Consider the following 144179-nt stretch of genomic DNA (forward strand, 5'->3'; position numbering starts at 1 on the left):
CAGGCTGGGATTCAAAACCATCACCAGCAGCCAAATATAAAAACATTAATAAGGTGCGGACATTGACATGAGAAGGCCACATGAAACTGGCCTGGAGTGATAAACTTTAAAAGTCATATAATAAAGCCGATTGATCAAGAACATGGAGACACAGTTGGAAACTTGTTAAGGGTAAATGTGTGAATGACACAGACACCTGGAGTAAAGTGACCAAGTAGTGTGACAGACAGTAGGAGTTCAGGGACCTTCAAAAGTTGGCGGGAGGTCTTTTTGGAGAAATGGAGTGAGGAGGATTGATGAGTTTTGTTGGGCTAAGTGGCCTCTTCCTGTCAAAATTGTTCTAATGTTCACAAATATAAATTAACCTGAGTTTCACAGTTTTCTCTCAGGCACATAAGCTTTCAGGCTTCTGCCTCTGGTCAGCGCCCTCCCCAGTGCTCCTGGACACTGGTCAAGTTTAGACCATCCTTCATAACTCCATAGTTCACTGACATTTGCTGATCAGGTTTCCTGCTGTGAAAGGAGACAACTGGCTAGACGCCGTGGCTGGAAGACGAGCGCTAATACTCAGGCCTCCCTAGTGGAGGAGGAAGATAAACCGGTGTAATCTCATCGCTCGGGTCACTGTCCTATTTACTCAGCCAGTGAGCCAACAGCAGGGAGGCTTCTGTTTCCTCAGCTATCAGCCCAACATGAGGCATCTGTCTGAGCAGCTCTGCTCGCTGATGAGTGGGCCACTTCCCTGATCACTGGAGCAAAGTTTTGGTTTCTGGTAAATGTGTCAGTGCTGTGAAATGCTGAAACTTTTAGTCTTCTGCTTGTTTTCTTGGAATACCTCTTTATTTTCAGTTTGTCTTTTGTTTTTTTTTTGCAATTCTAAACTGAATGCTCTTTCTACTGTCATTTCATGCTAACATTTCCAGAAGCACAGGAGAGTTGAACCCTGCAGGCTTGGATTGGTTCGTTTACAACACAGGCTTTCAGAGTCCTGCTCTGCTTTCAGAATATTCAGCTGCCCAGCCGTTTTTTGTGTGTTTCACATACACTCACCGGCCACTTTATTAGGTACCCCTGTACATCACAAATATCTAATCAGCCAATCACATGTCAGCACCTCAGTGCATTTTGTCCTGTAGACAATGTCAAGATGACCTGCTGAAGTTCAAACCAAGAATCAGAATAGGAAAGAATGGGGATTGAAGTGACTCTGAACATGTCATGGTTGTAGGTGCCAGACAGGCTAGTCTGAGTATTTCAGAAACCGCTGCCCTACTGGGATTTTCACACACAACCATCTCTAGGGTTTACGGAGAATTATTCAAAAAAGGGCAAATGTCCAGTGAGTGGCATTTCACTGGGCGAAAATGCCTTGTTGATGCCAGAGGTCAGAGGAGAATAGCCAGACTGGTTTGAGCTGATAGAAAGGCAACAGTATGTCAAATAACAAGGCGTTACAACTGAGGTATGCAGAAGAGCATCTCTGAACACACAACACGTCAAACCTTGAAGCGGATGGGCTACAGCAGCAGGAGACCACATCAGGTGCTAATCCTGTCAGCTAAGAAGAGCAAACCGAGGCAACAATTCAGAGGGGCTCACCAAAACTGTACACTTAAAAGACTGGACAAAATATCCACTGGTCTGACGAGTCTTAATTTCTGCTGTGACATTCAGATGGTAGGGTTGGAATTTAGCCTGAAACATGAAAGCATGGCTCCATCCTGCCTTGTATCAAAAGTTCAGACTGCTACTGTGGTGTAATGGTGTGGGGGATATTTTCTTGGCACACTTTTGGCCCCTTAGTACCAATTGAGCATTGTTTAAATACCACAGATTACCTGAGTGTTATTGCTGACCATGTCCATCCCTTTATGACCGCAGTGTACCCAGCTTCTGATGGCTACTTCCAGCAGGATAACATACCATGTCATAAAGCTCAAATCATCTCAAACTGGTTTATTGAACATTACAATGAGTTCACTGCACTCAAATGGCCTCCACAGTCAGCAGATCTCAGTCCAGTAGACTACCTTTGGGAATGTGGTGGAACGGGAGATTCGCATCATGGATTTGCAGCCAACAAATCTGCAGCAACTGTGTAATGCTATCATGTCAATATGGACAAAAATACCTGAGGAAGGTTTCCAGCACCTTGTTGAATCTTTGCCACTAAGAATTACAGCAGTTCTGAGAGCAAAAGGGGGTCCAACCAAGGTGTACCTAATAAAGTGGCCAGTGAGTGTATTTGCCATTGGTTATTGTGTGCCACATTATCCAACTTCTTATCATGGGGCATGTCAGGTTTGGTGACCTCGTTGCTGCACCATGACAAATTACGTGATTATAAATCGCAGCCCATGTCACATTTCTTGACAGAGCTCCGATCTTCTAGCACAGCCACACGTGCCCCTTTGACTGACGGCCAACTGCATGCTGCCTGGCTAAGCTGGTGCCACACGAAGGGTTAACAGCTGTGACAAGTTCAGCAGCAGTAGTGGCCATTTTTTTTTCCTTTTTTCCATTCTTTTTTAGTTTGTAAAACAAGAGACATCAGACAGACGAGCTTCTCTTCTGTTTATGTGCTCCAACACTCCCACATTCCTGATCGCAGCACTATGAAACTCGTATTCCCGCCTGAGCATTGGTTGTCATCTCTCCTGCCCCTCTGACTAAAGACAACGCCAAACCTGTCTGATTTTGTCGGGGCGAGTTGGAGTGACTCGCTGCATGGGATTGTCACAAGCCACACTTGGTCTTCAATGGAGGACATCATATCCTGTACGGACTGGTTAAGATTATGCAAATGAAGACTACAACTGAAAATCACTGGAAAATGTTGGATAATGTGACAAAGGCTTAAGGTTGCCAAAATCAATTAGCACAGTCTATACTTAAGAAAATATCTGCAATGCATCTTGTGGTTACTGCACTTGCTGCTGCGGTACCATGGAATGAATGTGCAGTTGACCCTCAAAACGGAGGTGTGGGGTGATATACATTTTAAACAATGCACTTGTATTGAATTTCATATTCCTTAATCTCTTCTGCCTGAACCCTGTCATGATCTCATCCGAACATTTCTGGATAGACCTGAAAATAGCTCTCCGTTGATGGATTGTATTCAACCTGACAGAACTTGAAAGGATCTGCAGAGAAGAATGGCAGAAAAATCTCCAAATCCAGGTGTGTAAAGCTTGTCACGTCAAACCCAAGAAGACTCCGGGATGGAATCAACTAAGTACTGAGCAACGGTCTGAATACTTGTGTCTATGTGATAGTTCAGTGTTTTAGTTTTTAGAAATTTGCAAAAATTGCCGTTCTTGAGCATTCAGCATTGTTTGATGAGGAATGAATGAATTTTAAATTGTTTTGGCACAAGGCTGCAACACAGTGTCACCCATGTGTGTCAAAGGACCTCCTCACAGGTTCAGTCGAGGTACGTAATAACCCACCGAGACAAGAGGGGGCGCTGCCACTAACACTGTTTTCTCGTTCTTTCCCTACAGTGCCAAGAAGCCACGCGGTGAAGACATTCAGCCCTGTCCCAATATGAGGCGTCACTTTTGGCCAGAGCAACCCGTGAAACGGTGCTCCGCTAAGAACGACAAAGCCTCAACTTTGATGACATTTGCGATTTCCCGCTGAAGTGCTATTCACATTCTTCTTTTTTTTGCTTTCTTGTCTTCGGGAGAATAAAAAGGGACGGCCAAGTTGGCACCCCAAAATCTTCTTTGCTGTCCTCAACTGTCATTTCCACACCCCAGCCATGATATGCAGGCAGGAGGATTTGCTATATTTTGTAGAGAATTTTTTTATTTTATTTATTATTCAGAAGTTGGTTGGAAACAGTGCTGTTTGATGAAAGAACAGGTTGTCTCCGAGCTTCATGAATTTAGGGTTCATGAATTAATTAATAAAATGCATTGCACATTTGCTTCGCTCTCTTGCCCAATGTCGACGCCATTCTAGACGTTGTTTACTCTGCGCTCTTCACGCACACACTGGGACTTGACATCAAATCAATGAGTCTAACATTCCTTCTAGCAAAAGGAGTCAGTGTTGTGCAAGGTCACACCTCACAAGAACTCGCTCAAAGTTCTGTTCACACAGATTAAAATGAATAAATTCACGTTCATAGTTCACCATTTCAATTTTGAACTAGTTCATGTTCAGTTCATTTTGTGTTTTTTAAGGAGTGAGAATAAATGACCCATAAGTTTACTTTTTTCAATTTTGCATGCCTTATATTAGGCTATTACAGTGTTCTTGAATAAAATACAATAACTACGAAGACTTTTTTATTTAAATACACTTTATTGAGTTATACCCAGCAACAAACACGTATAACCATATATGTTAATATCCCCCCGGTAAAAAAAGAAATTAAATAGATGCAAGTATACATATAAATTAACGCTCTCTTTCCAACCGTGTGACACAAATGGTGACTGTGGGACCAGCGTGTAGGTGAGCTAACGTATTACACTGCCAGTCAAAATTTGCATCACATATTACATGTCCAGCGGGGAAAAATATAAAATGGCTTCACAAAGTACAACGTTTTCCTAAAAGCGAAAGCAGAGCTTCACCACGTGCTTGTGTCAGGGGGGTGCAGCTTAAGCACAAGTGACTATTTGATTTTACGTTATTTTTTCAGAATACAAATAAATTGCAAAAAATTCGTACGAAATAAATATTCATAAAAATGCACTATTTGTGCTTATCTGAATACCGCATTCAGAGTCGGCTCCACCCCTACAATACAGGGTAACATTTAATCTGAAACTAAAGCAGATCCAGAGTGTGACATAAAACTGAACGAGCTCACCTTCAAGTTCTTCACTTGCAAATACGTTACGTTAAGTTCACCGTTCTTAGAAAAATGAGCTTGTTCAATGAACGCTCTCTTTTGAACTAGTCCATGCACAGCACTGAAGGGCGTCTACTTATAACATAACGGTGACTTTTATTGATGTTTACAGCTTTTACTGTCCCTAAAAAGTTAATAGAGATAAACAAAGACACACGCAAAGCCTTTTCATGCACTCGTCCCTCAAGGCTGACATTAGACGTTGCCAATGCCAGTGTAACCTCAGCCCTCTGATGAGATGCTCTGTACTGTTCTTTATGTTGATTTAAGTATACGTTCCACACACTTTATGGTTCAGTCATGGCTTTTCAATAAATTCTCAAGACTGTATTCATCTAAGTAAGCCATAACAGTTCTGATTCTAACTCTTTCTAGGTAGCCTCCCACCTGTCTTTTACTTTTCATGCTTTATTATACACATAAATGATGAAAATTATTTGACACCAGCTTTAGGTTTTGACCCCCGGTATTACCTAATCCTTTAAATTTGTTCTTATCTCTGGTATGGAAACTTCTGCGTGAATGGCTTCCAAACATTTTCTGTATCTGATATAAACAACATCACGTGTTTGAGAGCGCGACAGTAGTTTGGACTGCATAGTATGGCAATGACCAGCATTGAGACCCCAAAGGCATAGTCTTCTCTGTGGTAGAACTTGAATGAAAATAAATGGCATTGATGACTTCACAGTCTTATGACAATCCTTAATGCTGTTTCATTGAAATATATAACACGTGCATTCTAATGTTCAAAATGTATTGTTTTCTATTAGTGATACATTTATTTATTTTTATTTATTTATCAGCTGGCTGATTGATTGGCTGTATTATTTGTTCTGTGTGTCTGTATTCTTGTTTTTTATGTTTCTACTGTTGTATGCATCTGAATTTTCCCTGGAATTAATACAATTAATCTAATCTAATCTAAAGTAAACCCTTAATTAATTGGTGGTACTGCCTCTTTATTCACATCAATCAAATGCAGTGCTCTCGGGCCTTGTCCAGGTTGTTGCATTGGATTGAGTGGGTCTGAGAAAGTTATTCTGGTATTTTTAATATCAGTTAGCCATTTTTTCTTAAACTATTTCATCCCAGCGTACAAAGTAGCAGGTGTCCTATCCATTTTTAGTTGAGAGAGCTGTGCACAAAATGTGACAATAGTTTAGGTTTAGGTTTAGGTTAGGTTTCTTTATTTAGTCGTGTTTACACAGGAAAACATGAAATTTGTCTTCTCAGTTGCATCTAATAACAGGTAACAGACAGAATGAAATGAAACAGACAAATAGAAATAAGAAAGGTTAAGGTAAGGCAGTTAGATAAAACATATTTATACCAAAAAAAAAAAAAAAAAAGGTAACAGGCTATATATCAAAACCTTAAACATTATCTCCGATATTTCTTATTGAAAAGTCGTATGGCACTAGGAAGAAAGGAGTTTCTGGAGCGATTTGTGTGGGTTTTCAAAGCAACTATCCTTCCTGATTTACTGAAGTTTAGTTCTACATGTAATGGATGTCTGTCATCAGTTGAGATGATTTCCAGTTTCTTTAGCATTGCACTCTGACACACACACTAGTCAAATCATCTACATCAGCCCCAATAACGTTAGCTGCATACTTCGTAATCTGCTGGAGCTTTTTTGAGTTTTGGTTTGTCAGACTATCAAACCAGGCAATGAAACTGAAAGTGATCACGGACTGGATCATACTACGACAGAAGGACAACATGAGGTTCTAGTCTTCTTTAAATAGTTTGAGTTTATGGAGGAGAAATAAGCGCTGGTTGCATTTAGAAAATAATTTTTTTGTATTTGTATTCCAGTTAAGATTGTTATCTAGGTAAGTTCCTAAGTATTTATATTCATTCACTATTTCTACCTCCTCTCCCAGAACTACAATGGGGGAACATACAGATTTCTGTCTCTTAAAATCAAATATCATTTCTTTGGTCTTTTTTACATTCAGAGTGAGAGAGTTTTTATTGCACCAGTTTACCATACAGTCCACTTGATTTAGATAATGGCTTTCATCCTCCCCAGATATGCATCCTATGATCATGGTGTCATCCGCATACTTAATAATGGAGCAGTGGTCATTGTTCTGTCTCAGGTCACTTGTGTACAGAGTAACCAGTAATGGTGATAAGACACACCCCTGTAGTATCCAAAAATGTATGAATTTCGATTAAGTGGCAGACGTCACCATTGGCCTTGACTGTGACAATTTGGCATGCAGGCCTGCAGGTGATCCACAAAGGGTTGTTCTGCTATTCATTGAGAGTTTTTTCCTCTATAATATAACAAAAATCTATCGAGAGTGATGACTAATGGATTAAGTGAAGGAGTGCTGAGGAAAGGCTGGATGAGTTGAATTTTTTAGGTCTAGACACCCCAGGATTCAGTCGTAGTGTGACAAAGTGGTGCAGTGGTTAGCTGTACTGCCTTAGAGATTTGAATGTTTGTGTTGAATTCTTGTCTCGGTTGCCGTTTGTGTTGACTTTGCATGTTCTCAACATGTCTACATGGCCATTCTCCAAGCATTCCAGTTTCATTGTTCGTTAAGTAAATTGGCCCCCACTATAATTGTATGTGTGGAAGCGAAGGTCTGTGATACGTTTGCATATACATATGTGCTAGTAATCCATAAATGGAGAAGGTGAGTCATGGATTTTAAAATACTTTTTTATTGCTAAGCTTTCAACAACATACCAGGTGTCGTCATTAGAGGAAAATGATTAGACTTACAGGAATCAAAGGCAGTATATAGTAGGTGAGGGTGGAGGGGGGTGGTGTAAGGGGGCTGTATTTGCCATATATTGCCTTTGATTCTTCAAGTCATTTTCTTCTGATGATGACACCTGGTATGTTGTCGAAAGCTTAGAAATAAAAACGATTTTAAGGTGTGTGACTCATCTTCTCCCTCTGTGCATTACTAGCTACAAATTGTATTTTTTTGTGTGTTAGTAGGCCCCATCACTGACTGACGTCCAGTCCCAACAGAGAGCTGATTGGGAATCTGTGCCGCCTCGCTGCAGTCAGTTGGTGAACAATGCAGGTTCAGAAAACAGATGGATACGTGCGTTGGAAGTCATTGAAAGGATATGTGGATAAAAGTGATCGCTTTTTAAGGGCAGATCTCTCATTGATATAAGGAATAAAACATTACAAATACAAGGTACCAGTTCCCTAGCAACATATTGGAAACGACACTGTGGGAACCTCCAAACGCCAGCGTGAAGTTAGATGAATGGGAAGTGATGGGTTCCTTTGCTCTGAGCGGTCGGTTCCCATGAAGGCACTTTTGTGAAGTCTTGTTAGAGAAGAATGGAAAATGTTCTCCCACAGCACAGCAGGGTGAAGCGTAAACCTCTAGGAGATCAGCAAATGTCAGCCCTGTGTCAGTGCAGTTCCTTCTGAAACATTTCCTGTACAGTGTGTTAAACTTGTCTACGTGTGCCTTTCCAACGGTGGACACACGCCTTGCTACTAGTCTGCCAGTAGCTGAGAGGGTGGCAGGAGCTCCAGTGTGCAATCTGCTCAGGTCTTACTCACGTCAAGGTGACATTCATTACAGACGAGCTCTCTGTTGTGATTGCTGTGTTTTTATTCATGTTTTTGTTTCTTTTCTGGACAGTTTTTTGGATATCTTTGCAGCAAAATTGTTTTTTTCAACTCCAAAAGTTTGCTTTTGTTGTTTATTTTTCTCCATCTAACTTCCAGAGAAACATAATTACTCCGTAGCAACCAATGATGCATTATGAAGACTGCACCTTGGAAAAAACAAGATGGCAACGGAAAAGGCAGAAAAATGATTTCATTGAGGAAATAAATGCAAAAATCGGATTAGGAAAAGTCCACAATGGGAAAAAAATACTTAGAAAAGGAACTTAAAGCGAGCATTAAAAATAAATGGTAAACGTTCAGATGTAAAGACAACAGCAACAAATCGACAACATGCAGGTCTGTGTAGCTGTGATCCCTTAATAAACTGGCATCCTGTTCAGAAGTGTTTAGCTGCTGCTAATGGGATTTGCTGCGGACCCCATGACCTTTAAATGGAAATACCAGCTTCAGAAAGTGGATGGATGGATAAAGAGCAGACTAAAACACAGGCCTCCCAGCACTCACCTTCATAAATAGGCCGGCAGGACACCTGAGGGGTCTCACCGCTGTAACTTCACCTCTTTCATACATGCAGCCCCCCTCAGAAATTATTCAGACCCCTTGACTTTTTTTCACATTTTGCTCTGTTGCAGACATGCACTAAAATCATTTAAATTTGTCTTTTCCATCATCAACCAACACTCAGTACCCCAAGAATGACAAAGCAAAACCAGGATTTTAGAAATGTTAATATCACGTTGACACCAGTATGCAGACCCTTTGCTATGGCACTTCAAATTGGACTCGTGTGCATCCCATTCATAATTGAGATGCTGCTACACCTTGTTTGGAGTCCACCAACATGATAACTAAAGACACACATCTGTCAGCAGAAGATCCCACAGGTGACAATGTGCCTCAGTGCAAAAACCAAGCCAAGAGGTCAAAGAAGTTGCCTGTGGAGCTTAGAGACAGGATTGTGGTGAGACACACATCTGGGGAAGTCTGCAGCAAATCCTGTAGCATGGAAAGTTCCAAAAAGCATAATGGCCTCCATATTTTTTAAATAGTGTGGGAGATGGCCAGCTGTTCATCCCAACCAATACCCCCAGTCCGCTAGATGGAGCCCTCCCTGTAGCATGGAAGTGCCCCGTAGACCAGCAGGGAATTATGGACAATGGAGTTTTTATTCCCAACCCTGCTGGACACCGTGGGGCCCACCAGAGGACGCTGCAGGGAGGCTCAAGGACTTATACGTGCCCTATAACCCGGAAACACGTCATGATCATATGACCAGAAGAGACGACGTGTTTCTGGGTTGAAGAGAAGGACTTTTTATCTGACCCGAAAGTGGTAAGAAATCACATGGACTGTAGGATGGGAAACACTTCTGGGTCAGGGAATATAAAAGGACTGTGGGAAAGCCCAGACGCTGAGCTGAGCTGGGAGGTAGGGTGGCGAAGTGTCTGGGAGTGGAGGATTGTTGGTGATTATTGATTATCGTATTTGTATGTGTAGTGTGGAGTGGAGGGTGCTTTGTGCACATAGTTATTATAAAATAAATAATAATTATAATTTTACCCAGTGTTTGGAGTGGTACCTGAGGGTTCAAGGGAGCTCTAGCGCACCCTACTGCTACAATAGAAAATGTTTGAAACAACCATGACTCTTCCTAGAGCTGGCTGCCCAGTCAAACAGAGTAATGACAGTAGAAGGGCCCAAGAGCGCAAAGGAGCTGCAGAGAAACTGTGTGGAGATGGGAGAAACTTCCAGAAGGAGAACCACTACTGCAACACTCGACTTTACAGAGTGGCCAACAACACATGAAATAGGCGCCTGAAGACTCTCAGGCAATGAGAAACAAGATTCTCTGGTCTGAAGAAAGCAATACTGAACTGGGGTTGTTAGGGTTCAGACTCGTTAGGGTTCAGGAAAGGCTGAACAAAGCAAAATATGGAGATCTCCTTAATGAAGAGCTGCCCCGGAGAACTCTTGGCCTCAGGTTCACCTTTAACAGGACAATGATTCTAAGCACAAAGATAAGATGACCCCAGATTGGCTTAGGGACTGCACTGGAAATGTTCTTGGGCTGCCCTTCCATTGCACAGACATGACCTCAAATGAGCAGTTCTCAAGAAAATACCGTAGCTCTCCACCGATGGTCTCCAGCCAACCTGAGAGATCTAGAGAGGGTCTGCAGAGAAGAACGGCAGAAAACATCCATATGCAGATGTGTGAAGCTTGTTATGTCAGAACCAAGAGCACCCCAGGCTGCCACTAAGTACTGGGTGAAGGGTCTCAATACTCATGTCAATCAAATGGATACTTCAGTTTTTGATTTTTAACAAATTTGCAAAAAAAGTCTTTAAATCCTGTTTTTGTTCTGGGGTAATAAGTGTCACTTGATGAGAGGAAAAATCAACTTAAATGATTTTAACACAAATGTGAAAAAAGCAAAGGGGTCTGAATACTTTCTGAAGGCACGTGAGTCAGCACAAGCTCAACTCGATGATTCTGAGGATGTTCAGCTTGTTTTCTTTATATTGGGACCCCCCTACCAGGAATAAAAAACGTGTTTAATGTTTTAATGTCTGAGCATTAGCAAAAAAATAAATTTGTAAATAAATCAACCCTTAAAACCAGAAGGACAGTTAAAGTGGCACTTAGTGAGTCTTTTTGTTGAAGCACTGTAGGTGATGGACCCCCCATACCCCATGACTTATCACTGAGGCTTGTCCTCGCCTCTGACTTTGCAGGTTATCACTGAGCCGCATATTCAGTTAGTGGAGTGGTCACAAAGGCCCACCACCCACAACACCCCCCCCCCCCTCCATCACTGATAACTAAAACAAAGCCACAAACTGGAGACAACCACATCAAAGAGACAGCTGAGCGGGGCTCGTCTTTGGTTGCTTGTCAGGGACACAGACTGGCAGAGCAGGAAAGGACCTTCTGAAGTCCTCTTGTCAGAACTTATCATTTCAAATTCTGTGCTGATTGGTAAAACATTTATTAGGATGGCACTGACTGTCATGTGTGTGCAACTGTAGCATCTACTACAGCATGCCTAGCAAAAATGAATCCATTAATTTGGAAAATAAACTTTTTTTTAAATAGCGGGACCCTCTTCTAACAGTATAGGGAGTGCCAGTCCATCACAGGGCACTCACGCTCACCAGGCCCATTTAGAGTCATCAGTTACAAACAGAGTTTTTAAACAAAGTGATCTCTGTCCACACTAGCGTTTTATGAAAGTATCTCCATTCCTGCTAAAAACAATTGAAATAACTGAAAATGAACTGAAAACGAACATGACGTAGACATTCACCTGTACTGGACATGAGCACATCAGTCTTTGAATGGTGCAGACCAAGGGGTTTACCGCAAAACTGAAGCGACCAGTAAAAGTTTTTGCTTTATACACATGTATGCAGCATTCAAAAATGTACAAAAACACAAGTCTGATGCATAAAGCTAAGAACCCATCAAGCGCCATGGAAAGCAGCTCCTCTATGAGCGCTATGTTGAAATATGGTGTTATTCCGCAAAGGGTGAACAGTCAGGGAATGAGACGTTTTAACGAGCAGGATCCAATCAGGATATGGCCATTTAATAAGCACAAACCAATCAGAGTGCAGTGAGAGCCTGTGTTTTCAAAAATATGTGTTTATTCTCATCTATACCACAAGGCTGAGGCTGCGTTTTTAAAATTCTTTGTTTTCAGGGTTAAAAAACGCCAGGGTATTGTTTCCCCGAAGACCCCAACACTTATCTTGTCCCTTTTGACCTCACTGAGATATGTAAAAGATGAATGTCTCTCATTATCAGGTGTTTGCCATGTTGTTCGAGTCAGAACTCGACACGTACTGTGAATACCTGGTTCTACTCACGCCTCACGCCTGGACAAACCGGTGAGGAAGGCAGGCTCTATTGTTGGCACGGAGCTGGACAGTTTGACATCTGTGGCAGAGCAACGGGCGCTGAGCAGACTCCTGTCAATCATGGAGAATCCACAGCATCCATAAACAGTATCATCTCCAGACAGAGGAGCAGCTTCAGTGACAGACTGCTGTCACTGTCCTGCTCCACTGACAGACTGAGAAGATTGTTCCTCCCCCAAACTATGCGACTCTTCAATTCCACCCAGGAGGGTAAACATTAACATTATACAAAGTTACTGTCTGTTTTACCTGCATGTTTATCACTCTTTAATTTAATATTGTTTTTATCAGTATGCTGCTGCTGGAGTATGTGAATTTCCCCTTGGGATAAATAAAGTATCTATCTATCTATCTATCTATCTATCTATCTATCTATCTATCTATCTATCTATCTATCTATCTATCTATCTATCTATCTATCTATCTATCCTGCGTGGGGAGGAGGCGAGACTTGTACAGTAAGTTTGTACTCCCAGGCGACGTGCTCGCCAATAGAACTCATTTTCATCAGGTCATTTGTGCAGGATGGTCAGAGTCAGGATATATTTCAAGTATCCAAAAGAAATGCCATTTCCGTGAATATGTGGATGTGAAGACTCGTGGCTTACAATTCCCCCCATTTCCTGAAAACTGTGGTCACCACTAGTTTGGCCGATTTTCTTCTCGTTATGTCATTGTCTCGTGGTCCTCCCATCAGAGTCCATAACTGAAGATGTGATCACCGATTCTTTTGCCTGGATGTGTACGTATGAGTTTTCTAAAACGTTTGAAAGTCAGTCCTGAATCTGAGCAACTTCAATTGAACCACCAGTAGTATAAAATGGAAAAACAGTTTTTGTTTTTTAGTTGTTTTTATCTTATGCTTGCAGTCCACTAAACACTTCACCTAAACTGTCCACAACAATGGTGGCTACAAGTTTAAGGATATTTTTTTTTATCCATCCATCCATCCATCCATTTTCCAACCCGCTGAATCCGAACATTATTGAATTTATTAAAAGCATATAACATTCCATACAATCAAATCAAACTTAACAAAACAAAATTCAATTCAAACCCATCCATGAGAAAGAGAGGAAGGCTAACAGCCAGAGTAAAAACTTTGAGAGGAGTAAAGAGGGAAAAGGAGTCCTTTCCCCCCAATATATAAATGCTTATTCTAAAATGTTATTAATTAGATCCTGCCAGGTTTTAAAAAAAGTTTTGTTCAGATCCTTGAAGTGATTTGATTTTTTCCAATTTCAAATAGTATACAACATCAGTTACCCACTGACTTAACAGAGATGAGTTAGGATTCTTCCAGTTGACCAAGATAAGTCTACGTGCCAACAGTGTAGTAAAGGCAATTCCAGTTTGTTTGTCCTTTTCCACTTTAAGCCCACCTGGAAGTCCACCAAACACAGCTGTTAGTGGATTAGGAGGGATTGTGACGCCCAGGCTGTCTGAGAGGCATGCAAAGATTTTGGTCCAAAATGATGTTAATTTGGTACACACCCACAACATATGGCCTAGTGAGGCTGGAGCTCGATTGTGACGTTCACATGTTGAATCTTGCCCTGGAAATATTTTGGACAATTTTAAGTGAGATACAAGTGCTCGATAAAAGATTTTAAATTGAATAATTGAATGCTTTGTGCATGTGGAGCTCAAGTGAATTCTATCCATGGCTGCCTTCCATTCCTTTCTTGAAAAGTTGAGTAAGAGATCCTTAAGGACATTTTTAATGCAACCTGTCTCTGTACGTTCAGAGGTTCACACATTTCCATTTCCACTTTGTTCTCTTTTCAGAACTGCTATAGCCTAAATGTTGTTTCTCTTGTTAATGTCGCTCTCTCCCACAGAGAGTCTTTCCTCTGCTGTTGACCCCTTTCTCTCTTCATAACATATAAAGTTCTGCTGTCACATCAATCTTTTAGTGAAAACTTAGCTAACTAAACAAACAAGGCTGATGGACTGAATGGTCTCCTGTCATTTGTCAGATTTGTTGTTATGCTCTGTATCCTCAGCCAGTGTCAATTACAACAGGCATATGTTACACACCTTAATTCATAATAAATCCTTATCCATTGGTTCGAACCTCTCATTAATTCCATGTTATCCAACAGTGTAATGAATTACAAATCAAACTGATGAGTGTGAAAATGCATGTTGCCGGAAAGAACTAGTAGATGAGTGTGACAAAAATCATTACCTTAAATATATATCTATTAATAATCAACCCGAAGAACCAGGCAGGAGGAAGCTTGTCCATTGCGTCTTTTATTACTCATCTTGAAGAAGGACATCAGCCTGTCATGGAATTGTCAGTAACCAAAGCTACAGGCTCATGTTTATACAGTAGATAATACATAACAGTGCTGAATTAATGCTTACTCTGATTGGTTCACTTGCTTGCATTCACTATGATGGACTAAAAGACATGCAGTGTTTTATCAGAGAGCATTAACCAGTTTACAAACCCCAAAATAAAAGTCGCATTTCTTCTTCTTGGTCCTTACAATATTTTTTAATACTTTTGAGTTCCTGTTTGTGACTTTCTACAGGTCTTACTGGGTACATGATAGTGGGCCAACTTCTTGAACTATCACCTAGAACCTTCTTGTTCTTTGTTGTTGTTCACTTGACCTTTATCTAGTTTCCTGATATATGTGAACAAGTTTCTGACATTGATTAACCCTTTTATACTACTTCTAAGATATATGCTATATTTGAATATAGAAAGCATACCCAAGCACTTTATACTCAATAACAATATTACCCCTAAATGACTATGTGACCCCTAAGTCTCATTTTTCTAATGACCCTCCTCTTTCCCTCATTCATTGGTTAAGGGTCCTGTCTTCAGTTTAAAAGCTTATTCCTGTGAGAATTTTTTTTCTTGCCCATCACTAAAACCACATGGGGTAAGTAACATATAAAAATAATGTTATGCTAACAATCACTATAGAAAACATTTCTAGTAGAACCAGGAGATAAGATGTACAGTAATCCCTCCTCCATCACGGGGGTTGCGTTCCAGAACCCCCCACGAAAGGTGAAAATCCGCGAAGTAGAAACCATATGTTCATATGGTTCTTTTTATATATTTTAAGACCTTATAAACTCTCCCACACTATTGTAAACATTTCCCACACAATTATACAGCATAAACCCTTTGTATTTTCTCAGATATTAGGTAAGATTCGTTGAAATTATGTATGTAAACACAGTTTATATACAGTAAAACCTAAATATTATTTTAAAGATATTGAGCGTCTCCGATATCACATATGTTACAGCCATTACGACAGACAGGCCACCAGCAACAAATACGTACAATGCAAGAAAAATTGTATACAGTAAAATGTGTGTACAGTGACACTAAACTAAGTACATGTAATAAGTACTGTACGTAGATAATTAATTATGGTTACTCACCAACAATGACATGACGACTTGTCCAATAACGATGAGTTTAATTTTACTGCACAACAAAGGAGAGCGTTACAGCTCTTCTAAAGGAGCCTCTTCAGGCGATTGTGTAGCACCGCTGTTGTTCTTTTTCCATCACTCTTCAATCCAAATCCCTAAAGCAGATTCCATCCAGACTACTGCCTTATCACGTCCACTTGCAACTCGTTTTGCGCCCTGGTTAAAGGACACTGCGGCCGTAGATCTTATATGCTTTTCCTCCTTTTTAAATAAAAAGAATCGTGGACTCATTGATGCTGTAATGGTGTCCTGCAGCGGTGTAGCTGTTCCCTTCCTTCAACATATCCAAAACTTTTACCTTTTCTGCAATCATTTGCATCTTCTGTAGGCGCTTGGACACGGCCCCTGAAGCAGTAGCAGGAACACATTAATGCTGAATGAGTGAGATGAGACTTCCTGGTTAATGCAGCACTCCGTCGCTGAGCCAATCAGCACACAGGAACTTTAACTGTGTGCTCTGATTAGGTAGCTTCTCAGTCATCCGCCAGTAGCATCCCTTGTCTGAAATCAACTGGGCAAACCAACTGAGGAAGCATGTACCAGAAGTAAAAAGACCCATTGTCCGCAGAAACCCGCGAAGCAGCGAAAAATCCGCGTTATATTTTTAGATATGCTTACATATAAAATCTGCGATAGAGCGAAGCCGCGAAAGTCGAAGCGCGATATAGCGAGGGATTACTGTAGTCAGAAAGCACAAAAGGGATAGAAACTGAGAGATTGAAAAATGACATTGTCATAAGGATATGTGCTTAGAAAACAAATAATACTTTAGAACTTACAACAGGTTAAAACTAGTAATGGTAAAATCTCAGTGGCTGACTGGTCGGCTAGCCTGAGGGAATACAGGTGGGCCATATTAACAGGCCAGTATAGCCTGGAATAGAAGGGACAGGTAGTTTGATTTTATGACGCCCCTTCTAGCCTGGGCTAACATAGTGCTGGGCTGGAGCTATGGCCAAGTAGGATCAGTATGAAGTACCGAGTTGGCTCATCCTATTGGCTCAAAAGGTACATCATGGAAGATAAAGACAACAAAGAAGCTCCCTTTTTCTCTCTGCCATTTTCCATCCTGAGAAGACCAACTCTCTTTCAGTAGCCATATTGAGACAGACATGCCGCTCAGCCCTATGCAGATGATAAGCTAGCTAAGAAGATAAATGAGTATATCTCCAAGTTTATGTGCCATTTAAAACAAGACATCTAGCACCATCAAGTTGTATGGTTTGGCAAAGCCAAATTCTGTTTTCTTGTATATGGCACTAGTTATCATAAAAATGTATTGCCTGTAATACATAATTAAATGTGCAGTCACTTTCTCCTGCCTGTTCTTTTACTCTATCTAATTGGCTGGGTTTACAGACGTAAAAGGAAGAGGGAAATGCTGAATAACAATAGTAGTCAATCCTGACAGTGTGGGAAGAGTATGGAATCTGAGACATTCTACTTAATAAAGAGTATAAAGGGGAAGAGTGTCACCCCAGGACCCTGCCATGACAAAACACGCACATTAGAATAGAAACGAGAGGGAAAAATAAAAAAATAAAAAGCGAATAGTAAGCACCAAAACAGACAACTGAGTAGTTAGTTTTGAGAATAAATTCATTCAACAAAAAGGTGTTTTGTACCCACAAACTCGGATGAGGAAATGTCCAAAAGGAAGACTTTTTCACAAAATCATGTCATGTCCAGAAGGTCATGATTTTTCAGGAAACGCTCCTATCAATGTGGATTGCTGATCTAACAATAAGAGGAATAATTGAGGAAACTGTGAAAAACCAAAATGGGGGCAAAGATGGTACAAAATAATTTACAGCACACAGTAAACTGACCTCATAATTAGATTTGCCATCTTAAAAAATACCCAAAATAAATATAAGAATGTGCCTTTTAACACACAAACACACAAACAAGTTGCAGTGTATTCGAGATAATTCTGCTGTAGCAGTGGACCAAAATCAGACTACGCACTACGGTACTAAGAGGAGATGATCCTCTGGTCTAAGTGCTGTTTCAGTGAACAGCATAACAAGATCAAGACCAAGTTTAAGTTATCCACAGCTAGTCTTGTTTTGGCCTCGTGTGTCTCCTCGTTTTCCTTAGTTGGTCGTCTGATTGCCTGTTAATGGTGTAACGTCTCACACTCTCTCCATTAATGACGCCCCTGTACACATTACTCTTGACTTAAATGGGCCAAGCACAGTGGAAAAATACATCCTCATGAAATCTTATTAAAAAGTAACTTCAGTCGTTAAGTTACATTAGATCGAAATGAATGTCACTGTCGTTATTGTAAACATTATCACTTTGAGTTTACGAAAAGACTCTGAAAGCCCTGTACAGAAAGTAATGGCGATGAGGGGTACATGTTAATAGAATCATATCTGAAGCATAACTTTCTCACTGCAACTAATTTTCTTAGTTACATAGAAAATACTAAAGAGTTAATACTTGTCATTCATTGTGCACCCAGCTTTTCATATTAGCTGAATTAATCCAACAGTCACCAGAGTGTGGAAAATGCCTAGTCAGAGATGGGACAAGGATTCATAAAGAGTGTCTCATCACAGCGCAAACTTCATAGTAAAGTACAAGCTCAATACAAAACATATTGTCAAAGATCTCACATCAGATCTGAGGACACCCACAAAGGTATCTCCACGACACTCTGAAGGAAGAAACTGGCAGCATCTTTCAATAGAGTCTGAGCTTATTAGGGACAGCAATACTGCATGTTCTTATTGAAGATTAATGGTTAAAATTATGTTGGTATATATCTTTCTATTTCTTATATTACTCAATATAAATGTTTCTATGCACGGCTTGTCTTTTTACATGGCATTTTTAAAGAAGACAATATACAGCCAGGTCCATAAGTATTTGGACAGGGATCCAATTCTCATAACTTTAGCTCTGTGCACAACGACAATGGATTTGAAGTAAAGGAGTCATTATGTGATATGAAGTGTAGACTTTCAGTTTTAATTCAAGGGGTTTAACAAAAATATTGTATGAGCCATTTAGAAAAGACGGCCATTTTTATACAAGGTCTCCCCATTTTCGGGAGCTCACACAAACTAACAATCATAAATATAACAATCATTTTCAATATTTGACTGAAAATCCTTTCTAGTCAATGACTGCCTGTCTGACTGAACCCACGGCCTACTCCAAGTGCAGAGTTTCCAGCACACTCATGATTTGCTAAGCCTTTACTGCTGCTGTCTTCAGCTGCTGCTTGTTTGTTGGACTTTCTGCCACCAGTTTTGTCTTCAGCAAGTAAAGTGCATGTCCAGTTGGGTTGAGGTCAGTTTAGATTGACTTGGCCTTTGAAGAATCTTCCAGTTATTTGCGTTGAAAAGCACTTGGTTTGCTTTTGCAGTATGTTTTGGGTCATTGTCTATCTGTATTATGAAACGTTGTCCTATCAATTTTGCAGCATTTTGTCTAAATCTGAGCAGACAGTACAGCCCTATACACTTCAGAACTCATCCTGCTGCTTCTGCCAGCAGTCATATCATCAATAAACACCAGTGACTGACTTCCATATGCAGCCATGCATGATCATGTCAGAAAACTGCCGCCACTATGTTTCACAAATGATGTGGTATGCATCGGATCATGAACAGTTTCTTCTCTTCTCCATATTCTTCTCAATCTGGCTTTGACATACATATTGATCTTAGTTTCCTTTGTCCAAAGAAAATTGTTCCAGAACTGGACAGGCTTTTAAAAAATGTTTTCTGGCAAAGTCTAATGTGTCTTTCATATCCTTGAGGTTTAACAGTGCTTAGCACCTTGTGGTGAACCTTCTGTCTTTACTTTCATGAAGATTTCTGTTGATTGTAGACTTTGGCAATGATAGCTCTACCTCCCAGAGAATCTTCTTGGTTTGACTAAATGTCATGAATTTATTCTTTTTCGCCAAGGAAAGAATTCTGAGATTATCCAGCACAGTTGTCTTCAATGATTGTCTAGGCCTTCTGGTATTGCTGAGTTCATTGGTGAGTTCCTTCTTTTTAAGAATGTACCAGATAGTTGATTTGACCACTCCTGGTGTTTCTGCTATCTCTCTAAAGGGTTTGTTTTGTCTTCTTTGCCTAATGATGGTCTGCTTTTTCTTGCATGGACAGCTCTTTGGACATCAAATTGAGAGTTCACAGTGACAGTTTCCAAATGCAAATTACACACTTGGAATCATCTGAAGACCTCCTACCTTCTTAATATTTAATGATGTAATGAGGGACCTGCTTCCACCTGGATATGTCAGTCAAATGTCCAAATACCCCTGAAAATGTGGGGACTGTGTATAAAACTGGCTCATAAGATATTTTAGCTGAAGCCTTTGAATTAATGCTGAAGGCCTACACTTCCATCACGTAATTATTTCTTCGTTTCAAATCCATTGTGGTGGTGCGTCACTGTCCAAATGCTTATAGGCCTGACTGTATTTGATTCAATATCACGCTATACTTCAGTCCAAATATAAGTATAAAATATGGTTTCCATTATTTGTAATAACATATTTGAGGTTTTACATGTCCATAACGGTCTGTCTGATGTGTGCAGTAGCCATATTGTTAGTACGTAACTTTCTTCCCCTTCACCAAGTCCAAGAAGCCCACTGCAGCTACACTTAGTCTTAGTCTGCTGCTAGTCCACAGCTCTCAGGCACACTGCCACAACGCTAATCCCAAAAGTAAGTCTTGTTACCGCGACTACATACTAAGACCAGGACCAACACGGATCTTCCCGCGTTCATAGCGCCCTGCAGCTAACCCATGGAGTCTCCCAGGTTCTCGGCTTGGGTTTGGTCAGTTTGAACATCCCTACCAAACCCATGCTTGCACAGGTCTTTATCCAACGTTTTGGCCTCATTGATGGCACATCCCGACACGACATAGCCAGTGGTGGTCAGGGTTCAAATGCTGTCCTGTAAAATTGCCTAACCTCACTGGAAAGGAATTCATTTCAGCGAGCAAATTAAAGGCTGGCATGCTTTCCCCCTCAAAAGTGAATTTTTAAAACAGCCTTTTTCTGACGACAGCCCTCCTCTTCTAACTGCCTGTTGCTTCACTGGTTTGCTTTGACTGATAAAAGATTTTAAGCTTTCATGACAACTCTCTCCTTTGTATTAAATCTAATCCTCACAAAGCACTTCATCTCCCGATTAGTCACGCTTCACTAGGCTTTGGTAACTAGAGGCAAAATTATTGATGTCTCCAAGATGTAATCTTATTGGCTTGTATTCACAATAGAAAGTCTGTGCCGCTCAGTCAAATCAAAACCAGGGATGGTCATTCCAGTGTGGCTTCCTGCAACAAACAGCCTGAAGGGTTATCCTTCTATAAAGAGAGTCAAATCAAGGGGCACACGCACAAACAAAACATTTGTGTGAGCGACCTGGAAAAAAACAAATTCCTGAGACATGTCTGATATGGGAGAAAGCTGGCGCACCTTTGAAATGAGTTCCAAGGAGGGTTTCAGATGTTAACTTTCTTGTTTCTGCTTTTCAGCACATGCAGTCGTATCCAAAACCACAAGTCCTGTTCAGATTTTAGAAGTACAGAGGGCGCTGGGAAAACCTGTAAAGGTTGAAAGAGCTGGAAGCAGTAGGTGAGTTCTTAATGGCAGGATATCAGCCATGCTGTGGTACCACCCCAAGCTTCGACATTAAATCCTTTACTGTTCCTTCTTTATAGAAATCGTTCATGAGGTGATACTTCACCTGAGTTCACCCCATTTCTGTGTGGGATTCTGGTGTTCGGTTCACTGGTGGTTCTAAATGAGCCCTGCAATGGCCTGGCACCCCATCCAGAGATGGTTCCTGCCTTGTGCCCACAGCTGGCAGAATAGACCCTGACTCCTCATGACCCTCAGCTGGATTAAGTGGCTTTGTGTTAGTTCACCCAAGATACAGTGGATTCAGAAAGCATTCAGACCCCTCCACTTTCTGCACCCTGTATTGTGTTGTAGATTTAATGTTAAACTGATAAATCTGCCATTTCTGTCCATCAATCTTCACTAAATAAACCAGAATGACAAAGTGAAACTGTTTTCAGAAAAGTTTTCAGATTTATTAAAAATCAAACACTGAAATCTCTTATTCATGTCGATATTCAAACCCTCCGTTTGGAGGCATCAACTGCAGCTTTGAGTCTCCTTGTGTCACTCTCTAAAACGCCAAGATTTGGGCAGTTTATCTCATTCTTCCTGGCAGATCCTTTCAAGCTCTGTTAGATGGGATGGGAAGCATCTGCAAACTGCCATCTTCAGGTCTCACCACAGACATTCTGTGGGGTTTAAGTGTGGGCTTTGGTGGGGTTACTGAAGGACACTTGTCCCAAAGCCACTCCAGGATTGTCTTGGCTGTATACCTTCTCTTTATTTGGCTGCATTCATCCTTCCCTCAATTCTGACCCATCTTCCTGTCCTTGGTGCTGAGAAGTACCCATAGCATGATGCTGCTGCCACCATACTTCACTGTAGGAATGGCATGAGACAGGTGATGAGCAGGGCCTGATCTTTAGTAGACATTATGCTTGCAGATGGGCCCAAAGTGTTCCGTTTTCATCTCATCAGACCAGAGTATTTTTCCCCCTGCTCTCAGAGTCCTTTAAATGCCATTTGGTAAACCTTAACACAAATGTGGCATTGCTGTAGCCGCTGTACCATAAATACCTGATTGATGGAGTGTTGCTGTGATGATCGTCTTTCTGACAGGTTCTCCCACCTCAGGAGAGGACTTCTGAAGCCCTTTCAAAGTGATCTTTGGGTTCTTGATCAACTCCCTGACCAAGGCCCTCTTGCCGAGTTACTCAGTTTTCCTAGAATGGTCAACTCTAGGAGGAGTCCTGGTGGATCCAAACTTCTTCTCTTTCACAATTATTGAGGCCCCTTTGCTCCTGGAAGCATGCATACATTTTAGAAATGGTTTTATCTCCTTGCTATGCTCGATGCCTCACCACAGTTTAATCATGGAGGTCTACAGAGAGTTCCTTGAACTTCGCAGCTTGGTTTTTGTCCTGACATGCAGTCGGAATTGCAGAGCCTTCTCTTCTCTCTCTAGACGATGTCACAGTCGATGCATTTTACCGCAGGTGGACTCCAGTCCAGGTCTGGACACATCTCAAGAAAAATTCACGCAAGCAGGATATACAATTTGAAGTGCCTCAGAGAAGGATCTGAATATTTATATGTATGAGAGATTTCAGTTTTTGATTTTTAATAAATTTGAGAACCTTTCTGAGAACACTTTGTTATTATGGGGTATTGAATGTAGATTAATGGGCACAATTTGCAATTAACTCTTTCAGGGCGGATGTCGACTTTTGTCAAAAGGAGGGGTTGACAGTGTTAATCCATTGTAAGTGATGACAAAACCCACCATTATGCTTTAATTGGACTCTTTGCTAGAAGGAAAGTTAGATTTATTGTTTTGACTGAGATTTATTGTGTGAATAGTAAATACTGGCAAAACTGGCATTGACATCTGGCAAGAGATAGAAGTGAATGTGTAAAGCAATATACTGCATGAACAACATTTTGCATGTTATCATTGAATTAGATTCTTATTTTGATACGAGTGATTAAAATTGAATGTGAGGTACCAGCATCAGCTAATCGATCCCCAGCTGATTGTGGCGCTGAACAGGTTCATGTAGCTGACATGCCTAAGACAACATTCGCCTGGGAGGACCACCACTTTCAATAATAAGAGGTACAAACCAGATTACAATGCACTACGAAACACGACCGTTCTGCCACCCCTGCCATACGAAGACTGCCTGGCAGCCAGCCTACAATGCATTCCTTCCTAACTGGCTGGCACAGCATGCAGCAACAGACGTTTTATGTTGATTTCTGTGTGAAACCATTGCTTTGTGTGCTTTTCAGAAAACTGTGTTTTTTGGAAAAAATATTCAGCCCTCAAAGAGTTAAATCTACAGAGCAATAAAGTGTGCAGAAAGTGAAGGGTCCTAATATTTTCCAAATCTCCTGGAGTTCCTCATTTGTTGGTAATAGAAACTTAGGCTCTCCCAGTAGTGTACCAGTAAACCACCATAACAAATCATGAGAGAACGGAAATTGGAATTGATATCTTCGGAAACACTGCTGGTACATTTCCCAGTTTTTGACCTACAGTGATTCTTAGTAATCTACCCTGTAGGCTACGGGTGAACGAATGACAAGGTTAAGCTTGGAAATTATTGTGATGCTTTACATGTGTAAATGAAAGTGGGTGTCAATAATCCTGGAAAGCTCCACTGGTAAATTTCCCAAGGTAGGGTCTAGTGTGGCTCTCGGTAATCTATCCCCTAGGCTATGGGCGAGCAAAGTGGTACAATTACTGTTACATGACACGAGAAGTGTCTGAGGATTACTGGGAGAGTCAGAAAGACTAACAAAGGTTTTATGTAGGCAAAGATGGGGTCTGGGCAAGCAAAAGATGAAAATAACCAGGCGAGCAAAAATCAAAGAGACACGACGTTAGTCAACAGTTGAAATCAAAAGCAGAAGAACAAAGCGAATGCTAGGGCCAGCTTGAAAATAGAGATGTTGTGTATCCATCGAGGCATAACGCACGGTGTGACCACCACTATCTTTAGAGCATCACATCTGTAACGTTACCAGTACACTCATGGCCATGTGACGCTTTCAGATGGCATTACATAAAACAAAGAAAATCAAGGTAGAAAAGAAAATAAACTGTCAAACTAAATCCAAATAATTGTGTCAAGAAACCACAAAGCACACGTCTAAAAAGTGTTAAATAGTACAGTTAGCAGGTCAAGCTTGGAAAACGTTGTGAGGCCTTACATGTTGACAACCCCAGTAAATCGGGACCAAGTGTGATTCCCAGAAATGTTCCTTCTACATTATGCTGACATTCCATCAGGTTTATCATGGATACCAATAAGTCTGACTCGCTGTAGAGATTTCTTTAAAGTGTGCAGAACCTGAAGTTTGTTCTTGAAAGATGGCGATTTGAAAAGTGTCTGGACAACAGGTGGACCCTGAAAACTGATGCTACTCTTTTTCTAAAAGAAATGGTTATGAATTTTCAATAACTTGAAAAATGGTAATGCTAGGATTGTGTCTTTGTGTCTGTTTGGTTATGTTTTTTGTACATGTTGTAATTTCCCCCATTCCCTAGTTTGTAATGTTTTCTTTAATATAATATTTGTAGTGTTACTCCGGTTTCCCCTTAGGGCCTAAATAGACGTACAGTATGTATTCCTCCTGCTTGCCGCGGTTCTCTGCTGAGCCGTTAGCTTTCCGTCTGCTTTTGTTGATCAGCTCCCATTTTGGTTTTTTCATCTTTTTCACTTGAGTTTTTTGGTCTCTGAGCATTTTTATTTTGATATTTTGGTAATTGTATTCTAGATGACTGTCAAGGCTATTTGAAATATAACTGGGATAAAATGATGCAGTAAAAAAAAAATGAAAAAAAGTCGAAATACTCAAAGATCTGTCACAGCGCAGCCAAAGCCAAAAGGAGAGTCAAATAATTAAAGGCAAAGTATAAGCCTGAGCCGAAAAACGAGAAAAAGGTTTTGGAGAACTGAGTGTTTGAAAAAAAAGAACAAACAACAAAAAAGTTTTGATATCCAAAAACTCAAATGAGGAAAAGGCAACCCTTTTAAGCAGCTGGGTGAAGAAAGTCGGGTTCATAACCTCCAGAATCCACCCAGGCAAACAAGCGAGGTGACCCAGCAACGAGTGACCAAAGCAGAATGGTGTCTGAGTGGATTCAAAATAAATGTTCATAACTGAACCACACGATACTTCATAACTCTAATACCAGACTTGGATTACTGGACAAAGAAAACTTCCAAAATGATTCAATGGCATAACGAGAAATGTTTAAATAATTGAAAAACACAAGTTTTTTGAATTTGGCTCTGGTTTCTGGTTTTGATCTTAGGCTCTTGGATTATTCTTTCTGTGATTGCTTTTGTTTTTGCTTTTTTTGTTTTTGTTTATGGTTCTTTTTGAATTTTTTGGTAGTTTTGGATTTATTTGGAATAATTTCCTTATTTAATTTAATATATTCAGTAATAATAGTTGTGTTTATTTGGGCCAGAGATCTTGGTAGTTCCCCTTCCCTATCAAAGAATTCTGGCCTTGTGGGCCTTGTTAGGCCTGAATGATGGCAGGTAGAATGCATCCAAGCTCTTCACGCAAATGTCCCAAATAAGCACCGTACTGTAATGCTTGGGGTTCTGGTTACACCTCATTTGAACATTCTACAGACGTTGGTAGCTGCAGACCTTTTGTGTTATTTCCAGGATTTCCTCTCCTTGTAACATCAAGTGGGAATGACATGTGGGCCATGAACATGTCTCCTTAGGCTGAACACTGCTGGTTGTACAGCATTGCAAATTGTACAAAAGTCCCTTTTCTCTTTTGTTTGTCACGATTCCTTCCCAGGCTAATTCGTTTCTTACTTTTTTCTTGTGTTTAATCTATTTCATTTGCGTTTATAATTCTGTTTACCTGTGGTTGCACAAAGAACAGTTCTGGAAGTTCTGTAAATCATCAGTGTTATGGAGCCAGTATGACACATTCCAAATAAACCTTTCTGCTTTTTCTTTCTTAAAAAATACGTTCTAGAGGTTCTGTTGGTTTCTGCCTTTTCTACTACAATTTTTGGGTTCCACTTTGGGTTTTGGCCATCTTTCTAATAGTCTTCTGGTTACTACTCCTTGATTGTATGACGACTCTTTTCCTGGTCATCCCATTAGTTTTGGTTGCATTTCAGTGTCAACCTTTACAGTTTTTAGGCTGGTCTTGAGGTCTTCTTGTTCCCTGAAGTTTATTTTTGAGCAAAATATCAGCTGATGATCATTGACCAGCACACATGAAACATAACAAGTTAAAAAAGAAATCGGGAGTGCGCTCCCCTCGACCTTCTCGTATACTGAGATGGAGGAAAAGGTCATCAGAACCACTTCCAGTTGTGCAATATTTCTCAAATATCATATCTCTTTGTTCCTCATCATAACTAATTGATAATATCAATACACAAAAATTTTATCTCTGTTTATAATCAAACTTTATATTAAAATGATATTTTCGCACTTAGGGAGGTCAAAAATGGTGGTGGAATTTTTTCTTGATTACATATGAATTACCTCGATTACATGCAAAATAAAAAGAGTTATAGTCACCTAAAAACAAAGAAAAAGTGTTAGTATCATATAATATTTGTTGCAATAAATTGCCAGAGGTAAAACTGCATTTAGTTACATTTAATTATAATAATGAGGGCAGAAATAAAAAAAAAAATAGCAAAAAAAGTAGCAGCTCATTGTTCCCATTACATCTTTATATTTACATGGCATGTTCAATGTTTACATGTTATTGTTAAACTGATGATGTATAAACTAAAATAAAATGAATAATAGTTATTGAAAGAATATGCGTTATAGTGAATACAGTTTTTAATATCGTGTGCACATTTATATTCCCATGATACAAAAAATTTGGATGGTTGTTTAAATAAAAGACTACTTTCAATTGAGTAATTTTTCTCAAATTTCTTATATGTTTGCTTTTTATCATTATAAAGATCGATACAATATTTGAATCATCTATCTGTTATTATAACCATACTTTACTTGAAAATTTGTGAAAGTATTCAGTTAAAGTACCACTTCTGGTTGCCGGACGTGGCCCAAAGGTTGATAGGATTCCATATTTTTGGTATAAAGCAGGCGTACAAAATCTCATTAAGTGAAGTCGAAGTGATTTCGAGTTGTCGTGTTTACACACAGACGTCTACACATACTTCTAAAAATGGTATTTTTGGACTCAGGAAGGTCTAAAACATTCGTAAAAATCTCAAGGTTGAATTTTTTCACGATTCCTATACTTTCTCTGTACTATTTATATGAGAAAGTAAAAACCGAGAGGAGACCCTTCAATCTGTCAGGCTCATGTGGTCATTTTGTGGCTATACTCCTTAAATCTGGAACAGTTTACCGACAGAAATTCGCCAGGCTAATACTGAGGAACATTTTTAAAAAACTCCCACAAACCCATCATTTTAATACGGCTTTTTCATGTCTTCATTTTATTTGTATTCCTGATACAATATAAAGGAATAGTGCTTTCATATTCTTCAGGGATCCACAATCTTTACTAATCTCTTCTATTCTCTGCTGTCTTCTCCAGTTCTTCTGTGGTGGTGATCTGCACCATCACCACCTAATCAAGGCACCATGAAGCCCTCTGAGATGATGGCGTGAAGACCACTGCCTCAGCTGTCCACAAGACTAACATCATCAAATCCTACCATGGGAAGCCTGAAATCAAGAGGACTGATTTAAGAACTTTTATGTTAAGTAGACTGCTCATTGGGGGCCTAGGTGGTCTTTTGGCCTTGGAACCCCTGCTGATTTTGTTTTTTTTTTTCTTCAGCCTAGAGAGAGGAACCCCCTGGATTGGGACACCTCAGCACTAATCTAGAACAGTGTGAGTTCCAGTCCTGTTGCCAACCCCCAAGTTTCCCCTGTAAGTTGGAGGACCTGCTTGTGGGGCTGGGTGCAGATGAACGTCATACTCAGGATGAAGCAAGTGCAGGTTGAGGGTCAGGCTCACCTCTGGTGTTTTCGGAATTCGAACCAGCAACCCTTCAATTGGTGGCGCCTCAGAGCCACCACTCCGCTTAACTGGAGTTTGTTTGTTTGTTTTTCTGTCCTCTTAACCATCAGACCTGATCACCAAGCTGACATATATGACTATACACAGACACTACTGTTCTATCTGATATCTGACAGTATTCTGATTTTCAAGATCGTGTAGATTCATTTTTTTTTTTTGGTTACTTATTCACTAACTTATTTGTTTTTCTTTTCTTGTAACTTTCTCTTGGACTTCTTGTAAAGCATGTGAGCTAACTTGTTGCTTGGAAATGTGTTGTATAAATAAATAAATGTTGTTGTTGTTGTTGTTAGCTAACAGTCGTCCCATTCACGTACTTTCTAAAACTTGTCCAATGCTTCAACTTTGTGACTTGGTTGTTCATTTCAGATTATGGTGACTCTTTGTGTGAAGAACCGCTTCAGCTTCCTCATTTTCCATCGGTGTCCTCAAATACGTCATTCACTATTTAATTGAAAGAATTCTTCTGGAGCTGTGCAGAGGGGGGAATCATAGAGAATGGCATTAAATTGAGCAAGGCTGTTGGAGTAAAACTTCAATTATTTTTGGAAACGTATTTATGATCAGTACAGCTTGATTTATGGTCAGAGCGTTCACAAAAATTTGCTTTCTGGCAGCTTTCCTCGATTTCCTACTCCATATTTGTTTTTCTTCTCTTACAGCTGAAACAACTACAAGTGCACAGAAACTCATTTTTAGGCAGACGCTACTAAGGGACGTCTGGTGTTTTAGCAGCCCGTCTGCCTGGTGCTCCGTAATAAAACCAGACAACAACGAGAATGCTGCTCTGGGAGATTTGGTCCACAGGTGTCTCCTGATACTGGGTGACGCCCTCACCAAGAACACCTTCTGGTATCTCCGACAAGCCCTTCAGTCAGGTACGTCATTCTGCCTTTTCCATTGTAGGTAATCCTCGGAAAGCCAGCACTACTAATGCAGCTTGTGGACAAAGACAGCAGTTTGATTTTTGCAGCTCATAGTTGTCTTTTTTAGTAGGCCGCATTGCTGTAAAAGTGGATTTAAAACTGAGTAAAAGTAATCATTCTCTTGAGCGAAACCTTTCAAAATTAAAGCTGAGGTCAAGTACAGAAGCTGACAAAAGTAGGCCACAAAATGGATACTGTATCACCATTTTGACAAACTAGGTATTCGCCTAAGGTGCAGATCATAAGGGGGGGAAACCCAGCCGCTCAGGTTAGCTGCCGACCAGTTGGCGCACTAATAAGCTTTGCCTAGGGTGCAAAATAACCTGGCACTGGCACTGGCTGTTCACTTCATTTCCTTATCTTGGCTCTTCTCCTACCCACCCATATAACATTTGAGTTGTCTAAATTTACATTTCTGGGACACACAAAGTCCAAGGTCCAGATCCCAGCTTGGGTCCCATCAGTTTGGGTTTCCTCAACGTGCCTGCTGGTCCTAAACTGGCCCAGTATGAGTGAACCTGCCCTGTGGTGGACTGGCCTGGTGTGCAGTTATGTTCAGGTAGGCGCTGTCACCTTTGACCCAGAGCAGGTGGCCACCTCTTGATTTGTTTGCTAACAGAACTTAAATTACTGTGATTTTTTATACTAATTGTGGACTTTCATTTCTGTGTTACTGTCTGTTTAACAGTAAAGGCGTTTAACATTACAACGCACATAAACATGGCTGCTTTTGTCGCTTACTGTTTTTGTATTAAATTCAGTCAGCACAGTTTATCTGATTTTTTGCTGTAACAGCTCTAGTTTTTTATCCCATGCGTTTAGCACCTGGACAGTTTTAAAGCAGTTTCTGTAGGTTCACCCAACGCCCCTGTGACTGAATATCACGCCACACAAGTGGCCTCCATACACAAACATGCTGCTGCTGCTGGTCTGCACGTTCTGAGCCGCCATCACTACAAGTATGACGCACTTGGCTACATCACAAAATGTTGGTCTCATCTTAACAAATGGCTCCAAAAATGGTGTTCGAAGGTGAAAGCAATTGAAATGGTAGCACGACTTCCTTTTCTTTTTTTTACATACACTTCATAGGTACATCTTGCTGTGAAACGAGTCTGCTGTGCCTGGGAGGCGAGTTTTAAATCCACTCGAGACCACTAAAGGCACCATTACTGTCTCCGAACCCCCTCAGTAATGACATTGCCAACAGTTTCTTCATTAAGTCATTGATGAACGAGGGGGTTTCAATTCTGGAGAAATCAAAGGCCGATAGTTACAGAAAGTATTCAGACCCCTTCACATTTTAACATTTGGTTATTATGTTGTAGGCTTGCGCTAAAATCTTTTCAGTTAATCCTTTCCGTCATCAAACAGCATCCAGTACCCCAGAATGACAAAGCAAAATCAGCATTTAGGAATATTTGCAAATTTATTAAAAATACAAAACTGAAATACCCCATTGACACAAGTACTCAGACCCTTACCTGACACCTGAACCTTGGCACGGGTGCCAAATAACATTTTGCTGGGTTGAAGGGTCCGTTCTCATCAAAATTTGTTCTAACGGGGCCTTTTAAAACACACACACATTGAAGCCCAGGAGTAGTTCTCAAATATCCCGCTAGGTACCCTGTGTTTACGGTTTGATCAAAGACACCATGGTGGGTTTTTGGGAGACGATGATGTTTGTGTTGTTTCTCACCATTGCTGGACTTGTTTATATAGAGAGATATTTAAGGCACTATATAATAGAGATAGATAGATAGATAGATAGATAGATATGTAAGGCACTATATAATAGATAGATAGATATGTAAGGCACTATATAATAGAGATAGATGGATAGATATGTAAGGCACTATATAATAGATTGATAGATATGTAAGGCACTATATAATAGATAGATAGATAGATATGTAAGGCACTATATAATAGATAGATAGATAGATAGATATGTAAGGCACTATATAATAGATAGATAGATAGATATGTAAGGCACTATATAATAGAGATAGATGGATAGATATGTAAGGCACTATATAATAGATTGATAGATATGTAAGGCACTATATAATAGATAGATAGATAGATATGTAAGGCACTATATAATAGAGATAGATAGATAGATAGATAGATAGATAGATAGATAGATAGATAGATAGATAGACCTGCGGTGGGCTGGCGCCCTGCCCGGGGTTTGTTTCCTGCCTTGCGCCCTGTGTTGGCTGGCATTGGCTCCAGCAGACCCCCGTGACCCTGTAGTTAGGATATGGATAGATAGATAGATATACAGATACTTTATTAATCCCCAAGGGTGTTAATCGGTAACATTACAGTGAACAGCCGAGACATTTATGGGAAAGCTTCAGGAACACGCAATCGAGGTAATGGCCCACCCAAAATGGTGACAAGCACCTGCCCACACTGCGTTATCAAAAGTGTTTTTTGACCATGTGTTTGTTGCTTTGTACCCCGCACATTCATCAGATCTTACTCCTGGTGTCTTCTTTTTGTTTCTGAAATAAAAACTGAGACTAAAGGTACTGTGGGAGAAATCCAGAAATAAAACTCAAGAGGCTCTGGCCAGAGTAACAAAATAGAGGAGTACAGGACATAAAGGCAGAGGCACTGAGGCAAGTGTGCTGCATCTCAAGGAGAGTCTTGTGATGGCGACTAAAAAGGAATTGCTAAACCATCCTGGGAGCAAAAACCACACTAATCCAGCGGGAAACCCCCCAAGAAGGGAGAGAATGAGCAAACTGCACATGGACTGGGTACGGGACACTGGATCTGTGAGGCAGCAGGGTTAGCCGCCCGACACTACCAGCCTACACATTTCAAACAGAAACAGTAGCAAATGAAAGGGTGCTTTTTAATATGTTCTTGTTTATTATGGCACCAGAGTCACACGGTGGTTGGAAACGCAAATCAGAATTTCGCTGCATTATGGATTATTGCAGGAGGGGAAAAAAAAGAAAAGTCCTCATCCCAATAATCGTCAACTATTCAGACATTAAAACGAAAGAAAGCCGCAGTTAATCTTTGTACTCCCTCCCCTGTAACCCTGACCTACTTGTCGTAAGTACCACTGTTAACAAAACAAAAGTACAGCAGGCGAGATTAGATTAATAATTAAAAGATGCCTGGAAGTCCCACTTTTGGTACTTTCCTAAAAATGACCGAGCTGTTGTAACAAAATATGAAACAGCAGGAGCGGGAAGTGCGGACAACCTCTGATACTTTATAGATAAGACTTTAAACTTCAGCAATTCTCAGGTCCCTTATGAAAGCACTTCATTATAATACTATTGTGTTGTATTCTTGAGGTGGCCATGCCGCTCTGTGAAGAGGCTCCGTGTGTTGTATTTATCTCATTTTGTGACACCCATTGCACGCCTAACATACCTGGAAAGGGGTCCCCCTCTCTGAACGGCCTTTCCCAAGATTTCTCCCATTTTTTTTTTTCCCCCCTACAAGGGTTTTTTTTTTGGGGGGGGGGGGGGGGGGGATTTTCTTCTTGACTGCCTAGGGAGTCAAGGCTGGGCGGCTGTTGAAGCCCACTGAGGCACTCACTCCTTGTGTGACTTTGGCCTAGACAAGAAGGAAATTGCTGTTGTATTATGGAGTACATTGTGAACAAAAAAGGACAAGTGTTTTTATCTAAAATCAATTTATTAATTTAAGTTAGATATTCACTAAAACATTTTAATTAACAAACCACATATTGCTAATGAGCAATTCTACAAAAGTGAAATTATAAAAAGGAGGCATATAGTGTATGTAAAGTACATAAATGGCATACAAAATGGCAGAGGTAGAAAAATTTTAGGCTCTTGACTGTCAGTGAAGAAAACAAAACCCACGTTTTACAGGAGTGAAATTAAAAAATGACGAAGATTTACCCCCAGTCCCCCCCCCTCCATTAGAATAAAACTTGGAATGTCACTAACCGCCTTTTTCCAAGATACCCACAGTGGTTCAAAGTGTTCCAACATATGAAAAATAAAAATAATTTCACATTTTCAATCAGCACAAGCTTAAATTTTTCATTCTTTACAAGATTCATATTATTTGTTCATCACCGGTGATCCTTCAATCAAAGCTCAAGTGACATCCGATATCTGGAGCAGACCCCCAGTAAGCAGCGTGCGCGCCCCAGACAGCAGATTTAAACGTCAGTCGTCTTCCTCTCTAGTTTACTTTTTTTTTGTATTTGAATATTTTGGGATTGCTTCAATATCAACCATCACATCTCACAACTCCTAACGGATGGCATTTTCAGAGTACAAGTCTCCCCCAAAACAAAGCTAAACAAGCTTGGCACAAGCCTGATAAAGTGGAATGAACCTCCTAGATGTGGCATTTGCTCACAGTGGACTGCCCACACGCTTGGAAAGGCACATTAGCAGAGGTGTAGGGTGGCTGCCAATACTGAAGGGCTAACAGATTTGCACTTGGGCTTCCTTCATTTTTCTTTCACAGCTTCTGCCGGTTTTGCCAAATCCCGCACTCCTCTCCATGAGAGTCACAAGACAAGCCAGTGAAAGAAGCACAACGGCCCTCAAAAGGCACCACGCTCACTGAATTTGGCACCGCACAGAAAATGTCAGGAGAAAATTCACAGAATACAGAGAAGAAAATAAACAGCCTACGGGTAGAATTACATGAAAACAGGGCTCTGCCATTTAATGTCACCAGTGGACCTGTGACCAAGTCAACACCAATAGCTCAGCAGCAGGATATTCACACACTTGTAAACAGCCCGCAATTGAAAATCGAAAACTAAAGTTAAAGGCACTTTTCTGTAAGGGGGATTTGATCAGAGTGCACTACAGCTGCTGCAGCAGCACGTCCGACAGGTCCGCGTAGGTTCGGGAGGACTGCGTCCCGCGTTAAACGGAGCTCCACGCTCACCGGAGTGGAATCTCCTGTCCCAGAAACCAAACTCTTAACTTCTACATGGCGGCAGTCCGAAGTCTCGGCTCTACGGGGATTCCTCCACTGAATTCCAGTTGTGTTTAATAAAATAGCACATTTAATGCTTTCATTTAAAAAAAAAAATCTCAATTAATGCTTCAAGAGAGCTACAATAATGCGTAATGAAATGCTCAGCATGGGAGGTGGGCACCATTGGCAGTAGAGCAGGGCCTCAAAATTACAGTGCATGTCTACAAAGGAAAAAAACAAAAAAGTGACAAGATTCACCATTTCATAGACATTTCATACAGTAACATACTGTATATTACCACATATAAAACATTAAATGCTGCTGGTGACTACATTAAGTAAATAACATATTTCTTGAATAATTTTGCATATTCTTTAAAACTATTCTTTGTCAACTTCTAGAATGTTTACAGTATATAAACAAGACAGGTTTCAGCAAAGGGGGGAAAAAACAAAGTGTAGTACACAGCTTTCTGTTTGTTCCAGGAGAACAATATGGTAAAACCTTTGCATCTCGTCAATGCAAGTGCACCAGTCTTCATTCATTCATTCAGTCTTCAAAAATAAGAACCTTCAGTGGTCTGTGTCCCCTCGCCATGAAGGAGTCTGCACTCCACACACACTGGCACACTTAGATTCCATTTTTAGCTTCATTGTTGTTCATTGCTTGCTTTCTTTGTGCAATAAAAGGGTACATGCATTTGTCTGCTCCCAAAAACCGATACATGCACACCACAGCTTCAAAGGGAAGGATGCTGAAAAAGAAAGAAAAGACAGACAGTCAGGTTATAATTACATTTCTTTTAAAAAAGAAAAAGGTCAGAAACACTCTGTGACATGCAACTGGATTAAGCGACTTTAAGAAGATCAGGTTATGTTAAGGTAAAAGAAGAACAGGTAAATAAGAAAAAGTCATCAAAGGAATACTCCAACGAAGATTACACGTATATGTTATTTACAGCGATGGCATAGAATTTTTAATCTCATGTTTTTATGCAAAGTGGAGAAAAAGTTTGATAGAATAAGCTTCAGTGGTGACCAACAGCAAACAATATCAAAATGTCCATGAAAAAAAAAAAAAAATCTCAAGTTACTTGTGTCAAGTCAGTCGTATGCTCACAACATCCCATGAAGGTGTAAACCAACCTCTGGAAAATGGTCATTGGTCAGGATTCCGGCCCAGCTTATTTATTGGCTAACATTGTGCTTCGTGTAATAAAAATAAAGTGTGCACTGAGAGATACCTAAAACTAAAGATTAAAAGTTAAACTAAAGCAAGTCAAAACATCTTCGGGAAGAGCATACACCTCGGACGTCAGCATAACGGAGAGGCTTCAACAAGCCAAAAGTCCATTGACCCGTACATTTACACAGACTTCGTCTTCTTCTTTCGGCTGCTCCTGTTCGAGGTTGCCACAGCGGATCATCCAAAATTGTTGTCCGCATATTGATTTGGCAAAATTTTACACAGGATGCCCTTCTTGACATAACCCTCCCCATTTATCCGGGCTTGGGACCAGCACGAAGAAACAAACTGGTCTGTGCATCCCTTGTGGCTGGGTTCCGTAAATTTACACAGACTGCCACTAAAAAATCCTGAGTTACTCCCGCTGTGGCTCTCTGCAATGAATGATAGGTAATAACAGAAGGTAAGTGGCTAACTTGACATGTGGCTTATGTGACATAAGTAGCAAGATTTTTTTTTTTTGTGTTGTTGTCCAGACTGATCATCATTGATGTCCATTCTACCAGTAACATTTTCTGTATTCTGCATGAAAACATGAGATTAAAAATTCTCAGCCATCATTACAGCCTCCATTAGGTAAGTAAATAACATTATCTCTATATCCATACCTATATTATGATTTTATATAAAATATAAAATATAATATAATATAATATAATATAATATAATATAATATAATATAATATAATATAATATAATATAATATAATATAATATATGTCATTTAACCCGTTACAATAACGGGCGCTAGAACAGTAGTACATAAACATTAGTAGGAACAGTCTATATTAAATGGCAAGGGACTTTGACCTCATTCTTTTTGTTGGTCGTATTTTTCTTTCTTTCAGCCTTTCTTTTGTTGATGTTTAGTTGCTGAGCTGACCGTTCTTCGTGGTCTGCCGCCGTGTATTGTGTGTCTTTAATTTTCTGTGACAGTAATACTGTCTTGTACGTCCGCTGGCTTGTACATCCGTAATATACCTTTAATTTTCTCTGGCGGTAATACAGGCGTGCGCGTCGGTAATATGCCTTTAATCTCCTCTGACAGTAATACTGGTTGTATGTGGCTGTAATATGCATCACTGTATTGTGTACCTTTAATTTCCTCTCGCAGTAATACTGGTTTGTATTTCCGTAAAACACCTCTAACTTTCTCATACAGTAATATCACGCGTTGCACCGTGCCCCGCGCATGCGCACTTCACCAGAAGACACCCACACACGGACACCTGGACGCACACAGGGATTTTATTAAAGAGGATAATATATTATATATTGTGGAATATGGCCGGCCGTTCATCCCGGCCAATACCTCCAAACCGCCAGGTGGAGCCCTGCCTGCAACATAGACGTGCCCCGAGTTCCAGCAGGGCATCATGGACAGTGGAGTTTTTCATCACAGCCCTGCTGGATACCATGGGAACCTCCAGGGGACGCTGCAGGAAGGCCTAGAGACTTTTGTTTCACCTATAACCCAGAAGTGCGTCTTAGTCACAGCGACAAAAAAGCGAATGACACACTTCTGGGTTGAAGAAAAGGAGCTTTTATCTGACCCGGAAGTGTTCACGGTCACATGGACAGAGAGAGAGAAAAACGCTTCCGGGTCACAGACTATATAAAGGACTGTGAGAGACCAGAGCGTTGAGCTGAGCTGGGTGGAAGGGTGGCAACATGTCTGGGAGTGTAGGATTGATTATTGATTAGTTATTGTGTAGTTTATGAGTATTGTGGAGAGAAGGGTGCTTTGTGCACGTATTTGTTCAAATAAATATTATTATTGGACTTTTATCTGGTGTCCGACGTCTGGTCTGAGGGTTCAAGGGGTCGACGGTGCCTCTATTTGTCTGTCACACACACACACATATATATACACATATATATATATATATATATATATATATATATATATATATATATATATATATATATATATATATATATATATATATATATTACACACACATACACACACACACACACACGGGTGGGCAAAGAGTAGAATTTCAGCTGTGATTACGTGAGGCCGGCTATTGCAGCACTTACAAGATTGTACCAAGGTGTGCTGTGCCACTGTGCCATTCTTTTGAGTTAATAAAGCTATTGTAATCATCATAACCTGCATGTCTTTTTCCATACAAACAACTGTAAACCTACTTCTGCCCACCCCTATATACATTATCTCATTTTTGGCTGAAGTATTCCTTTAACACAGCACTTAATTTTTCCATGGATACTGGGAAGAAGAAAGCCTCAAGTTTCAATGGTACTGCCGCTCCTCCAGATCAAAATGGAGCCCATTAAAGTGGTCTGGACATCTGCTCTGGGTGTCCCCTGGGCACTTCGCATGGCAGGCGTGTAGGCAGCACCAGGGGCATATCACAGGTAGACATTCTCTTGTCTCCGGCCTGGGTGAGCCTGGAAATCCCCTATGTCTGGTGTAAGCAAGCACCCTGCAAGCTTTGCAATGATCACCATGACAAGGGGAACTTTTAAAAACAGTCCCAGAGGGAAGCAAACGGTACAATAAATCCATACATGAGCAGCAGGAAAAGTGCCCTTGTAAAAATATTCAGACCAGTTCTCCAGTGTTACTGAATGACAACTCCTAATCCGACATTGTGTTCTCCGACACTTTTGTATTTTCTAGTTTTGGTGGCCTTTACTTTAGGATGGGTGATCGGCTGAGCACCTTAACCTTTTCATGAAGTTAACCATGTACATGAGGCGAGGCGTGCAGATCATCGGTTGATCGGTGAGGATTGCATTCATAGCTTGTTTGACACAATACTCCGGTTTCAGGGGAGGAAGAAATGGCTCGATTTCTTTGCTGTAGACAAAACCAAAAAAAAAAATGTTTTAAATTTGAAGCAACTTTAACAAGTAATTTGTCATTAGGCAGCTCATGAAAGATCACACAAGATGTTTGGAATTTATAAAAGAAAATGATAGGAAACCCAGCACGTTTTAAATTACAAAGAAGTATTATTACTGTGTTTTCGTTACCCTAGAATGAAATTAAATGCGGTGAGTACTGTAATGTGAATTAATTGTGTGGCATGCCAGAGATCTATCAGGTAAAGGTGTCAATTACAGTGGACTCAACTTCCCATCAGTGCTTTGCCAATTTGTCAGCAGAAGGGAGTGGAGCAGAGGGGCTTTGTGTTAAAGCCTCCAAGCTGGCAAAGAAACAACCAATTATGATGTGCATGTAAGGTGTGTGAGGGAGTGGAAACACACAATACACGACTTTTAGTTTTAAGTGTATTTCATTTTACTCCTACACTGGCACTTGATGTCTTTTGGGTTGGAGGAGTCAGACTTGTATACGTGAAAAGTTACCATACAATGTTAGGCCTGCTAAAGCAGCATTACCTGCAAAATAGTCAAGGTCATTCCAGTACAAAAATCAAAACCTTAAGGGTAAAAATGGATCAGCTTGTGGATGTGAATGACCAAGTAGCTGCATAAATGAACACATCCATGTCGGCCACAACTAGTGGAAGGCCAAGGCAGACCACAATTTGACTGTTACAGAAGAATGGCCTTGAATTTTAGCAGCAATGATAATAGCATCCTCATAAAATGTATCAAATAAAATCTTTGCCATTCGTCCCAACAGTTAACTCCCTCATCACTGAACCCAAGCCACACAATTTTAGAAGTTTAATAATTTTAGGGTCATTTCTTACCGGATTCTGCAGCCTCGAAACATGCCAGTGTCTACAAGGTATGGGCAAACAAGTGTCATTTTGATGCCATCCTTATCTGCAGCTTTCAGCTCGTGACTTAAAGATTCATGGAAGCCGACTGCACCAAATTTACTTGCACAGTAATCCTGAAACAAATTAAAAAAAAAATACTTTTGTAGTGCTGTTACACTCCCTAAAAGGGGGGGGGGGGGGGGGGGGGGGGATCAGTTGTTCCATCATTACAAGATCTAACGTTTCATAAGCTTTTCATTCTCTTTTGAAGATTACTTCTGTGAACCACATCAAACAATTCCTGATAATCTGAACCTTCTTCCAATGTGAAAGGAAGCTTTGGCAAACACAGATGCATGCTGAATACACATTAAGAGACAAAAAGATTCAAATTGCACCAAAGTGAAAAGCCGATTTACAGTTGAACGCAGAATGAGGTTAATGCATGTGCACGTTACTTTCAATCGGTTTCTGAAAATTTACAATTTGCTAAAAAAGAGCCAGTCCTTCACTAAAAGGAATGGAAACATTTGAAACTAAATCAAAAACGCTTGCTAGGCCCACTTCATCCAGTACGGGTCTGCTGGAAGGCAGAGTGGTCCACAGTGGGCGGCACAGAAACAATTCAAACAGCAGGCCTCTGGTCTGCAGCTGGTGTCCTGGGATGAAACCTGTGAGAGCGCTGGGAGAACACGCCAGGACCACACTGAAGATGACTGCTGGCCAAAGCCCATTAATATTACTGTCTAACCACTAACTAGCGTTAGCTGCAATTAAATGAGCACTTCGTTTTCAGGGTACAAGTAAGCCACTCAGCCTGCAAATGCCAATGACCTCTAGTCAGAGGAGAAGCACCCTAAGCATTGGAAAGGCACTAGAGAAAGAAAATGTATTATTATTATTATGTTAAAAATGATGACTGCAATCACAGATCTCACTACTAGTGAGTGAGAATTAAATGTGACTAGAAATCGCACGGCATGACAAATTAGACAATTCCATGATGGCTTTCTAGCACAGTTTCACATTTCCAGAGTATTGTGAGCTCATTCCTTTGTCTGACCGCCAATCACATGCCATCGGACAGGGCTGGTGCCTGTGCAAAGGGCTCATGGGTAAGATGAGTTTAGCCACAGTCTCTGCCTATTTTTGTTGCCCCATATTCTGTCGCGGTACATAAAACATCAGACATACACGTCTCTCTTCTGCCTGCACCCTCATTACATGCCTTGTCCTTCTGAGCGAATGCTCATTTGTGGCCAGCACTCACACGCACATAAACCTGATCGATTGGATTGTGAAGTCTCGGGGTATGTCAGGCTACAAGACTAACTGCAACAGGGGTGAGGCACGGACTTCCTCGGACTCTCTATGCTTTTGTAACTGAAAATCACTACAAAAAAAGTCATATAGTGTGACAGGAGCTTAACACGCTGTGCTGTGAAACTAACAAGAGAGCTCTGTGTGCTCTGATGTGTGTGCTCTGATGTGTGTGCTCAATTGTCTTTCAGTTTCATTAATCTGAGTGGGCAACTGGATTTACTTTTATTAAAAAAAAAAAAAAAAAAGCTCCCAAAATGGATGAAACAATTAGGTCTTATACTTGCTGCTGTTGTGATTAAAGAAAGCAATAAAATCATTGAAAGAAGATTAGAGCAAAATTACATTTGCTGCTTTATAATTTTTATTAAGAAGTACAAAGAGCTGCCTGGCACCCTTGGGCCATCAGAACTGCCCACTAATGACAACAGGATCGTTTTGTGTGTCAGATCCTTCATCACTTTATATGACTAATGGAAGTTTTTCTTCCTGACCAGTTTGAGCCAAAAATCCTCCAAAATTGTTTCATCCATCCATTTTCTGCTGTGCAGGATTGGGGCACCTGAGCCAATCCAGAACAAAATCAGCACAACGGAGGAACACAGACTTAATGGAAAACTGATTTCCTCTTTGTACCCACGGACTGTTCACTTTGAGTGCCATGCTTGTTTAAACAGGTCCGGCACAAAAATGTTACTGAACCACATCCACAAACAAAAATCAGATTTGCTTTTTTAAACTCAAAATGGATATGGCAAATTGGAAATGAGCTTAATATCACATAGGAAAGCGGCATGTAGCTGATCACCAAACTGTCAGGTATGTGGAAAGGTTTTAAAGTTTAAAATAAAGAGTACTGACCTCAACATCCAGCAGTGCTGAACAACCCAAGAGAACTTGCAACTGTCACAATGTGGCCGTGATTGATCTCCAGCATCTTGGGAAGAAAAGCTTTGGTAGTCTGTTAAACCAATCAGAAAAGAGCTTTAAAAATAAAATCTAAAAATTATAATTCTGTTCAAATTTAAAAATAAAATCTAAAAATTCCGATGAGAGCTACAAGAGATCATTTCTGTTCAAATGAACTGCTACTAATCTTAAGAGAGCGTATAAACTGCAGCTACAGCCGTCCAGGGGGGTCTGTCCACCACAAAGGCACACCGGCTGCTTAATGGAGACTCTGATTAGGCCAACATGCACATCAGAGCTGCAGACTTTTTCACCTGCACCTACTGGGCTGGGAAACTGAACCGCAGTCCTTAAAAAGGTGTGAAGCAGCCCGCTAAGCACTCTAACAATAATGCCAGCCGTCTGGAACAGCCCTTTGATTTAACAAATTAGATTACAGGTAACAAATATACAAAATTCCCATTTTAGAAGAATACACAGTTAAAGAACAGTGAGAAAGATTTCATTGTCCTCGGGGCCCTCCCTGTTGCCACCTAAACAGAGAGCGACACTTGTGCTTGTAGACGTTGTATTTTTAGGAGAGAAAGGGATTACATAAAGACCAAGCAAATCTATAACCAGGTTCATTTCAAACTTTAAATGCACTAACGTGAGATTTCTGAAAAAGGGTCTCAACGGCCAACTCTAAGCTTAATTTGATAACCTCATAAATTATAAAACACCCCAAAGAGTTGTTTTTTTTTTTTTAAATTGCAAAGCAAACCGAGCGCATAGTCATTAACTGTTCATTAGCACTCTGCCTTATCTGTCGACATTAAGATACTGCAGTCCCATTCTATACTCACTGCTTAAGTCATAAAATCCATCCATCCATCCATTTTCCAGCCCGCTGAATCCGAACACAGGGTCACGGGGGTCTGCTGGAGCCAATCCCAGCCAACACAGGGCACAAGGCAGGAACCAATCCCGGGCAGGGTGCCAACCCACCGCAGGACACACACAAACACCACCCACACAACCAAGCACACACTAGGGCCCAATTTAGAATCGCCAATCCACCTAAACCAGCATGTCTTTGGACTGTGGGGAGGAAACCCACGCAGGACACGGGGAGAACATGCAAACTCCACGCAGGGAGGACCCGGGAAGCGAACCCAGGTCCCCAGATCTTCCAACTGCGAGGCAGCAGCGCTACCCACTGCGCCACCCAAGTCATAAAATGAACTTGGGAAATATTCTTATTTATCCACACAAAAAAGCACATTACAGAAGGAGCTACAGTAAATGCAAAGATCAGTCACACTTCTCTAATTAATAAATACTTTCTCCTACATGTGGTATACACATAATGATTTTTCAGAACTGCCTATACTTTTCAATATTGTATTAAAACCTTTTAGCTACAGTATTAATTTGGCTCCTCATTTTATACAACTAAAGAGGAATCCATACCAACTATTGAGCTTTATTGCTGTATTAAACCAGTATGTGCGACGACCATTTTCTCCGACATCGTCACCAATCCCCATTTACCGAAACTGATTTTTATAAGACAGACATGCAGGAGTAAATGTCCAGAAAATGAATATCCTCATGGGATAAAAATCAAGTTGATTAACCATTAACCATGGCTTTCCTACACATAACATTACAAAGTGAACATCACAATTAAAAATGTCAGTTTGAATTTCTTAAAAAAAATTTTAAAAATGTTAATTGTGAAGCTTTGTTTCTCTTAAAATAACCCACCACTTATCATACTGGCCAACACCATTACCACAAACTGCTAAAAATAAAAATATAAATTTGTTTGAATAATACAATTTAAATCACTCACACACACACAGTCCTGTTAACACAGAAACAGGTAACACACTTTTAAAATCACAACAGTTTTTCTGTGATTGATCTATAAGGTAAAAATTAAAACATGGGATATAAAAACAAAGCCATTCAAAAACACAGAAACTACCAAGAAAAAAAAACAGAAAAGAAAAAACACATCACACGTGTAATTAACAAACTTGCTAAAGTAAACTTGAGAAGCATATGGTACCAAAGCCAAAACCCTGAGGGCAACCAATACACAGACAAGACCTGAGCCAAGTGTAATGACCACCCAGCGTGCAAAAGGCTTCATTGACTACTAAGTGAGCAGCGCCAGAACAAACAGGATGGAAACACAAGTACAAGATCGCTTATAATAGCCAGTGTAATAATGCATGTGAACTCTGCCATGCAAAGATGGAGCTTTATCTGCTCCAATTTAAAGAAAACACCACACACACCCTAGGATATCCTTAGGGATTTAGGGGCAGAGGGGAACCACACACAAAAATGACCAATGCCAATGCTTCTCATGACAAGACTAGTGTGTGTCAGCATGGCCTGAATGACCTCCTGCACACAAAATGTGTGAAACCAAACAAGAGTTTATGTCTTACTTCATAGCCTTTGTAATTGGTTTCTCAACGCTTTTGCTTACGCTAAATTAACTTCCAACAGACAAGAGCTTCCTTTTCCATTGCCGGGTTCTGTGCCTGTCGAGTTTCTTAATTGAGACAGACTCGAGTGGGTTTTGGAGCACAAAGCTCATCGCAGCTGCAGTGTCACACTAAATTAGTGTAAATGTACATTTAGCAGGAACATGTGAAAACACCATTTAGGGGCCAACAGATGGCTATTAATTAGTCCCCCTTCATTAGCACGGAGACGAGGGTGTCCATCTACACTACTTCTCCGGAATAACAATCAAGAAGTAGAAAAACGGCAGCTAGTGCCAACTGAACTTCACGTTCACAGTTTCACTTTGTAACAAATCTTTTGATACTGTAGGAGCTCAGTGTACATGTAGATACAACGGAGAAGTGAAGAATATGGCGTATCCAACAGGTCATAAGCAGATGGAACCTTTTTTTTTTTTTTAACAAATGCAACTCAGTTAAATTAAAACTTTATCTTGTAAACAACATCAAGCCACCGTGCACAGAGAAAGGAAATACAGGTGCACATGATGAATGAAATTGTTAAAAAAAAAAAAAAAAAGACCCCCTTCTGCCTGGCCGCTCCCTTTATCCTCTGCAAGTCTGGAATGCCGTGCATTGGCCTTAGATCCCTGTTCCCTGTCACTTGGCATCTCATCAAGCAGGTCTTTTGACAAGAAACCAATTGTAACGTAAATGGGTCACCAAACAGCTTCATATTAGTCAATACCTCCCTCTCGGTACCTTAAACTAAAAAAAACAAAGTGTATTCTGTTGCAGAAATAAAAATCCTTTCAGACCTGCCTTTCTTCTCAGCTGAAATAAAACACAAATACCAACCAAAACCAACACAAATAGACGTCTGCTAGTCCTCTGCTGCTGGCTTAAGGTCACCAATAAAAAGCATGACCTGAAGTGCTCTGGAAATGATATAAAGTGTAACCTTTCTAGACAGGTCGACAGTTGGCTCTGCAGAAGAGCGTACTCAATTTAAACAAAGGAAACGACAGCAGCACAAGTTGTTGTAGAAATAAATTCTGCAACGAAAATGTGTAGCCATGCCAAACATAAACACGCATTTATCTTAAAATATCCAAGAAGCAGATGACATCAATTTCATAACTACCAAGCAGGTTCGTAAAAAAAAAAAAAAAAAAAAAATCATATAATCGGGTTCATACCATCTCTAAACACTCTGTGCTGATGAAGAGAAAAATTTTCCACCCATGCCAAAAATGAACTCCAACAAGCATACATTCTTTATGACAGGATTTATTGTTGAGATGGATTTGATTAAGGCCCCAAATGTTGATTCAATAATACCAGATTAGCAAAATTATATTTCCAAAAACACACACCACACAGCTGCATGAACCTCAAAGTCAAAGGACAGCGCATCGTGTATCCTACCTATAGGGTTAAAGGCTCCTTGAACTCTCCTTTATACTTAGTCAGGTTATGAACTAAATACTAAACCATATTCAGGACTCGCTGACCGCCAGCAATTTATGTTTTGTGCTTAACTTGCAAGACCTTGCAAATTTAAAAAACACACGCACACCGTTAACCTCTCTAAATACAGTAACTTTGCATGCCACCCTAAAATAATTTTGAGCTTTTACAAACATTGAGGAAAAGTATGCTCAGATACTACATGACAATTTGTTAAGTTACTATTAAAGGAAATCAAAATATTAAAAAATAGCCTTTACTCTTTTTCTAATTTAAGGAAAAAAAAACTGGAATCAGCTTCCTACAATTTATTGTCTTTACCATAGAACACAACCTGTTACTGTTCCTTAAATCCACTTAATGTGAAATTCAGAAATAAAAAAACACCCACACTACATATTAGGTTTCAAATGATCTGAACTTTCAGTAATTCCCTGCTCCAGTGCCCAGTTTAGTATTTTTATACACACACACACACCACAAATATCGCATTAGGGTTAAACAGACTAGATAGGCACAAGGCAAGAGAAATGCACCCAGATGGTGTACTGCCTGTCGATCACTGGCAACTTCAGGACGCTGACACTGTGGAAGAAAATTATGAATACAGACACCCCCCCCCCCCCACTGGAATGCCCCGATTTAAGCAAATAAACACAGGCAGGAGAAAGCGTCAATCGATATTCTTCATCTAAATCTCTGAAGAGGCAAAAAGCATCATACTAGTGTTTTTACAAAGAAAAAAAGTGTCCTCCGCACGATATTTATACAATCCATTATTCTTTAAAAGCAACTCATTACAAATTCAGAAAACTTTTAACATGATTGGTTACACCTAGTTGCTAACGGGACATGGCAGATGTTGATACCTTAGACGACCACAATTTGATGTAGATGACTACAACATTGTACATGACATTTTAAAATGTATTATTTTTATTCTTATTTTAGGAGATGTGTGAATTTCACCACACACACACGGTTTCTCATGGTCAAAATGAAAAGAACAATGGCCTATATATATATTTATATATTATGATCCAACTGGGTGCAAAAACAGGAAACTTAGTATTATAGAAGAAAGGTTATGCCATAAATATAACATTATTCTCTTAAGGGTTTATATAAAATAACAAGAAATACATTTATCATAGTGAATAATAAAATAGCAGCGTCAGCTTTAGGAGACAGACACATGCCAGGTGCACACTGGACCAGGGTTCAAATTCAACTCTTAGAACAACCCCTCCTACAAATCACACACATCTACATTTATCAGAAAAAAAATGAATAGTACCATAAATCCCATCAGTTTACCTGCAAGCCCTAGCGAGTCTATCAACTGTCCTCTACCTACAGGCACAGCTCCTGAACAATCGATCCACATCTCGCTCTTACTAAGCTAGACAGACTGGTAGATAATCTCGAATCCATTGAATTATTACAGAGGAACTTGGACAGCAAACAGGCTTGGGAAGATTTGTGACAGATAATAATTCATTACATTTATATAGCGCTTTTCTCAGTACTCAAAGCGCTATCCACACAGGGAGGAACTGGGAAGCGAACCCACAATCTTCCACAGTCTCCTTACTGCAAAGCAGCAGCACTACCACTGCGCCACCTGTGAGGACAAAATGAAATTTAATGCAAGTAAATGTAAAGTATTACACGTTAGAAGTAAAAATGTTAGTTCTGAATACACAATGGGAGGTCTGAAACTTAAAAGTACACCTTAGGAGAAGAATTTAGGAGTTGTAGTGGACTCGACACTATCAACTGCCAGACAGTGTTCTGAAGACATTAAGAAATATAAAAGATGTGAGGCTACATATACCATGAGGTGTGGAGTACATGTCAAGGGAGGTCATGCTTAACTGGTGAGGCTTCACGTGGAAAACTATGTTCATTTGTGGTCTCCGAAAAAAAAAAAAAAGTATTATTTATTTATTTATTTATATATTACACACACACACACACACACACACACACACACACATATTGTAGCAGCACTAGAGCACCAGAGGAGAGCTACAAGGCTAATTCTAGGGCCGAGAGGTATGAGCTATGAGATTACAGGAGTTTTCAATTTAAGTAAACAGAGATTAGAAGATGACACGATTAAAGTGTTTAAAATTATTAAAGGCATTACCTCAGTGGATCAAGACTATGACTTTAAAATGAGTTCACCAAGAACACAGGGACTCAGTCAGAAACTTAAGGGTGAATTACACACAAACAACAGGAAATTTTTCTTCATCACACAGAGCACCATAGACATGTGAAATAAGTTTCCAAGTGATGAGGTGGAGAGTAAGAATTTAGGAACATTTAAAACTCGACTTGATGTTGAGTTCAATTCGGCAGATAGGATTGTGTTGGGCTGAATGGCCTGTTCTCATCTAATGTTTTGCTTTCCTCTATTGTTTACACGGCTGCCCTGCCTAACATCTAAGACTAGTAGTGTCTCATCCAAAGTATTTTCATTTTGATGTAAACTCCTGCCAGTCAGTCTACTGAGAGTCACAGCATATGCCTTTCAAAGTTAAGAAAACACACTTCTGCTGTTTTTTTGATTGTTGGAAAGAAGGTATGGAGGACAATCTATACAATCTGATTTTTACACCTTAACTCCCATTCTTTCATTTGGCATTTTAAAATATATTATATATATTGAACACACACACACACAAAACAAAATGACAATCCTCTTTTGTACAAAAACACTGTACTATTGTCTTATGGACTACAAACCAATTATGTTAATCTGCTAATTTATGATACAAGAGTGTAAACCATTAATCCCTTAAAATGGGACTTCAAAACAAGATGATTAGCAGGGAGTTCGACAATGAAGGATTGTTTAATAAACAAAATGTGAGGAGTTTTCAGACATTTTCACTTACTGCCCTCCACTCTTTGGGGTCATAGGCCCAAGGATTGACAATTCATTCCATTGTCCAGACCACTTCATATAAACTCTGAGTCGACCCAGGCAATAAAGGAGAAACAACCCCTTTACACTCACACGCTCATTTACGCTGGCCAGTTGAAATTTATCAACTGGGTCAACACACGCATCACTGGGAATTTGAGAGGAAAACAAAGTGCATAAGTGAGAGTTGAATTAAAAGGTAAATGTAATTGTATCGTTAGCCGCACAGTGGCCAGTCCTGCTGCCTTATGAACCTAACATTTTCACTCCAAATCCCACACCTCTCATCTGTGTGAACTTTTCAAGTTCTCCCCATGCAAGTTTTCCTCACAGGTGTATATTATAGGATGGTTTGGGATTCCAAACTGTTTTCTGCCTCCTTCTTAGTACATCTAGGATAAGTTCTGAGGCCATGCACCGTTAACTGGATTAACTGGGTTAGAGAAAGTTAGATTTTTAAATTTTGCCCAAGCCTCCAAAGGCTATTTGAGCAGAAAGCAAAGCCTCTGCATCTGTGCTACCCTCGTGTTGGCTTCACTTGTCTTGGGTTTAGTCTAACAATTATATGGAACAGACATTTCAGAAGCATTGCATCAACCTATGCAACAGCCAAAGATTCTTCTGTGAACATTTCCCTTTATATTCATTATATTTCATTAGGCCCGGCCTTTAATTGTATAATCAATCATTTCCGTTGAAATAATGGTCCACCACTAGAGAAGGCAAAACTAAAAAAGCATTTTCTAAGCCCCCACTGCAACAAGGCAAAGGCTTACATAAACAGGTTTGGCAGAGGCCATTCACTGTGCAGAAGTTGACACAAATTTAATTAGAGGTGAGGTGAAAGCAAGAATAGGACAACACAAATGGCATGTCCCAAAGGAGGATGTGACATTAATTAAGCTTCAATTAACTTGTCTACACAGCATGTGGTAATTACAAGGCCCAAAAGTCCTGTAGAGTGGAGAATGAGGGAGTGTAAAACAGTTTTCAAGATTTTACATAACGTTCAAGGTTGTTTCACTAAAAAGCTGAAACCGTACCAAACTTTAGCAGGCCAAACCAAGACTAAAGTTTACAGCGAGAATGGAGGAAAAGAAGATAAAAAAAAACAGCAACAAAAAAACAAGCATCCACCCCATACTTCATATGTCCCCTCGGAGTAAATCTGATTTAACAAAACTGATCTGAGCTTACAGCAAAAGGAAGTACCTTATAAGAAGTATCCAATTCTAATAAGGAAATTCACTTTTAAAATCAAGGCTTTTTTTTTTTTTTCTTTTGAAAAGCCCTGTGTGGGGAAGAAAATATTCTAAAGCATACTTGGGTGGTTGACACAAATCAGATTACCAGAATGCGGTAATCCCAAATCAGAATTATCAAAACTTTCCAGAAATACTCCATTCAAAATGCCTCCTTGTCAAGAACTTTAGTGAATCAGTTCTGCACAAATTCCAGGAAAAGCGGGATTAGGGAAAGGAAAAAACAACAAAAGAAAGGAGCCGGGGGTGTATACAACATGGGGGATTTTGGCTTGTGCTTGATTTTTTGGCACTCTCAGATAAGTTTTGTAGCTTTTCACTTTGATTCCCCTAGTACAGGCTTTTCATGGGGCAACACTCTGCTTTTTCACAGAATATTAGTGCTACTCCCTGCAAGTCCGGAGATCAGGGTTCAGATCCCAGCCTGGTTGCTGGCCACGGTCTTGCCTTGCCTGTGTGGGGTGTCTCTCACACCCCAGCCATGGTGCACGTTAGGCTTAATTTCCAACCCTAAACTGGGCCTGAGTGAACAAGTGCCTGCTGAAGATGATGGACATTTCCTTCAGTTCCTTGGCTCTCGGCTTACTAGTATTTTAAGAAGCTTGCAGCAGGCATGTATGGAACTAAGATGATTAACATAATGGATGGAAAGACGGGACAGAAAGACAAGTGCGACATACTGGCCAAACCCAACGACTTGCTGTGGAGTCAAACGTGAATGTGTCTTATTTGATAATGTACTGTAAATGTTTTTTGTTCTACAAGGTGACTTAATATTATGGTACATACATAAAATTACAGATTTGGTTTATTAAAATAAAAGGCACTAGATGTAATAGGCACTAACTCCAAGTCAGCCATACCTTCACTGGGAGTGCTCCTGCTGCTACTTACCAATTCCTTTTTATTACTGCTGCTATTTTAAATGTTAACACCTAAGGGATAGGATGAGCACTGTCCTGAACACAAAAGTGCTTTTTTTTTAATTACTTGACATTACAATTATTATTAGGGCTGGAAAAAAAAAGTTTAAATTTTTTTTGAACTTATGAAAAATTAGATTCTGAACTATTATTAAGTAATAGTAATTGACTTAAGACTTGTCAGATATGTCAAAAATGGATACTTTAAACAAATATTGTAGCTCTACAGGTTAAAGTTTACAATTATCTATGGTTCTTTATTATTATACATGGGGGGGGAAATGTAATTAGCCACAAATTGGCACAGTGGCAGTTTGCAGCAGTGCTTTCCAAATACTCTCAAAATGCACTCTCTTTAACCCTGGCAGAGTTTACATCCTGATCCTAACTAAATTACTTCCCGTTTCACTCTGTTCTTTTCTCATTGCCAGAAAAGTACCATTTAATGTCATTAAACTAAAACCAAGTGGGCGTCAGTCTAGATTTTGGCTCAGCTATAAGCCATAATCACAAATTGCAATTTGCATTTCATCACTCAGACATAGGATATGCCTTAATCTGTAACATTTGATGGCATGTGGTGATCTTTATCATTCTTCCATTTTAAAATCTGGGAAACTCCTTACTTTTTAACACTTCTTCACCAGTGTCTACCCATGAACTTGATTTGATTTTCTTTACATGAACATGTTTGGCCTTTTGTCTACAGCCAGAATACTTTGCAGCAGACGGAGTCTTGAACATTTCCAGCTTAGTCGTTCAACTGAAACCAGCGACACCATCGGGTCAGGGTGTAGATATGAATTGTCAGTGGCAAATCAATGCAATGGAAGGGCAGCAACCTAACTCACTGGGAGGAATAGATTTTAATCCAACAATGTATGTTGCCATGTTTAAATGGTCCAGAATAGTAAAGACTATAAACTATTTTAAGCATTAAAAGGAATGCACAGGTGACACTTGTCTTTACTATTAAACCGGGGGTCTCCAGCTTCAATCATGGAGCACAGCTGTGGCTGCAGCTTTTCATTCTAACCCTTTTCTTAATCAGTGACCAGTTTTTCTGTTAAATTACTTCTTTCCCCTTCATTTTAATTGCCATGTTTATGATTCAGTCCTCAAAATTGCTTCTTTAACCTCAAACGGCACCTAAACAGAAACGAGATGTGAAGTGAGCAGCTAAATTGGGGCCTCTACCCCCAACCAGTTTCACTCTAACCTCTTCTTACTTAGAAGCGAATTCTTGTTCATGAAATTCATTATTTAATCCCATGGCTTGCTGGTGCTCCCATTCTACCACAGCAGATATTTCCAAAAGCTGTTGAATTTCTTTGGTCTAAAGAACACCACTAATCAACATTACTGAGAATGTCACTTTTTTTGTTTTTTCAGATATTGCATGATGGACACAGGTTGTTGGTCATGTGTTGCCTTGTTTTGGATCTTATTGTTTGGAGGCTAATTTTGAAAAAATGAAGGGTTCTGCATCTTAACTAGTAAGTCAACTAAAATTAAGGCAAAAGAGTAAATTAGAAGAAAATATTAGCAGCCATATCACACGCACTTCAGAACTCGTCATTCAGCTGGAGTTAAGCATGTTCAGGCCCAGCCAGTAGTTGGATGGGAGACCATCTAGGAAAACGCTTGGGCTGCTGTTGGAAGAGGCATTGGTGAGGCCACCAGGAAGCACTTACCCTGTGGTCTGAATGTGGATCCCATTTCCCCAAAGCAGTGACAGGGACACTGTGCTGTAAAAATGGCAACATCCTTCAGATAAGATTTTAAAATCGAGATCCTGACTCTGTCATCATAAATGATCCACATCTTGCCTGAAGAAGGGGCCCGAGTTGCCTCAAAAGCTTGCATATTGTAATCTTTTTAGTTAGCCAATAAAAGGTGTCATTTTGCTTGGCTTTTCTCTACATTCATAATGGCTAACACGGTACAACACCTTAGTACTACAGACGTCCTTCATAAAGAATAGTGTGCATCCTGATGTTCAGACTAAATTGCCCTCCATGGCCTGGTCATTCTGGCTGCCCGTCATCCTTGGCACTCTCTCACCACCTAACAGCTCATGTGTGGTGAGCATACTGGTGTAAAAATGACTGCCATTGCATCACCCAGGTGGATGCCACACATTAGATGGTGGTTGAAATGGCTCCCCACTCACTGAAGCACTTTGAGTAGCAAGATAAGCACTATGTAAATGTAAAGATCATTAACAAAACTGGTAACATACAGCCACAGTAGTGCTCCAGGACTGAAGTAGGAGACCCCTGTATTAAACGTTTAGCTGGTTTTAAAATTTAAAAACACATAGAATACCTGAACATTTTTAAATATAACCTTGAAGGCCTTTGACCTTAATCTGGGTTTAGGAAAACCTGCCCATGACATTATTTTAGCCTGTACTACACTCAGTTTGGCTTTTTAAATGCACATATAGGTTCAAACCAGGACTAGAAGCCTAACAGAATGACTTGTCCAGCACATGCAAATAGTTTGCAGTGTTTTTGTACACAAGGAATAGGACATGGCCAAGCACCAAGCTACATGGGTTATTTACTAGAGGAGCAACTTTCTCCAAAGATCAGGAGCACTCATTTTCTTCATGTTGTAAATGAGTGGGCAGTTGCTTAAGAGACCGTCTGGAAGCACTAGTAGGATAATCCTGAAAACACATCATTATAAAGGATATTGCGGTGCTTGTCCCAGTACTGTTCAATTAATGTCATGCAATGCTCAGTACTTAAAAATTCTGTCCAGTTGCTAACAGATGGTGTTTAGCAGTTGAGAACAATGCCGTATGCACAAGAAATCAGTGGAGCTGGCATGAAATAGACATTTCACAAGCTGTAAAAAGGGATTTCACATTACTCCAGTTACATTAACATTTAGAAAATGCCACCTTTTGGCTTCCTTAAAAAAAAAACACATGCAACACTGACCACCTCCACTTCAAGGGGGATTGCTTAAAATTAGTAAGCCATCTTACACGTATGATATTTGCAATAAGATTTTAGGCAGCACAGGTAGAAATGAATTCTGGTTTTACTAAATAAAAAGCAAGGCTTAAGAAATGTTACAGTCATAGTTTAAACATGCAGTAATGCTTAGTAACGAGACTAAATGTACAGTGAGGCAGATGTTCTAGTTAAAAAGGAGTTAAGACCACATTTTATTGCATCATAAATACAAGACTTACAACAACATTGGAGTAACTTGTACTGTTTAACTCCTGGCACAGAACAGAACACAGCATTCTCAAGGAATGAAAAGTGGAAAGAACAAGTCAATGATAAGAACAGAAATGTAAGCCCATCATAACTCTTCAGCTTCCCATTTGTCTAGTGATCCTGAAACAAAAGTCATGCCGAACATTAATGGGCCCCAATGTGCTGCCTTGAACTTTGTTACTTGGTAATTGCTTTCATATTCAGAGTTGGGTTTTACAAAAAAGAAAAAAGTTTGCATTATTTTTTTTTAAAAAAAAGGCTTGAAAAGTCAAGCAAAATGACACCTTTTATTCACGAACTAAAAAGATTACAATATGCGAATAAAAGGTGTTATTTTGCTTGACTTTTCACTACATTCAGAATGGCTAACAAGGTACAACACCCTAGTATTAAAAAGGCTTTCAATTGTGCTTCTTGATCCGTTTATAAAACTTAGCGGCAGGTCTAAGGATTGAAATGCAAACGTGTTAAAATGTTGAATATTGCAGGGGACAAAAGTGTCAGAAGAAACAACCCTAATAAATTTCCACAGCCAACTGTTTAGTAAAGTGGGAACAAAGAGAAATGAGGAAGTCAATCAGCTCTTCACTAGGATAGGGACAGCCAGAGAGGGATTTCATTGTACACTATATACCAGCGTGATATACTGAATTCATCACGCAAAAGCAACTTAAAAGCACTGTGAAGTTTAAAGATGATTAGAAAGGATTATGACTCTGGTCTGCTAAATGTTATCCTTTTATAATGTTTGAGATGTTTGGGCCACAGTTCAGTCTTCATTTTAGGTGACTGGATGTCAAGTGTAGGTTTCATCCCCAATAATCCCACACATTATTTAGGTTCAATTCTATGTTCAGGGGATCATAAGCAATAATAAAATATAAAAAAAAGCCTGCAAGAACCAGCACACAGTGTCACTCTACAGTGCCATTTGAATATAATCAAAAATGACTGACATGTTGCCTTTCAATATTTTCTTCACTATTTTTTGAGAGATCGATTTAAAAAACACCACAAACAACCACCAACAAAAATTATGGAATTTTAAACATTTTATTAATTCATTTAACACAATATCCTAAAGACGACATAAATGCCACCCAGCATAGCAAATTCATTCAGTTTTACCCCATTCACAGATTGTCATTACCAGTCTTCCAATGCCAGGCACATTTCCTCAAACAGAGACCATATGGAGTCAGAGAACTGACCCTCTGTATCTTTGAGATACGAGAAGAAACCCATACAAGTCACAAACAAAACAGGGGTGGCATGCAAACACCATGTACAGCGCCCAGCACTGAACCCAAAGTGTGCAGTTATAAGACAGGAGAATCTGCCACTGTGTCAGCCCACTATGTAGTTTGACCCATTAAAAACACCAAAAGCATGCTTAGGTAATTTTTCGGATGGCTAAAGACACAAACTTAGGAAACTTGTCAGATGGTAATGTGGGGCTTTTTTAGGGTGTAAAGTAGAAATTACACACACATATTAGAAAGGGGTTTTTGTTGATATGTATGTAGTCTCAGATGCACTACTGTTTTTTAATAAAAACACCACAAACACCAACACCACCTGGTTATTAAACAAAGTCCTTTCATAAGACCCAAAGCTACACCAGATAAAGTTTTAATGTGTTGTAAGAAGTGTGAAGGGATCGAGATCTTACCCAAAAGTGAGCATGACAGTTCACCATCATGGTCCTCTCTATGAGCTCGTCAGGACACTCTAGCAGGTGGTGGCCGGATACAACACCAGCGTTGTTGACGAGGACATCGATATCTCCCACTTCCCGGCGTACTTTTTCAGCAGTCTGGTAAACATTATCACGCTTTCCCACATCACATACATAGGTATAAACTTGTGGTTGGAAAGTTGTAACCTCTTCCATAGCACCTGTGGGGGGAAAAAAACAGGAATGGTTAAATGATTCACAAACAGTAAAAATCTGTATTTTCAAATTTTTCAATATTTAAACATTAATTTCTACAAATGCTCACATTGGGGAAATTGCACTGCAATTATCCACCTTATAGTATCAACTATCTTGTGTTGTGCCCTACAATTGTTTAATAACCTGTTACTGGATTTTAAAGCAAGTACTTTGAAATGTATTATATAAATACACTCAACTATACTTCATTCATTCATAATTACATTACACAACTACACACTGCAAGTAGATACGTGAAGCTCAGATATTTAAACTTGCAGTTAAAAACAGCGTTTACTTGCTGCACTAAAAGATTCAAACATAAAACCTTAAAGTATAATTTGATGTCATTGCATCACAAAATTTGGACAAAGGTCCAACTGTTCTGTGAATCAGAATTTTTGACCCAACTTCCAAAAGACCTTACAGATCCTCCATTTAAGACTACACATTTACTCAGACCATCACTTTTTAATTTATATGTATACCTTTCCGTATTTGTAGAATGTATCCATTTGTATCAATGCACAGAGGAGCACATTCCATTGACATTACAAGACAACTGGTTAGGATGCCATGTTCCTTTAGCTTGAACACAACTCAGGCAGGCCAATCGGTAAATTTGTACACAACAAGTCAAACAGTCCCAGTGTGCACTTGGAAAGTTGTATGAGCGGCACAGGACACCACTACATTCACATTCAAGCAGGGGGACCAAGGACTGAAGTCTTGGATGCACTAGCTAAACTGAACGTTTGCTGGCAATTTACAAAGAAGATAAGTAATTACTTTCTAGTCTCAATCCATTTCAGGTTGTATATCAACTAACCCTGGATGGAGTGCGACTCCAGAGCAGGGCACACTTACACTGGGTCACTTAGTCAGCAAATGACCCAACTTGTCCATCTTTGGGATGAAAACAGGAATATGGTGTGGGGGGGTGAATGGGACAGGGGTGGCGTGCTGGGTTCGGAGGAGCCTTTTCCAAGTGCAAAAGCTTTCCAGTCAGTATACTGGCATAGCTTCTTGGGAACAAGCCAATCGTCTATCCATTTTTGAAACCTGCTTATCCAGAGCAGGGTCAAGGGGCAGCTGGAGCCCAGCAAGCATCCTTGCAAGGCAGGAACCACACATGGACAAGGTACCAGACCATCACCTCGCAAGCAGGTCTTTGGACTCTGAAAGGATGTGCATATGGGCAGAGCATTCAAACTCCCCACAGGAGGTACCCAGGTATTGAACCTTGGTCTCCTTGCTGTGAGGCGGCAGCAGCACTACCATGCCAGTCAGTGTCTAGATTAACCATTTGTGAACTTTATAATGCTCAACTTTACCCTACTGTGCTCTGGGGCTTTTAGCCAGTGTTGCCTTTTCCATTTACGTTGACAGTCAAGGTGTTTGACTGTAAACCCCAAGTTGCTGCTTTAACTCTTTTGCCCCTTTGTAGAAACATTCAGCCCAATTTAGTTAAGTGCACTTTCACATGCAAATTACTTTTTAACATCCATACTTCAAAGACATGCAGGTTAGGTGAATTAGGACCGTTAAACTGGCACCCAATGTGTGCGTGTGTTCACCACGTGATGGATTGGCACCCTGTCCAAAGATTGTTCCTGCCTTGTGTCTGATGCTTGCTGTGATCAGCTCCAGCTTCCTCATGGTCCTGCTCTGGATTAAGTGTGTATACAGAATGAATTGACTCTTTTACCTACAGTAAATTTATACGTAAAAGTCAGGTGAATTATTATTTATTTATTTATTTATTTAAATTTGCAGAAGTCGGCTATACAGTAAGTGAAAGTAGATAAGATTGTCACACTCCAGCATAATGTGCAAAATCCTCATCGGATGACACCTCACACACATTTTCCCCAAACCTGCTTATTTCAAGAGAGTCACAAGAGTACTGGGATCACTGGGTAAAAGGCAGGGGGTCATTATGAAAAGGGCTTGTATAAATACCAACCTTGGAGTCACAACTCAGCCTAACACACACACACATACAGTACACACGACTTTGAGAAGTGGAGTAAAACCAGAGTTATTATAGGAAAGCCACAGATACGAGAAGAGAACGTGTCAACTCCATACAAAGAGCAATCGAGTTGTGTAAGCGAAGAGCCACCAAGTTAGTCATCGTGCACAACCACCCCACCCAATCAGGTCATCAAAAAGTGCACAGCACAATCTTTAAAATGTCAGATAGATCAGTTATAATGAAAAGGTCTCCCATTTCTGTTATTTATAAACTTGCCCACAGAGGTGAACAGCTGAACATTAAATGGTTTATATTCATTCTTCTAAACATACCATCTTATACAATTTATTCCCCTCAGACAGACTTCCTCACTTTCAACTCCGCACCACTGAACCTGTTCCAACTCTACAGGAATAAGGAGTGAAAGCTGCTACATTTACAGATGCACTCAAATGATAATTCACTTTTACAGGATCATCCAATAGTAGACATTGTTCCCGTATTCATTGCTATATCTTTTCTGGCAAGGGGCTAGGTGGAGTGTGGCGATACCATTCTGACTAAGAGCATTTTCATCTACCACATGCCGTACTTTGCCTGCCCTGTAATAGATGTCTATCACACTCATGGCTCAGCACTGCAATCCTGAACTTGTCTAGGTAGTTGGAAAATGGTTGGCCAAATGGAGCTGCCCAACATATACGGCCAATAGATGTGTTCTGGTACGACCAACGAGTAAGCGCAGCAAACATTCCTACTGCATCAAAACTGTGGCTCCATAGCATACGAAGCACAATTCTCCATCTCCTTCGAAGGTCTCATGCACTTGACCTCATCAATCAGCACACCTTTAGATTGTACCCAGAGCTACACGGCTAGCATACAGCAGCCTTCCTAAGAGACTACCACCATGGCTACCTTAAACCCTTAGTCTGACAAAATCAAACAGCTGTATGCCTCTACCAGCTAGCCAACTCAGGTGAATGGCAGGAAATCGAGACAGTCAGGGAGGAGAGACCGGGTAGACAGAAGACAACCTATACAATGCTATCAAGACTTTCAAAATATGCATTTACTGAAAACAAAACTCTAACATGGGAGCAGTGTATTATTACAATCAAACACAATAATGTGTACATGTAATGAAACTCAACTGGAACAGAGGGAAAAAAACAGGAACATGTATCAGTTCATTTGTGTGAACACATTTACAAATATAATAAATCTGGCACCAGAGTCTTACAAATGCCGAGGTATGGGTCTGATATTGGTTTATCGGTCTATGAATTGATGATAGGGGTTATTTATTGATGCTTTTTTCTTCTGCTCCAATCAAGTTACATTAGAGGTAGATTTCATTGCAGTATTACACTGCTCCCATATGGTAACAGATTGTTAGGAGGGGATGGGGCTTAAAAACAGCACATGCATTTTCCCTTGACCCACAGTATACACACACAGACTAGCAACAGAATCCCAAGCTTCCAGAATTTGGGCAGTAAGGAATATTCGTGAGCCAATACTAGTGACCAGCAGGCACACAAAACTGGACAGAGCAACAGCAGCACCTAAACATCATACAGCAAACATAGCCAATACCCATAAAAACCCAAAAAAATTGGCTCCTGACTATGCTCTGAAATTTGTCCAGCAGAGCTTGCCAAACAGACAGCTTGTTCACTGCTTCCAACCACTCCGGGACATTACAAACACCTTTCAAAAATGAAGCGACAGAGGAGGACAGAAGGATGCGTTGTAATTACCCCCCTTTCACTTTCAACTCTGTAAGGCAGACATTTCAGTCAAGAGTGTTGTTGATGGGGAGTCCAGCAGTTAATGCAAGGATGCCCTAGCTTTAGGATCTCCTTATTAATACAATTTTAAATGTAAAAACCAGGTCTGTACCGCGTTTACCCTTTTTTTAGTATGTGAGCGGTGGCACGGTTGCTATCTGTTCATTTTTTTGGAAGTTGAAGTCAAAATGCATAAATTACTGAGAAGGATGCTGTAACATCGGCAGAAACTGTTCATCTAGAGACTCATTCAGAGCTACACGCCAATCGGGGGTCGTCGATACACGGAAAAATAAAATCCCACTTCAGAAGTAGGAGGCTGACGTATATTGCGCTCGATTTCATTAGTGACAAACGACAATACAAAAAGGACGACCGTGTTAACGTGTCATCCACGGAAAGGGATGCGCGCGACTGGAGCGCAGCAGCCGGTGACACTGTACGACAAGATCTGTGTTTAGATGCAATTGGAGGAAAAAAACAAGACGTGCGTGCGACGCTAACCAGCATTACGAATTCCAAAGATTCAGTATTACCGATGACATGATCGTAGGTGAATCACTGGCGTCCCGTCGAGGTATGGGTACCATGCCAATAGCAATGTGATTCGGCCACCTATTAAAAAAAGATTCATAATTTGCAATTTCAATACATGCAGTGTGGTTAAGGCTTTGGACTACAAATCATTTAAATCAGTGGGTTCAAATCCAATTACTGCCACTTTGTGACCATGAGCGAGTCACTTTACCTGCCTGTGCGCCATCTGGAAAAACAAAGGAATTGTACGTTGCACTGGATAAAGGCGACAACCAAATAACAAGTAATGTCCTGTCCTTATTGGGTTAAGTTATTCTTCACCCGTTTGCATACATCACCCTCCACCCCTGGTCCAATCGACTCCCCGCACTTTACCGTCCGTTTGCTGGCTGCCCAACTCCTTGTAGATCTGGCGCACCATCTCGGCAGTCTCTTCGTTGCCCTGGCTGTTAATGTCCCACAGGACCAGAATTGCTTGCCGGCGCGCGAACTCCTTGGCAAACAGGCGCCCGAGGCCGCTGCCCGCACCGGTGATGAGGCACACCTGGCCGGCCACACTCTTCTCCTTGGGTCTCACGAACCACTTGAGAGCGGAAAGTACAAACGCCCAGAGCACCTTGAAGGCGACCACGAAAAACTCGGCAACAATATTCATGATGAGCAGCGCTTTGGCAGCGAGTATGCACAAATAAATATTTTTCTTAAATAAATAAGCTACAATAAAACGGAATCAGTAGTAGCTAATGGTAATTACTGAAGCCCAGTGATCATAAAACTGGCAGTCTATGCACCAGAAGACGAAGAACGAATTAAACGTTCAGCTTCTTTAACCGCTCACACTTTGGCTTATAATAAAAAATAGAAAAAAATGTCAAGAGGACTCGGTGAGTACAAAAAAGAAGCGTCTTCAACAGATAAAAATAGTCTTGCCTAGTCAAGTCTAGTAACTGTGAATTAAACCAAATACGACTGTTAATTCCTAAAAAAGAATGGGTCGTACTGTTAAATATTCATAAAAGTGTCCGAGTTTCTCAGAGAGTCTATAAAACTTCTAGTTTGTTAGTCAAGCAACCCCTAAGGCGTACTGTGATCAGACAGCGTTAAGTGCCCAGCGCCCCGTTCTCGCGTACCCCTCCTGTCTAACAAGCTCCACTGCTTAGCCAACCCCTTCCCTGCTATTCGAGTCCCCCTCGACTTAGCGCCGCTGCCAAAACTGAGCAGATTGTGCGACGATCGCCTGCTATTTAAACCCGACTGGCCCGACCGGCTCAGCGCCGGTAACCAACGAAAACATTTTACGTGGGCTGCCGTACGGAACGAAAGTGGTGCTTTGAAACAAAATGGCATTTGAATTTTGAGTCACTTCAATGATGTAACTGTAGAACTGTCGATAATTAAATACGCAATAAAAGTTCAGAGAAACGAAGAAGCCGCTTCGTTGTACTGTACTTGTCGAAGGCAATGGCATGTAGCGCATGCGCACTATTTCCAGACACTTGCTCATTTTCCGTGTACGTATGCAATTTAATATACATATTAAATACATTATAATATGTTATACGTGTAAAGTGTATTCTTTGACATTTTTGAAATATATTTTGTTCAGGCATATTGACAGCACGCAATCTCCAGTTGTCACTTAGGGACCCCGCTCCTTTAAGGGCCCCTTGCGCATGCGTGTTGCCCTCTTTTCCGGTGAAGATCATGGCGGGGATAGAGTAAGTGTTGTTAAAGAGCTCTGTAAAATCCATATTCATCCCTTTTAAATACACACTTTTTCAGCATGTCCCCTTTTACTAAGACAGTAGACATTAAATACATTTGACTGGTGCAGATATTTATAAGTGGATTGATTTTAGTGCCCCAAAAATGCATTGAATATTAATGCGCGCGCACTCAGTGCAATCTTGTCGGCGTGTGTAAGTTGTAACATAAATTAACAACCACAAATGTTTAGCCGCCTGCGTGGACATTTGTGAAGGGACATTAACATTTTTGCCCACGTCGCGTAAGCGTTAATTTTTGCCGTCTACAAAACTATTGGTTGTAAGGTAGTTGAATTGCTACTATTGAGGCCTTACTGTACTCGAGATTACATTCCGTCCGTTTTAAAAGAAACCTATCGGCAGCTTTAAAATAAAGAATTTCTAGTTCGGTAGTGACATAAAGTGGGAGACAAAACCTCAAATCTGAAATAGGATAATGTAATTATTGAATTTACATATAAAGAACTCCGGTGTGAGCGACGTAATTGATGATAAACCTTATCCGCACACAAATAGTGCAAATTACCTCGATAACATTAATACAGTACTTGAAAAAGTTCTGAACCAAACTATTACTTTTGTAATAGCTGCACGGTACCCGCTTTACGTATGTTTTGAACCCGTTCCTACACTAAAATATTTTGGATTTTTTTTTTCTGCTTTTGTCAAAAGAAAACTTACTCAAGATTTCTCATTGTTTTTTAAGGATATATTGAGTTCAAGTTTAAAAGATGTAAAGAGAAAGAATATTGTCTAATGAATCTTATTAACAATTTCATATTCATAAATCAGTTACCTATCAGAAATAGTTGTTTTTATATTCAACAATAAAGTAGTTATACATTAAAGACTATTTCAACCTCCAATAACTAACGTTTTAAAATTTTGTGCCTTTGTAAATTAAAAACTTTTTGTATTTGTAAATTAGTGTTTGTAAAGTTTTAATATTTTTCAGTATTGTCCTCAGAAGTTCCTTTGGCTGTTTATCTATTTGTGGGTTGTCCTTTCACTTTATTTTTTTTTTTTTATATCCTAATAAAGATTACAAAAAGGCCTCCATTGTGTAGCAACATTTTCTTGGAATACACACAATTCTTAAAACACTTAACTAAAAGTTCACCTTAACCATTTGCTAATTATAACAAAGCCACCTTTATGGCCCTCTTGTTTCAGAGAAAAGAAAGAGACGAAAGTGCCATCGGTGCCTGAAACCCTGTTGAAGAGGCGACAGGCCTTTGCTGCAGCGAAGGCTAAACGCGTCAAGAAAATGTTGGCAGAGAAAAAGGTAAGATTTGGACAAGGAACTTTGGTTTATGTTTATGGTCTTTATTAGATTTTGTATGAAATTCAATTAGACTGATTTTTTTTTTATCTGTATACAGTAGAATCACAATAATCACAGTGAGTTATTTTACTAATATTTGTTTGTATAACTGGATTAATTGTAAATGTTTAGTGATTATTCTTTTACTTTATTTTTAGGCTCGCAAAGCAAAGAGAGTTGTTATTTACAAAAAGGCACAACATTACCATAAGCTCTACAAACAGATGTACAGGAGTGAGATCCGAATGGCCAGAATGGCTCGCAAAGTTGGAAATTTCTATGTGCCGGCTGAACCAAAATTAGCCTTCGTGATTCGGATTCGAGGGTAAGCTTTTGGGTGAAAACATGTGTTAAGCTTTATATTCAGGTGCAGGATGTCAAAATGTTCAAAGAGGTTATACCAGTGCCCAGTGAAAACTACTTCATCCTTCATCGTGGGTAGGATTTTTACAAAACGGTTTTAATATCAAGAAGTTTGTACTCTAGTGCCCTTCTTTGAATACAGTATAAAGATTTTGTTTTTCTTGTTGTGGTATCCCATTATTGACTTCCAGATTGTATAATGGAGTTGTCTTTGGATTCTGTAATTAAAAAAAGTATTCTCTTACGTTGATTATATTGGGTTGTTCACATTATAGGTATGGGTCCTGAAATGAGTGCCATTGGCCAGTTAATTGACGTAAATCAGTGCTTTTAAACCTTTTCTTCAAATGCCTCCCAAGCCAAAAAAAGATTCTCACGGCCCCTTCCAATTAATTGAAACTTAAGGAATTAAGGAAAACAAAAGTATAGCAATTCTTAGAGAGTGTGAATCAGCCTTGGGTACCTCCTGGTGAAAAGTAATCCTGTCCCAAAAGGGCTTTAAACACATTGATTTACTTTTATGCTGAGATTAACCTCTGCTTTTAAGGAACTGAAAAAGTAAAGGACACTTTTTTCATGAAAAAGTGAGGGAACCACAGGGAGGAAAAATGGACACTCCCAAGAAAGGAGATTAAAAGGTAGCTAATTCTAACCTAGGGAATAGAGATTCTTATGTTCTTCAAGAGTATCACTTCTGGCTCCTAGAATTTTCAAACTAATTATTCTGCACCCAAACCCCAATTTGATAAGCACTGGCATTGGTTACGTACGGAAGGTCTGCTTTCCTGAATTGACATTTTAAAGCTCTGTAAAATTCAATGACAAGCTTTCAGACATGCTGTAGATTCAGTGAAAATTCTCGACCCCACTTATTTGATTCATTATCGTAGATGACTGCTGCCTAAGACAACACAGAAACCAACTGTAGACAGTGTACCAATTTGTTGCAGGGAACACTCCTCATCTTATACTTGGTCAGTTTAATGCTTGCAGTTTAAAGTATTGTTTTGGGAATAGGGAGGGTAAACTGGGTTAAAATAGGTTTGGACATGGAAAATTTTACAGTCTGGTTGTTTAGGTCTTGAATTTGAAGGTTTACATTTTTAGGTTAAGAGTGTCAACCATTTGCACACCATGCCACCAAGTAATATTTTTCTTTTGTTCAAAGGAGCATTTTTGTAGATGGGTCTTTGTTACTCTTTGCAAAATGAAATGTTAGTCTATTGCTTGTGTGGTCAATCTTTCATTCCGGTTTTTTTTTTTTTATTATAGTATCAATGGTGTTAGCCCTAAGGTCCGAAAAGTACTGCAGCTTCTCCGTCTCCGCCAGATCTTCAACGGTGTATTTGTGAAGCTGAATAAAGCTTCAATCAACATGTTGAGGATCGCTGAGCCCTATATTGCATGGGGGTAAGTTGTGCCTTGCATAATATTTTAGCAATGTCTGTTCAAGTTGTATTAAATTGAGGATTGCTAGTACAAACTCTTCAGTTTACTTTTCTTTACATGGCGCCTTAATACAAAGTGGCCCTTATGTGTATTTTACAGTTAAGTTATGGCACTGGGAGATTGTGAATTATCTTGAAACATGTAGTGATCCTGAACTGTGTTAAACTGGTAACTTGAAGTTTTAGCTACACTTAATTGTGTACAACACCTATGAAGATATGGAATGAGCCTGTGATGATGCATGATTTTTCCAGTGTGTTTTTTATAGCATTTAACCCCTTAACCGCCCTCTGCCGGATATGTCCGGCACCGTTGTTTTATTGCTAACGCCATACTGCCGGAATTATCCGGCACATTTGCCTGTGGTTATATGAATGCCTGGCAAGTAGTATAACTGACGGTTTGGCGTGGGTATTATTACTACGTTGTATTTCGACAAGTCTGTGGTTGTTTTGGCCGGTCATGTGACGTGATTCGCATGTAACAGCTGTGAATATGGCGAAACGTAAACTGACTTCAAGTGAGGCTTTGCAGGCGATTTTGGACAGTTCTGATCATGATTGTAGCAGTTCTGAAGAAGATTTTAGCGACAGTGATGAGCAGCAACGTGCGCTGCATGATACTGTGAATGAAGACGCATCGGATGACGGCGCTGAGTGGGTGTATCCCCAGCATCTCAGCTGGGCTGCTGCCCGTGGTGAACTACCTTTTCTGCATTCGTTTGAGGGAACGTGTGGCTTTATTGTTGATGTAAACAATTACACTGCTGAGCAGTTTTATGAGCTGTTTGTGTCACCTGATTTGATCAGACATTTTGTTCATCAGACAAATCTGTATGCAGCACAGTTTATTGAGAAAAATCCCAATTTACCTCCACATTCCCGTGTTCGTGCTTGGTTTGACACTGATGAAAACGAAATGAAAAAATTCATTGGGATTTTGATGTTGATGGGAATAATCAGAAAACCAGATATTGAGATGTACTGGTCTACAGATCCTATGTATGCAACACCTATTTTTGCAGCTGTCATGACACGTAACCGATTCTCTTTGCTGCTGAAATTCTTTCATTTGAATGACAACAGAAACGAGCCAGATAAGAAAGATCCAAACCGCGACCACTTGTTTAAGCTACGTCCTTTGATTGATCATTTATTTGAAGCATTTCAGTTGCCCTACATGCCAGGACCGTCAGTTGCAGTTGATGAAAGTTTATTGTCGTGGAAGGGCCGCTTACAGTTTCGACAGTATCTACCATTGAAAAGGGCACGGTTTGGTATCAAGATGTTTTGCTTAGCTGAGAATTCAGGTTACATTTATAGATTTCGTGTATACACTGGCAACTTGCACAACATTTAGTGGTCAATACTGCTTGAATAAATGTAAAAAATGTAAAAAAAATGTAAAAAAGTAAAAAAACGAAAATTGTTCAGATTTCGCCTGGCGTGGGGAATATTTAGGGAGTTGGCGGTTAAAGGGTTAATGTACATGTGTAAGTCTTGAGACTGTGAATTAATACGTGCACATTAGTATAGCTCATTACAGTATAATGTGGTTTAGCTTATCAGTACTTTAATGGCGAGTTTCATGCCAAGCAGAACTATGATATAGTGTATTAATGCTTTTTTTTCTGTTAAGCATAGCATGAGATTTTAGAGGTGGAAGAAACAAGTTAATGCTGTGTATTGACACAGTATGGTGAAGAGTTGTAACCATAGTCATTTTAGCACCTTTAGTGATTGTTCTTAGAAAACATTTAAGGCTATAATTAATGCACTAGTCAGCCAAATATTGTGTGACATTTTATTAGTTTACAAACAAGTGGAGACTATGTTAAAGCTGCTTTCACATGAGAGAGTTTGTATTTTTTTTTCTTATTTATGGCATTGTCTGCCTATTGTGTACATTTTAGTAGTCCTTATGTAAATAAAACTGGTGGAGGTATAAAGGTAAATTTTGATTTGAGGTTACATTTTAATTTTTTTGTTCAGGAGACCAAATGAAATCTTCTGGAATGATTGAGGAAAACTGTATTTTTGAATACAGTTTTTAAATAATCTTTAACTGCATCCATACACAATGGATGAAAAATAGTATTTTGTATACACTAAACAAAAACCTATTATGATGAAAACTGCATTGTTTAACATCTCTATAGATTTTTAGTTGCCCTTTGTGCAGAAAGTTGCTTTTTAACGCTTTTCTATATTTGGAGGTACAATGGTAATCCCACATTCAACATGTTACATTTTTTTCTAAGTGGTTTGGTATAATTCAAGTTGTTAACTGAATCCATTTCGTTTTCACACAAGATGTGTTGTTAGCATTGAACAGGAATAACGTGGAAAGTTTAACAAGTTGATTTGCTCATACTGTCTTTTGGAATGTTTATCTTATGCTTGGGCAACATAATGAGAAATGCTCATTATGTTAGATGTCTTTCTGTAATCAAAGGAATTTCAGAAGCTTTGTGTATCTGTTTGGAGGTAGTTTTTTAGAAGAATTTTTTGTTTACACTGCCATCTGTAAAAAAGATCATCACAAATGTAGTTTTGTTCCATAAACATGTCTTAAAAGCAAAGTCCAGAATCCTATAGACTTAACAATACCACACTTAAATCTACTCACGGAACTGCTACTATTAAGAAACTATACATTTGTTGGACAAGGCTTCAGATTAAATGTACACACTAAAAAAACAAGGTATTACTTTGATTACTGTTTTCTGCAGGTTTCTTGAAGCTATTTTTTTATATTAACTGCTCACTGCATCCAAGTGTTCAAATAGTGAAATTAAATGTAGTGGTCCAAAGTGCTTCCATTCTTTGGTTTTTCTTACTAGACTAAACTGTTCAGTTAGTACCTTCTATGCGAAATTTGTTAAAAAAAAAAAAAATTGTTTCCAGCAATCTGGGATTCAAAATCTAAGAGTTGTCGTAGGTGGTGTATCAAAGTCAGAAATAATGAACTTATACTGGCAGTACATAATGTATATCTAGTATTGTTTGCAAAGATAGACGTAACAAATTCATTGTAAACTTTTTTTTCCACTTGGTAAAAACTAGATTTAAATGATTATTAACTGAGGAAATATATACTTTGAACTAACTGTACAATACCTAAATAGTGAATACTGTGCATCACCCAGTTGGCACTTATTTGGCATACTCAATATTTTTTTCAGTTAAGATACAGCTTGTGCAAGGCGCAAAGTATATATGATCTCTCCTGCTCACTTGCCATTGATAGTTAGTATACAACTAGACAAAAAGCCCGTTTCGACAGCGTAAGATGAAATGGGCACGAGTTTGTGTCAGTAGTGTATGAAGAACAAATGATAAGTAAGAAATAAATAAATAAGTGATGTAAGTAATGATAATTAACTAAGAGGTTTGGGATATGTATGACTTTATCACAGCAAAAAATACTGTACACTTAAAAAAGACATGCTATCTGACAACTTTTTTGTTTGTATACTGGAGGCCTATCAGTATGCAACTAAAGTTGTAAAATCTCTCTGTAGACTACATTTTTTGTGAAGACACTCTCACTGTTTGGTAGTAATTTCCCTTGATGTGGCCCATCTTTAACTTGCATCTTCACATCACTCTCCTGCTGAAAGTACTTAATAATAATATGTTCTCGCATATTATTTTGAGTGTGAGGGTTGGCTGTGATCAGGGCTAATATCCTATGACTGGGCGGAAGGATTTGGGATTTCAGAATAATAATCCCGAAATGCCTAGGCTAAATCCGCCGCCTGCCGCGATGTTGGGGTTGGATGGGCAGAAGGCGACTGCGCAGAAGGCTTCGGACAGACGTTCGTCGGATGAAGCAGATTTTCTCTTTGGAGGCATTTGTATAAGTTGGAAGTGAGACGAACTTTGAAATGTTTAAGTCATGAATGTCCCTTTTGAAGACATTTGTATAATGCATAGGCTAAATCCGCCGCCTGCCACGATGTTGGGGTTGGATTTCGGTCTCGTAAGGATTTTCGGGCAGCAGCGCAGAAGGCGACTGCGCATTCGGCTTCGGACTGACGTTAATGAGTGTGCAGAAGGCGACTGCGCATTCAGCTTCGGACGGACACAAGTGAGTGAGGAGGCAGGCGAATTATGTATCAAGATATTGATTCCTGCAGAACCAGATCAATGAGTCATTTTTAAGGTAGTTAAATATTAGATGCTGTTGCTGAAGGATATTTTATCCCCTTTTAAATAGATTTTTGTGTGTGTTTAAGAATCCTTATTGGTACTGCTGTTTGCTTGAGATGTCAGTGATTATTTGATTAAACACTTCAGTATGTTATGGCATTAAAATATATGAAACATGGATTTCAGATTGAGGTTTTTACATTGCCACTTCTTTTCAAATTGCTTGTTATATTTTGCTTTTTTGTCAATAACAAATATAAGGAAGTTAAGAAACTTAATTTCCCAAACGATTATCACCCTTCTCCAGTCAACTCATGGCAGCATGTAACTAGTCACTTTTTTCAGTTTCTATGTGATTGTAAATTTGTTTCATTTTTGCTTTTATTTGTATATAGACATTTATTTTGAGTAACGTTTTTGATAGTGTACATGTTTACTTTCTGAGTAGTGATTTACAACTTTGTGCCAGCAGTTTCCCTTCTTCTTTCGGCTGCTCCCGTAAGGGGTCACCACAGCAGATCATCTTCTTCCGTATCTTTCTGTCCTCTGCATCTTGTTCGGTTACACCCATCACCTGCATGTCCTCTCTCACCACATCCATAAACCTTCGCTTAGGCCTTCCTTTTCCCTGGCAGCTCTACCCTTAGCATCCTTCTCCCAATATACCCAGTATCCCTACTCTGCACATGTCCAAACCAACGCAATCTCGCCTCTCTGACTTTGTCTCCCAACCGTCCAACTTGAGCTGACCCTCTAATGTACTCATTTCTAATCCTATCCATCCTCGTCACACCCAATGCAAACCTTAGCATCTTTAACTCTGCTACCTGCAGCTCTATCTCCTGCTTTCTGGTCAGTGCCACCATCTCCAACCCATATAACATAGCTGGTCTCACTACCGTCCTGTAGACCTTCCCTTTCACTCTTGCTGATACCCGTCTGTCACAAATTACTCCTGACACTCCTCTCCACCCATTCCACCCTGCCTGCACTCTTTTTCACCTCTTCCACAATCCCCATTACTCTGAATTGTTGATTTCAAGTATTTAAACTCATCCACCTTCGCCAACTCTACTCCCTGCATCCTCACCATTCCACTGACTTCCCTCTCATTTACACACACGTATTCTGTCTTGTTCCTACTGACCTTCATTCCTCTCCTCTCTAGAGCATCTCTCCAGGGTCTCCTCAACCTGCTCCCTATTATCGCTACAGATCACAATGTCATCAGCAAACATCATAGTACACAGGGACTCCTGTCTAATCTTGTCTGTCAACCTGTCCATCACCATTGCAAATAAGAAAGGGCTCAGAGATGATCCCTGATGTAATCCCACCTCCAACTTGAATGCAACCGTCACTCCTACCGCAGACCTCACCACTCTCACACTTCCCTCGTAAATATCCTGTACAATTCTTGCGTACTTCTCTGCCACTTCCAACTTCCTCATACAGTACCACAGCTCCTCTCGAGGCGCCCTGTTATATGCTTTCTCCAGGTCCACATAGACACAATGCAACTCCTTCTGGCCTTCTCTATACTTCTCCATCAACATCCTCAGAGCAAACATTGCATCTGTGGTGCTCTTTCTTGGCATGAAACCATACTGCTGCTCACTAATCATCACCTCCCTTCTTAACCTAGCTTCCACTACTCTTTCCCATAACTTCATGCTGTGGTTCATCATTTTTATTCCCCTGTAGTTACTGCAGTCCTGCACAACCCCCTTGTTCTTAAATATCGGCACCAGTACACTTCTCCACTCCTCAGGCATCCTCTCACTTTCCAAGATTCCATTAAACAATCTGGTTAAAAACTCCACTGCCATCTCTCCTAAACACCTCCATGCTTCCATAGGTATGTCATCTGGACTGACAGCCTTTCCATTTTTCATCCTCTTCACAGCTGTCCTTACTTCGTTCTTGCTAATCCGTTGTACTTCCTGATTCACTATCTCCACATCATCCAACCTCTCTCTCTCTCTCTCTCGTTCTCTTCATTCATCAGCCTCTCAAAGTACTCTTTCCACTCTCCTCGCTTGTGAGTACGTTTCCATCTTTATCCTTTATCACCCTAACCTGCTGCACATCTTTCCCAGCTCGGTCCCTCTGTCTAGCCAATCGGTAACAAGTCCTTTTCTCCCTCCTTAGTGTCCAACCTCTCATAAAACTCATCATACGCATTTTCTTTAGCCTTCGCCACCTCGCTCTTCACCTTGCTCCTTATCTTCTTGTACTCTTGTCTACTTTCTGCATCTCTGACTATCCCACTTCTTCTTTGCCATCCTGTTCTTCAGTATACTCTCCTGTATTTCCTCATTCCACCACCAGGTTTCCTTTTCCTCCTTCCTCTTTCTAGATGTCACACCAAGCACCCTTCTTGCTGTTACCCTTACTACATCTGCTGTAGTTTCCCAGCTGTCTGGTAACTCTTCACTGCCACCCAGTGCCTGTCTCACCTCTTCCCTAAACTCAACCTTGCTGTCTTCCTTTTCCACCTTCCACCATTTGATCCTTGGCTTTGCCCTCACTCTCTTCCTTTTCTTGATCTGCAATGTCATTGTACAGACCACCATCCTATGCTGCTTAACTACACTTTCCCCTGCCACCACTTTGCAGTCTTCAATCTCCTTCAGATCAACTCTTCTGCATAGGATGTAGTCTACCTGTGTGCATCTTCCTCCACTCTTGTACATAACCCCATGTTCCACCCTTCTTAAAATACGTATTCACCAGAGCCATGTCCATCCTTTTGGCAAAATCCATTATCCTCTGACCTTCTTCATTCCTCTCCTTGACACAATACCTACCGATCACCTCCTCGTCTCCACTGTTCCCTTCACCAACATGCCCATTGAAATCTGCTCCAACCACCACTTTCTGTCCCTTGGGTACACTGTTCATCACTTCATCCAACTCACTCCAAAAATCTTCTTTCTCACCCATTGCATACCCAGCTTGCGGTGCATATGCACTAACAACATTCATCATTACACCTCCAATTTCCAGCTTCATAATCATTACTCTGCCTGACACTCTTTTCACCTCCAAAACACCCTTGATATACTGTTCCTTCAGAATAACCCCTACCCCATTTCTCCTCCCATCCACACCATGATAGAACAATTTGAATCCACCTCTGATCCACCTGACCTTACTCCCCTTCCATTTAGTCTCTTGCGTGCACAATATATCAACCTTCCTTCTCTCCATCATATCTGCTAACTCTCTCCCCATACCAGTCATACTGCCAACATTCAAAGCTCCTACCCTCAGTTCCACTCTCTTTACTTTCCTCCTCTTCTCCTGTCACCCAACACGTCTCCCCTCTCTTCTTTTCCTTCGGCCAACGATAGCCCAATTTCTGCCAGCTCCCTGTTGGCTATCAGTACTGGTGGCGGTCATTGTTAACCTGGAGCTCGACCGATCCAGTATAGAAATTTGTATTGTTGTCCGCATATTGATTTGGCAAAATTTTACACCAGATCCCCTTCCTGACGTAACCCTCCCCATTTTTCCGGGCTTGGGACCGGCACAAAGAAATATACTGGTTTGTGCATCCCCTGTAGCTGGGTTCGATCCTTGAATTTTTTTTTTTTCCTGAGTGAACATACAGTATGAAGCGTAAAGACTGCAACACATTTTATTAATACTTGCAACAAATGCCTTAGGATAGGCAAATCAAGAATGATTCCCTTGAATGTCCCATACGACATCCTAGGTATTGTGGACTGCAGTTACACCCTGAATTCATTTGAATTTGATGAAGTTACCAATGACGGAGCCACCTAGTATTAAGTCTTTGTGCTAGGCTGCTATTTCTCATGTGCTGGTAATAACTCTTGTTTTTAAAAAATATATATATATATTACAGATCATTTGTTTACAAAGCACTATACTTAAAGTTCAGTAGTTGTAAAACAGTGTATTGGACACATCTGCAAATCTTTGCATTGATTTTTCAGTCTACCTGCAAAGATAGTAGAACTTGCCATGTCTCAGTAAGTAACTTTTGTGCCCCTAGATTTGCAAGCTTATAACTTCAGGCTTAGATGAATTGAAAGGTAGATTTTTTTCTAGTAAATAAAAGGAGTGTTTCAGCACATAAACCCTGCCAATCATTTCCGATGCGATTCCAATGATGAGATGGCAATTTAATACGAGTGCTTTAAGGTCTGCCTTTGCTTGTTACCTACGAGGGTGGACCCAAAAATAACCGGAAATAAATAACCTAACAACAACAAAATTCCGGTTATTTTTGGGTCCCCCCTCGTATTTTATCACCATTATTTATCCTATAGTTGAATCTGTGAAGTCTGCAGGATTTGCCTTTTTAAGAAAGGTTTGGCTTGTCTTTATACCACCTTCTGATCACAAGGTATTAAAAGAAACCTGAAGCAGGAAGTACGTGTTTGTGTTTACAAAAATTTCAGTGAGACAGGCAGAGAAAAGGCACATCTTCACACATTAGTGGCAGCATTTTGAGAATAATGCTGTCTGTAAGAAAAGAAAGACGTTAAAACATGCCAAGAAGCTTTGAGTATTTTAATGGAGTGTATTATAAAGTAGTGGATTTGATGTAGATTCACTCTGCTGTTTTTATCTAGGAATGGTGTGGGATAGGGTGTGTATAGTGTAGGCGAGTTCCTGCTTTCTTTCAATATTAAAGTGATTTGAATTGAACCTGCAGTCTTTTTTTTTTTTTTTTTCATATTATATGGTTAGTTGCTGATGCTCTGACCTCAGTTAGTGTTTAGCTTTTTATTTTGTATGTGATCATATATTTTTCAAAGCTCATAATTGTATTACATTTCAAAACTTTATTTTCAAATGTAAGGAGTTGTATTTTTAACTGTTTTTATAATTGTGCAAGGACAAGTAGGGAGATGAGCGAGAGTGTTTGAGTGAAGGAGTGGCATGCGTAAAGGCCGTGACAGTGTAGTGGATTACGAACTGCGTAGAGAAGTTAAAATAGGTTGAGCTATTTCAAAGAGACAGATTTGGCATCCTTTGTGGCCTTAACAGTGAAGCAGGTGAGCAAGTTGTATGGTAGAAGGATTGGTGAATCAAGTGCACTCCACTCGGGCACAAAACCAGAATAAAGGCTTGCAGTGATTTTATTCCCTGAATGTGTACCCGAGTTGTTCTTCCCTGCTTGGTTGTGTTTGTCACAATATATAAAAATTAGATTAACTTAACAGAATCCTAATGTTTACAGGCTCCAGTTGAATTGTTCATGTGACACATTAGAATGGGAGTGGCATAAAATCAGGAATTGGATTAAGACCATCTTATTTCCCATTTACCAACCTCAGAAATCTCAGATTAGTGCATCTCTACTTATAATGTGACTTTGGTGCATACTGCATACACACACACTGCAAATGCTGGTTGACACTTAACCTCCTTAGCATTAGACCTGAGCGTCACTTGGGCTGTGAAAACGGTGGTGAAAGCATTAGTCTTGGGTGTCTTTCGAGCAACTGTATAGAAGCATGTCGCGTAAGCGTTAGACCCGGAGATGCTATAAAAATGATAATAGCATTAGTCCCGAGCATTACTCGGGCAAAGGTATAGGTGTGTCTTACATGAGCATCAGGCCTGTTACCTGAGCAACAGTGTAGATGCATCTTCTCTAAGCTTCATAATGTTGTCTTGTAAGAAGTTTTTCAGCAGCTCAGATGTTGCATGCTCTTGACAGATACAAGCAATGATGTTGAGGAGCCTCTCATCAGCAGTGATGACAAAGTGAGTCTGTCTTCAGGCAGTGAAATTAAAATGGATAGTGAAACCAAAAGTGATTCTGATGGATCTGAAAGTGATGCTCATGTTTGGGTTTCTGTTGACCCTACTTCAAATAAACAAGCACCAACGTCATTTTGATTTTGTGGGGCAGCCACTGCGAATAAAGTGAACGTTGACAGCCAAGATCCACTTACTTGAAGTTATTTCCTGATGGTGATGTAATTGAAAAAATTGTTACTGAGATTAAATGTTTTGTTGAAAAGTGTTGTGTAAATGCAGTTTTCCCATTCAGACAAACACCACACAAGACATATTCTGAAAGCATATATGGTATTAGCATCGTCAATGTTCATTTCATATTATTATTCATTATATTTTTATCATTTTAATTTTAAAATTTCCGACTTTGTAGTTTGTGTTTTACATGTTTTACATTAGAAAGATGGGATTTAGTAAGATGTCATTTTTTCAGGCCAAAAAATTCAACTTTTTTTTGAGAAAAAAATAATGCTAATGTAATGTTAGTGTGAATTTATTAGGTGTTTTATGTAGCATTGGAGAGAGCATACTCTGCTTCTGAATTTTGTTCGGTGAGAATTTTCATCGTAATAATAATTATGTATTGAAGTTTTATTAAAGACAGGTCTAGGTCTTTCACTTAACAATAACCTTTTACTAGCAAAGTTTCAGACAGATATTGACCAGTTTATTACAAAATCTCTCTGCAGTGACAATACTGCCAACTGTGCAGTGAACATTTCACCTGAAGCAGACCTTGTATAAATACCTTCTGGCCAGAGTTGGGGGGAAAATTGAGAATTGTCTTGTCCATTTTACTAGATCATTTGAAAATATCTTGGCCCAAATTGCTACATTCCACAGTTTAGTTTCTTGTTGTGTCCAGGTGATTGTTTTAATAGTATGCACAATCTTAAAAATGTAGGCATGGTTTGTAGTAAAAATTCAGTTAAATACTTCGTTATGTGGCTCGAGGGGAACTCGTAAAACCTGCTTTTTATTTTTATTTTTTATTTTTATTTTTCACATTTCACACCAAAATGCTCCTCTATATAGAAATGTATGTACCTGTCTTTTTAATAATCCAGTCACCTACATACAAAGATCTCTCTTGCACCTCTTGTACCTGTACTACATGCATGGACATTAACAATGATACCTGTGTAAACAAGGGTAGTGAATTTCAAAAGACTTCATGCACTGTCATTTTTTTCTGTTTTCTGACTATACTATAGTGGAAGTTACTGAGTCTTCCTTACTCAGTAAACCTGACAAAGGGCTGCTACGAGGATCACAGTTCCAAAAGTATGTTATGACTAGGATTTAGATACCATATTTGTATAAACCTTTTTGGTAAATAATCAACTTTAGTGGAGTGAAAACTGATGAATCATATAATGGAGTGAAAATAACATTCCTTGCACTTGTTTCAGTGAACTGTCGAACTGTAAATGTTTCAGTGCTGTAGTTTATACTGGTTGTCATTTCATGATACCAAGGCTGTCTAAGATAGTTGTCTGTTTCAATTTTTACCAATCATATTAATCTCTAAGCGCTAGACCCGAGTATCCCTTGGTGTGTAAAAACAGTGCTAAAAGCATTAGCAACAGTGTAGACCTGTCTTTCGTAAGCATCAGGGCGCAAGTGTTGTGCGTCTTCTCCTAGCCTCATAATGGTATCTCTCCTTGGCAGTGAAAGCGATTCTGGGAATCCGAAAGTGACACATCACTTGCACATGTGCAGTGTGCTGTTCATATTATTTTTATCATTATTATGCTTTACTACACTTATGTACGTTTTTAGTGTTTTTCGCGTTTTATAGAACAAAGATGAGATTTAATGTCATTTTTCATGGGCAAAAAAATGAAATGTGCTTTAATTTTTTTTTTTTTTTTGTATTTACAAGAGAGCTTTATGAATTGCAATTTCTTTGAAAGTCTGACTTCTAGATTGAAAATGTCTGAGAATAGTTTGGTAGTGTTGTCTGAATCCTTTGTAAACGATCATCTTAATTTTTATTTAGATAAGTTTTTATGTAGCTGTTGAACTATCCGTTCATTCCTTGCAGATGTTACCCAACAGCTTAATAGGGTACTTACTGATCTGTATGATTGGTTTTCTGCTTTTGTATGACTGTTATTAGTTAAAATTTCTGTAAATCCTTTTTATATATTGTTTTCTACTTAAACTATTGTTTTGTTAGTGTGCATTAAAGAACCTTGCCCAGTTAAATGCCATATTTATTCTTGATATTTATGAATTGGTTTGAATAATCCTTACAAACCTTTTAAAGTTGCAGTTGAGACTGCAGTTCATAAGCTTTTATGCTCAGTAAAAATAGCCTAACATGATCTTAACTGGGACCTTTTTGTAGGCTGTGTTTTTAAAAAAAAAACACCTGGGAGAAAGCTTCTTGGCGATATTTCTGTTTTATATACCTGTACACTGTAACTTATAAAGAATATTTTGATCATTGTCCTCCCTGCGTGTAGTTTACATGTTCTCCTTATATCTATATGGGTTTTCTCTGTTTTTTTCCTGTCTAGTACCATGAGGGTTAGGTGGATTAGCAATGCTAAATTGGTCTGTGTGTTGACAATACGATGTACTGGCATACTGTCTAGCAGTTGGTCCAGCCTTTTACCCTGTGCTTGCTGGGATAGGCTTCAGCATCCCCTTGACCCTGCTCATGTCAAGGCAGTTTAGAAAATGGATGGATTTGATTTTCAGTGTACACTTCAGAATTCTGCGCAGAGTTATTAATGATGATTTTTTATATAAACTTGGTCCTTCCTCTATGATGGCCGTTGCAATCCCTAGGGCAGACAAAGGTAAAATGAACTATGTTAAGAAATTTTGCTTATAATCTGTAGTAAGTAACTTGTTGCAGAAAGCTTGCAAAAGTTTGCCTCACTGCATTTTTTTGAAGCCATTACATACAAGGCTTGAATTCCTTTTTGAAATGGGTAAATGGGGGTGTAGCAGTATCAGTTTGTGGTTAGTGAAAGTGTGGAAAAGGCAAAAACCCAGTTTACAATAGAACCAACTGGTAGCCTCTTCGGCCTTATTTTCCTGAACCAGAAAAGCAAGCCAAAAGCATTTTTTTTTTTTCAACAACAAAAAATATTATTGTGTGTAACTAAAACATGTAAATATCAAAACACCTTTCCTACTGTGATTATGCTGATATCTCCAAGTGTCCGCTGCTGTACCAATGGAGTGCTTCAGTGATATGTTTTGAAACAGTCACCAATGCACATAAGCATTGTTTGAATAGATGTCAAAAGAATTTCTGTGATACACAGTGAGATTTTTATTGCTAATTTGTCTGATTGTATTATGTAATTCACAACTGTGATTAACATCTTTTTTCATAATGCTGCAAAGTGATCAACACATTCATTTCATAATAAGATCAGTAGAGTAGGTACAGTAAATACTTAAATCTATTTGGCTTCACTTTTTCTAGAATTGGTTAGCAAGGGACCTTAGTTAAACATTGGTCTTTAATGGTTTGTTTCTAGATTACTTAACTGGACTGTTTTGTCTCCTACTGCACAGTTCTGCAGCACCCTGTCTCTGTTCAAATTCTGTACCTGTACCATTATATGCAAAGTTGGTGTCTCAATTTTAAGACTTAGTTGAAAATGCACCTTTTTACACTTTATTTTTGAGGGTGGTGTTTTTTTTTTTTTTTTTGCATTTTATTGATTTTAATAAAATGAAATAACATTTCCATACGAGCAAGTCAAATTTAACAAAACTAGGTATTTTTGAGTTTTAACTCCACTGATTTTATTATTTTCTGAAATGTATATTTAACTGACTTTTTTTATTCTATATCAGTAAAGCTCTTTATAAATGTTTGTGACCAGAGGTTCAGGTGGGAGGTTTATCTGAAGATTGAATACTTGTTGCTGTTTTACCTGCAAGCTCAAATACAGTAGATGCACCACTGCTGTAGGGATGTTTTAAATTACCAGCCCCACATATATTCAGTGCTGTGCAAAAGTATGTGTCGTCTTCCTGATTTTTTCTTTTTCTCCTTTCAGTTATACATTCTTGACATTTATTTATGTATTAGGTATTCAGCCAAATGTAATATTGGAATAAAAGGCACCTTCGTGAACAGGTGACTTGCTTATAGCCAAACAAGTACTATTTGTGTTGATAGAGTTGCCTCCTTGAATTTTCTCATTTTTTATGATCAGCTAAATTGATGGCTTGAGAATGTATTTTGTTCTTGCAGCTATCCCAACTTGAAGTCTGTTCGTGAGCTTATCTACAAGCGTGGATATGGAAAGATCAGGAAACAAAGAATTGCTCTTACAGACAATGCCCTGATTGAAAAATCATTGGGTAAGAGTTTTGTTTTTGCTACTACATTATGAAAATAATATAAATCAGTCTTATTGTCATAGTTACACCAACAAGTACATGTTGCCTTCATAGTGTACCATATGTTTCAAGGTTCATTCTAAAATATTTATTTAATCTTTTGGTTTCTGTTGGGGTTTATACAAAATAAAATGTAAGTTATTAATTCTGTTGTGTTGGAAAATAAGTGAACAGCACACTATTACATGATTTCAGTAAGCTTACTTATAGAGGGATTCAGATTTTCAGAACTTCTCAATGCTGTAATGTGCATTATGTGAACTATACAGGCTTGAAATATAGTTTTGTACCTTGCATCTTGTGCTTACATGTGGTGCAGTAATGTACATGGTCTTATGCATCATCTTTTTACAGGTTTATGTGGTATTGAGTGCATTGAAGATCTGGTTCATGAAATTTACACAGTTGGAAAGAACTTCAAGGCTGCAAATAACTTCCTGTGGCCTTTCAAGCTTTCATCACCTCGTGGTGGAATGAATAAGAAAACCACCCACTTTGTTGAAGGTGGTGATGCAGGAAACCGGGAGGATCAGATAAATAGACTCATCAGGAGGATGAACTAATGGTAAAACGAAAGGATTGATGTGATTAATTTGGCCTGTTACCAGTTCATTTGAAAGTATTATTTGTAACATGTTTCTAGGCAAGCTGCTAGGTTCCTTGTTATCTACAAATCACTCGTTTCTTTCTAGGAGTCTTTGTAAGCATCAAAGTAAATCACGTTTTTACAAATTAGCAAGTGCATTGAAACAGTTTAGGAATCCAGAATGGTTATGAAAATGATCTTAATATTTGCAAATTTAAATGTTGGCTAGTTATAGTTTGTTTCCTTTACGCATCTTCTGTAAACTTCATTACATTTAATTAAAATTAAAAACATTTTAGAAAGATCATTAATTGAGAAAGGAAGTGTTCTGAATTTCAGGGAAGGATAGTGTTTGCTTTAATGCAGTTTTGGGTAAGGTTGTTACAAATACTTGTTGCTGGTAGCACAAAATAAACAATTTAATGGCTACTGTGTTACATTACTTACTGATGAGATCATTTTAGTTTTACTGTTACTATCAATTTAATTTCCCTTTTCTTTTTTTCCCCAGCAGCTATCCCATGGGATGTATGATCTCTCATTTCTAAATAAAACAGTTAAAAAAATGTGTATTTGAAAGAAATATTTGTACAAAATGAATGATATCATGATGTGAAGATAATTAGAGCAAAAGTGTTAGTTTATGAAACAACCAAGATGTTAGAAGCGGGTGTTTTCAAGGAAGCACATATATAAAGCCCAGAACGTTTTTCTTTATCAGGTGCCCTGATTGCTCAGTTACTGTACAGCATATTTTCTGTGCTTCCTTCAAAATCTGGTTCTTTATTTTATACTTAAATTGGGGGTTGTTGTGAAAAACTTGCATTTCAGTTTATTACAATATTGCGAACTAAGAAAGCTGATAAAAATTTAGTGCAACAAATAAAATGGATCTCCAAGAAAATTATTAAATTCCCATCAAGCATGCAGTCTGTTCACATTCACAAATATTCACATTCTATGCAGAATACTTGATTCTAATCATTTCCATTTTTTTCCTCCAAAGAATCCTCTTAACCGAGGTATAGTGTGTGAATTTTATGACCACATGCACATATCTACAGTAGATGGCACATAGAATTTCATCAATTTGCTCAAACATCTTAGCTATTGCCCATGCCTTCTCCAGATTAGAGACTGCAAGTAATAATTTAATGGCAAAATGGATTATGCGTATATAGATTTGCACGTATTCACCATACAGTTGAATGCCAAGCAGCACTATTTGCAAAGCACAGTGGGTCTTAAACATTCATTGGTGTTTGCCATGTGTACAGAGATAAAAATGGCTTATTCTTTTAGTAAATGCCATATTTTGAAAAATTCTCTTTTTTTAACAAAACTAATTGCTTAGTTGATGGTAATTTAAATTCACTGTATAATGGTAGATAAAGACTTTGTTCCGTTAATTTCAAGTTTGCCCATTAATGATGACCAGTTTCTAATTCAAAGACCCTTTGCAGTGCACAGCTTCTGTTGAAATAAAGCTTCATTTAATGTAACCTGCGCAGAAAGGCGGAACAGTGACCCCATGAGTAGCACAGATGCAGCCAGCTACTGATCTAGACCGGGCATGACCTAAAATAAAACTTGGCACAAATGGTTTTCCAATCACATTTTATTCCTTTTTTACCCAAGAATTGAGTTGGAGTATGTTGTAATTTAAGTGAGATGGAGAAAACTGAATGGAAGGACAAATGCAGAATCTGACTAAAACTTAAACTAAAAATTAATCAAAGGCTGTTAAAATTGAAGCCAAGGCTTTTAAGAAGTGCTGTAGTGAAGTAAAATCAAGAGTGTACTAATGTCTTTGGGTAAGTCCAAGGAATTGAGGCATTTGTTTCCAGTGTTCAGGCTTTGACTGTAATGAGTGTTTAACTTGAAGCATTCATAATGTTTTAGGGTAACTGGTCTTATTTACCACCCTAAATGACTGTATTATGTAAATAAGTTGCCCATTGTTTGTTTTGAACTAAAGAACGTATTTGGATAAAAGACCCATCTGCTGCTGTATTTTGCACCCAGACCTGGAGTTAGCAGATCATAAAAACTCCAGACTGATGATCTGAGTGAATTCATTACCTTGGTTGACTGTTGGCTAGTTGTTTTTTGTTGTTAGTTGAACTACTTGGGGGGATGTAAGTGGTAAGTGTTCAACGTCTTACAAAATGACTGGCAGTGCTGTCAAATATAACAACCCCCATATCAATACGTATTCTATAATTTTGAAATGCTAAATACTTGTATTCTGTAGTTTAAGTTCTTTAACATCCCAAGTCCTTTCTTGTCCTGTGAACTCTTGCATTTGACATTCAGATGATGCCCACAGGTTACTGTACACACACACACAAGAGAACTCCATCAGTCCATTGGCCATTCAGGATGTCTAACTGCATGGGATCCTCTCTCTCAGCCTCTGTTATGCTTGCACTTCACTTTTTAATCACCACTTGCCCGTCCCCAGTCCTCCCTCAATGGGTAACAGCCGGCCATTTGGATTGCATTCACTTCTGACTTGAGACATACCAGGTTCACTGCTGGTGCCTCAGTGAAGATGTGAAACCAAAAGACAAGACCTCGGGTGAGTCTTGTGCTGGTGACACTGATTACGGTATGTACACATGAGGTGTCAAGCAGGCCATCCTCCATCTCAACATTGGATGGGACAAACACCTCTGGAGTTGAATCCAAGGGGTTGATAGTGGACTTAAATCTCTTGTGCTGCATCTTCCCCTTTTTTATCCCTTTCTATGCACTTAATTGGTTTTGTTTTCTTGAAACTTGAGTCCTTTTTTGTGGGTTCAGGGAAATTACAGGAGCATCCTGGCTTTGAACAGACTTGGTTTTCTGCTAATTATCTCAACTCCATGTACTGGCATTGTAACATGCACAAAATTGGTCAAAGAGAACAACAGTTACCGGCTGACAGAAAGGTTGCAACGTGTAAATTCACTTCCACACTTGTGGAGGGGTTTCTGTTGGGCTTCCCTGAACTGCACACATGGGTTTGATTAATGGAGGTTTCAGTCATCCGTCTGTTTTCCAGACTTGCTAAATCCCTTTTGGGCTCTTGGGGGAGTCTGAGCCTAAACCCTGTTTCACTGATTTCATTATTAAGAACACATACTTTAGTCTGCTTAAATTAGGTAAATATTGTTTCTTGGATGGAATGTAGAGAAGAAATATCACCGACTAATCCTAAAAAATAAGACATGTAACTTGCATCAGCCTGCTCTATTGAGTAACATCAGGGAATGATTAGAAGAATGTATATTAAGAAAAATAACACTGCAGAAGAGCAGCCAGCAATACATCACCTGGGCTTGGCAGCTTGACATGATAAAGGAGTTTGTCTTCCATTTTGAAATTCCTAGGAAGCAACTGATGGGCAGGATGGTGTGCATTTATTGCTATGGCAGAAACCTGCGTTCAACTGTGAGTTTAGTGAGGGTCTGCTACAGAGGACGATTGAAAGAACTGTTGGAAGCTCATGTAACTAGAATTTTAGAGCTCAATGTTAAGAGTACCTGAGATGGAGCAGGCTGGTGCTGCCTGGTGCCCAGTGTAATGGAGAAGATTGGGTTTGGAGCTCAGACTTGTTAATGGTCTTATTGTTGGCATGTAGAGCCAATTGGAAATGGCTAAATTTTTGGAATCATTGTCTAGTTTTTGCCAGTTGTGTATTTGGATAGCCAGAAAGGCCAAAATAAATTCCCATCCAGGCCAACCAGATTCCAGAATTACAACCATGGCAAGGATGGACCTACTTTTGCAAGGATGTCCATTCATGGCTTCTGTTAGCACCCATAGTGTTCTTGCACCCTCAAGTATTTTAAGTTGTCTTAACCATCTCCTCTCCAAGGCAGTTCCCAACTATGTTCTTTTAAAATGGTTGCCCAGTCCTTGTCGTCCACCTGTAGAAATGTACAGACATTGCTTTGTCTGGAGATCTTTCTACTCCTGCCCTGGCCTTGCTCACCTGTCTATAAAGAGGGTCAGCTTGTTGTAGTGCATGTTGAGTCAGTGACCCTCTAGCATCTTGGGGTAATCCCAGGTGTCTTCCATAGTCCTCTTGAAGCCAGGTTTGTTTTTGGCACGTCTACGGTAGCTTAGGGTTGTGTGACAAACATGATACCAGATGCAGAGGTTGGCTGGATCTTCACTGCGCCCAATGTTTCTCCTGTTCATTTTGCCATGTATCCAAAGTGGAGAATTTTAAGGAGAGGTTGGTGCCAAAGGTAAGGCAATGTAGGCACCTGTAGGATTCCTTTTCCCAAGACCACCAAGATGCGCACGTCGTAAATGCATGGAAGGAAATTGCAAACCGCACTGGACAAAACAAAGCAGTATGAATTCATCGTCTGGCCTTTCCTCTTTAAGCCAAAAGTGACTGACACAAGCCGTCTTCCTTTAGTGCTCTGACTTGCTGTAACCAACCTTTACTGATCAATCCCATAAATTGTTTACTTCCTCTGCTGTGCTGTTGTGTGTGACATTAGTCAAATTCTGCCACCTACTGACTAATAGTAATATCGCTGCGCTGACCGAGCAGACAGCCACACGCAGAAATGAGTTTTGGTCTTTGATAGTCTTAACACATTTAAGTATAAATAGGGCTTGATGTATTTTACAGGCATTGGCCGCCCTGGCGGTGCCCTTTCTTCAGTGATGCCATGTCTCCAGTTCCTCCTCTCATTTGGCCTGGCAGAGCCCTCCGTACTCCTTCAACACACACTTAACAAAACGGCAGTTTAAAAGTGGGCCACTTATTTGTAAAGATGGTATTTAAAAAGTCAGATCATATGTTCCTCACTAATGTTTATATTTGATATTTTTTACATGCATACAGTGAATATTTGTCATTACTGGTCTCAGATATTTAAACAAAATGCCATAATAGGGATAAGGAACCCGAGTGAACTAGCAGTACAATTTCTAAATCAAGGATGCTGGTTCATATGATATCTGTGAATGTCATATAAATCAGCACTCCAGGGGAGTGAATAGAAGGACCCTGAACCACTAGAGGGCAGGAGCGTGTCTTATATTACACTAACTAAGTGGCCAAAAGGATGTGGACACCTCTCCAAAAAATGGAGTTCTGGTGCATAAAATCAAGAACCTAGCCATGCAATCTCCATTGACAAACAGTGGCAGCAGAGTGGCTTCTACTGAAGAGCCCCATATGACTTTACATGTGTCACCTTTGTCACAACTCGGTATGTGAACTTTTTGCTCTGCTAGATGTGCTGTTAGTCTGAAGTAAGTGGAAGGAGCAACAACAACTCGTCCATGAGGTGGGAGACCACACAAACTTGTAGAGTCAGCTGCCGACTGCTGAAGGGCATAAAAATAGCCCATCCTGTGTGGCATCACTCATAAACAGCACCGCAAACTTCCTCTGGAAGCAACATCAGCTTAGTAAGATGGGTTTCCATGGGACACAAGCCTAAGATCACAACGTGCAGTGCCAAGAATCAGCCGGAGTGCTGTAAAGCACACTGCCGTGGGATCCCAGAGCAGTGGAAACACGTCCCCTGTAGCGATGAATGACGCTTCGCTATCTGCCATTGCGATGGATCAGTCTGGGGTGTTACAGATGCCAGGAGAAGGCTCCCCTCTGGACTGCACGGTGCCTACTGTAAAGTCTGGTGGAGGAGTGATCATGGTCTGGGGGCTGCTTTTCAGGGTTTCGATGAGGCCTCTTGGTTTCAGTGAAGGGTACTCAAAGCTACAGCATACAAGGACATTTTAAACAATTGTGCACTCCCAACTTTATTGTGACAGTGACACCAGCATGACTGTGTACAAAGCCAGGTGCATAAAGACATGGTGGAACTCAAATGTCCTGCACAGAGATGCCCACACCTTTGGGATGAACTGGAATGGTGACTGTGTGCCGAACTTCAGCATCTGACCTCTCGAGTGCTGAATGGGCACAGATTCCCAGAGACCCCCTCCAGAATCTTGTGGGAAGAAGAGTGGAGGAGGGTCTTATAGCCACAAATGGCAGCTAACTCCATATTAATGCCCTTGGTTTTTGGAATATCTATTTTTTTTGTCCCCAGGAGGAAAATTTTGGGATGGCCAACAAGCTCACAGAGATGTGTGTGGCAGTCGCCACGCCGTGCATATTTCTCCATTCAGTGGCCAATAAGCACCTCTTTTCATTACAAAACATGAAAGGTTTGTGTCCAGCAGGTGGTGACCAGAGTGATGAGGTCTAATGTCGCGGGACAGGCAGGACCACCTCAAAGCCATAACAGTGGACAAATGACAAAGAAAGTCTCAACACAATCGTTTCATACTTGTGTTTTATTATTCATGCAGCGGACAGCCAACATCACGGAAAGTCTTCTTATTCCAAGTGACCACCATTGACATTATTAAGAGCTTTTACCCCATTGCTTTTGCATGTTTTTTCCTTTAATTTTGTTGTCTTTAAAATGTAACTCTTGTCAACAAGGTTGAAGGTACCATCTTGAGAAATAAAGTAAATCAAAATAAGCAAGTTGATGTAAAATCAAAGTAAATATTGGGGTACAGAAATTGTAAATAAAAAGGGATGTGGGGTCCTACACAGCAGCCCCTATCAGGCTGTGCCTTCTGGTGTGTGAGCTTCCCATTTTAAACTGCCATAAACCCACTGCAGTTCCAGCACAGCCTGATAGGTGGTGCTGTGTGAGGCCCTCCATCTCTTTCTATTTACAGTCCTCGTCACGCATGCTGATTAAAGGGTTGTGTCGCTCCTCAACATAAAGGACAAGATTGGAACACGAGACCGTCCAGTCAGCAGAAGGATAAGGACCATCGATTTAAGCAACAAATATTTCAAAAGTGCACCTGATTCTTTTGTGTTATGACGAGCCCTTCTTGCTCCACAATTATTTGATGGACTGAAGAAAACTGCAGCAAGTGCAAAGAGAACGCGTCGGCTCCAGTTGTGATAAAACAAACCTTTTGGCAGTAAGTGATGGCCTCACTGTGTCACGTGCGATATGCGGTGTAATCTGCTGTCGTGCTCGTGATGAATCTCTTTGTTTCAGTTTTGGATATTTTGATGTAATTGAGTTGATTGTTGAAGTTACTAGTGATTGTTCATCACCAGTGTGCTGTTGTATCTCAGCCTGGGTTCTGCGCCTCCTTTTGTTTGATTTTGAGCTGTAGACCTTGTTTACTGTCCGATTTGTTTTCTATGTCTATGTTACGTTCCGTGTGTTTGGTAGGTGGTCCCCCTAGATGCGGGACCACCTGAATATCACCACCAAGAACCACCCTGCGCCCAGCAGATCTTCAACAGTTCCCGGTGGTTCATTGTGAAGGCCTTTGGGAGTCGGTGAGTATTTTTGGGTTTTTTTGTTATTCTTTCCTGAATTTTTGACCACCTGCTCTATTTTCTTTTTTTTTTTAACCTTTCTTTGGTTTGCGTGGTGGGCTCTGCTCAACTCCTTTATGCCTTTTGTGCTCTTCGGAACTTCAGTAAAATACGTTTTACATTTTTTTAAGATCCTGTCCAGTCATAGCAGTTGTGAAGATTACGCCGGGGGTCAAGTTGTTTATTGTGGCTGTGCTCACTGCCAGTTACTCACGTGGCACTCGGACTCCAGGTCCAGTGGTTTGAGCGGTTAGGATGTGCACCAGATGAGTAACGCTGATGCCGCATCATGGCTGCAGAGTCCTGGGTTCAAATGCCTGGCACTCTCTGGGTGGTCTTTGCATGTTCCCTACCTGTCTACCGGGCCTTTCTCCGGGTGACTAAACGTCCCACCATCATATTGTCCTCGGATGACTCTGCTGACGTGTGTGTGCGAGGGAGCAAAGGAGCTCGGCAGTGCAATGGCCTTTTATGACCCTGTAATGTCACAAGAGTGTTTTAATTAAAAAATGGCGTCTTGGAAATCTGAGGAGACTAAGGCTGCAGTGCTGACATTGTCCATGAGGTGTCACTGCAGGGCCTGACATTAAAAACTCCCTTCTTTATGGAAATCGACTTCTTACATTACTGGGTCCTGGGATTCTAAACATGTCCAGTAAGCTGCGGGCACCAGTGCTGTAAAGGGCACAGTCATGGGCCCACCGGCTACTAATGACTAGCACTTCGAGTTCAAATCCTATTTGGTTAAGAGTGGGCACATGTTACCCTGGGGTCTTCTGTGCCCTGCTCTGTTTGTAATCCCAAACCCTTCAGTTTATCTGCCGGCACAACATCCAGAGCCGGCTCCTTCCTTACGCTAATGCAGCTAGTTTGGGTTCTGCTAATGAACGGGTGGACAATGGTGTCCACATGCCACTCCCCAGCCCTCCCAGAATGACAAACCACTAGCTGGGAGGACTTTCACCAAGCAGCTCTGGTTCTATTCTTCAGAGTCGCATTTCTTGGCCAAGTCTGCTCACCTACAAGGAGTTTGACTTTGGTTTTTTGACGAATCTTCAAGTAGAGTAACATGACAGACAGAACAGCTTCGGAGCACATCTCGATAGGTTTGTCTGTTTCGATAGAACACCGGCCGCATGCGACCCATCAAAATGGGCGTCATGGCTGTTCTGCGCATGCGCAGGTTACATTCATTCTAAAACAAGTCTATAAATAAGGTAAACGCCTCAATCCAAAGCATTTCCCCTTGTAATCTGTTTTTTTTTTTTTTTGTCCAGTACTGTTGTGATTGTAAGCCGAACACGACTGCTTTGTGAAACCTTATAAAAAAACGTTGGCTGCTGGTGAGTATTGTAACACCATAAAAATCTCAAGTGCGTGCCGACGTTATGCCTTTTAAACGTGTTAATATGTGCCTGAGTAGCGCTAAAACTTGGAGGCACCGGTAGACATCAGCCCGCTCCAAGCCCCGGACACACTGCCGTTACTGTTGTTTTAAGCTCCTTCGTTGGATTTTTATTTCATGTCCTATTCTAAGGTCTCAGTGGTGTAATAAGCCAGATCGTGTGTTCCTACAGGCCAGTTGCTCCTGACAATATAAAACTTTGACCTGAAAGTCTTCGTTCTGCTGAGTCGTCTGTTGCCTGGCGCTGATATTACGCGATCCTTTTATTTTCTTCTTGGCTTGGCTTGCTTCGCTGCTGCTTGCCTTAAACATCATCAGGTTAAGCTGACGCTCGTGTCGTTTGCTTTCCAGATTTCGAGCGGCCATTGCTTCAGTCTATCTGTAGATGTCGCTAAAAGACGGCAGTTCAAGCCCTTCGAAACAGTAAACGCTTGTAATGCCAATCATCTTTGGAAAGTTTCGCAAGTTTCGTTTTTCACTCCATTGTTATCAGTGCCGATTGACTACTGATAACGATTACAATTATGATTATTGTATGCAATAAAAGGCGCAGCATATTTGTGGCGTTTTGAACGTGTCTCGTGGCGCTGAAGGAGTTTTTCACATTGCTTCAATGCCAGAGCACTGTCACAATGTCATAGAACTTGTAATAGATAAGTGTGAGATTTAAAGTAATTGTGTTCTTACAGGGCGGTGGGGTGCCTCCCTGACATGAGTCTTTGCAGGGTGGGATTCCTGCCTATGCGCTCGACTATTTCATTTATCTCTTGCTTTAAATAAACTGTCACTTTGGAGATCAGCGACTAAGCGGTCACTTCCGCATTCTTCTCGCGCGATTACCTCCGCCAATGCATCTTCGCGACGTCATGACGTACGCTCCCGCGGCGTCATGTTGCCAAGCAACACATACGCTGTCTGAGAGGCGCAATATTTTTGCGTCGCACGGTGGGGTCACAAAATGTCCTATGTAAACACTGGGGACAAAAGCAAACCGCAGTGTTTATGGCAACCTGCCTTTCAGCGGCCAGTGCACACAGCAGCGTGAGTGCCGTGCCGTTGTAAATATGACGTTGCGATAACAGGAAACGCTCGAAAGGAGAATGAGCCCGCCGCACCGTGTGGAGTCCGGCTACGCATTACAAGAGACCGCACGGACCGACGGTTCAAGTCTTCAATGGCGACCCCCAAACTACTAACTTTTACACGGGTAGCTGACGCCCCTCCGTGCAGCTGGGGGATGTTGGAGAGCCTGGGAGGTGTCGGACATCAAATTCATCGCTTCAACGTAAAAATGTACGAAGAAAAGCCGGCGGGTGCGGGCAAGCCAAGTGGCATAAACGCCAGGAGGAAGAACCTGCCGGTGCTGCGCCTGCACGAGCGTAAGTCCAGCTAGGAGTGGCCAGGTGGCGGACGGGTCAGAGTTTGTTAGGTCCACCGGGGGACGTGGCCGGCGGAGAGGATTATAAGGGCCTTTTTACCTGTTATGTCTGCTTTGGGTGATGAAGACGGCAGAATCCCACGTCTCCACCTCGCAGTAACCTTCACCTGTCACACTTTGTTCCCCTGATGGTTGTTTTCACGATTATGTCCTCCTGTTTTGTAAGTCACCTTGGATAAAAGTGTCTACTAAGCAAACAAATGTAAACGTACGTGTTGGTGGGTCTTTGGAGTGGACAAGGCCCTTCACCGCAAATGGTATAACCCCACCGGCCAATCCCCAACTTCTGGATGTCCAGCCCCTCACCCCGATGAGGTGTGTCTCGGACTTTAAGGGGTTAATAATGTACATCAGAATAACAGCGGAGGAAGTGAACGAGGAGTTGGTACTCCGTTAAGGTGCTGTGCCTCTCACTGGGTGTCACATTGTGATGCTCGAGGTGGGTCTTCCTGTACGTAATGTTAAAGTGGGTTCCCAGTTTGACTAAAGACCCCAGGTGGTGACTGGGTTGTTCACTGGTTTGAAGTCGGGTGTGGGGTGAGAGTTTTTGGGGAGGGGGTCACACTTACGTTTCTCATATATCTGACAACAGAGGAGCTTGAGGGGCACAAGAAAGAACGTCTCATTAACAGATGGGGGACCTGAAGCTAGTGCTGAAGGGGGTTTAGTGGCTGACGTCACGAGAATTATGGTGCCGGTAACAATGTCACACAGTCTTTTGCTTACTTGGGTGTGATGATAGAAAAGAAACTGGTAAGCATGGCATGGATGTAAGAAGGAGATCGGCCAGGACTTAGGCTGCAGTGCAAGCCCCTAAAAACAAAGGGAGAAGCCTGGACATCCCAATGGCAGTGACAGGGAGACGATTACAAACACTTGTATGGCCGATTGCAACAAGGATGTGAAAGGTGGCCGTTAAGGATGGGTGACCAACGGTGGTCCGAAGCTCTTGAAATGTGGTGCTATAGAGACTGTTGAGGGTGTCTTAGACGCAGCGGGTTTGTACTGCGGGTACAAAAGAGAAGAGGGGTGGCACAGTGGTTAGCACTGGTGCCTTGCAGAAAGGAGACCTCAAGTCCTCCCAGCTTGGAGTTTGCATGTTCTCCCCATGTCTGCCTGGGTTTCCTCCCACTGTCCGCAGATGTGCACATTAGGAGACCTGGGGATGCCATCTGATGAACTGGCACCCTCTCTAGGGTTTGTTGCCTTGCGCCCTATTGCGCTTATTGAGATAATCTCCAGCCAGTCCCCCCCCACCCCCCACCATGGCGCTGACCTTGGTCTGGATGAAGCCGGTTAGAAAATGACAACCTCTGCTTAAGATACAGAAACTGAAAGTAGCGTATTTATGGCCATGTGATGAGGAGACGAGGACATTACTCTGGCATGTATGGAGGAAAAGACAGAGAAGAAGGTGGAATGGAGATGTCAGAGATTGGATAGGTATGAATATCGAGAGAGCCGCAAGGAGAATGGAAGGTATGTCCTTCTCAGTGCATCCCACGTGGAGGTTGGCACAAAACAGCAATGTCACACACACACCGTCTGCTCAACATGCAGTTTAATGGTTGTGGGCGCCTGTCCCCACAGCAGACAAGAACAAACCCTTAGAGGGGGTCCTGTTAGACCCACAGATCACACTTTCTTATTTATGTCCTGATTCACATAACGTGCACTTGTTTGGAACAAGGGAGCAAATCCCAGACAGACATGGTGAGAAAGTGCAAACTTCAGACACACACACACACACACACACACTCAATCACTCAGGGGCCACATGAGGTGGTCTTGTTTTTAAATCTGTAGGTTTAAGTAACCTTTGGCATTTCAATGAGTAGCCTGCTGGTTTTTGTTGCTGACCGTTTGGCCACTGGGACACCAGGCCTCAGCATGCTAATCTCATAGGTTAGCCAGTCTGGACAAAGCCGAACCCGGAGAAGTTAATCCCGTCCTGACTACACTTACTGGGTCTTTGATTGAAGTGACAGTTGCTTATCTAGCAGGAACATCTGTAGAGATCCAGTTCTAGAGATTAGGCCTGGCGATGTGGGAGCACAAGGCCAGTAGTTTAGTCTTCTCCAGTGAATCAGTGCTTAAAGCCAATGTCAATATGGAGACGGTGTTTTACTACAGCAGAGTGTTTATGAATAGACTGAGAAGCTCAAAGATGGTCATACAAGTGTTACACACAAAGAAGGAGTGGAACAGCTGACAAGGTCCACTAATGACGACAGCACTGGGCAAGTCCAGATTGTGGTACTGGCAAGGAGCATTTGGTACACCATCAGCACATAAAGAGCAGATGGCTGCCTTTCTTTGGTGCTAACGGAGACTTGAGCGGCCATGTTTACTCCTAGAAAATGTGAAAGAAAAATGAACTGCTTGCAAGCTACTAAGGGTTAAAAGCTGACAAAGCTGTTAGTTATTCATACAGGCGTCTGTCGTAAGACCGGGTGCAGTAGGCTGACCGAGGATAACCTCCTCTTTAGGAACGCGTCTTTAGGGTCTATCTGACAAGTAAAAAAAAAAAAGAAAAAATAGAAACAGATGGCCCATTAGCGTAATAAAATAAAATGCTTACGTAAACAATAGTTTTTGTTTTTTTTAAAATAAGGTGGAGGAAGGAGAAAATATAAAAAGCCGATTGAAAAATAGAACTTTGCTCTTCTGCCTTGCAGCGCATGAATCCACGTACTTGTCTGTGACTGAATAGAAAGCTGAGTGATTTGAACTATTCCTGTCTTCCTCGGAGGTTTCTTCCACAAAAACAGCAAGAGAAACTGACTGACCGAGGTCCAAACTTTACCACTGTGTCTCTACGAGTACACAGGGAAAGGTTTACAGACACACGGGTGATTATGGACTTGACCTCATGTTTACCGATGGCGACACAAACTCCATTTGTCCTGCAGGCGCACAGGAGTCCGAGCGGAGAGATGAGGAGGAGATGTGACGCGGCTGTGCTTCTTGTGGCCGGCTCTGCACTTTGCCATCCAGAAAGTCCTTCATGTTTGGTTTATTTGTTGATTTTGACAAAGGTGCAGATAGGTTTAGGTTCACATAGCGGCTTTCGCCGAGCACAGGCTCAAACTTTGCACTTCAGGTGCTTGGACACAAAACAGAGCCATTTTAACATCTCTCTATATTAAAAATCCAACGTCTGTCTGTCCGCTTTTCACGAGAGAACTACATAACGCATTTAGATAATAATTGGCTTGAACATTCCGGTTGATTTTGCAACGTCTCTTATCGTGCTAAGTATCATAGTTCTCTTGCAGCACGGATTCATTTACACAAATCCGAGAGTCATGCAGCGGGCCGAGGAGAGGGGGAGGCGGGACCTCAGAAGTAGGGAGCTGGGTGGGCCCTCCTCACTCACACGCCAGCCTCCGTTCGAGTCGCTTTACCTCTCGCCACATGTTGGAGCGTACCCTGCCTGCGCTTAGCTAGCGAGACCTGATTGTTCAGCAGACATTATCGTCTAGAGCAGCGTTTCTCAACCTTTAAGTATTTGCGACCCGAGTTTTCATAACAGTTTTAATCGCGCCCCCCTAACGCTTTTTTGAAAGTAGCCCATTAATACCAATTTGTTCTTTTTTAATTAATGATATATCACAGATGCATATTTTATTATACCTACTTAACTTTTATCGACATTTATCTAACTATATTTATTTTTCTAGTATCAGAATGTAGTTTAAGTTAATTTGTTTTGGTTTCAATAGATGTATTTTTCATATTTTTGATTCTTGTTTTTTTTTTTTCACATCTTTGCGCCCCCCTTTTTGTTACTTTGCACCCCCCTAGGGGTGCCCGAGCCACTAATCTAGAGATTGTTAAGAAGTAGCGTTTACCGTTTTTGAGAAAGAGATCAGAACTACGTGTGTTTTACAGGGTAGCTGCTTATTGGCAGAGATACCACGGCCATGTGCTCTTCTCCCCACGCGGGTGATGCTCTTCTGCTTGGCCAGAGATACCTTGTCAACTCTTTACATATTTGGCAAAGAGATCACCGCTGCATTCTCGCCCCTGATAGCAAAACCAAAAATATTGTATAGAAGAGGCCCTCATATACGATGTTGATTTTTAAAGTTTGTCCTGTTTCACGACTACGTGGGAGGAGCTGCAGGTGACAGCTAGTTTAACATAAATGAATCCTAGCAATGCTAATGCCATTGATGTTGTAGTACACAAATGGCCTTTGAAGGGGTGGTGGGGGAACAAAACCTCCAGTCGGGTTGTGCTTCAAGATTAAGTTATAACAGGTGGAGTCCAGTGGCCCAGGTGATTCGGGGTGTTCTGCATAAGTACACGGTGGACAGCCTGATCAGAAGAAACCTTTGAGTGTTGAGACCCAATGCTGCTGCTATGTCTGCTGCCACTTCTTGTGGGCTGGAGGATTAGCATGACAATGGAGTCAGGACGCTAAGGACACGGCATGATGGGAGGGTCGTAAAGGTTTATAATGATCATCAAGCTTGTAGTTTTGTGCAAATCACTAACAGACACCCAAGGCATGGCTGACCAGACACCCTTCAGGGTATCTTGAGATTCTTCCGCCTGGATTGAAATAGATGAGAGTGGCGGGACGTCTCTTACACAATCGCACACTTTTCTCCACCACTTTGGGGCCCAGTAGTTTTAGTTATCTTTGCAGTGCTACAATAGCAAAGTGTACATTGCTTAGCAGAAGGCAGAGAAAGTTATAATTAAAGAGGTCAGGAGGTGAAGTAAGGTCAAAAATACATTCTAGGGTCCATACCAGAGAGAAAGGAAAAAGAAAACAGAAAATGCTAAACAAAAATCGGAGGTCGACAGTCAGAAGTCGAGTCATAAACCGTTGAGGGAAACGCGCAGAAAATGGCACACGAAGCGTTAAATCAATGCAGACACAAATGAGGAAGAAACGCATTTAATGACCCTTTTAACCAATCATACTGCTGACGTCACACACCGCATAATCCTGGGGAAATTCTCTAGACAACGGCCAACATGAGACTGGCGCTCACAAGAATCCAACGTGACATCACGGGAAGACGGTAAAAAATGATCGGCCTTTCAGGAATGAAGACAGCAAGAAATATGTGCTAGACTTCTTTGAGCCCAAAGACCCCAGCTTAGACTTGCAGAACTCCGAAAAAACACAAAGTATGAGGCAGAAAGAATTAATAAAAAACACCAATCACCAACCAATAAGTTGCGTTGTGTTAGTTAAGTAGACCTTCACATCTGGGATCATCAATTTTCAGGTCATCCTCCTCTAATGTTATTACGTGGATTTGTTGTCTTTTGCTGTTTTGTTTTCTTTTCTCCCAGACGAGCTTCCGCCTTCCTCCACACCCAACTCCTTCTTGCGTGGAGAGGTGGGACAGCTCCCTTATGCTGGACCCAGAAATATTTCCAGTGCCAGAACAGCTCACCTGGGTAGCATTTCCGAGTCTGGTGGAACTGCCATACAATATGGGATTCTTCTCCCTACAGTGCCCCCTGAAGGAACCAGCACTGGAAGTACAGACCCCAGGCAGCCCTGCAGGTATCCAGACTGGTGCTAGACCAGGGGAGCACAGATGCCTATTGTACTGGGGGAGCAACTCTTCCTGGCAGGCGGCTAACACAAGTCCATCCACTATTTTCAATACCCGACTGAGAAAGTGAGTAGGACCCATCCTGGCTGGGGTACCCATTGATCTGTGCTGTCCTTCGATTCTGGGTAAGGGTGCATCCTCCATCCCACTGTTGAAGTCTGTACATCCATTAGGGCAGTTACAGTGTGTGTATTGTTGATGTGGCTCGGCTCATAGCGCTTTGAGGCAGGAGGCAGACCACTCTGCTGATGTAACCTCAAATGTGTTAATCGATGCACATAATCACTGAGGTGCAAAATGAATGTGGCTGTTTAAACCACAGAATGCAATTGGCAAACACTCCATTTCTTTAGTAGTGATGAGTGAACTCCACGGTGTTCACTTCGTCTCAAGAGAAATTATTTAAGTGTTTGTGAATACTGCCGAACTCGGTGAATTGCATTGAAGCAAATGGAAAAAGACAAGATGAACTAGATTTGACTGGATTATAAAGGTGCAAGGGCTAGGGAAACGTCTGCCAACTATACTATACTAAAAAAAAAAAGTGACCTGAACTGTGCGGCAGCAGTGCCAACCACTGTCAGAAACGCACAGTCATATATTTCATCAAAACAAAGTGAAAATGCTGAAATTGTAGTCAAAAGTCAGAAAAATACGTAGGTCTTTTAAAGGTAGAAAATTCCAAGTGGCGTGTCGTGGTTGAAGCTGTTGGCTCATTCTGTTTCTTGAAGTTGTGCTGAAGGCTCTCCAAACTGTCTGTGCTAATGCTTTGCACTTTTTCTTCTATCTAAAAGATAGAAACATCATATAAATAGTAATAAATCTTATGTTATTATTAATTGAGTCTCCTGTGTGTGGGGTGGGGGGGGGGGGTACGTGTCAGGATCCTTCAAGGTTTGTTTTTTATCTCCACGTGGCTAATTACACATGCATAGGGCACACGCCTCCTTCTCTTATAATGACGTGGAACTCGAAGATCGACCTGCACATTTGGCGATTAGTAGAGATAACTTGTTATTTATGCTGTATATGTTTCATAAAAATAAAATTTTGAGAACCTGCATTATTTACTTATCTGTTCCACCGCTAACTAAGTCCCACAGCATCTGTAACGATAATGATCAGCATTGTATACCTGGTGGTTGGTCCCATCCAGTGTTGGCTGTTACAGCTCCCGGGGATGTTGTGCTGGCCTTGCAGAGCATTATGGGGCGCTGGGGAAAAAAATTCTCCTAAACCATCTGAATTATCAGTAAATAATACAATAAACAAAGGCAAACGCAGAGAATTTGGTGCAAATGAATGCTTTGGTGAAATTTGCTGATCAACACTGTTCTTTAGCATATCCATTAGAATGTGAGGAATGCGATGATTTGCACAGGAGAGGGTGGGATGCCATCGCTGATTAGGAGGAATTACTACAAGTAGGGCCACAGACTATGCAGAACCAAAGTCATTTCCCGTAAGGACAGCACCTTGAAAACAACACAACCGAGGCTTCTGAAATAATGAATTCGTCTTCGGTTGATACATTTGTCTCACAGAAGTCACCTTAAAGTTGAAACAGATGTAAACATGGAGTGAGAGTTTGAGACATCGGAAGTTTGAATTCATTGCATAACTTTATTAGCCTTTGGTGTGTGGTGTTATCCAGCTAATGTCTGATCCATATACTGATGCAACAGCAAATGTCGTAAGCCTGACAAACACAAATGTCTCGTTACAAAGTAGCTTTAAAGAGTGTGAATGAGTTTAATGGCAAAGCTTGGCCTTCATTAGCATTGATTGTATGCAGCCTGTGTTTTTGTTTGCTGAATAGAAAATGCCCGTGAATAAACCTAGTACAGTCAGTCCTCAAAATTCACATGTTTAACTTTCATGACTTCATGCATTCGCACGATTTTATGAGTAACTTCACTTTTACTTTCACATTGGCAGCTGCACACATTTCCGGGCTTCACAGCTACAGTATGCCAAGTAGAGAAAAAAATAGGTGGGTGATGCATACAAGTTTGCTGTGTGGCTAGTATCCTACAGGCCACTTCACTGGTATTGTTCACCGTACTGTTGTAAAGCAAAGAGCTTCCCATGCGTCCCTTGCATATTTTCATTGTTTTGCTTAAAAAGGAAGTTTTGTGTTGCAGTTAGTGCAAGGCCTTCAGTCTCAAAGCCCGAGCGTGCAAAGTCAGTAACGCACCTTAGTGAGAAAATACAGTTCAGTAAACTCCATGCTGGAATGTCAGCAGCGACCCATTGGCTGGAGACCTCAAGGATGCCAATCCTATCATCAGTCGCAGCCTCAACGTTGAACTCCAACCCGCCTCTGCTGTGCTCCTCTACTCCTAGACCCCTGAGGGTCACAAGGGGTGCATGAAGCAGACGTTGCTGTCAGGCTTCACGATTTCCAGTGGCAGCTGTGAAGGACAGAGGTGATGTTGAGACCCTGCCAGTCTCCGTGTCTTCAGACAGCAGTAACAAAAGTTTGTTTTTATTGAGATGTTAGCACAAAAGGTCCCAGAACTCTAGGGAATGTTTAGTGAGAATAAAAAGTTTTCCATGATACTAATTGTATTTTGTGTACAGCATTTTATAGGTTATTTCATGGCTATTGTGCTGTAAAAAGTGCACGTTATCAGAAATTCTACACAAAAAAGTGTATTTAGAGCAATCTTTAGTAAAAGCTTAGAGTTTTTGGTGTTCACAGAAACCTCACCACCCATTTCTTTTACGTTCAAAGTATTAACATTCCCGTCTTGGACTTTCACGCTGTTTTCTAACAATGTTACCCCTGTGATGGTTGAAGATTGACTGTGACACGACAAGACAAGTAAGGTCATCCATGATGATCACACCCTTCTGTGTTAATTCTGTGCTGAAATCCCTCCATCTCTCGTCTTGCATAGTCTTGATTCCTATGTGATAAGAATGAGTCGATAAATGGATGAGAGTGTCCAGGAGTGAACAAGGAAGTGCTTTGACATGTGTGGTTTGCGGGTGTTTGTGGTGGTGGTCTTTATTACAGTGGGGTCTCCACTTTGGGAGAATTGAGAATTTGGCCCCAGCTCAGATCTGTTTTTTCTCCCTGAAGGAGCTGCTGTAAATCTGCCCTAAGCTGAGCTGGAAGCCATTGTTGAGACTTAAGGACAGGGGTTATGGGGCTGTACTTCGTAGATCTAACAGGGATCCTTGAAGCAGCATTTTGAATAAACTAAAAGCGACAGATGATAATTTTAGGAGGCCGTTGAAGTTGCATCTCTGCTAGAAATAAATGTTTCTCTGTATCCTGCATAACCGGAAAACATCTTCATCTGTTAACCAGGTATAGTTAATAAGTCTGAAGTCGGAAGCTGTTACTGAAATCCCCTTTGACAGTTCAGGTGTTTCATTTTTGTTTTTCAGGATCACAACAAAAGGACATCACGTATTCTCAAGTTGACTGCTTTATTGAGGGGTAAGTGTCTGTCTAATGTTCAGGTTGATGATGGTGTGTCATCCCAATTGAAAAGGAATACTAAAAAATTGTGCTATTTTGATTTTGTTATTTTATGTACTCTAAATTTATCACTATACAATAGGGAAAGACAGAAATTTTCTTTAGCACTCCCAAGTAAGACTTCATTACGGTATGTTTTTATTCTTATCAATTCTGTATAATGAACCCTTTGGCCGCCACTTCCACCATTTGTTGTTCCTGTGACTTTAAAGAACGTTTTTTCCTGGGTTTCTCCCCTCTAATGATCACTGGTCCCCACAGAGCTTGTCCTTGTTTTAGTGTCTTTTATCCTTCCTCATTGGAGTGCCTCGTCATGGCTTGCTGTCCTCGTTTTTCAGTGGTGCTTGACTGATGAGGAGACTGATGGAGCTTCTCGAATATGGGCAGGCATATGATTCCAGAGCTTGCTTCCATTTACCTCGGAAGTCAGATGTAGTAAAACATTCGGAAAATCACTATGGATGTCTCCATGAAGTTCTTGCTCTTTTGGAATACAGACAACTGCTGAACAAGCTGATAGCAATGCATTACATGGTATTTTGCTCCTCCAAACACCATAGCAACATGTGCATAGATAGAAGTTGGACAGTCCTGTGTGTGCGGCTGATGTAATGAGTCACAAATAGTCAGAAGTGCTAATACGGAATGTAATACTACGGCTTTCACTAACTGTTGATGCAGTGAGCAGCCATCTTGAATTTTGAGGTCGGGGTCAGTGAGGCTCTCCTGACTTTCTTAGTAGGAAATGTAATTTTGGGTAATGTTCCAGTTGAAACTTCCTTTTTGGAACTGGAAATTCTGACTTCTCAGTTCAAATAGAGCACTGCTTCTTCTAATACGTTAGTTTTATTTACAACAGACATTTAGCAGAGGCCAGTGTCTTTAGATTGCAATGCTTACCTTGCATTCCTGTTCTGTAGGGTGAAGACTGGAAGCCATTTAGACTTTCTTCGTGGACAGACGATTTTAAAATTAGCTTTTGACTTAACTGGAAGCCAATGAAGTGATTTAACACTAGAATTACCAGAGCCTACGAAAAAACTTGTAGATCCGGCCCACCTTAAATTGCTTTTTAAATCCGTTCGCACCTCTCTACCAGAGTCAGCAAAGCTTACCGGTACGCCACGGAAGCTGTCATTTCATCCTTGAATCTTTTGTGAAAGTGTTTATTTGATTTTTGGGCTTCAGGCTTCACACATTTTATAGTTTATGCCTACATTTTGTAACATTTATTACTAAAATATGAAAAAGTTACTGTTTTAGCAATATGTTTACACAGATTACTGTAGAAACGGAATACACATGAAATGTGTGTGTTCCAAATAACGATCTATTATTTCCACTCTAAAACTCCACTTCACTCCCAGATAATCAATCAAGGCATGAACTGGGAGAAGTTTGTTCACGTTCTAAGTCGGTGGGGGGATGGAATAGTCGGCTGCTTGCAGCTTGTGTATATCAGCACATTTAGATGACAAAAGACGCTGGCGGAGAGGTGCGAATGGATTTAAGAAGCGATTTAAGGTGGGCCGGATCTACGAGTTTTTTCGTAGGCTCTGGTAATTCTAGTGTTAAGAAGTATTGAAGACTAACCAAAGAAGTATTGTCTTCATACTTCTAGTTATGATCCTTGTTCTAATGTTATTTATAGTGTAATATTATTAAATTAGGTTTCACTTCAGTTAAGCTACTGCAAAAATGCTTCTACTCTGTCATACACTATATGGCCAAAGGTTTGTAGACCCCCTGACCATCAAACCTGTATGAGCTTGTTGGACACCCCATTCCATTAAGATGGAGCAGGCCTGGCCTTCACGGCTTAAATGGCCTCCACTCTTCAGGGAAGGCTGGTCACCAGATTTTGGAGTGTGTCTGTGGGCATGTGTATCGACTGTACTCTGCCAATACCATAAGCAGGCTGTTCCGTCCTCCATGGAAATTCAAAATGTTTCTTCCCAATCAGCCATTATGAATGCTTTTCCTTGGTCCTGACTGTTGCCATAATACGTTTTAAAGCTGCATGTCCACTAACGCCAGAACTGTTCAGGAGGTGATACTGACACCACAATAATGAAATAATAGTACATTTTATTTATATAGTGCCTTTCTCATACTCAAGATGATTAATAGTAATACATTTTATTTATTACATCAGACATCTGTTCTTTGAACTTAAGTGTGAATCACTTACTCGAGGACACCAGTGGAAATTAAGGGGAAGTGCATTTAGGACTGAAGCCAGGAAGCACTTCTTTACGCAAAGAGTTGTAGGTATCAGGACCAAACTATCAAGACATGGAGTAGCAGCAGAAACCTTGACAACCTTAAAGTATCTGGATGAGACATTGGGACAGCTTAGCTATTAGCTGAACAAATGGGCTCGATGGACTGAATGGTCTCCTCCCATTTGTCAGATTTATTCTGTTCTTCTGTGTGCTGGTGTGCTTCCCCCTTTAGAACATATGGATGATATTCCTTTGGCACTCGTTGCTCTTTTTGGTGGTACTTTATACTCCTGGTTTTTGCCTTACTCTGCGTTGTTGTATGCTGTGCCTGACACAAGTTTCTTTTGAACGTTTGATTTTCACACATTTACCATACTTCATGATGGATCAAAGTTCTGAATGTATTCTGTGTGCTGTCTTCAGCTAAAACTGTAATACATGCCTGGATAATGGCTGTGTTTCAACTGCATTTTGCAAAAAATCAAAATCCCAAGAGTCAAGGCCATTGTTTAAAAGTGGAGTCCAATGCAACAAAGCTTTGACTACAGTGGTTTGGTCTTGCAAGCCAAAATTGGCAAAATTTGAGAGGTGATCACAACGTCACTGCTGGCTTGATGACCAACCTTCTGGACTTTGATTGTGCTCAGGTGGGGTACAGTATATCATAGGTGGTCCTGGGACCTTTGAAGAAAAACAAATACCTGGCAGGCCTGTCCTGGCTCCAGCAGATGCTGAGCCCTGGTGTCTGTCAGTCCCTTCTGGTAGAAGTTCATATGGTCTTCATAAGGAAGGTGACATTCCTTACCTGTAAAGACATTTGTTCCAACTTGGCTGGATTTTGCATCACTCAGCCTTTCTCCACCCCATTCTTTATTGTTTCACAAGAAAGGAATAAGGGGGCCTGAGAGACATGCAGGACAAAAGATAGTAAAGCTGAAGCACACCATATGAGGAGCCAGGCTTCTAAGAGACCCGATGCAAAGCAGGAACAAGTCTCCTTAGAAGCTAATAAGCCATCCTTGACTAAGGAGGGGTGATCAAAATGCATATAAACAACAGAATTTATCATTTTAAATTTTCTTTGGTCATTTCGGTAGTCTTAGGTGAGGAGAAGTTTTTGTGAGACACACCACACTAGTCAGTTCGTTTCTTGTTACAGTTGTTTTATACTAATTGATCATCTTGCTCCTCTTAACAGATCAACATTCACTTCTTTAGCAGCAAAGGATGAAAGGAAAGTTAGAAGACCTGGCTTCGACCAGACAAATGCCGATTGCTTTCCTGAAAGGCATTCCATGTTTGAACATATCTGGAGGAAACGAGAACTTGAGCATCAGTGTGAAAACCGAGGTATGATACGAGAGAGAAGACACTTCAAACGAAGCCACACGTCTGACTTCATAAAGACCAATTTATGTAGAAACATCTGTTACTTGAAATCCAGCCGTCATGTTGTTGTTTGATTGGCTCTTCTTGTATTTAGCTGTGGGTGGTCCAAATTATCATTCATTACATCATTTACTTTTACCTCGAGTGTGGTAATCAATACCTTCAACTCAGACAACTTGTTTCCATCTTCTCCCGTTAAAGTTGATGCTCTTGACTCACAGGGGGTCTTGGTAGTAGTTGACTTCAGGGATAAAGAGGCAACACTCGGTTCAGATATGCCAGCCAAGCGCAGTGAGTTCTCATTGCCCACCTCACTCACAGTTTTGCTCCCACATTCGCTGTCAACTGGAGCAAATGCGGCATTGTGAGGTCCTGTCTGATCCATTACTTCCAGCTCAGTTTGTTGCAGGCCATATGGTAAATTTGAGACCAGCTTAGGGTGTATCGCACTAGACGCGTTTGCCCCGTACCGTGCCCGAGCAGGATTTTACCCACTCTCTACTCCCCCAATGGCCTGCACTCAAACTTCACTTTAACGTTCTGGGCTCGGCACACTTCCATCATCATCATGCGACTTTGAGTAAAGCCAAAACAAAATCCGAAAGCGGAGTGACAGCATGCATGTCAAAATGATTTTCCTTATTTTGTGTGTTTTTTTTTTTTTTTGGAGTCATGTAGGGCAGGATAACACTCTACCCTCTTACAGATTACACTATCAAGTGCTGCCAATGGTGTTCCCGCATACGACTCCAATCCGTTAGGTTCGATACTTGGTTTAAGGTCGATTAAGTTGTCAATGGCATCATACCACTGAGCTGTCAGACTTACATAGCGCATCTCTTATCGTTGGGTATTGAAGCAGTATTTTTTTCAGTTTGTCATGACACTGTTCAATTGGTCTTTGGTGTCCATGAGCATGAAGATAGTCCCGTATCTTAGTAAATATATCTTGAGTTTCTGTGTGTTGTATCCAGTTGCTCCTCGATACTCTAATTAGTCCTGATTTCAAGTAAATAGTGCACTTCAGCAGTAGACCAGAGAGATCCCTTTGCCGCCATGTTTGTTAAGTGACTTGTATCGTCGTTGACGTCATGTCTTTGTTCTGTGCTAGGTCACATTTAGCAATCACACTTTCCCCGAATCCTACTGAACCGTGCCTGGAGCCAACTCTTCAAAGCGGGCCAGAGCATGGTATGGTTGCCCTGGCTCAGAGCAGTCACACTAGTCAAACTAGACTTTGGGGAGTTACTTGCGAACAAATTGCTAGTGTGAGCAGACCCTTATACTTTGATGAAACTTCAACTACTTTTCCCTTCTCTTTCTGACCCCTTGGTCTCCTGCTGATGTTTGTAAACTGCTTGTAATTGATTCTTCTCAGGTTAATTAAATACAGGATATCTCAAATTGATTTAAAAGAAAAAAACAGCTAAATAACACAGCTGCATCGAAGCAACATCTCAGACGTCCATCCCTCGCAACGGACGACACCAAATATTCCATGGGCCAACGTCGGTCTCACTTTTAAAAAGGCTTATGGGCCTTCACATTCTGTCTGTTTCAGTGCAGGGTCTCGGTTACTCCTAGTTTATTTTAGTTATTAAATACAAACACAAAGATTAATAATTTTATCTTCTATAACTTTAAACAGTATTTTCTTTAAAATAAGGCCTGTGATGGTTCACTTGCTTCCATTGTCCAGTACACCATCTGAAGCATTCCTTGGTATACCCTTAAGCACTGTTAAGTGTCTGCCAGGGCTGATTCCCTAGTTTCCTTTTTATTGTTGCTTCTGTGGTTTTTGAATTATTATTTTTCTTGCTTTTTTGTTTTTATTTAGTTTTTGTTTATTTTGTGGCTCACTGTTAATGGGTTGTGTATATGGCTTTGTTTTCTGTGGGTGATGCTGGGGTCATCATGATGCCCCACGCTGTGTCCCAGAGTGGCGCACTGGGAGTTGCCGAAGTGATCTTTTCTGTGAGCGTTGTGTTTGATTTTCTGGTTTCTCATTCCTGCATTAAGTTCTGGACGTGCTCGCCTCTTCATTTTTACCCTTGTTGCCTTTTTCCTTGCCTTGTCAATAACTCTTCACTTGTGGATATTATTCATTGGCCCTGGCCTTCAAGCAGCAGATTTGTAATGTTTACTACCCCTTAAAGGGCATTTTTGTAGATTTAGGATATTTAAAGTATATTTTTGAACTGTGAAAGGCTGAGCCCCTTTTGAAGCCTGCCACTCGAGTTTTGGGGTCAGGCTGCCTTGGCTGAAGTCAGCTTTTGGATTCTAGACCAGGTGTGTACTGGTCAGGCTCAGGACATTTTGAGGCCTGCACCCTTTTTTGTTATTTTGTGTGTTGGAAATCACGACAAGCACTTCACACCTCTTCAGTACATGCCATCTAATACTTATTCATCTCCTAGAAGACATGAATATTAATATATTGAAGTGTAATGACAAGTGGGTTTTTTAAACCTATGTGGGCTAGCTGAATGATCTTTAATAAACAGCAATATGCTAGTGTGCTATCAAACTGTATACATTGATGTAGAATAATGTAATCGTACTGTATTTTTGCCATAACCATCTTAATGTTACTTACAGTTTCAGGTGTGCACTCTGAAGAAAGATCCTTATCAAAAAATATTGGAATGGTGATCTCAGCTTTTGAGCATCAGCCATATAAGCCTAAGGAGATTCCCAGATTAACCCTGCACAGGCAGATAATGGATGAAGCTTCTAAACCGTTTGCCTTTAGGTATGTTTGTGGAATTTAATGGACAATCTTTCCAAATAAAGTAAAACCTGTTTAAAATAAAATAAAAGGTTTAATCAGAGCATAATCCTCTATAAACTGAAAACTGGAGGAAGTGCTTTGCTTATGCAAGCTGCATTCTCCTTGTGTGCTAATGTGTCACCAGCTTGAGTGTTCCTTATACTTTATGGTTCTTTAGGAAATTCAGTTGAACATTAGAACAGTCAGGACGAGAACAGGCCATTCAGCCCAACAAAGCTTGACAGTCCTGTCCATTTAAATCTTCAAAAATAACATCACATTGAGTCTTTAAAGTCCCTAAAGTCTTACTGTCTACCACACTACTTGGTCGCTTATTCCAAGTGTCTATAGTTCTCTGTGTAAAGAAAAACTTTCTAATGTTTGTGTGAAATTATTCCAACTGTGTCCCCGTGTTCTTGATGAACACATTTTAAAATGACAGTCTCGATCCACTGTACTAATACCCTTCATAACTTTAAACAGTTTAATCATGTCACCTCTTAATCTTCTTTTGCTTAAACTGTAAAGGCTCAGCTCTTTAACCTTTCCTCATAATTCATCCCCTGTAGTCCTGAATCAGCCTAGTCGCTCTTCTCTGGACTTTTTCTTGTGCTGCTATGTCCTTTTGTTGCCTGGAGACCAAAACTGCACACAGTACTCCAGAGGATGCCACAGCAGTGTGTTATATATATTGGACTTGTACTCCACACATCAAGGCGCTATAAAACCTAACATTCTGTTAGCCTTCTTAATGGCTTCTGAACTCTGTCTGGAAGTTGATAGTGACAAGTCCACGACTTCTAAATCCTTCTCATAAGGTGTACTCTCGACTTTCCGACCTCCCATTGTGTATTCAAACCTAACATTTTTACTTCCTATGTGTAATACTTTACAATAATTGACATAAAATCTCATCTGCCACAAATCTGCCCAAGCCTGTGTACTGTCCAAGTCGTTCTGTAAAGGTTTAATGGATTCCAAATTATCTGCCAAACCACCTTTCTTGGTATCATCTACAAACTTAACCAGCTTTATAACTTACATTCGTATCCAAATCATTTATATTTATTACTAGGTGGCTTCACCCCCTGCTCACTTCGCTCGCCAACCCCCGTGTTTGGTTTTCCGGATACACACTTTTAAGATTTTTTTTTTTCTTTGAATTGTTGCTATTTCATTAATTTCACTTTTATTTCAGAACTTCTGTAAAAACAATATTTGTAATCTTTCGAATCCCAATATGCTGAATCTTTTAAATAAGGTCAGTGAGACATGTGTTTAATGACTTTGTACCATAATTCAGGAGAGGTTTATCTGTTTAGAATTTCAGCACAGACAAAGCGATTTACATCATCAGCAGTTAATATTTTTTTTTTGCAAAGTAACCAATAAGTGCATGTGAGGTAAAACACATTTTTGAAATTCTCTGACTTAAACTTCAAAGCCTTACAATATTTACATACTTCTGACATATCACCTGTGTCCATATATTCGATCTCTATTCGCCTTTTCATTATTTCTTCGAGTAATAATTTCTTTTTTTTTTGCACTAATGCGATTTTTACTTTCTTATTTTGACATTGTCGTTTTTTTCTGCTTTCATATTCTGTATCTTGCTCTGCATGTGTTTCACACCTACGTTTTTTTTGAGTCTTTTGAATTCCAGTTTTCATTATCTCTAACCTGCTCTGCATGTGTTTGGCCCCTTTGTTTTGTAACCTCTTTATGATGTTTCACTTTGTTTTCTGTCTTTTATTTCTGACCTTGCTTTGTCTTGCTTTTTTTTCAATGACACCTGGTCCGTGGTGATTATTTTCCCTTTTTCGAGTAATAATTTCCATTTGTTTGTGCTACCGCGATCTTTACTTTCTTTTTTATACTTTCTAATTTTCCTACTTTCATATTCTTTAACTTTCTCCACATTTGTATCGCGCATACTTTTTTATTTGAGCCTTTCAAATTCCACTGCTTTCATAATCTGCTCTGCATGTGTATAGTGCCAATGTTTGTGAACGTGTTTGTGAAGTTCTACTTTATCTTTTACTCTGTCTTTTAATTCTGAGCCTGATTGGACGTGCTTTGTTTCAATTCCACTTGTTATGGGCTGATAATTACTTGCCTTATTTTCTGAATTTGCACCTAGGTTATTTTTTCTTTTTTGCTCTTTTTTCTGTCCAACGCTTTTGAGTCTCTTTTCTCCGCGCTGCTTTCTTCTTCGCTTAGTCGTCAACATTTCATTTATAATGTATTGTCCTTATACGTTTTATATGCGCTGAGACCCTGGATCTGTCTGTGCTCAAATCCTTCACAAGACTGAATGTTTTGCTGCCCCGTTGTCTTATTTGATATTGATTGTAAGTAGGGCATGTCTTGCAAGAATCTCATGTTCTACGTCATCGCGAGATGGTCCTGGGTCAATCTCTTGGCACGATGTCTCATGTTTTAAGGTCCTCATGGGTCTTTTAACTGTCTTCTGTGATCTTAGCATGAAGATCACGTATCGTCTCCTAGTCATTCCCTCCCACAGGATTTATTTTTATAATAGAAAAGCAGCATCAGCCCCAGCTCTGACCCCAGTGTATCACCACTCTAATGTCAGCCAATTCTGATGAGGTTCCCTTCCCCATCACCCTCTGCTTCCTGTGTCTGAGCCATTTCTTCACTCATTTACACATCACACCCTGAACTCCCACTTCTTTTAGTTTGATACCCAACATTATCAAATGCTTACTGAAAGTCAAGATAAATAATACGACAGGCATTCCAGCATGTTGGTGAAACACAGTGCCCCCCTGCCTTTGACATACTGTAGTGGACCACAGAGAGGCATGTTCATTTATTAATATTTAAGTGTACACTTCCGTTTATCTTTAAACAGTACACTTCCTAGTAACAAGCTTGGACTGATGCAAACAAGATCAGTAAACGTTAGTTAAAGTACAAAGTTACAGTTGGGAAGAGTAGACAATGCAGTAACACAAAAGCATGCAGTACGTACAATCACAGTATGTGCTTGTTGTTTGTTTAGATTTATTTATTCAGGTTCTTAAAGCACCTATTAGTAGTAATATAAGTAAAGGGCCATAAACAAATATGTTTAAGGCAAAGGTTAAGTACAGGACAGGCCCCAGGCACTACAAAAAGTGCTCTAAAGCCTCTCCAGCCTCTCACTGCACAGCATGCAGTGCACTCTGGTAACAGCGGGTGACCATTCATTAGCCAGAATGTGGTCATCGGCCTGTCCTGTGCGCTGTTAACTTGCTGTGTCTCCCATTACACATCCCAGTGCAGGATGGTCAGAGACGCAGCAATTCCTGACCCTGCTGCAGCACACTGAAAACTGTAAATGCTTTATAGGACTATAGGATAATTATTGTGTCGTATACAGAGTGTGGTATCATTTTGACTTGCATGTGCTAATCAACACATAACATGTCGCTAGTCTCTGATATGTTTACTGCAGTTAAAGCAGCACAAACAGCCCCACGTTCAGCACTGACAGGAATGAAGTGTTCGGATTGTGAGTGGAGAGATGTCTGCTGTGAGTCTCCTTCACCAGTCGGTGCCATTGTCGTTCAAATGGCTGAATCGAGTTTCTCCTTAAACATTGCTAGAAAAATTGTAACAGTTTAAAAACTGGAATTATTTTGTTCTTTTTGCCAGTTCTGGGCATCATCCTCACTTTTTAAATTACCTGTAGATAAATGATCAGACAAGCTAAAAAGCTTTTCAGTATCCTGCATAGAGAAAAACTCTGCTAATAGTAATACATTGCAGTGTGCTGGCTGACGGTTACAGAGCGTTCTCAAGTAGGCCTAAACTTCTGGTTGAATCAGCAAATGTTACGTTTACATCCTTTGTCTTAAAAGCTGTTTGTGTTGTCTTACAAAATGTACGCTTAGTTGAAGAAGTTTTTTTTTCTCACTTTATTATAAACACAAGTTATTTTTCTCCATTTTTACTTTATTTAATTGCCTTCAAAAGTTCCCTTTCTATGCATGTTTTACGTCTCGGCACATGTGACAATCGTATTTATGCTGAGAAAATAAGAAAGCCCTGTGTCGTCAGCAGTCTGCCAGGACTTCTCTTGATGTTCTCCTCTTTATTCTCCGTTCATTTGGAAGTTTAAGTCAGATCTTTAACAGTCCACGCTTTACCCATGCTGTGTGGTATCTAGCTTGTTGGATTACACTGCCATAATGTTGCTCAGGTGAATCAAATTAATGTCTTCTTTTGTATTACTATTTTCTTTGTGCCAGCCCCCCCCCCCCCGGTGATCATATCATGTATGGGGGAGGAGCAAAAGTTGTAGATTTGTCAAAAATTTTGATCTCCAGTTTTCTATGGATCTTGACGTTTTAGGGTCCCCGATACCACAAACATTGATATCTCGATGAAGGATGTGTGTGTGTCTGTGTGTGTCACAGTTTCTTGATGACAGTCTAGAGCTAAAACGGCTAGACAGAAAAATACGAAACTTACGCCTGTTATGAGATGATGATGATGATGTGCTGATTAGTTTTTGAGCAAAATCATGCGAGAGAAAGAGGAACTCTAAAATATCGTAATTCTAAATTAATTATGAATTCTTCTTGTCAATTGCTATCGTAATGACCTATTTTATGATTAGAAAGATCAGCATCAGAGCAGTAAATAGTTACTGAAATGTTAGCGAATAGTTTGGGTAACTTGGTTCCTAGGGTGCGAAGCCTACTGATGCTCATGTCCAATTTTTTTTTTCCCCCACAAGATTCCTTTAATCTATCCATAGTGACCCTGTAGTTCGGATATAGCAGGTTGGATAATGGATGGATGGATATCCGTTCCCCAAGATGTTTTTCATTCATTTATTTATTTCCCAAACTCTCTTATTGCAGTTTGTTGGACTGAACATCTTCCTTTGCAGCTAATTCTCTGAAGATGGCTTTTCCCCTGAAGCAGCAGTTGACATGGCGCTCTCGGCACTGCTGCAATTTACTAACATGTGAGCACCGGTGGGGTGGACCGACCCTGTTGTGAGGAAGAGAACGTTGTTATGGTCATTGCATCTGGCCACTTGTGACACTGTTTGTTTATTCAGCTGAAGGTAGCAGAGAGCCAGTGCCTGTCCTGGCAGCCACTGTCTCCAGGGGAAGAGTGGCATTAGATGGGGCGCCAGCCTACCAGAGGGCACATTTAGACCCACAGTCACAGAGAGTCCCTCTGTACCAGCTTAGATTTTCTCTTTCATATTCTGATTTATTTTCTTAAAGTTATGTAGTTAACCCAGAGTATTGAAGAGCAATGAATGTAGTGCTAATGGTTCAGGTGCAGCTTTTACGTAATAGATGTGTGCGTGTTTTAAGATTTACATTTCATTAATGTCAATTAATGAACATAAAGTGTACACAAACATAATAGACTCGATCGATCAATGTACTGGATCCGGTGCGTTTTCCTACTCATTTTTGCTTGTGTTATTTTTTTTTATTTTTGACCCACCAACATGAACCAGTGTCCACGTACCCATGAGCACCAGGATGTTATTCCTCATGTGCCTTGAGGCCCAGCTGCTGGTAAATCTTTAAAAGCAAAGCCTCCGTGTTTTGGGATGTGGTGGAGCTAGGAAGCGTCCTGTCCCTGTTATGTCACCTGGTATTAATGCCTATTGCCTCTAAAAATTAGTTTTCATTTTTCAGTTCTTGCTTGAGATAAAAGAACACATTCCAACCTGTTTATTTGTACTGTCAGTCTAGAAACACAAGGCAGCTGCTTTTATGACATAAGAAGTAATAAAAAAACAAATTGCTGTTTTGAAATGGTCAGAATATTATGTGCAGGAAGCTTACTGTTTTGATATTTTATGTTGCAGCTCATATAATGGATGTGACTTGGCTTCCTTGCCGGACATTCTGCTGCCACCCTGCCACTCTGTGTTTGATGACAGGTTCGACATGGCAGAAGCAAAGCTTAAGAGCAGGTAAGCATTCTTTTACAAAAATTATGTGAGTCAAAAATATCAAACATGTTTGGATATTGGGGGCAGAACAGTGGTTGGCACCACACTGCTTCATGTCTGCCCATTCAAGTCCTAAGCTCATCACTGTCTGAATGCACTTTGAACCTTCTGTTTGTGTCGTCTCTTGTTATTCATTCTTTTCCTCCCAAAGTTGTGGATGTTGGGAGAACTGGTGACTTTAGATTTATCCCACATGACTGAGTGAACCTTTAACTGGATTGGCTTTCCTCTACAGTGTTGTCTTCTGTGCTGTGCTCAGTCCTGTTGTTGGGACCCTGATTAACAGATGAAGGGATGTTTATGTATTCCGAGTATATTACAGTGCCTTAAAATACATTACAGGAGAAAATTATGATGCAGATGTTTCCACAGGTCTTTGGCAGCTACAGTACTGCCAGTTAAAAGCAGCAGAAAACAGCAGAGAATTCCAGTACTGTTTTTTGGTCAAAGGATTTCATCAATGTATATACCATATATACTCGCATATACGTCGGGTCTTGAAACCCGAAAAATCGATCATAAAATAAGACCCCGACTTATACGCCTGTTCAAGAATCCTGCTTCCTCGAATATCACATCAGTTTCTCAGACACAGAGAATTTTGTTGCTGCAGCGTAGTTACCAATTTCTCTTTCGCCACGTCAACGACTTTTAATTTAAAACCAACTTCATATTTTCTTCTGACCTTCGTCGTAGATAAGGGATGCTCTTACGATAAAGGTGTATGAGGATGTGAGATACAAAAAACACAAATCAGTGCAAACGTCACTTCGGAGTAGTTCGGGTATTACTGTGTGGTCACATAGGCACAATAGAGAGAGAGAAGTTAGGAGCACACGCTGATGCAGCGCATTGACGCACCCACATAGAAAAAAAGGCAGTGAGCTCCGTGGTTACTCTCGTAGGTGGGCGTTAGCATATCATAATCTCTTGGACCAATAGTGTGAGTTTTCTGCATTCAACTTATACGACTGACATTATAAAATACTAGAAATTATACGGTAAAATCAAGCCATGACTTATCCGCAAGAGAACTTAAACGCGAGTATGTACTGTAAATGTCTAAAAATCGATGTCTAAATTTCCACTTGGAATTAGTAAAGTTTATTTATTTTAATTTAATCCAAGTTACTGAGTAGTGTGGTTGACAGTAGCACTTTATGGACCTTCAGAACTCTACGTGATGTTATTTTGGGGTATTTAACTGAATAGGACTGGCGAGCTTTGTTGGGCTGAATGGCCTTTACTCGTCTCGATTTTTCTAATGTGCTGAGAACAAATGTAGGGATGTTTTTTAGTATTATGAGCCAGCATACATTTATAAATTTGTCTAAAATTAACACCTTCAGACTGCTATCCTGGAGAAGCAAGAGAATCACATTTGTCGTGTTTTTCTATAATAATGAGGTATGATTCTGAATACTCCCACATGTCCCATAACTGATTTTTATTCTTTTTCATTTCTAGATGGAAAATGAATAACAGAACGTGTAGCTTATTCTCTGTAGCTGGTGTTCAAAAACGTAAGTATAAAGAGCTGATTTCGAGGTCAGCATTGTATTGGATTTGTGCCGCATTTACATGGCCAGTCACATTTGTGACAGGATGACACTAAACAGGAATAGAGAGCAAGTAAAAGATCAGATTGCTTTGTTTATTGCAGTGTATTCCAGTTATTAATGAATAAATAATGACTTAAAAATGCCAGTAGAACATACACATAAGATTTCTTTTTTTTCCAACACAGGAGCTAGTCAGATAGGCAGGCTCTCGCATCTGGCCTTGTGTAAGGGCCTGTTACCGATTCTCACGCTGTTTCCGTATCTCCTTCTTTGTGACTACAAAACTCGGTCTATAATTGCGTTTTTTCTTTTTATCTTTGTGCCTGCCATAGTGTGAAAAGGCCAGAGAAGATTTTTAATTTCATTTCTTTACTCAAGTCTATCAGCTAGAAAACTGAAGTGTTTCTTTTATGCCTCCATTGCCGTGAGTCTGACACAGTAGGCTTTTAGCAAATATGATTACTTACTCAGCATTTCTGTAATAGCAGAGATATCCGGGGCTCCTGTCATTCTAACACTTGGCACAATTCCTTAAAAACTTTAATTGCACTGTGGAATAAACAACCACCAATCAAGAAGCTGGTAGAGTTCCCACAGTTCAGTGTGTCTGAATTACTCCATTACCTGAAGCAGAGATAAGAGAGTAAGGGAGCTTAAGAGGATCTTGAGAGGTCTTGTGGTGTTGATAAATCCGGTTGTGTCCTTAGGAATTTATCACTTTGAAATCACTTCTGTTTTATTTTATTATTTTTATTTCTTGTCACCTCCTTACTGACCATTACGAGAAATCCTGCACATATGATGCACCGTTTGACTCATCTTGATTTCTAGTTATTTGTGATGCTGAGCTTGTTGGCGTTTCACCCTCCTGTTTTTGGAATATATTTTGTGCAGGAAATTACTCCCTTAATATTATAACGTGTAAACCAATAGCGGTCTTTGGGAAAAGGCCTTGAAGTTGTCCATAGGGTTCACCCCCCAATGGGACATGAGGGGCCAAAGTGACTCCTTTTTACAAAACTTGGGGGTTGTTAATTCAGGCACATGGAGTGTCATTTTATTCCATTTCAAGGATGCTGACCATGAATGTGACATTTTTTGATATTTATTTGATTCTTTACCAGTGGTCCTTGTCCTTTAAGAGCCACTCCCAGAAGGGAAAATAACAAATTTCAAACATATTGTTTTAATTTTTTTGTAATTCAATCGAGAATATTTACACTTTAAACATTTAAGTTAAAGCACACATTTTAGTATTTCAAATATTTGACACAACTATTCCTGTTTATTATGCACATATGTAATCATTACGTTTCTTTTATACCCCAGATTGGGGGGGGCTTGCTCCTTTTTTTTTTCTTTTTGGGAGGGTCCCGTTCCTTTCCATTTCTTATCCTCACATGGAGCAGCAGGCCTGTGAGTCAGTAAGTCGGAGCTCATCCAGTTGAGCAGTAGGAGGCAGTGGTAAAGAAGGCTCCTGTGTTGTCCAAAGGTCACGGGTTCACGTCTTGGAGTGGGCAGGTAGCTGAGAGGTGAAGGGGCAAGTGAAACTCTCAGTGGAGACCCACAGAGTGAGACTGGCATCTGATTGGCTGTTGGGTCGGCCGATGGAGTCCTCCTTTAGCGTAGCATGTTGAGAACGTTGCTATGTTGTGTTGTCATTTTCTCTTCAGATGACTTCTTTCCAGTGATAAATTCAGTGATATGATCAGCAATAGCATTAGGAATGTCTCTTCAGAGAATATGGCTAGTTTTACCCCCTCCAGGTACCATTTGGAAAGTAAACATTATTGCATAGCCAGAACAGCTATAAATATGAACCATGAAATCGTTTTTTTTTTTTCTTTCTCAATTATGTAATCATAATTTTCATTAAGTTGTGCGGTTGCTGACCAACATCACATATCATATAAATTTTCCACATTGACATGTTAATATACAGTAAGTGGATTTTCAGGCTTCTGATTGGGTTGATAGAATTGCATTAAAGATATCTATGAATGTGTTCCAGTGAGCATACAGTACCGGCACCTCTTCTTAGCATACTGGTGGGTGCTGACACCTTTTCGTTCATTTTTAGGATCGATCCAGCTATGGTGACAGATGTGCTAGTGGAGTCTTTGTGCTGGCCACTTGGGTCTGATGGGTTCATGTTGTGCTGGACAGGCTTTAATCAGGCCTGGCTGGGTCAACTCAGCTGACTCTAAATATCCCTGTAGGTAAGAACGTACAAAATCTGAGAAACGAGAGGAGGCCATTCAGTCCACGGAGCCCGTTTGTTTAGTTCATAGTGAAGATGTCCCAGTATCTCATCCAGGGACCTCTTCAAGGTTGCCAGGGTTTCTGCTTCAACTCCATGTCTCAGTAGTTTGTTCCAGAGGTCCACAACACTTTGTGTAGAGAAGTGCTTTGTGGCTTCAGTTTTCAGTGCACTTCCTCAGAATTTCTCCTCGAATGTGTGATTCACTCTTAAGTGAAATGAATTCATCTGGATCTGCTTTATCAGTGCCTTTGAGGAGTTTATATACCTGCATTACATCCCCATGCAGTCTCCTCTGCTTCAGACTAAGCAGGTTCAATTCTCTAGCAGTCCCATAATGCACCTGGTTGCCCTTCTCTGCACAGGTTCACATGCCAGTTTAATTTGGGCAGTTTTACTAGGCGGCAGTTACATTCTCACAGGGCACCGATTGGTGTTGAGTGACTTTGTTCTCTACAGCAATGACGAGTGTTATTTGTTCATTAAGGTGCAGTTTATCAAATATTAGGTTTTGGTTAAAACAAATCGAGTGTGAAAAACGTGTGATACTAATGGAAGGGGGCAGTAAGCTGCATGGGTAGAGGGTGGGATTGAATTGCTGCCCCCTGTCTTAATTATTGAACTGTTTATAAAACGCTGCGTTCCTCTCTAATTATTAAGTTAACCCGATCCTCTACCATAATCTTCCAGCTCACGTCTACGCAGATCCACTGTCTGGAGCGTCAGCATCCTTTATCCAGCGACTGTCTGAAATTGCGTCTCTAGAGTGTGACACCGTGCGACAGGAAAGAGCAAAGAAGCAGAAGAAGACAAAGAAAATGGAAGTGTAAAGGAAATGAGCAGCGAGGCATCCTTTGATGCGGACAACAGAGGCTCTTTGTGCCAAAAAGCCACATTTGTATTTGTGAAGGATCACCTTTTGGTAATGTTAACTTTTTTGTAGACGTCTTTGATGATATTTTTTATAGTCAACTTTATAAAAGAAAAGTGTTGCTGTGTATATAATTGCAATAAAATGTCCTGAAAATTATGGTGCTAATGAAATGAGTCTTGTTTGGGGCTGTGATGTCAGTGATTTGTGGAATCGCTTCCTTCTGTTCAGCTGACGTTTCCTCTTTCAGAGCCTGACAGCGGTGCACAGAGGGCAGGGGCCGACTCTGAGTGGGATGTCGCACTCACACACGCGCTTATGGCCGGTTATCAGTCTGCCATTTTGTGTTTAGACAGGAGGGGAAGCTCCAGTCCCCAGAAGACCCCCATTTAGACGTAGAAGGTACTTGGTAAGCAGATATGAATTCACGCTGGGATGTCATTGTGTGTCCCATCATGCCATTGTGCCATCTCTGTCCGGCTGTGTGTGCGTGAAAAGATTTAATTTGTCATTAATATGCTGGCATATTCTTCGTTTTGTGACAAAGTGAGTTGGAATTCAATTAGAACTGCTACAGGCATCCGGTTAGAGATGAGATCAGAGATGTCCAAAGCACGACAGGTTCTTCTTCCTCCAGCCGAAGCACTCGACATTGCCTGGGTAAGTTGGTATAACGAGTGAAGGTAAGGAATCAAATATTTCTGTGTTCTTTAAATGTGACCCTTTTGTCATTGCTGGCCATCCCATCAGTCGCCTACTCTTCCCCTTAATCGATTTCTCAGCCGTCACGAGTCAAGAATTTGTCCTTGTTGTGTGTGGTTGGATTCCATCATTGTGATAACTGCTTGCTGAGTTGGCCCCATAAATGCTGCTTCTTTGTATTTCCTGGTTTTCTTTTGTTCCATGAATATATGAATAAAACATATTACAGTGATCCCTCGCTATATCGCGCTTCGCCTTTCGCGGCTTCACTCTATCGCGGATTTTATATGTAAGCATATTTAAATATATATCGCGGATTTTTTGCTGGTTCGCGGATTTCTGCGGACAATGGGTCTTTTAATTTCTGGTACATGCTTCCTCAGTTGGTTTGTCCAGTTGATTTCATACAAGGGATGCTATTGGCAGATGGCTGAGAAGCTACCCAACTTACTGTTCTCTTTCTCTCTCTTGCGCTTTCTCTGATCCTGACGTAGGGGGTGTGAGTAGGGGGGCTGTTCGCACACCTAGACGATACGGACGCTTGTCTAAAAATGCTGAAAAGATTATCTTCACGTTGCTACCTTCTGTGCAGCTGCTTAGTGAAGGACATGCTGCACGGTGCTTCGCATACTTAAAAGCTCGAAGGGCACGTATTGATTTGTTTGCTTTCTCTGTCTTTATGACAGTCTCTGCTCCTGACACGCACTCCTTTGAAGAGGAAGATATGTTTGCATTCTTTTAATTGTGAGACAGAACTGTCATCTCTATCTTGTCATGGAGCACAGTTTAAACTTTTGAAAAAGAGACAAATGTTTGTCTGCAGTGTTTGAATAATGTTCCTGTCTCTCTACAACCTCCTGTGTTTCTGCGCAAATCTGTGACCCAAGCATGACAATATAAAAATAACCATATAAACATATGGTTTCTACTTCGCGGATTTTCTTATTTCGTGGGTGGCTCTGGAACGCAACCCCCGCGATGGAGGAGGGATTACTGTATTATTAGAAGTTTAATCCCAAATGAATAAACTGAATGGCTTTTTGCATACACGAATCATTGTAAATCATGTAAATGGCAACACGTCAACATAAATAGACTAGGAAGGGCCCATGCGGCGTCCGCTCCTGTATTGCTGCTGATTCAGTCCGCGTCCTGTGTGTGACGCCCAACACCGCACTCGGGACGATACAAGCCGGTTTCTTGATGCACTTTTCTCATTAGTATTTTTTCTGTTGCTTGCTCATGAGATGGTAGAATATCAATGCCTGATCTGCACAATCATCGCGCCCCTTCCGTTATCATAGGCCACCACAGCGCGAGTCATAGTCACTTCCACATTTCCCCTGACACGGCATTGTGAACAGCGCTTAGTGGGGCTGACGTCTTCTGGGTCCTTGTACTTGGTTGCACCCATTTTATCTCATAGCCAGCACATACTTGCACCACAGTGAACCGTCAGACGTCAGTCAGTCATTGACCAACCCGCTATATCACAGCAGTTTGGCCGCACAGTTCTGTAGTCCTTGATTAATCTGTAAATCCACCAAGAGTTAAGTCTCACTGTGTTCTAAACCTGACTCTACAGCTTCTCATTTGCACACCATTGTGTTTTGCTTGTAGCTTCTGCCCCACACATGAAGATTGATAAGTTACCTTAAAGTTGCAAACTGCAGAGAAATATTCATGATTTAGTTGCAACATGATCTTATTTTAACCACTAGATGGCACCACAATACTCTCCAGAGTGTAATTTGGGTTTGACACTAAAGAGGGTCACTGAACGTCACTCCGAGTCCGACTCGGGCCTAACCACATTGACATAGAATTCCAAGCTCAAGTCACTCTTGGGGGTTAACGCCAAGGAGGTTACGAGCCCCGAGATGTTTACCTCAAATTAGAGAACTCTCTTCAAACAGAATTAAAAAAAAGCTCGTGGTTTAAAAATGAGGGGTTTCCACCAGCATTCAAAACTGTCATCTTTGGTTTGCTATTTCTAACAAATGCTTCTCCAGTCATTTGACCCTCACTTGTGCCAAGACTGGGAGTTCTGTTTAGTGTTTCCAAACCATTGTCATCAAAGAAACAAATATTCAAAGAGTGAATATAGAGGTGGTCCACTTCTACAAGTACTTGAGGGTCCGCATTAATGACAGGTTGGACTTGTCTCGAAACACAGAGGAAATATATAAGAAAGGGCAGAACGGGACACACTCTGGACATCCTAGCGGTCGAGCAAAGGAGAGAACTGAAAACAAAACAGTGCCATTATGAACAACGCTGCACATCCCCTCTCTGACACACCAACACTGAGGACTTCCAGGCAACCAATCATTCAGCAGAAGTGTGTCGGGAAACATCACGGGGCTCCTTTATAGCAGCAGCAGTATGCCTACATAACGCCTCACTGGGACTGTGATAACCAAGTCAGAACTGTACCTGTGTTTACTTATGGATCGATTTATTTCTTGAGCTTCTGTAAAAAGCCAAATTTCCTCCAGGGGACAAATCATTTTCCTATCTATCTATCTATCTATCTATCTATCTATCTATCTATCTATCTGTCTGTCTGTCTGTCTGTCTGTCTGTCTGTCTGTCTGTCTGTCTGACGATGCGGGTTCTGCTCCACGCTCCCATCTGGCTTCTGGGGAGTTCTTGAAGCTGACACCATTGGTAATGTAACCGGATGAGCCGGACAGTGAAGACATCATGAACCAAAGGAATGGTGCAAAAAGGTGCAAAGTGCTTTAAAATATCAAAACCAAAGTGTTCAAATAAACTGTGCAGTGTTCACAACGTTATTAAATCAATAATCCTTAAAAACAGATAAAAATCCCAGACATTTAAAACAAGGCTAAATCCTGCTGACGACACTGGGGTCACACCAGCCAAGCTGAACTTCCTCCCAGTCTCTCCAGCTCTTTCCCCAATGCTGCTCTCTCTCTCTCTCATACATTTTTTGACTAGTCACAGTCAAATCAGACATACGAGCGTATAAACTCGTAAATAACTCATATGAGCATATAAAGCGTATAATTGTTCAAATATTCATTTCTGACTGCTGTTGCAGGTTGGCATCTTCAAAATTCGGTGGTTTTGTTTAGCGTTGCGCCTCATTGCAGTACTCACACTTCCAGATCTTTCGTTAAGCTCGCCTTTCTCCCACATCGTCTTCACGTCTCCACTTCTTTTTATTTTTTCCTGAGCTTTTCCTTTATCCTCCTCTTCGCTGGTTCTGCCCGTTTATCATTAGGAAGCCAATCTTGATGCAGGCTGACCTCACACGATGCCTGTTTCATAAAGTAATAAGTCGTATCATTTATCCTACGAGTTTAATTTACCTGTTAAAGGAAGAAAAAGTACAAAGTCCGTATTGTGAATTTAATCAGACTGGATTCTTGTTCTCACCTTTATGATGACAAACAGAACCTCATTGCGTTTTTAATAATATTTTCTGAGGCAAATGCAATCAATACCCAGCCATCCATATAATTAAACCGCTTAGTCAAATTCAGATTCACAGGGAGAAGACAACTGCATCCAGCCCAAGGCAGACATTAACAAGTCCGGCAGTCCATCGTGGAGCAGACTCAGGGTGGGCCGTGAACGGAGCCTTCAGATCCCAGCTGAGGTTGATCTCAGTCTGGTCGGTCAGGTGGGATCTCCAAGGATTTTATGGGCTGGGGGAGTCGCCTGCCCATCCTGAGGGAAGCAACTCGCTCATCAGATTGCAGACTCTCTTCACTTAAAGCTTTGTTCAGAATCGACCAGGTCAGTCGTAGAGATGCACGAAAAGCAAACGTCGATAAAGAGAATCTGAGGCTTCCGCAGATCTGCAGCTGACACTCAGGAGTCAAATGTGAGATGAAAAGCTTTGTTTGTTTGTTTTTTTTTGTTTATTTTAAGTTTTATTGTAAGAAACTAACATTCCACGCCATCAAATCAAACTTAAACAACAAACGACTTCATAGTCAAACTAGAAAAGGGAGGGAAAAATATGAAGGTTTAAAAAAGAAAGCAGGAATCAAAAAGAGAGAAATCTGAACAAAAGCCCACCTGAGAGACCAGAGGAGAGCCAAAAAGCAGAGCTCCTTAGCCTCAGTGTCCACTTACAGCGATTCAGAAAGTACTGAGACCCCTTCACTTTCTGCACTCTTTATTGTGTCGTAGAGTTCATTTTAATTGGACACGTTTGCCATTTCTGCCCATTTGTCTACACTCAATAACCCATAATGACAAAGAGGAATGAAACAAAAAGGTTTGTAAACTTATTACAAGTCAAAAGCTGAAATCTCCCATTCATAGAAGTATTCAGATCTTTTGCTGTGGCCCTCTGAGTTGTGGTCAGGGTTCTCCTGCTTGCTTTAACTCTCCTTGAGATGTTTCTAGAACTTGATTGGGGTCCATATGTGACAAACTGAATTGCATGGACGTCATTTAGAGAGGCACACGCCTGTGCAGAGAGCGTCTAACAATTCAATCTGTACGTTAGAACCAAAACCAAGCCATGAAGTCCAAGGAACTCTCTGTAGACCTCCACGACCAGATTGTGATTGTCATAGACCAGGGCAAGGGGATACAACCATTTCTGAAGCATTGAGTGTCCCCAGTGGCCTCAATAATTGTGAAATGGAAGAAGTTTGGGACCACCAGGTCTCTTCCTATAATTGGCTCTCAAGCTAAATTGAATAACTAAGCAAGGAGGGTGTTGGTCAGGGAGGTGACTGAGAAGCCAATGGCCACTCTGAAAGAGTTTCGGACGTCCCCTGATGAGGTGGGAGAACCTGTCAGAAAGATGTCCACCTGAGCTGCACTCCATTAATCAGATGTTTATGTTAGAGTGGCCAGTCAGAGGCAAGTCCTGAGAAAAGGCTTACGTTGGCCCGTCTGGAGTTTGCCAGTTGCCATTTAAAGGACTCTTAGTCTGATGAGACAAACAAGGAACTCTTTGGACAGAACTTTAAGCACCAAGTCTGGTAAAGACCAGGCACTGCTCATCACCTGCCAAATTCTGAAGCATGATGGTGGCATCGTCATGATATGGGGGTGCTTCTTAGCGGCAGGGACAGGTATGCAGGTCACAATCAATGAATGAAGCCAAAAACTGAGAAATCTTTGAAGAACACCTGCACCAGAGTTACACAACCTCAGACTGGGGCAACGGTTCACCTTTCAGCATAACAGTAACTGAAAGCAATCAGCTGAGCCAACGCTGGAGAGTCCTTGAGTGGCCCAGGCCAAAACACCATCCAACAACTGTGGAGAGACCTGAAGATGGCAGTTTACAGACGAGCCTCATCAGTCTAATAGATAGATAGATAGATAGATACTTTATTGATCCCAAGTGGAAATTCGCAAACTCCAGCAGCAGCATACTGATAAAAAAACCAATATTAAATTAAAGAGTGATAATAATGCAGGTAAAAACAGACAATAACTTTATATAATGTTAACGTTTACCCCCCCCCAAGTGGAACTGAAGAGTCACATAGTTTGGGGGAGGAACGATCTCCTCAGCCTGTCAGTGGAGCAGGACAGTGACAGCAGTCTGTCGCTGAAGCTGCTCTTCTGTCTAGAGATGACACTGTTTAGTGGATGCAGTGGATTCTCCATGATTGACAGGAGCCTGCTGAGCGCCCGTCACTCTGCCACAGATGTCAAACTGTCCAGCTCCATGCCAACAATAGAGCCTGCCTTCCTCACCAGTTTGTCCAGGCGTGAGGCGTCCCTCTTCCTTATGCTGCCTCCCCAGCACACCACTGTGTAGAAGAGGGCACTCGCCACAACCGTCTGATAGAACATCTGCAGCATCTTATTGGAAGTCTAAGGAAGTATAGTCGGCTCTGTCCTTTCTTGCACAGAGCATCAGTATTGGCAGTCCAGTCTAATTTATCATCCAGCTGCACTCCCAGGTATTTATAGGTCTGCACCATCTGCACACAGTCACCTCTGACGATCATGGGGTCCATGAGGGGATAATGGAGCTTGAGAGGATCTGCACAAATCCAGGAGTGCACAAGTGTGCAGAGACTTCCTCAAGAAGACTTGAAGTCCAGAATTGCTGCCAAAGGGGCTTCTACAAAGGACTGAATCAGGGGTCTGAAAACGTCTATTAATGGGAAATTTCACTTTTGATTTTTGTTAGATTTACAAACCTTTCTGAAAACATTTTTTGACTTTAATATTATGGGTTATTGAGTGTAGTCAGTAGACGGATTGGGAGAGCATGGGGAGGGGGGGTCATGGGGTCGCTGGAATGCGGTGTGTGGTGCTCCAGATATCTTTGCAAAAGGACGAAGATCCAAGTCTTTAGAGTCCTGGTGATTCCTATTTTTCTAAATGGTTGCGAGACATGGACGCTACAGTGACATGAGATGAAGACTGGACTCCTTTGGTACTATGTCTCTCCGGAGAATCCATGGGTACCGTACTACGGCCATGTGGCACGCTTCCCTGAGGGTGATCCAGCTCATGGGATCATCATTGTTGAGGACCCAAGTGCCTGGACCAGGCCAAAGAGACGCCCACATAACACCTGGCTGTGGCAGATAGAGGGTCTTCTCCGGAGAGTGGGCCCGGACTGCATGTCTGCCTGAGCTGTTTTGTCATTAGGTGGGTGTAGCAACATGCTGTACTCGTGCATACTCGCCAACCTGACCTGACCTTAGTGTAGATTAATGGGCACAAATGGAAAATGTAACCAATTGGGCAGAAATTGAGGGGGTCTGAGTACTTTCTGAATCCGCTGTATTTGGGACTTTTGGATAAAACAGACCTCGAATGGTTTGTGCCGAGCTGGACCTCCTGTATTCAAACGTGAAGATCTTTAAGTGCAAACCTTTGGGGGCACATCTGACCACCTTACTGCCACAGCAGCCACTCGTCATCATCCAAGCCTGAGGTTCCTATGTGTGTTTTGGGGTTTGTTGTTTGTTTGTTTGTTTCTTTGTTTGTTTATTATTATATATACAGGTATGCAGATACACTCACACATTAGTAGTATATTTTTTTTTTCTCTTGAACTTCTATAAAGTTTAAATTTCCTTTTGTGGGACAAACAAGGTCTCTATCTATCTATCTATTATATAGTGCCTTTCCTATCTATCTATTATATAGTGCCTTTCCTATCTATCTATCTATCTATCTATCTATCTATCTATCTATCTATCTATCTATCTATCTATCTATCTATCTATCTATCCATCCATCTATCTATCTATCTATTATATAGTGCCTTTCCTATCTATCTATCTATCTATTATATAGTGCCTTTTCTATCTATCTATCTATCTATCTATCTATCTATCTATTATATAGTGCCTTTCCTATCTATCTATCTATCTATTATATAGTGCCTTTTCTATCTATCTATCTATCTATCTATCTATCTATCTATCTATCTATCTATCATATAGTGCCTTTCCTATCTATCTATCTATTATATAGTGCCTTTCCTATCTATCTATCAATTATATAGTGCCTTTCCTATCTATCTATCTATCTATCTATTATATAGTGCCTTTCCTATCTATCTATCTATCTATCTATTATATAGTGCCTTTCCTATCTATCTATCTATCTATCTATCTATTATATAGTGCCTTTCCTATCTATCTATTATATAGTGCCTTTCCTATCTATCTATCTATTATATAGTGCCTTTCCTATCTATCTATCTATCTATCTATCTATTATATAGTGCCTTTCCTATCTATCTATTATATAGTGCCTTTCCTATCTATCTATTATATAGTGCCTTTCCTATCTATCTAGCTATCTATCTATCTATTATATAGTGCCTTTCCTATCTATCTATCTATCTATCAATTATATAGTGCCTTTCCTATCTATCTATCTATCTATCTATCAATTATATAGTGCCTTTCCTATCTATCTATCTATCTATCTATCTATCTATCTATCTATCATATAGTGCCTTTCCTATCTATCTATTATATAGTGCCTTTCCTATCTATCTATCTATCTATTATATAGTGCCTTTCCTATCTATCTATCTATCAATTATATAGTGCCTTTCCTATCTATCTATCTATCTATCTATCTATCTATCTATCTATCTATCTATTATATAGTGCCTTTCCTATCTATCTATTATATAGTGCCTTTCCTATCTATCTATTATATAGTGCCTTTCCTATCTATCTATCTATCTATCTATCATATAGTGCCTTTCCTATCTATCTAGCTATCTATCTATCTATTATATAGTGCCTTTCCTATCTATCTATCAATTATATAGTGCCTTTCCTATCTATCTATCTCTCTATCTATTATATAGTGCCTTTCCTATCTATCTATCTATCTATTATATAGTGCCTTTCCTATCTATCTATCTATCTATTATATAGTGCCTTTCCTATCTAGCTATCTATCTATCTATTATATAGTGCCTTTCCTATCTATCTATCTATTATATAGTGCCTTTCCTATCTATCTATCTATCTATTATATAGTGCCTTTCCTATCTATCTATCTATTATATAGTGCCTTATCTATCTATCTATCTATCTATCTATCTATCTATCTATCTATCTATCTATCTATCTATCTATCTATCCATCTATTATATAGTGCCTTTCCTATCTATCTATCTATCTATTATATAGTGCCTTTCCTATCTATCTATCTATCTATCTATCTATCTATCTATCTATCTATCAATTATATAGTGCCTTTCCTATCTATCTATCTATCTATTATATAGTGCCTTTCCTATCTATCTATTATATAGTGCCTTTCCTATCTATCTATCTATCAATTATATAGTGCCTTTCCTATCTATCTATCTATCTATCAATTATATAGTGCCTTTCCTATCTATCTATCTATCTATCTATCTATTATATAGTGCCTTTCCTATCTATCTATTATATAGTGCCTTTCCTATCTATCTATTATATAGTGCCTTTCCTATCTATCTATCTATCTATCTATCTATCTATCATATAGTGCCTTTCCTATCTATCTAGCTATCTATCTATCTATTATATAGTGCCTTTCCTATCTATCTATCAATTATATAGTGCCTTTCCTATCTATCTATCTATCTATTATATAGTGCCTTTCCTATCTAGCTATCTATCTATCTATTATATAGTGCCTTTCCTATCTATCTATCTATTATATAGTGCCTTTCCTATCTATCTATCTATCTATCTATTATATAGTGCCTTTCCTATCTATCTATCTATCTATTATATAGTGCCTTATCTATCTATCTATCTATCTATCTATCTATCTATCTATCTATCTATCTATCTATCTATCTATCTATCCATCTATTATATAGTGCCTTTCCTATCTATCTATCTATCTATTATATAGTGCCTTTCCTATCTATCTATCTATCTATCTATCTATCTATCTATCTATTATATAGTGCCTTTCCTATCTATCTATCTATCTATCTATCTATTATATAGTGCCTTTCCTATCTATCTATTATATAGTGCCTTTCCTATCTATCTATCTATCTATCAATTATATAGTGCCTTTCCTATCTATCTATCTATCTATCAATTATATAGTGCCTTTCCTATCTATCTATCTATCTATCTATTATATAGTGCCTTTCCTATCTATTATATAGTGCCTTTCCTATCTATCTATTATATAGTGCCTTTCCTATCTATCTATCTATCTATCTATCATATAGTGCCTTTCCTATCTATCTAGCTATCTATCTATCTATTATATAGTGCCTTTCCTATCTATCTATCAATTATATAGTGCCTTTCCTATCTATCTATCTATCTATTATATAGTGCCTTTCCTATCTATCTATCTATCTATTATATAGTGCCTTTCCTATCTATCTATCTCTCTATCTATTATATAGTGCCTTTCCTATCTATCTATTATATAGTGCCTTTCCTATCTATCTATCTATCTATTATATAGTGCCTTTCCTATCTAGCTATCTATCTATCTATTATATAGTGCCTTTCCTATCTATCTATCTATTATATAGTGCCTTTCCTATCTATCTATCTATCTATTATATAGTGCCTTTCCTATCTATCTATCTATCTATTATATAGTGCCTTATCTATCTATCTATCTATCTATCTATCTATCTATCTATCTATCCATCTATTATATAGTGCCTTTCCTATCTATCTATCTATCTATTATATAGTGCCTTTCCTATCTATCTATCTATCTATCTATCTATCTATCTATCAATTATATAGTGCCTTTCCTATCTATCTATCTATCTATCTATCTATCTATCTATCTATTATATAGTGCCTTTCCTATCTATCTATTATATAGTGCCTTTCCTATCTATCTATCTATCAATTATATAGTGCCTTTCCTATCTAGCTATCTATCTATCTATTATATAGTGCCTTTCCTATCTATCTATCTATTATATAGTGCCTTTCCTATCTATCTATCTATCTATTATATAGTGCCTTTCCTATCTATCTATCTATCTATTATATAGTGCCTTATCTATCTATCTATCTATCTATCTATCTATCTATCTATCTATCCATCTATTATATAGTGCCTTTCCTATCTATCTATCTATCTATTATATAGTGCCTTTCCTATCTATCTATCTATCTATCTATCTATCTATCTATCAATTATATAGTGCCTTTCCTATCTATCTATCTATCTATCTATCTATCTATCTATCTATCTATCTATTATATAGTGCCTTTCCTATCTATCTATTATATAGTGCCTTTCCTATCTATCTATCTATCAATTATATAGTGCCTTTCCTATCTATCTATCAATTATATAGTGCCTTTCCTATCTATCTATCTATTATATAGTGCCTTTCCTATCTATTATATAGTGCCTTTCCTATCTATCTATTATATAGTGCCTTTCCTATCTATCTATCTATCTATCTATCATATAGTGCCTTTCCTATCTATCTAGCTATCTATCTATCTATTATATAGTGCCTTTCCTATCTATCTATCAATTATATAGTGCCTTTCCTATCTATCTATCTATCTATTATATAGTGCCTTTCCTATCTATCTATCTATCTATCTATCTATCTATCTATCGGTCTCTTTTTCTACTCCTCCTTTTCTCTTCACCTTTTCTTTCTATCACTCGTACCGTTTCATGTTCTCTGTGTGTTGATCCCGAGGGTGTGGGGCCTCCTGCTGTCTGCGGTGTTTAAAGGCCCGAGTCGCTGAGTCGCTGAGCTGTTAGTTTTCTTGCTCGTGTTCTCTGACTTCGGTGGTATTTGAAAGTCGTGTTGGTCTTTATGACTTTTATATTGCAGATTTGAACTTTTGAATTTTTCAGTTTGTTTTTTGGTTTAGTTTTGACGTTTCCTTGGTTTGCCTTCCTTCATTTTCTTCTTTCATTCTTTGTTTTTGAAAATATTGTATTTTTTTTTTTTTGCTCTGCCTTTTTTTTAGCCTTTAATTGTTAAGAATTTTGCTTCTTTGCCCCGGGATTTAATTATTTCCCTTTCCCTTAATGTGTAGGCCGTGGAGCTTTGTGAGTTTCAGGCCTAAGCACTTTAATAATAATAATAATACATTTTAGATAGATAGATAGATAGATGGACTGATGGCTCCAACACTTCACAGGGCAGTAGATTTATTTACCGTGTAAGTATTGTAAGCGGGTCTGACTTGTGAATTTGTATTCAGTGCCATCCTTGATGTGTTTGGCACATGCGGCTCATGATCTGCAGTCCAATGTGACACACTTACAGTCTTGAAAAAACAGAAAGCTGTTGATTTTGAACCAAATCAGTCCAAAGGCTTTTTACTTTATGGAATACAATTGTTCACTTTTACTGGCGGTGACTCCAAACATTTCCATTGTCTTCAAACTGAAGTTTTAAGGGTCTGCAAATGTCGGCCTGCGTGTGTATAAAGTTTATTGTCATTTTCTGTTCCTGTATTGGTGTTCATGGCCCCCTGACTGACTTCTGAACTTGTTTCTCCAAAGTAAACGTCTGCAGTATTTGAATGAAGTGTCCTTTTGAAAGCAGTGGCACTAATTCTTAATTCAGCGTTCAGAAAGACGTGCCATGTTCATGTCCTGGTGAACGGCCCTCCAGCGTCAGTCCGCTGACCTTTGTGAGGAGAGGCAGCAGGTCAACTTCCATGGCCGCTTCTGGCAGGTGGTTACGCCTTTGGACTTCAAACCCTGAGATTGTGGGTTCAAATCCGCACAGTGACACTTTGTGACCCTGTGTGTGAAGCAACGTCACCAGCTGTATCATAAATGTCGTGCATCGCCTTGGATAAAGGAGTCAGCCAAATTAGTAAATGAAATGTAAATGCTGGTGTCAAGTGAGCGCTGATGTTGATATTTTTATTCGTAAATCTCTGCCCGATTTTCTCCTTTGTGTGTTCATCTTGAGAGACGTGCCAGTGAGGCTGAGCACTGAATACGAGCAGAATGTCACCGCACAGCTCCGCTTGCCAAATCACCGAGATACTTGACTTACTCGAGAGAGCCGAGGATGAGCAGACTTAACAAATCTTCCTCATTGCATTGTACGTCTTCGGCCCCCAGCACCTGTATTCACAACAAGGCAGATATCCTACATCATCACAGCTGGCTTGGCTGGTTGGGGCGCCGATTGGGAAACAAGTTGGAGGACAGCGTCGGCCTCCAAGTGGATTTTCTCCCATTTCTCCCCCCAGCCTCGATGTAAACCTACGGAAACGTGACCCCCATAATGAACTGGTTTGACTTAAATCTTAGTTTTGCTGACTATCCTTTAGCTTTCACATTATCACATGTTCTCCAGCATAGGACCAACTCTGCCAGGTGTTTCATCCCATACCCAATGGAGAAACAGGCAGCTGGGATCACACACTACATGGCGACCATCACACCTACTGTATAGGAGTTTGTTGGACATCCAGTGTCAAAACGATGGGCATTAACATGGAGGTAGACCAATCCCTGACAAAAGAACTTTATAGTGGACACGATGCAGTCCTGAAGGTAGAGTCCTCCTGACATGTCCCTAATCCTGTCTACTGTATTGGACTTCCAGGCAGTGAAGTGTGTTTCATCTTCCCAGCATGCAATGGCGGCATGCTCTACACCACTCCATCCGACGCTTGTCACTGTCCACAGTGATCATAGACTTGTGTGCGGCTCCTAAGCCATGGATCCCTCAGTGTAAGTGTCATGATGTTACTGCTGCACAGTTCTCATGCTGAGGTTGCCCCCACAGACCATCTGGAACTCTGTGAGTGAGTATGCAAGACAAGATGGCTGATTTGTACGTGCTAAACACCTTCGTAGCTGTTGTTGCTACTCAACGCTTCCACTTCACGATAATAAGCACCTACAGTGGACAAAGGCAGTTCTAGCATAGCAGAAATGTCACACCCTGACGTGTGTCAAAGGTGACATCCTACGACAGTGCCACCTTTAAAGTCACCAAGCTCTTTAGTACGACCCATTCTACTGCCAGTGTGCTACATGATGTTCTGGTTATCAATGAGCATGGCTGAAACACATGAACGTAACAACTTGGAGGGGGTCCATATACGTTTGGCCTTACGGTGTGCAAATTCTGACCGTGCAATGCTGATTAGCAAAGTCCAGTAAGAGTTTCAGTTTACTCTGCATACGTGATGACAAAGACAGCGTAAGACATGAACTTCTCTTTGTACAATAGTTTGGCCAGCTGCAAAATCCTTCACTGAAGGTTTGCAGCCATGAAGGCCTCCTTCACCCCACTGAACACATAAAATACCTAAACTGACCGCTACTGGTAATAGACAACGTCACCAGAGAAATCCTAAAGAATCTCCAACTGGTCTTGCCATTTAAAACAAGCCTGAAGACGCCATTGCCTCCGAACGGCGCACTCCTGCTGCACCTTTTTGTTTCATCTCCTCTTTGTCTAAATCAGGGGTCCTCAATCCCAGTCCTGGAGGGCCGCAGTGGCTGCAGGGTTTGGTTTTAATCCAGTTGCTTAATTAGAAAGTAGTTCTTGCTAATAATTTAATTTCATGGCTTGTTGGTGCTTTAACTCTACTATGTCAGGTCCTTCTCATATTCTGGACGTTCTTCCCCTTTCTAAGGAGATCATCTAAAATGGACGAGTGATTCTCAGCCCTTCACTTTCCTTCCAAGTATTTAATTAAAGCCAATAGTGCATGATGAATACACACAGAGGTGTCAATGGTGACAAGCTAAATGGAGAAATGCTGCTCTCTTTGTCATTTGCATCTTATTGCTAATTAGGAGCAATTAAAAACCAAGAATATGGCTGTATAAGACTAAAATAAGCAATAAGGGTTCAAAATCTTAAGGAGTGAGACAACTAAAGTGAAGCAGAAGTGTGACTTGAGCAATGAGGGCTTCTTATTAAGCAACTGGGTTGGAGCAAAAACCTGCAGCCACTGCGGCCCTCCAGGACCGTGACTGAGGACCCCTGGTCTAAATTATAAATGTGGAGACCCTCAGCACTGGTGTTACTAGCCCACTGCTGAAGTCATTTCAGAAATGTGTCTGCTTTGCCTTGGACCACTGGAGCACCACACAGTATGGACCAGCTAACATCAGCTAGACGTTCATACAATGTGATGTACTGTTTGATGCCCAGGGACCAGCTGGGCAGACACTTTGCTTTGCCCCCCAGTTTTTGGCTTCTTCACCCCGAGTAGTAAAAGCTCTTACCTCATTTTAGTACAATTAACCTTTACTGCAACACACCACCTGTGTATACTCCATACTGGGTCTGCCTTAAAATTACAAATCTGTACATAAACGATGTACACAAAAATATACATAATTGGAACTGTTACCGTCTCCACCACTCTGAAGTGCTTCTTGTTTGCCATTTCTATTTTACAAGGGGGCTTCGCTCGCCTACCCCCGGCATTGGGTATCCTGAAATACATTAGTCGAGTTCGTTCGTTTTGGAGCCGTGCCCGCGGCATTTCAGAAACGCATTGTAGGGGCCTGCGTTCATTGATCTTATCCAGGTGGGCTCGTGTTTGTATCGTTGAGCTGTATTGTGTTTGAAGCGGTCTGTACAATCCCAAGCAGCACATTATTCCTAACTTCACTCCGCAGTAGTGCCACTCACAATATGGCGGTGACGCCTGCGCCATCCGTACTATGTCGGGTTTCACTATGCTGTGTAGGCACCTTCCATACCATCTTTATGGACCGGTGGGCCCTCCGTAGCCTCTTCCGTTTGACTCTGGGCTGCAGTGCAGAATCTTTTTTTTTGTGTGGCCGTGTTGGTAGTCGTTAGCTATGGGCGCCTTGTTGCTTCATTTCTCATTCACGTCAGTTGAGCTCTTTCGTTTTTGAGCCGTGACTCCTTCGTGTGCGGTGGATAAGACTTTGCGTGCGGTTTATGAGACGTGCGGTGTACGCGCCTGCGCAGTACGTCTCATGGTCCCATCGCCGTGTACCTGCGTCCATGCCATCCGGTTTCCCATTCTCGGTTGGTAATATGGATAGCCATACAGTAAGGTGGGGTTCATTACTGCGAAGTAGACCAGTTGCACACTCGATCATTATATGCCTCTTTTCTCAGCTGTAAACTTTTATCAATCTTTGTTGTTCTTTTGGAAAAGACGACTTGTAATTCTAAGTTCAGCAGAGCGCCGCACACTTCTCAGGTTCTGAACACACTCATGGGTTAGCTGGCTGGGCTGAGACGTGCATTTTGGGATCGCACTTGTGGATGACTCTGGTTTTCTTGGTGTGGAGTTTTAAGTTACACTTTAGGCATCACATTAAAGACACAAACTACTGCTTGAAGTGCCGAAAACAGAAATTTGAAGACACATGTAGGCTTTTGTCACGTTGCAATATCCTAACTTTGCAAAACAAACCAAATATATAAAGCAGAATACCTTATTGATATTCTAAAGCTTTCAGTTCTATCCAGAACAACCGCTCACCCTGATAACAAACCTTCATTAGGACTGACTACAGCACGCTGTGCCTCATGGGGGCTTTCTACACATGACAATACCACACATGACAGGCGGTCATCACTGTCCAGAACGTTGTGACTATGCAGCAGAAGGATAAGAGAGACACTAGCAATGCTAGTTCCTAATGTAGAGTAGTAGCTAATCACAAGGTTACCAACGGCTTGCTGTATGACCGACCAGGAGTATTCTAGTTACCATTGTTGAAACATGTAAACAGTTGTTTATACAGTATGTTTATTATCTAACCGCAAGCTAGCTGTTCATTCAAAGGGCACATGCAGCAACACCTTGGACGCCCAAACCCCAAAACGGGGAGGCGGCGCATCACCAGGCACATTGTGACGCACATCCACACTCACTCACCTTATAACTGGCTTATCTAGCGGCAGTGGGGGGCATCAGGAGTACGCAGACATCACTATGAACAAAGTCTACACGCGGTGACCAATGTTCCCTCTAAGAAGTAGCATATAGTGAGCAAAAAACATTGTTTATGAGCGACATTTTGTTTAAGCCAAAAATTTATGAGCACCAACTCCGATGGTTGGAGTGAGCGATCGTGCAATAAGTTTGAGTGACACCGTCGGAATGAGCGATCGTGCAGGAACTATGAGTGACGCTCTGAATTCGTGTGAACGATCGCTCACGCGCTCAGCTTAGAGGGAACATTGGCGGTGACAGGGTGACAACAACACGAGATTCCTAGCAGTGACTCTATAAACAACACTCTTATTAAACAGCAGCTAATACCCGCACCATGGTTAGACCTTTTTCTTATTTAAATCAGATTGCACCGTGCAAAGAAGGTGAGCGCTCCCAACTACAACAGCTACAGGTTATTTTTTATTCTATTTACAGCACATTTGTTATAAATATAATACATCCTCTTCTGAAAAGCATCAATTCAAAATTATGTAGGTACATTTAAATAACAGCAAAGTAAATGAAATGTTATAATTACACAGGATAGTAAATAATTTGTTTAGAGAATTAAAATTCTGTGCTTGTGAATTCAAAAGAAACGTAAAACCTTAAGGAGGAACTTCAGGCTGTTTCTTCCTAACAGATGTATTTTCTGATATGGTTATTAAAAACGCAGGGCTGGCTGAACGCAGCAACCACTCCCTCCATAAATCAGAGTACAGGATAAAACAATATGCAGCAACGGAGGTACAGCAGCGCTGCTTTAATGGTCACATTCGCAAAGAGCAACTCGGCTCATGCACAACATATGCTGTCTGTCCTCGGTGACTCCGCGGTCCTGTGTTAGTTAGCTCTTCAGGCAGACGAGTGTCACGTTTACATTTGAACTCCTAAACCACAACCAAACCTCAATGAATTTAAGAATTAGTGCACAACATTTTTTTTGTGGCAGAAAAACTGCAATTGTTGCACATTTTCAAACCTTTTGTTTTAAAAAAAAAATGTCAACTTAAGTAGCGATGAGATAAATATTTAAGAAGAATTTTACATATACACTTAAGTCCATAGTGCTTGATATTATAGACAATAAAATAGCTATGTTTATTTAAGTTCTATTATTTTTACAAGTATATCTGTTGCAGGAATTATTTAGCAGTACAAAACAGTTTTGTCGTTTCCAGTATCTTGTCAAGTTTAAACGTTATTAACGATGATCAGCGCTGGCATAGAGTTCTGCTGGCTAGTTTCACACATGGAGCCTTGGTCAGTCAGTCGAGCAAACACTCGGGGTGTTCCCAGATTATACACTCCTGCATGGATGAAGCAGGCTTTGAGCTGAACTTTGTGAATTTCCTGAGCTTTAAGCTGAAGTTTGTATTGAGTCTGTCCAAGCCAAGTGAAAGAACCATGGACCTCAAGAGCTTCAGGGCTGTAAAGAAAAAGAATAGACAAAGAATAAAAGAATATATACGAGAGAGGGCCTGGGTAGAAGCCCGCCATTACAAAACATATAACCGGGAAGCACCTGGGGTTTTGCAGTATGTGCATACAAACATGATGGGCACAGAAACTGCACAAAATACACAAACGTACCTGGCACTAAACAAATGTACCTATAACTAAACAAACGTACCTGGCACTAAACAAACGTACTTATAACTAAACAAATGTACTTATAACTAAACAAATGTACCTGCCACTAAACAAACGTACCTGTAACTAAACAAACGTACTTATAACTAAACAAATGTACCTGCCACTAAACAAACGTACCTGTAACTAAACAAACGTACTTATAACTAAACAAACGTACCTGTAACTAAACAAACGTACCTGTAACTAAACAAACGTACCTGTAACTAAACAAACGTACTTGTAACTAAACAAACGTACCTGTAACTAAACAAACGTACTTATAACTAAACAAACGTACCTGCCACTAAACAAACGTACCTATAACTAAACAAACGTACCTGTAACTAAACAAACGTACCTGTAACTAAACAAACGTACTTATAACTAAACAAACGTACCTGGCACTAAACAAACGTACCTGTAACTAAACAAACGTACCTGTAACTAAACAAACGTACTTATAACTAAACAAACGTACCTGGCACTAAACAAACGTACTTATAACTAAACAAACGTACCTATAACTAAACAAACGTACCTATAACTAAACAAACGTACCTGGCACTAAACAAACGTACCTGTAACTAAACAAACGTACCTATAACTAAACAAACGTACCTATAACTAAACAAACGTACCTGGCACTAAACAAATGTACCTGTAACTAAACAAACGTACCTGTAACTAAACAAACGTACCTGGCACTAAACAAACGTACCTGGCACTAAACAAACGTACCTGTAACTAAACAAACGTACTTATAACTAAACAAATGTACCTGCCACTAAACAAACGTACCTATAACTAAACAAACGTACTTATAACTAAACAAACGTACCTGCCACTAAACAAACGTACCTATAACTAAACAAACGTACCTGTAACTAAACAAACGTACTTATAACTAAACAAACGTACCTGGCACTAAACAAACGTACCTGTAACTAAACAAACGTACCTATAACTAAACAAACGTACCTATAACTAAACAAACGTACCTGTAACTAAACAAACGTACTTATAACTAAACAAACGTACCTGGCACTAAACAAACGTACCTGTAACTAAACAAACGTACCTGTAACTAAACAAACGAACCTATAACTAAACAAACGTACCTGTAACTAAACAAACGTAGTTATAACTAAACAAACGTACCTGTAACTAAACAAACGTACCTGTAACTAAACAAACGTACCTGGCACTAAACAAACGTACCTGTAACTAAACAAACGTACCTGTAACTAAACAAACGTACCTGGCACTAAACAAACGTACCTGGCACTAAACAAACGTACTTATAACTAAACAAACGTACCTGGCACTAAACAAACGTACCTGTAACTAAACAAACGTACCTATAACTAAACAAACGTACCTGTAACTAAACAAACGTACTTATAACTAAACAAACGTACCTGGCACTAAACAAACGTACCTGTAACTAAACAAACGTACTTGTAACTAAACAAACGTACCTGTAACTAAACAAACGAACCTATAACTAAACAAACGTACCTGTAACTAAACAAACGTAGTTATAACTAAACAAACGTACCTGTAACTAAACAAACGTACCTGTAACTAAACAAACGTACCTGGCACTAAACAAACGTACCTGTAACTAAACAAACGTACCTGGCACTAAACAAACGTACCTATAACTAAACAAACGTACCTGGCAGTAAACAAACGTACCTGGCACTGGCTTTCATTTTCTACACCTGCCTATTTTTTCTGAAACATCAATAGATATAAAGCAGACACAAAACTCACTATATGATGCCAGTCCAGTACTTTTATTATTAGGTCTACACTTTCATATTACATAAAAAAACTGCTGGACGGTAGATTATTCTTAAAAAATCTTTATTGTATATGTAGCTAAGGCAGAAGGCCAAAAAAGTATTAAGGAGCACAAAAGCAACTAGCGGTGCTCACAGCAACACAAGTAATTTGCTTAATGGCGTCTGTATAAGTTACTTATGTTAGTTTATTCACATTTCTTATTTCAGATGCCACATTTCATTAAAGAGTGAAAACTAAATGTGTTAAAAGCACAACTGATAATGGAGGACAGCTGCCCAAAGAATACATATGTAACAGTTCTGCAAAAAAGTATTTAATCTTTTTGTGATCTTATGAGCGTTTGCTTGATTTTAACACGGAGTATTACCACACTTTAGTTAAAATAATAACCTATCGGTCAAACAGATGAACTGAGGACGCCATCTGTGACACCTATGTTAGGATGCTCTTCATTGACCACAGCTCTGCATTTAATACCATCATACCTAACCAGCTGATCCAAAAACTCTATGCGCTAGGCCTTGCTCCGTCCATATGCAACTGGTTACTGGATTTTTGTTACCAACCACCCCCAGTCTGTCAGGATGGGCAAACACACATCCTCCACCCTTACCCTGAGCACTGGTGTGCTACAAGGATGTGTACTAAGTCCCCTTCTCTATGCACTTCTCACCCATGACTGCCAACCCATCCACCAATCAAACATAATTGTTAAATCTGCGGATAATACGACTGTCATTGGGCTTGTAACAGACAACAATGAAGCTGCATATAGGGAAGAGGTTCAGAATCGGACAGCATGGTGCAACACCAACAACATGGTCTTAAATACCAAGAAGACCAAAGAAGTTATTCTGGACTTGAAGACCAATCACAGTCTGATAACAATCAATGCAGATGCTGTGGAGAGAGTTTCCAGCTTTAAGTTTCTTGGAGTCACCATCTTAGAGGACCTGTCCTGGGCTGACAACAACTTGGCTATAATAGACAAAGCACAACAACCCTTCTATTTTCTCAGGAAGCTAAGGAGAGCTGACCTCCCCCAGAAGCTGCTGGTTAATTTCTATAGATGCACTATAAGAGAGCATCTTAACTAACTGCATGATGGCCTGCAGGTACAACAGCTGAGCCAAGGCTGCTAAAGAAGCCCTGCAGCGGGTCGTAAAAACAGCAGAGGCCATTATTGGGACTGAACTGCCATCACTCGAACTCTTGCATAAGACTCGCTGTGTGAGAAGGGCCAAAAACATTCTCAAGGACAAAACTCATCCTGGAAATTCTTTGCTTGAGCTCCTCCCGTCAGGCAGACGCTTTAGGTCAATCCGTGTACGCACAAACAGACTAAAAAAGAGCTTTTCCCCATCTGCCATAAACTTTCTGAACTCTGAATCTCCTCGGTCTGAGACCATTTTTAATTGAACATGTGCAATAAGCTCTATTGGTAATGTGTAATATACTAATGTAATACAATATAGAATATGAAATGTACTATTCATTAACAGGTGCAATAACAATTCATGCTGCTGTACTTTGAGCAATAATAATTTGCTCTGGTTACTTGATCTCTTAACACTGTATATGACATATTTGGAATTATTTGACTTTTCTTTAAATGCACCTTGGGGCTGTCACAAAAAGTAATTTGGTTGTGTTACACAATGACAATAAAGTGCTTGAACTTGAGGGGAAAATCAGTGAACAAATTGCACTAATTGGTTTGATTTAATAAATAAAATGATCAAACATGCAGTACAGCTTTTGCAAACCCAATTACAGCTACTGACTCCTTAACTGCATTTCCTTTAACTACAAGTACACTGGACTGACAATTTGTGAAATTTCTGCTTTCTGAAAATTTTCAGTGATTATGATAGACATCTAATATAATTTCAGGTGGACTGTATCATGTAGGAATTTATAGATACCTGAAATTAACTTGTATTGAATTTAGTGTGCTTTATGATGATGCTGACACACCGTATTAGTTCAACTGAGCTAACAATATTTTGCTGCTGACTGGCGTCTTGTTTCAGTGTCCAGCACTGACGGATTTCCACTTGCCCTGATATCGCTTTTCCATCATTGCAATGTCCTGTTGAAACCTTTGACCAAGTTTATCACTGACTGCACCAAGACTAGCAGGGAAGAAGTCCAAGTGCGAATGTAGAAAATGAACCTTTAGTTGCACTTTATGGTTTAGTATGCTTGTAGCACGTTGTCAACCAGCTGGACGTAGTTCGGTGCTCCGTAGTTGATAAGAAAATTCTTTAACAATGTTGCTGAATGCTGTCCATGTGATTTCCTCTACTAGCAGATCTTCAAACCACTTGTCATTAATGATGTTTTAATTTGTGGACCAACAAAAATGGCTTCCTTAATCTTAGCATCAGTTATTTTTTGTCTCAAATATCAGAATCCTTCACCTTCTTTGGTCATCACTTTCACAATTTTTTTTCGTAATGGATTATATGAAGAGCAAGCAAAAATATCTTTGTGAGGTCAACAAGTGCTTTCTGTGCCATACGTTTCTACCCTTACAGAGTGCACAGTTCTTTTTAATGTAATGAGACTCTTTAGCACGGCTGTCCTGTTGCAAATGAAATAAACAGTACAGATGTTCCAGTTGTAGTTGTTGTACTGTATATGTACTCTTAACAATGTGAAGGAAAAATAGGTGATTACAATTAAATAGTGCATGACAGGAAAATTTATAGGAAGATTTACAGGTGATTCTTGTGACCAGCAGGCCAAAGTCCATAAGATACACCCAAATGTGTTCAGGACACAAAATCTTCATTGCCTGCTATAATTTCAACCATCATCTCCCTGTAATTGGTGCCTCACATCACTGTAGAGGAGCCACAGAAGAAAGGCTCTTTAGAGCTCAGGTATGGTCAGCTAGCACTGAATATGGCTGTAGACAAGGCAGGACGTTGCTTTTCCGGGCAGAAGGTGATTACCAAACCTATCTGAGGGAATCAGGCAAGGGGACTCTCATTAAATCCTGGATCTGTTGCAGTATGCCCTGACCACCAGGCAAAAGAACCCATGACACACCTTAGTTAAGAGATGTGAACTGTCAAGTATACACAGTTTAATTTTAGATTTCTGAAAATTCCACCCTAGTCAGTAAAGACAAAATGCCTGGCTGCTGTGCATTCCAGGATCAAATATCCAAACATCCTACGCTCAGCACAGACTGACCATACTGAAGAAAAGCAGAATTATTAGCATTTGGCACCTTTTCATTTTTTACAAGACAGCATACAGGGCCAGTGGTGAAGCTGGTTAATGCTATTGTTGGTACAACCATACATGATCATTGCATTATTAGATCATTATGTCTATGTAACATCAGAATTTGGCATTACTTCATTTACAACATGACAATCACTGTTTACTGGCAACCTCTTTACTTATTACTGTGACTTGAATGAAAAGCTGATAATAACATCAAAAAAAAAAAAAATCTAAAATGTTTTTACGAAGCTGTACACAAAACTGAAAACAAACAGAAATTAACAAAAATATTAAGAATGGTTAAAAATGTAACACGTAATTAATTCCTCATACCTTGTGGATTTTTGACGCAAATCAATTATCACATCAACTTCACCATGAGAACAGTTTGTAAGCATAAGAGTTACAGGAACCACACACAGGCTGCAAAAGAAAGAATAACAAAATAATTCAAAAACTAATTTGGATTTGTATATAATCTAATACTTAAAGTTGTTTCAAGGTGTAAATCTTTCAGACATTAGTATAACTTAAAGTCATTCTTTAGTCATCATCAACCCAAATGTCTGAAGAATATAAACACTGACTGGAAGTTCTTATGCTGCTCTGTGAAATGCATGTCATGTGAGTCGTTCTTGAAATTTTGTTTTATCCCATTCACCAGAATTCATTTAATCTAAAATCGATTTAAATATTTTCAAAATAAATTTCAGTTTACTTATTTGGTATTTTTTTTTATGAAAGTCTGCTTCAGGCTTACCTATTCTACACCTGCACCCAAGGCTACTTATTTAAGATATTTATTGTCACACACGTGTGCATGGGAGGTAGCTAAAGGGCTCAGAAGAAGGTAATTCCCGGTCAGACCAGGGGGTGGCAGAGTGTTCTGATCCTTTCCCTTTTTTCCCCCATAGACCAAATGCGGGAAATTCCACCTGGGCCTTATGACATCACTTCCGGTCCCAGAAGACGTCACTTCCTCCCTGCCGACTTTAAAACCGAGTTGTTTGTAACATAATCTCAGTTCTGTTTTGGACTCTTGTCTGTAAATACTTTTATTCAACAAAGCTTCAACTTTTTCAGCCACTCTACAATTATATGGAAGGCTGACCCAAACCCTCTTAACGTGTCAAGGCTCGATTATTTCCACAAAATGCTGTTCCTGTGCCAGCACGGGTTATCCCACCACATTATAAAAATGTCTGTATTAGGTCAACTGGCGGCTCTAATCTGGCTCCATATGAATGGATGTAGGTGTGTGGGTGCGTGTGTCCTTGCACACAATGCTGTTGCTAACAGATCCATGCAGACCCCTTAAGGCAGATCTCTTATTTTATTAATACAATATCATGTCTATATAAGTATTAATGAAATATATACATACACCTGTAAGTTTTGGTGGTTGAGTATTTAAAAATGATGAACCACACTGTGATTTGACAAAGGCTCTTCATTGAAGTGTGTTTTCTTTGCACATTTTTCTTTTTTTTTTTGTTGCTTGCAAATGTCAATACCTGATCCTCCTGATCAAAGTGCATACTGTGTTAACGTAGGCTACCTTAGTGCAAGGCGCAGTGACGTCCACATTTCCCCCCGACGCAAACATTGACAGCTGCTGTATTGTAAACAGTACCTTAGCATTTTTCCTTGTCTTTATACTTGATTGCAATAATTTACATTTTTGCCACATAGCTACTGTCATATCATGATGAAGCTTCACACAGCCAAAGGCACCAGGCGTATCATGGTGGTCCAGTTGTACGATGCTATATGTATCTGTTTTACTATCCATGTCAACGTTTGACAAACTGTTCACATCGTTGTCACCGTCTCTTGATTTGAGCAATAGTTCAGCCTCAGTTTGTTCTAAAACTGCCTTTGCAGATTTTCATTTGTTCTTTTGTTTTCAGTTGAAGGCTCTGCCACACTCAAGAATATTAACGAGTCACTATAAAGTGGCAAAACACACAGAAATATTCATGACTAGCAGTGCTGCCTCTAAATCAATTTTCATTTTAGGCATTTTTACTTCTAATCCAGCTTCCTTCTTTAATTTCATTTGAATAAAGTACCAACCACTGCCAGTCCTTTGACTCAGATATTTCACTGCCCACATCTGGCATCCACGCCAACATTTGTGTTCTTGGCACATCAACTCACTCACTCCCTTCATATACTTTTCCACAGTATGCATCATCAGACAAATCACATCTATTGCTGACTGTTTTCCTTTAACATTCTCTTGATGACGTCCACAACATACTCCTTAATCTTAATCACTCACACTCACCCTTTCCTTGGTATGCTGGAATGACCACAGTTTTCCAATTTGCTGCAGTCTTCACTTTTCCTTTTAAAAGTGCACAGCTCTATCTGCCATTTAACTTCAAGACCTTCAATATTTTTGTCACCAGTCCTTTTCAGTCCACATCCTTATCTGTCTTAAATGTCCTGTATTTACTTGTTCTTCATTAGAGTACATACCATTAGGTGCTAATGTTTTGTTTTAGCTAAGCATCATTATCAAATGCATTTTCTTTTTATTATCAATGACTGTGCTTCTGTTACATTTTTAAGCAAATCTTTCCTAGTTGAAGACTTTTTAGTCACTTGCTTTAAGATTTCTGGCACAACCCTTTTATCTTCCTCATTTGCTGTTCACTTGAAACCTTTAGTCTTTATTTTCCTCAGAATGCTTTCTATAACATTTTGTTTTATTTCTTTGAAGTTTTCAGTTCACATTGAAACATTTTGCCTCTACTGTCTTTCAATTCTTTGAAGTTTACTTTTTTGTCTTGCATCTTTATTTTTGGCCACTCCATCAGTGCATTTGCTCGAAGTTCATTTCACATTCTTGTATCTTGCTGATTTTTTGTTCAGTTAGAGACACCTTCCAATTAGGAGGCATTTTTTAACATTTCATTTATGACTTAACTGAATACCAATCAAACACTGAATTAAAAAAAGAAACAGCAGTACAGAAAGCTATACATTGTGCCTTCACTGGTCTTTATTTTTCAATGATTACAAATGATCATTTTTTCACTTATTTAAATTAACAAGTCTGATATTAATTGTTAAATGCACTGCTTGAACAGGAATTTGAACTTGAAGTTACAAGGTGTATGGATATATGAAATTCTCTGGCATATGGTTTTTACCTACCTCTTTTGTAGAAAATGATGATTGTAAGACTCTGGGTAATGAAGACTGGTTTTGATTAGGCAAGAAAGTTGCTCTACTGATGGTCTTGCTGGCAGAGGTGGTATTTCTGGTCGGATGAATTTCAACAACACCATTTCCTGCGCTTCCTATGATAATAACAAAACAAATGTCTAATGTTCAGACAGGGGTTTTTATAGTTATGCTTTCCAAATGATTTAAAATGTAAATATCGTAAATAGAAAAAAACCATTCAGTTTCATTATATTAGAAATATTGTATTTGTCCCAAAGAGAAATTAAAGTAACAGAAAGCTTAAGAGAAGAAAAAAATATGATTAAAATATTATATAAAATAATATTCATACAACAACCCCATACAGGTGGCAGAAAAGATGGTGAGAGCTGTCTAAAGGTACCACAGGTTTACAATTAAAGGCATTAACAAGAGGAGATAAGTCAATGAACTGTGCTAACCCAATCATATTTAAAGCTCAGGTTACCAGGATAGCTGGGTCTTCATTTATATTCTCAAATTATTGTTATAAAAGTCCAATTAACATATTCAGTTCCACATGGTACAGACAGAATTGTCCACTTTAAGGCACTATATATGGCCACAGTGAAATAAAGTTTTCACTTCACATATATAAGACATGGACCAAGATATCCAAGTACCTGATAGTGGCGTACTAGGTAGGGTCTTCAGTACTATGTATGAAATCATTTCTCATACAATGCTTTTAAAATAGTGGTCATCAAATAGAAGTGACCTGGAGCAAAAGTCTCATAGAGCAAATGCTCTTTGGACAAGGAATACACCATCCCAAACCTCAGCAGCAAGCTCCTAACCATCATAGCACAAAAACTCTCATTTTAACAGAGAGGCTCCCTTATTCAAACCTGAACTCTCTCATGTAATAAAGGAACAGGAAGAAGCAGAAGAACAAGAAATATCATAATTC

The 144179-nt window shown here is 40.2% G+C and overlaps 4 protein-coding genes across 7 annotated transcripts in view; 2 read left to right on the forward strand and 2 right to left on the reverse strand.

Moving 5' to 3' along the window:
- Positions 1 to 34687: 34687 nt before the first annotated feature.
- Positions 34688 to 61556, reverse strand: rdh10a (retinol dehydrogenase 10a). The gene is given in 7 exon segments (XM_051929165.1): positions 34688 to 35177; positions 38363 to 38494; positions 39357 to 39502; positions 40203 to 40204; positions 41550 to 41649; positions 55564 to 55790; positions 60511 to 61556. Coding segments are annotated over 7 exon segments (1011 nt in total). The 5' UTR covers positions 60791 to 61556; the 3' UTR covers positions 34688 to 35053.
- A 190-nt stretch (positions 61557 to 61746) lies between these two features.
- rpl7 (ribosomal protein L7) lies at positions 61747 to 80634 on the forward strand. 3 transcript variants are annotated; one of them, XM_028803462.2, is made up of 7 exons: positions 61747 to 61853; positions 63075 to 63186; positions 63384 to 63550; positions 64861 to 64998; positions 79204 to 79313; positions 79707 to 79917; positions 80453 to 80634. In XM_028803462.2, the coding sequence occupies exons 1-6, from the start codon at positions 61840 to 61842 to the stop codon at positions 79913 to 79915; spliced, it is 750 nt and encodes a 249-aa protein (XP_028659295.1). In that variant the 5' UTR covers positions 61747 to 61839; the 3' UTR covers positions 79916 to 79917; positions 80453 to 80634. The 3 variants fall into 3 exon arrangements, with proteins under 3 accessions (XP_028659295.1, XP_028659293.1, XP_051785122.1); XM_028803460.2 differs by having other exon boundaries at positions 80450 to 80633; XM_051929162.1 differs by having other exon boundaries at positions 61797 to 61857; positions 63088 to 63186; positions 80450 to 80633.
- Positions 80635 to 89623: 8989 nt separating this feature from the next.
- Positions 89624 to 116468, forward strand: si:ch211-171b20.3 (uncharacterized). The gene is made up of 7 exons (XM_028803463.2): positions 89624 to 90097; positions 99141 to 99192; positions 102658 to 102809; positions 105447 to 105600; positions 111470 to 111577; positions 113084 to 113139; positions 116129 to 116468. The coding sequence occupies exons 1-7, from the start codon at positions 89893 to 89895 to the stop codon at positions 116266 to 116268; spliced, it is 867 nt and encodes a 288-aa protein (XP_028659296.1). The 5' UTR covers positions 89624 to 89892; the 3' UTR covers positions 116269 to 116468.
- A 17898-nt stretch (positions 116469 to 134366) lies between these two features.
- Positions 134367 to 144179, reverse strand: part of trappc8 (trafficking protein particle complex subunit 8) — a 126779-nt gene continuing 116966 nt past the window's right edge. For both annotated transcript variants that reach the window (XM_028803465.2, XM_028803464.2), the window contains 3 exons: positions 143219 to 143364; positions 140387 to 140476; positions 134367 to 134798 (listed from right to left, as the gene is read on the reverse strand). In XM_028803465.2, the coding sequence (XP_028659298.1) occupies positions 134564 to 134798; positions 140387 to 140476; positions 143219 to 143364 (471 nt within the window). In that variant the 3' untranslated portion in view covers positions 134367 to 134563. The remainder of the gene's footprint in view (positions 134799 to 140386; positions 140477 to 143218; positions 143365 to 144179) is intronic.

The sequence above is a fragment of the Erpetoichthys calabaricus genome, chromosome 6, assembly GCF_900747795.2.
Source record: "Erpetoichthys calabaricus chromosome 6, fErpCal1.3, whole genome shotgun sequence".
In the NCBI taxonomy this organism is placed as follows: Eukaryota; Metazoa; Chordata; class Cladistia; order Polypteriformes; family Polypteridae; genus Erpetoichthys; species Erpetoichthys calabaricus.

What these genes read in the sequence shown, in the direction of transcription:
- rpl7 (XM_028803462.2), top strand. An exon ending in AAATGTTGGCAGAGAAAAAG is followed by an intron (nt 63,187 to 63,383) that starts GTAAGATTTGGA and finishes CTTTATTTTTAG; the next exon opens with GCTCGCAAAGCAAAGAGAGT. An exon ending in CCTGATTGAAAAATCATTGG is followed by an intron (nt 79,314 to 79,706) that starts GTAAGAGTTTTG and finishes ATCTTTTTACAG; the next exon opens with GTTTATGTGGTATTGAGTGC.
- si:ch211-171b20.3 (XM_028803463.2), top strand. Translation starts at nt 89,893, where the DNA reads ATGGCGACCCCCAAACTACTAACTTTTACACGGGTAGCTGACGCCCCT. An exon ending in GTTGACTGCTTTATTGAGGG is followed by an intron (nt 99,193 to 102,657) that starts GTAAGTGTCTGT and finishes TCCTCTTAACAG; the next exon opens with ATCAACATTCACTTCTTTAG. An exon ending in GAAGCAAAGCTTAAGAGCAG is followed by an intron (nt 111,578 to 113,083) that starts GTAAGCATTCTT and finishes TTTCATTTCTAG; the next exon opens with ATGGAAAATGAATAACAGAA.